Source organism: Loxodonta africana, chromosome 5, assembly GCF_030014295.1.
Source record: "Loxodonta africana isolate mLoxAfr1 chromosome 5, mLoxAfr1.hap2, whole genome shotgun sequence".
In the NCBI taxonomy this organism is placed as follows: Eukaryota; Metazoa; Chordata; class Mammalia; order Proboscidea; family Elephantidae; genus Loxodonta; species Loxodonta africana.
Genome location: NC_087346.1, coordinates 162,785,761 through 162,929,939, shown reverse-complemented (window position 1 = coordinate 162,929,939; position 144,179 = coordinate 162,785,761). Strand labels below are relative to the sequence as shown.

The 144,179-nt window shown below is 49.1% G+C and overlaps 2 protein-coding genes across 9 annotated transcripts; one reads left to right on the top strand and one right to left on the bottom strand.

Annotated features, from left to right (window-relative positions):
• Positions 1-27,298: 27,298 nt before the first annotated feature.
• On the top strand, positions 27,299-120,304 carry PIGG (phosphatidylinositol glycan anchor biosynthesis class G (EMM blood group)). 8 transcript variants are annotated; one of them, XR_010322185.1, is made up of 15 exons: positions 27,299-27,560; positions 29,756-29,961; positions 42,719-42,928; positions 44,009-44,197; positions 45,061-45,202; positions 76,556-76,768; positions 79,690-79,955; positions 80,211-80,492; positions 81,139-81,596; positions 88,357-88,548; positions 97,459-97,768; positions 100,706-100,869; positions 112,654-112,837; positions 119,690-119,973; positions 120,289-120,304. XR_010322185.1 is itself a non-coding variant. In XM_064286254.1 (13 exons), the coding sequence occupies exons 1-13, from the start codon at positions 27,407-27,409 to the stop codon at positions 112,832-112,834; spliced, it is 2,967 nt and encodes a 988-aa protein (XP_064142324.1). In that variant the 5' UTR covers positions 27,299-27,406; the 3' UTR covers positions 112,835-113,064. The 8 variants fall into 8 exon arrangements, 7 of the variants coding, with proteins under 7 accessions (XP_064142324.1, XP_064142323.1, XP_010600437.2 ...); XM_064286254.1 differs by lacking the exons at positions 119,690-119,973; positions 120,289-120,304 and having other exon boundaries at positions 112,654-113,064; XM_064286253.1 differs by lacking the exons at positions 112,654-112,837; positions 119,690-119,973; positions 120,289-120,304 and adding an exon at positions 109,461-111,816.
• A 17,057-nt stretch (positions 120,305-137,361) lies between these two features.
• TMEM271 (transmembrane protein 271) lies at positions 137,362-138,486 on the bottom strand. The gene has a single exon (XM_064286297.1). The coding sequence runs from the start codon at positions 138,484-138,486 to the stop codon at positions 137,362-137,364; it is 1,125 nt and encodes a 374-aa protein (XP_064142367.1).
• Between the last annotated feature and the right edge of the window lie 5,693 nt (positions 138,487-144,179).

Sequence of the window (144,179 nt, the reverse complement as noted above, 5' to 3'; positions counted from 1 at the left end):
ATCTAAACTGAGGAAGCACAGAGCCTTTTCCATTAAATCCTGAGGTAACGGTCTTGTGATTGAATGCTTTCCTTGAGCAGGGAAGTGGAGGGAAGTTTAACGATGCCGCAAAGTCAATTAGCAACTTTGAGTGAAAAAAACTAGGCCAGTGAAGCGGCAGGAAAGAGCAACTTTGAGTCAGGTATTTTTACAGTTAATTTTTGGTTTTGTGGGTAAGAAAAACCCCTTAAAATCAAAGTAAGATGTCTGTTATTAATTTTTTTCTCTCACAATCCCCTCTTCATCATGATTCCATTAGAATCTTTGATCAAGTAAGTGTTGTCTGGGCACCATCTAAGTTATTCTGGTCTCAGTAATCATAGAGGTATCACTTTATGAGATACTCTAGTGTAACATATGTCATTTCTCTTGGTTCCTTAACTTCTTTTCTTCACTGTCCCTCCACTCAGAAGGAGACTATTTCCTTCATCTTAGATGGCCACTCACAAGGTTTTAAGATCCCAGACACCAAACAGCTTCCAAAAAAAAAAAGCCAAACACATTGCAGTCAAGTTGATTCCAACGCGTAGTGACCGTATAGGGCCGAGTAGAACTGCTCCGTAGGGTTTCCAAGGCTGTAATCTCACAGAAGCAGATTGCTACATCTTTCTCCTGAGGAGCTTGAACCGCTGACATTTTGGTTAACAGCCAATTGCTTAGCCACTGTGCCGTCAAGGCTCCTTCCCTAACGGCTTAGTAGCTAATGATAATATAAAGGATGGAAATGAAAAGAATGCGTAAAGCAGTGGTCTGAAAGACTTGTCTGGCCCACAAACCCGAGTTACCTCACCATGAAAATAAATCCCAGGAACGTGCAGGAGAAGCACCTGCAGCATGAATTGCATCTATAGCACCAGCTTCTGCTAAAACCACACCTTGATACACATCTGCTTAGGTGTCGTTAATACATACACAACGATACGCTTTTACCAAAACACAAACTCCTCCCAGTGGCACAGTGGTTAAAGCCATCAACTGCTAACTGAAATGTCGGTGGTTCAAAATTACCAGCAGCTCCGTGGGAGACACATGTGGAGGTCTGCTTTTGTAGAGATTTACAGCCTCAGAAACCCTATGGGGTCGCTATGAGTGGGAATCAGCTCGATGGCAGCAGGTTGTTTTTTTTTTTTTAAATACTATTTTATAATGTAATTATCTTTATTTGTGCTATTTCAGAAGGAGGGAGAGGGAATACAGCATCACCTAGGCTATTAACAGAGCTATCTAATTATAGAGCCACCTTGTCAAACATCCTTTGTAACCTGATTTTTTTTTTCTCCCTACAGGTTAAATCAGTTCTATTAACTAAGGATCCTATGTAACAGCCTGTAAATGCTCCCTTTGTCAATTGACTCTGATTCGATAGCAGTTTAGTCAGTTGTTTGACGACCTTGAGTCTTAGTCTCCTATTTCTAGTTTTCCTTTTGGGTAATTTCTTATGTATAGATACATAGAGAACAGCATAAACTATGTAACAAGGACCAGTTCAATCTGCAAGTAGAAAATAAACCCATTAGTTAACAGTGGTTTACAAAAAAATTCATAAAATACCTTAAGACAATGAACGAAACCAGAATTTGATAGCCCACTAGGGCTTGACACAATTGCTTATGTTTACATAAGGTGATTACTGTCCTCTCAATCAAGACAATCTCAAAGCAAAGGTTTTTTTGCCCTAAAATATGACTTTTCATTATTATTTACTTAGGTGCAGCAAGAATGGTAATTATCAGAAACAAACAACCAAACAAAAAACCTAAACAAAACCCATTGCTGTCGATTCCAACTCATAATGACCCTATAGGAACTGCCCCATAGGTTTTCCAATGAGCAGCTGGTGGATTCGAACTGCTGACATTTTGGTTAGCAGCTGAGCTCTTAACCACTGCACCAATAATTTCTCATATAGCCTTTTCAATCTGCTTTTCTGGAAGTTTTTATAAGAAACTTCAGATTATACTTGTAAAAGCTTCTGGAGGCAAGGAAGCCAAGCTGAGAATTTGCCAACAGATCATACCTATAACACAGGTTTGGGTTTCTCTTTTCTTGAGGCCCCAGAATATTGTAGGCTTTCTGAGCCTGCTAGGAAGTGTCCTTCCTTATTCACCCACAAGGCTGAGAACCTCTTAAGTCAGGTACCAGCTTAGATTTCCTGGGAGGACTTTGTAAGCATTGGCTCCATCAAGTCGACCTTAGTTTCTTAAAAGTGTCTGGTCATACCTGATTCTCTGAGCACCATTCTCAAATACGACATTCCAGTCAGAACTTTGGGTACATAACCAAGATTTTCAATTACGTCCTGTTAACAAGGGGGACAGATTCTTATTGAACTTAAGCAAATAATTATATTGCTGTAGAAGTAAGAACACTCATTAATGTTTTCCAATTCTGGAGAGATCTCACAGGGAGAAAAGATAAATGTTCCATTTTTCTTTGTATAAGTTCAGTATGTTAAATTATTCTAACTTATAATTTTAGAGAAAAGAGATTCCTATGGAGCATCACAACATCAGCAATATTCCATACACAACCCATAATAATCTTTCAGTCCACTCCGTCCTGTGTAATTAATGTCCATTCCGCTTGTCTTGGACCGTTCGGACAGTCTGATCCCGTCAGCTCCTCCACAAGAGTTCTGGAAATCTTGATTCAGTCCAGTGGTATACACTTCCATTTAGAAGTCCATGCCCAAATATCTGGCGTAGTCCTCTCCGTGGGTCTCTGACACAGTCCGTTTTGTTGAAGGATTCTGGTATGTGGTTTATTGCAAGCACCTTCAGGACATCATCAAAGTAAGAACAATATAGAGCTGATAAGACTTCAAAATAGCCATGGTTAGTATTAATAATAATTTTTAAAAGTTGCCAGTGTAGTGAATTACTTTAATACGGCCCTTCTACCCATGGTCCTTGTGACTCCCACAAAATAATTGGGTGGGACTATGAAAATAAGGTGCTTGTGGCCCACCAAGGGGATTGGGCAGCCTGCTAATAAGGCAGATAAAGTGCATGGAACCCTTGTGGGTGGGGCCATTGAAATAAGGTGTATCCTAACAAGGAGATTGGTCAGTTTTGCCAGCCCACTAAGCTTAAAGGGAGCCAATTCCAGAAGAGAGAGGGGGGCCTCACTACCAAGAAGAAGAAGAGCCAGGAGTAATGCATGTCTTTTGGACCCAGGGTCTCTATGCTGAGAACCTCATAGACACAGAAGACAGAGAGAGTGTGGTAATACCAGAGATGGCACCAGATGGTGAGAAGCAGTGGCAAGCAGGGCAGAGAAACAGCAGCAACAGAACGAGGAGACCAGTGTGAGATGGCACAGTGGGTTTCCCAGCCCACGGAGCAAGGTGGCTACAGTGAACGTGCTGACACATGGAGTGAGAGAGCTGAGTGCCTTCGGCCAAGGCTTGCTGGTGGAGCGAGGTGCCTCAGGACACTTACTGGCAGAACTAAAGAGCTTTGTAACACTTATCTCAGCAGAGAGTGCCAGGCCACAGGGCTGAGGGGCCAGGAGGCCAAGAGGCCAAGGGAGATGCCTGTCTTGGGGGCACAGCTGAAAAGAAGCTATCCTGATAGAAAAACTGTCTCCTGAGCTTTTTTTTTTTTAATTTTTATTGTACTTTAAGTGAAAGTTTACAAATCAAGTCAGTCTCTCACACAAAAACTTATATACACCTTGCTACATACTCCCAATTGCTCTCCGCCTAATAAGACAGCCCGGTCTCTCCCTCCACTCTCTCTTTTCATGTCCATTTCGTCAGCTTCTAACCCCCTCTACCCTCTCATCCCTCCTCCAGACAGGAGATGCCAACATAGTCTCAAGTGTCTACCTCATCCAAGAAGCTCACTCCTCACCAGCATCCCTCTCCATCTCATTGTCCAGTACAATCCCTGTCTGAAGAGTTGGCTTTGGGAATGGTTCCTGTCCTGGGCCAACAGAAGGTCTGGGGGCCATGACCACCGGGGTACTTCTAGTCTCAGACCATTAAGTCTGGTCTTTTTGTGAGAATTTGGGGTCTGCATCCCACTGCTCTCCTGCTGCCTCAGGGGTTCCCTGTTATGTTCCCTGTCAGGGCAGTCATTGGTTGTAGCTAGGCACCACCTAGTTCTTCTGGTCTCCTGAGTTGTTCTTGATCCTGAATTGTAAACCTGTTACTTAATGAGCAACAAAAGAATCCATCAGGCACCAGAAGAAAACAAATAATAAAAATTAGAGCTGAACTAAATGAATTAGAGAACAGAAAAGCAATTGAAAGAATTAACAAAGCCAAAAGCTGGTTCTTTGAAAAAATTAACAAAATTGATAAACCATTGGCTAGACTGACTAAAGAAATACAGGAAAGGAAACAAATAACCCTAATAAGAAACAAGAAGGACCACATCACAACAGAACCAAATGAAATTAAAAGAATCATTTCAGATTATTATGAAAAATTGTACTCTAACAAATTTGAAAACTTAGAAGAAATGGATGAATTCCTGGAAAAACACTACCTACCTAAACTAACACATTCAGAAGTAGAACAACTAAATAGACCCATAACAAAAAAAGAGATTGAAACGGTAATCAAAAAACTCCCAACAAAAAAAAGCCCTGGCCCGGACGGCTTCACTGCAGAGTTCTACCAAACTTTCAGAGAAGAGTTAACACCACTACTTCTGAAGGTATTCCAAAGCATAGAAATTGACGGAATACTACCCAAATCATTCTATGAAGCCACCATCTCCCTGATACCAAAACCAGGTAAAGACATTACAAAAAAAGAAAATTATAGACCTATATCCCTCAGGAACATTGATGCAAAAATCCTCAATGAAATTCTAGCCAATAGAATCCAACAACACATCAAAAAAATAATTCACCATGATCAAGTAGGATTTATACCAGGTATGCAAGGCTGGTTTAATATCAGAAAAACCATTAATGTAATCCATCACATAAATAAAACAAAAGACAAAAACCACATGATCTTATCAATTGATGCAGAAAAGGCATTTGACAAAGTCCAATACCCATTTATGATAAAAACTCTTACCAAAATAGGAATTGAAGGAAAATTCCTCTACATAATAAAGGGCATCTATGTAAAGCCAACAGCCAATATCACTCTAAATGGAGAGAGCCTGAAAGCATTTCCCTTGAGAACGGGAACCAGACAAGGATGCCCTTTATCACCGCTCTTATTCAACATCGTACTTGAAGTCCTAGCCAGGGCAATTAGGCTAGACAAAGAAATAAAAGGTATCCGGATTGGCAAGGAGGAAGTAAAGTTATCACTATTTGCAGATGACATGATTAGATACACAGAAAACCCTAAGGAATCCTCCAGAAAACTACTGAAACTAATAGAAGAGTTTGGCAGAGTCTCAGGTTATAAAATAAACATACAAAAATCACTTGGATTCCTCTACATCAACAAAAAGAACACTGAAGAGGAAATAACCAAATCAATACCATTCACAGTAGCCCCCAAGAAGATAAGATACTTCGAAATAAATCTTACCAAGGATGTAAAAGACCTATACAAAGAAAACTACAAAGCTCTACTATAAGAAATTCAAAAGGATATATTTAAGTGGAAAAACATACCTTGCTCATGGATAGGAAGACTTAACATAGTAAAAATGTCTATTCTACCAAAAGCCATCTATACATTTAATGCACTTCCTATCCAAATTCCAATGTCATATTTTAAGGGGATAGAAAAACAAATCACCAATTTCATATGGAAGGGAAAGAAGCCCCGGAGAAGCAAAACACTACTGAAAAAGAAGAAGAAAGTGGGAGGCCTCACTCTACCTGATTTCAGAACCTATTATACAGCCACAGTAGTCAAAACAGCCTGGTACTGGTACAACAACAGGCACATAGACCAATGGAACAGAATTGAGAACCCAGACATAGATCCATCCACGTATGAGCAGCTGATATTTGACAAAGGACCAGTGTCAATTAATTGGGGAAAAGAAAGCCTTTTTAACAAATGGTGCTGGCATAACTGGATATTCATTTGCAAAAAAATGAAACAGGACCCATACCTTACACCATGCACAAAAACTAACTCCAAGTGGATCAAAGACCAAAACATAAAGACTGAAACGATAAAGATCATGGAAGAAAAAATTGGGACAACCCTAGGAGCCCTAATACAAGGCATAAACAGAATACAAAACATTACCAAAAATGATGAAGAGAAACCCGATAATTGGGAGCTCCTAAAAATCAAACACCTATGCTCATCTAAAGACTTCACCAAAAGAGTAAAAAGACCACCTACAGACTGGGAAAGAATTTTCAGCTATGACCTCTCTGACCAGCACCTGATCTCTAAAATCTACATGATTCTGTCAAAACTCAACCACAAAAAGACAAACAACCCAATCAAAAAGTGGGCAAAGGATATGAACACACGTTTCACTAAAGAAGATATTCAGGCAGCTAACAGATACATGAGAAAATGCTCACGATCATTAGCCATTAGAGAAATGCAAATTAAAACTACGATGAGATTCCATCTCACACCAGCAAGGCTGGCATTAATCCAAAAAACACAAAATAATAAATGTTGGAGAGGCTGTGGAGAGATTGGAACTCTTATACACTGCTGGTGGGAATGTAAAATGGTACAACCACTTTGGAAATCTATCTGGCGTTATCTTAAACAGTTAGAAATAGAACTAACATACAACCCAGAAATCCTACTCTTGGGAATATACCCTAGAGATACAAGAGCCTTCATACAAACAGATATATGCACACCCATGTTTATTGCAGCTCTGTTTACAATAGCAAAAAGCTGGAAGCAACCAAGGTGTCCATCAACGGATGAATGGGTAAATAAATTGTGGTATATTCACACAATGGAATACTACACATCGATAAAGAACAGTGACGAATCTGTGAAACATTTCATAACATGGAGGAACCTGGAAGGCATTATGCTGAGCGAAATTAGTCAGAGGCAAAAGGACAAATATTGTATAAGACCACTATTATAAGATCTTGAGTAATAGTAAACCTGAGAAGAACACATACTTTTGTGGTTACGAGGGGGGGAGGGAGGGAGGGTGGGAGAGGGTTTTTTTATTGATTAATCAGTAGATAAGAACTACTTTAGGTGAAGGGAAAGACAACACTCAATACATGGAAGGTCAGCTCAATTGGACTGGACCAAAAGCAAAGAAGTTTCCGGGATAAAATGAAGGCTTCAAAGGTCAGCGGAGCAAGGGCGGGGGTCTGGGGAACATGGTTTGTGGGGACTTCTAAGTCAATTGGCAAAATAATTCTATTATGAAATCATTCTGCATCCCACTTAGAAATGTGGCGTCTGGGGTCTTAAATGCTAACAAGCGGCCATCTAAGATGCATCAATTGGTCTCATCCCACCTGGAGCAAAGGAAAATGAAGAACACCAAGGCCACACGACAACTAAGAGCCCAAGAGACAGAAAGGGCCACATGAACCAGAGACCTACATCATCCTGAGACCAGAAGAACTAGTTGGTGCCCGGCCACAATCGATGACTGCCCTGACAGGGAGCACAACAGAGGACCCCTGAGGGAGCAGGAGATCAGTGGGATACAGACCCCAAATTCTCATAAAAAGACCAAACTTAATGGTCTGACTGAGACTAGAGGAATCCCGGCGGCCATGGTCCCCAGACCTTCTGTTGGCACAGGACAGGAACCATCCCCGAAGACAACTCATCAGGCATGAAAGGGACTGGTCAGCAGGTGGGAGAGAGACGCTGATGAAGAGTGAACTAATTATATCAGGTGGACACTGGAGATTGTGTTGGCAACTCTTGTCTGGAGGGGGGACGGGAGGATAGAGAGAGAGAGAAGCCGGCAAAATTGTCACGAAAGGAGAGACTGAAAGGGCTGACTCAAGAGGGGGAGAGCAAGTGGGAGTAGGGAGTGAGATGTATGTAAACTTATATGTGACAGACTGATTGGATTTGTAAATGTTCACTTGAAGCTTAATAAAGGTTAGTAAAAAAAATGTAGATTCTGATTCAGTATATCTGAGGTGGAAATACAAATTCTCAGCAGGGAACTTGTTAGAAATGCAAATTCTCAGCAGAGGTTTGAACCAGAACGAACTGGTTTGAAGCCCTGTTCCTTTTTCTCTCAGAATTGCTCTGATTTGAGCAATGAGTTATATGGTCACTGTAGCAATATCAGCTATGCGGAGAGGGGAGGAACCAGCAGTGTTAACTGGGTGCTGACTCTTGAGTGGAGGTGTGTCAAAAAAAAAAAAAAAAAACCTGTTACTTACGTAATAAACCCCATAACTGTGAGTGTGGTCTAGTGAGTTCTGTGTGACCATTGCAATGAATTACCAAACCCAACAGAGAAGTAGAGAGTGCCATGGGAGGGACAGCTGGTGACAGAGTTGGCGAAAAGGTTGCAGAAAAGAAGTGTGTTTCACCTCCAAACAGCATTTGGGATGATGCTGTTGATGGCGATTCCCACTCTCCCCCTGAAGTTAGAGCACCTCTGACGCAGTGCCATTTTGGCAGATGTGGAAGTCCTGATGACAATTCATTACGAAAGTAATGCAAGGCAAAATAGTCAATAAAAAGTTCAAACAAAATATCTCTAAACATAATGATTAATCCTATTTTCAAAGAAGAGTGGATATTACATGTGATTTATGAAAGTGGAGGACCATAATCCTTAGCAAGAAAAGGACTTTAGATAGAACACACAATGATCCTGAGAAAACATAATATGAATATAGTGTATGTAGTTAGGAGACACCAAGAGTACACCAAGATTATCAAGTTTCTAAACATCTGAATATTAACAAAACTGTATAAGTAAGTGGAGGAAATCCTCAGTTGAAACCCCTGATGCTAGATTTAAAGAAATAAAATTGCTTTTTTATCTAATGTCAGGCAAAGCAACACAGATACACCATGAACAGCAAGAGCACTGAAATTCATGTAAATTTTAACCTGAAGAAAATTAAGCATGGACCCTGATTTGGCAACACTTTTCATGTGACTCATAACATTTTTAATAAACCTTATCGTTGCTAGCATTTTTCTCCTTACAAGGTGGGAACAATTCTTTTGTGACATTTCATGAAGTTTCAGAGTTGTCAAGAGTTTAAGTCACCAAGAAATACCTGGATATCTATCTAGCCAAAGAGACAATAAAAGATTTTAAAAGCAAAAACCTTAGCTTTTTCGAAAGCTATGAGGCTTGTTTTCTTTGTTGCTGTTGTTAGGTGCCATCGAGTCAGTTCTGACTCATAGCGACCCTATGCAGAACAGAACGAAACACTGCCCGGTCCTGCGTCATACTTACAATCATTGTTATGCTGGAGCTTATTGTTGCAGCCACTGTGTCAATCCACCTCGTTGAGGGTCTTCCTCTTTTCTGCTGACCCTGTACTCTGCCAAGCATGATGTCCTTCTCCAGGGACTGATCCCTCCTGACAACATGTCCAAAGTATGTAACACGCAGTCTCACCATTCTTGCTTCTAAGGAGCATTCTGTTTGTACTTCTTCCAAGACAGATTTGTTTGTTCTTTTGGCAGTCCATGTTATATTCAATATTCTTCATCAACACCACAATTCAAAGGCATCAGCTCTTCTTTGGTCTTCCTTATTCACTGTCCAGCTTTCACATGTATATGATGCGACTGAAAATACCATGGCTTGGGTCAGGTGCACCTTAGTTTTCAGGGTGACATCTTCACTCTTCAACACTTTGAAGAGGTCCTTCGCAGCAGATTTACCCAATGCAACGCGTCTTTTGATTTCTAGACTGCTGCTTGCATGGCTGTTGATTGTGGATCCAAGTAAAATGAAATCCTTGACAACTTCCATCTTTTCTCCATTTTTCATGATGTTGCTCATTGGTCCGGTTGTGAGGATTTTTGTTTTCTTTATGTTGAGGTGTAATCCATACTGAAGGCTGTGGTCTTTGATCTTCATTAGTAAGTGCTTCAAGTCCTCTTCACTTTCAGCAAGCAAGGTTGTGTCACCTGCATAACACAGGTTGTTAATGAGTCTTCCTCCAATCCTGATGCCCCGTTCTTCTTCATATTGTCCAGCTTCTCAGATTATTTGTTCAGCATACAGATTAAATAGGTATGGTGAAAGAATACAACCCTGACGCACACCTTTCCTGACTTTAAACCAATCAGTATCCCCTTGTTCTGTCCGAACAGCTACCTCTTGATCTATGTAAAGGTTCCTCATGAGCACAATTAAGTATTCTGGAATTCCCATTCTTCTTTGCAATGTTATCCATAGTTTGTTATGACCCACACAGTCAAATGCCTTTGCATAATCAATGAAACACAGGTAAACATCCTTCTGGTATTCTCTGCTTTCAGCCAAGATCCATCTGACATCACCAATGATATCCCTGGTTCCACGTCCTCTTTGGAAACCAGCCTGAATTTCTGGCAGTTCCCTGTCGATATACTGCTGCAGCTGTTCTTGAATGATCTTCAGCAGAATTTTGCTTGTGTGTGATATTAATGATATTGTTCTATAATTTCCACATTCTGTTGGATCACCTTTCTTGGGAATAGGCATAAATATGGATCTCTTCCAGTCAGTTGGCCAGGAAGCTCTCTTCTGTATTTCTTGGCATAGATGAGAGAACACCTCCAGCACTGCATCCGTTTGTTGAAACACCTCAATTGATATTCCATCAATTCCTGGAGCCTCGTTTTTCGCCAATGCCTTCAGAGCAGCTTGGACTTCTTCCTTCAGTACCATCAGTTCCTGATTACATGCCACCCCTTTTGAAATGGTTGAATATTGACTAATTCTTTTTGGTATAACGACTCTGTGTATTCCTTCCATCTTCTTTTGATGATTCCTGCATCATTTAATATTTTCCTCATGGAATCCTTCACTATTGCAACTCGAGGCTCGAATTTTTTCTTCAGTTCTTTCAGCTCAAGGAACGCCAAGTGTGTTCTTCCCTTTTGGTTTTCCATCTCCAGCTCTTTGCACATGTCATTATAACACTTTATTTTGTCTTCTCGAGAGGCCCTTTGAAATCTTCTGTTCAGTTCTTTTACTTCATCAATTCTTCCTTTTGCTTTAGCTGCTCGATGCTCAAGAGCAAGTTTCAGAGTCTCCTCTGACATCCATCTTGGTCTTTTCTTTCTTTCCTGTCTTTTCAGTGACCTGTTGCTTTCTTCATAGATGATGTCCTTGATGTCATTCCACAACTCGTCTGGTCTTCTGTCACTAGTGTTCAATGCGTCAAATCTACTCTTGAGATGGTCTCTAAATTCAGGTGGGATATACTCAAGGTCATATTTTGGATCTCGTGGACTTGCTCTGATTTTCTTCAGTTTCAGCTTGAACTTGCTTATGAGCCTGTTCCACAGTTGGCCCCTGGCCTTGTTCTGACTGATGATATTGAGCTTTTCCATCGTCTCCTTCCACAGATGCAGTCAATTTGATTTCTGTGTGTTCCATCTGGTGAGGTCCATGTGTATAGTCGCCATTTGTTGGTGAAAGAAGGTATTTGCAATGAAGAAGTCTTTGGTCTTGCAAAATTCTATCATTCGATCTCCAGCATTATTTCTATCACCAAAGCCATTTTTTCTAACTACTGATCCTTCTTCTTTGTTTCCAACTTTCACATTCCAATCACCATTGTCTTGTTTTCTTAGTCAAGGATGTAAAAGAAATGCATAAACTCAGATTATTCTAATGAGACACAGAGCATATTGCTATCTAGGCAGATTACACAGAAAAAAAAGAGTAACCTTTTATATTATAGGTAAAGGAAATAAACAGTAAACTAAGGAAACAAGACCATCAAAATTGAGTAAATTTTGCTAAGATTTTAACAGATTTCATAGCTTTTCAGACTTAAGTATTATAAACAAAAGCAAATAAAATTTATTTCCAAGTTTTGTCCTTTACTATGCTCTTTTATATTCTGGACCAAACTGACACTTCATTTTAAGGTCTTATCTCAGGGGGTACAAAACGGTAGGATTAGTAATGGCGTCAGCACCTGTCTAACTTTAAGTGGGATAATGACCAGGATCAGCCAAAGCTGATTCCCGGGAAGTGGAGGTCAGATATACCACCACACTCCAATCTTTTTATCAATTCTGACAGCAGCCATCCTCCCACAGCATGCTCTACTTTTCTTCTGGGCGTGATATTCTATTGCAGTGGCCTCACAAAACTCACAGACTGTACTTACAGTTAAGTGGCTTATTAAGGAAGTGACAGGGTATAGCTAAGAATCGAGACCAACAGGCTACAACTCAGGATCAGGGTCATGAAGCATGTAGGCAAAGCCTGGAAGGCTCCCCCAAAGTGGAGAGCACATCCCACCGTTCTTCAGTGCAGGACGACTGTCTTAGCTCATCTCTGCTGTGCAGGCAAGCAGGCCTTCTCTCTGCTGTTCACACGCCCCCTCAGCTGTGCAAGCTGCCTCTCAGGCCCCTGAGGACAGGCCTCTTCTCAGCCCCCTGAGGACGGGCTTCTTTTCGGCCCTCTCAGGACAAGCTGCTTCTTGGCCCCCTGAGGACAGGCCTCCTTTCAGCCCCTTCAGGACGGACTCCTCTTCGCCCTGCCATCTGTCACCACCAACTCTGCTGCAGGGCCCCTTCTGGGCCTCTTGCAGTCTTCAGTGTTACAGCCCTTGACCCATATTACAGCTCTTTTAGGAGGTTCCTTGCCTTCTTTCTCTCTACTTCTCTCTTGCCTTTCCTCCTTTCTTCTTCTTCCTGCGTCTTGTTGGAAAAACCTGTCTGGGGTTGGCTGCATATGTACACAAATTCCTCATCGGTTTCAAGGCATGGCCCATCCACCAAGGCCACAAACTGACCAATCCCCTCTCGGTAAGCTACAGACACTTCATTTCCATAATAAAAAATAGTAATAATAATAAATAATTAAAAAAAATAGGCTATGGTAACTTCATTTGAATGGAATATTGACCAATCCCTGCAAGGTGCATACCAATAACAGGGCAGGCTGTAGCCCAGGACCAGACACAAAGTATCAAGCCAGAAGTTGTTTGATCAACCTGGACAAAAGTAACAGACCCTCTGGGGTAGAAAATGAGGGCAAAAGTAACCCCTCAGAGCTTAGGGGAAAAGTCTCTCAAGCTGTTTTTCCAAAGAGCCATGCCAAAAACCACATAAAGAACTCATTCCACCACAGGGGTCTGCAAGTTCAGAACTAATATCGTTAAGACGTTTCCTCAGCTTTTTCAGTTTGAAGAAAATTAGAACAAGTCCACAAAAACCAAAGTACGACCTTGAGTATAACCCACCTGAATTTAGAGACCTTCTCAAGAAAAGATTTGACATATTAAACACTAATGACCAAAGACCAGACAAGTTGTGGAATGACATCAAGGATATCATGCATGAAGAAAGCAAGACGTCCTTAAAAAGACAGGAAATAAACAAAAGACCACAATGGGTGTCAGAAGAGACTCTGGAACTTGCTCTTGAATGTTGAGTAGCTAAAGTAAATGGAAGAAACGATGAAGTAAAAGAGCTGAAGAGAAGATTTCAAAAGTCCACTCGAGAAGACAAAGTGAAGTCTCATAATGACATGTGCAAAGACCTGGAGTTAGAAAACCAAAAGGAAGAACACAATCAGCATTTCTCACAATGAAAGAACTGAAGAAAAAATTTAAGCCTCCAGTTGCAATATTGAAGGATTCTATGGGGAAAATATTAAATGACAGAGGAAGCATGAAAAGAAGGTGGAATACACAGAGTTACTATACCAAAAAGAATTGGTCGACGTTTAGCCATTTCAGGAGGTAGCAGATCAGGAACCCGTGATACTATAGGATGAAGTCCAAGCTGTCCTGAAGGCATTGGTAAAAAACAGGGATCCAGGAACTGACGGAATACCAACTGAGATGTTTCAACAAATGGATGCAGTGTTGGAAGTGCTCACTCGTCTATGCCAGGAAATTGAGAAGACAGCTACCCAGCCAACCGGCCAGAAGACAACCATATTTATGCCTCTTACCAAGAAAAGTGATTCAACCAAATGTGGAAATTATCAAACAGTATCATTAATATCTCACACAAGTAAAATTTTGCTGAAGATCATTCAAAGGTGGTTGCAGCAGTATATTGACAGGGAACTTCCAGAAATTCAAGCCCTATTCAGATGAGGATGTGTGTAATGGATTAAATTCTGTCCCACAAAATATGTGTCTACTTGGTTAGGCCATGTATGGTTGTCCTCCATTTTGTGATTTTCTTATGTTTTATAAATCATAATCTCTGCCTGTGGTAAAAGCAGATTAGGGTGGGATGTAACACCCTTACTCAGGCCACATCTCTCATCCAATGTAAAGGGAGTTTTCCTGGGGTGTGACCTGCACCACTTTTAAAAAAAATTTTTATTGTGCTTTCAGTGAAAGTTTACAAATCAAGTCAGACTCTCATACAAAAATTTATAAACACCTTGCTATATAATCCTAATTGCCCTCCCCCTAATGAGACAGCACACTCCTTCCCTCCACTCTCTTTTTTCGTGTCCATTCAGCCAGCTTCTGACCCTCTCTACCCTCTCATCTCCCCTTCAGACAGGAGATCCTGCACCACCTTTTATCTCTCAAGAGATGAAAGGGAAGCAAGTAGAGAGTTGGGGACCTCATACCACCAAGAAATCAGTGCAGGGAGCAGAGCACGTCCTTTAGACCAGAGGTCCCTGCACCTAAGCATGTTGACCATGGGAAGATTGAGGACAAGGAACTTCCTCCAGAGCTGACAGAGAAAGAAAGCCTTCCCCTGGAGCCGACACCCTGAATTTGGGCTTGTAACCTACTAGACTGTGAGAAAATAAATTTCTCTTTGTTAAAGCCATCCACTTGGGTATTTCTGTTATGACAGCACTAGAAGACTAAGACAACGTGGAACAAGGGATATCATTGCTGATGTCAGATGGATCCTGGCTGAAAGCAGAAAATACCAGAAAGATGTTTCCTTGTGTTTTACTGACTATGCAAAGGCATTTGACTGTGTGGATCATAACAAATTATGGATAACATTGCAAAGAATGGGAATTCCAGAACAGTTAATTGTGCTCATGAGGAACCTTTACATAGATCAAGAGGCGGTTGTTTGAACAGAACAAGGGGATACTGCATGGCTTAAAGTCAGGAAAGGTGTGTGTAAGGGTCGTATCCTTTCACCATACTTAGTCAATCTCTATGCTGAGCAAATTATCTGAGAAGCTGGACTATATGAAGAAGAATGGGACATCAGGATTGGAGGAAGACTCATTAACAACCTGCGTTATGCAGACGACACAACGTTGCTTGCTGAAAATGAAGAGGACTTGAAGCACTTACTGATGCAGATCAAAGACCACAGCCTTCAGTATGGATTACAGAAGTCAAGAAATCAGAAGACGCATTGTATTGGGCAAATCTGCTGCAAAAGACATCTTTAAAGTGATGAAAGCAAAGATGTCACCTTGAATACTAAGGTGCACCTGACCCAAGCCGTGGTGTTTTCTACCATCTCATATGCATGGGAGAGCTGGACGATGAATAGGGAAGAGGGAAGAAGAATTGATACTTTTGTGGTGTTAGTGAAGAATAGTGAATATACTATGGACTGCCAAAAGAATGAACAAATCTGCCTTGGAAGAGGCACAACCAGAATGCTCCTAAGAAACAAGGATGGCAAGACTAAGTCTCACATACTTTGGACATGTTGTCGGGTGGGATCAGTCCCTTGAGAAGGACATCATGCTTGGTAAAGTAGAGGGTCAGTGAAAAAGAGGAAGACACTCAGTAAGATGGATTAACACAGTGGCTGCAACAATGGGCTCAAGCATGACAACAATTGTGAGGATGGTGCAGGACCGGGCAGTGTTTCATTCTGTTGTACATAGGGTCACTATGTGTCGGAACCAACTCGAGGACACATAACAACAGCAACAACAACAATTAAGATGTTATTATCTTGCAATGCATTCACTGTTGCTACCTTCAAATAATTTAATAAATGAACATTTTAAGTAAACGTTTCTCAATTTTAACTTATGGTGAATGTCAATAGTTACCCTTTTTTTATGCATTGAATTGTGTCCCCCCAAAAATGTGTATCAATTTGGCCAGGCCATGATTCCCAGCATTGCGTGACTGTCCACCATTTTGTCATCTGATACGATTTTCCTACGTGCTGCAAATCCTACCTCTATGATGTTAATGAGAAAGGATTGTAGCTTTTGTTGTTCGGTGTCGCCGTGTCAGTTCCGACTCACAGTGACACTATGCACAACAGAAGGAAACACAGTCCGGTCCTGCCACTATCTTCACAACTGCTGCTGTGCTTGAGCGCATTGTTCCAACCACTGTGTCAATCCATCTCGTTGAAAGTCTTCCTCTTTTTTGCCGACCCTTCACTTTACCAAGCGTGATGTCCTTCTCCAGAGACTGATCCCTCCTGATAACATGTCCAAAGGCTATAAAACATAGTCTCACCATTCTTGCTTCTAAGAAGCATTCTGGTTGTACTTTCTCCCAGACAGATTTGTTCGTTCTTTTGGCAGACCATGGTATATTCAGTATTCTTCACCAACACCACAATTCAAAAGGCATCAATTCTTGTTTGGTTTTCCTTATTCATTGTCCAGCATTTGCATGCATACAAGGCGGTTGAAAACACCTTGGATTGGGTCATAAGCATCTTAGTTCTCAAGGTGACTTCGTTGCTTTTTAACACTTTAAAGAGATCTTTTGCAGCAGATTTGCCCAATGCAATGCATCTTTTGATTTCTTGTCTGTTGCTTCCATGGGTGTTGACTGTGGATCCAAGTAAAATGAAATCCTTGACAACCTCAATCTTTTCTCAGTTTATCATGATGTTTCCAATTGGTCCAGTTGTAAGGATTTTTGTTTTCTTCATGTTGAAGTATAATCCATACTGAAGGTTGTGGTCTTTGATCTTCATCAGTAAGTGCTTCAAGTCCTCTTCACTTTTAGCAAGCAAGGTTGTGTCAGAGGCAGTTATGTTAATGAAGCAGGGCTCAATCTACAAGAGTAGGTGTCTAAAGTCAATATCTTGAGATATAAAAGACAGAAGCAAGCAAAGGGACAGGTGGACCTCATCACTAGCAAGCAAAAAGAGCCAAGAGTGCGCGTCCTTTGGACCTGTGGTCCCTGTGCTGAAAAGCTCCTAGACCAAGGGAATACTGATGACAAGGACCCTCCCCCAGAGCCAACAGAGAAAGAAAGCCTTCCCCTGGAGCTGGCACCCTGAATTCGGACTTCTAGCCTCCTAGACTGTGAGAGAATAAATTTCTCTTTGTTAAAGCCATCCACTTGTGGTATTACTGTTATAGCAGCACTGGATGACTAAGATATCCCTTTTGTCCCAATGCACACACAAACTCCTTAAGGTCCTCAGTAAATTTGAAGAGTGCAAAGGCATTTGGAGACAAAACAAAACAAATATTGCTTAAGGAAAAACGAATCATTTTCCTTGAAAAACAGAAGCATGTACACAGTTGTATTTCTCTGAAACTATTTCTTCTCCATATAGTCTCAGCCACTAATAAATATTACAACTTTTAAGAAAAGTAATTTAGTTATATCTCATAGAGAACATACATAGAGTATAGAATAGAATACAGTAGACACAGCGTTTCCAAAGAGTGGGTTTCGTGGATTCAAACTGTCAACCTTTTGGTTAGTAGCTGAGCACTTAAATACTGCACTGCCCAGGGCCCGTGCATACCCTGCTTACTGGTTAATTCTCCCCTGATTGCAGTCCAAGAAGGCACAGCAGAGCTGGAGGCGGGACAGGAACAGGCAGTGTGACCTTGGGACCCCATGCAGCAGGAGCCCAGGAGAAGAAGGAGAGGGGCTGCTGTGCCCAAGCCAAGGTTCTTGCCTCTGACTTTCAGAGGGAGAGACAGAGACAGAGAGGTTTTCAGGGTTTTCCCATGGGCCTTACACAGTGGGCAGCAGAAGAGAGAGAGACCTGTGCTGGTGTCCGACAGATCCAGAGACCGATTTGTCGGAGGAGCGTTTCCACAGTTATGCAGTGTCCTTACCATTTCCTGCGGAATTTACCTGCTTTTTTTTATATCCTACCTTCCCACTTTTTTTATCCCCAAACCCTCCCCTCAGGCATGGGCAGACAGGTAGGGTAGAGGAAAAGGTACAGGACAACAGCAGAAGTTCCAGGACACGGGACTTTCACTGCCAAATGTGGACCATGCAGGCAAGGCCCAACACAAGCATTGTTTTAAAGCCTGCTCCTGGGCTGAGATGATCCCGGAAGTCACTAGCAGTCCCCTGTGACGTTGAGTAATCTTCTTACAGCCACACCCAGTGGCCAAAGCGCCTGGAGCATGACAGGATCTTCAGAGGCCATGCTGTAACTGACCTTGGGGTCTCGTCCTGTTGTGTTACCCGATGGAAATAAGATGGATGCCACACCACCATTTGCAAGTGAAGCTGCAGCTGAGGTTCCCCCTGTTCCTGGCAGCCTGCCAAGCTGATTTCTAAGTGCAACTTGGCTACCACGCTCCCAGCCCTAACTGCAATTTGAGTTTGGCACCAAAATCGCGCACATGTGCAGGACCTGAAGAACTGTGGCCTGGAACTTGACCTTCACCTGAACTTTGCTGGAGAGGGAGGTGTTCTCTGGCACACAGCTGGACCCGATCTCATTTGCAAAGTGAAAGTTCCCTTTGTTTGCAAATGACTCAGCACCTGGATTTTGAAATACGGACATGGGAGAGATTGAGGTGTGCGATTTGGGGCGTCAATCCTGCCTCTTAGGGACTGGAGGGCTTGAAAGCTCCAAGTTCCCCTGGGGCTGGGAGAGCTCAGTCTTTTGTCTGCTAGGCCTCACATTATTCCTTGTTTGCACAAACAATAGATCTCCACTTTCTGTTTCCCTTGCAGCTGATGGCATAGCATCTGTCTTATTTTCATTGGCTAATAAGACAGGACATCTGTATGTGAAAAAATAGTCCAAGAAGCTGGACTATATGAAGAAGAATGGGGCGTCAGGATTGGAGGAAGACTCATGAACAACCTGCGTTATGCAGATGACACAACCTTGCTTGCTGGAAGTGAAGAGGACTTGAAGCACTTACTGATGAAGATCAAGGACCACAGCCTTCAGTACAGATTGCACCTCAACGTAAAGAAAACAAAAATCCTCACAACTGGACCAGTGAGCAACATCATGATAAACGGAGAAAAGATTGAAATTGTCAAGGATTTCATTTTACTTGGATCCACAATCAACAGCCACGGAAGCAGCAGTCTAGAAATCAAAAGACGCAATGCATTGGGCAAATCTGCTGCAAAGGACCTCTTTAATGTGTTCAAAAGCAAAGATGTCACCTTGAAGACTAAGGTGTGCCTAACCCAAGCCATGGTATTTTCAACGGCATCATATGCCTGTGAAAGCTAAACAATGAATAAGGAAGACTGAAGAAGAATTGACGCCTTTGAATTGCGGTGTTGGCGAAGAATATTGAATATACTGTGGACTGCCAAAAGGACGAACAAATCTGTCTTAGAGGAAGTACAACCAGAGTGCTCCTTAGAAGCAAGGATGGCGAGACTGCGTCTTACATACTTTGGACATGCTGTCAGAAGGGATCAGTCCCTGGAGAAGGACATATCATGCTTGGCAGAGTACAGGATCAACGGAAAAGAGGAAGACCCTCAATGAGGTGGATTGATGCAGTGGCTGCAACAATGAGCTCGAGCATAACAATGATTCTAAGGATGGCACAGGACCGGGCAGTGTTTCATTCTGTTGTGCATAGAGTCGCTATGAGTCGGAACCAACTCGACGGGACCTAAAAACAACAAATAGGATAAGAACCCTCGTTTGGTTACAGATTTTGGCGACTCCACCCAGACCTGTGGACTCTGCAACTTGGGTGGTGAGTATATGGACCCCTGAAACCCCTTAAGGCGTGCCCTGACCCCATTTGGTCCGTAAGGAGTTTTGGGTGGCCACCGTGATCCCTGCTCCGGGATGAGGTCCACCAGGTCTCCACCACAGCTGGGAACAGAAACTGGACAGATAATCCTCAAATTGAGGTAAATTGGTAATTGGAAATTTGAAAACCGGTTCAGATAAGGAAATTTGGAAATTGGTTAAGTGCGGTGCACTGGACCAGGTTGTTCCACTGGTCATCCGGGGGAGCAGTGCAGTCCCCCCTCCACCACAGGCTAGGCAACAAAGAGGGTGGCAACAGCGCAGTCATAAGACCCAACTCCAAGGGTTGTAAAATGAGGGTAGTGGGTGTCGTGACCCCCGGTACCCATCCTCAGCCTAGCTGGGGTCACTTGCCCCATCCAAAACCATGGGTATCAGGTTGCTCTGCTATCAGTGACGGCCGGGGAGATTGAGGCAGGACTAAGACATCTCCAGGCCTGAGCCATAAGGAGGGATTGAAGCACTGCTAAGATTGTCCTCATCACTCCAGAAGTCTCCCCACCATAGGCCAATTCACCCAAGGTTAATTGGTAGTTGATAAAAGGTAGTTGATAGAGGGTATTTAAGTCCCTCAGAGGTTGCCCTGCCATTGCAACAGTCTTTCTTTTGGAACACTGTTTTTCTCTTTCCCTTTCTCACTATATCTGCTCTCTGACAGCAGAAAATGGGTAACTTACTTTATGGTCATTAAGTTTGGTTAGGTCCTGATTTGGGTTTTGGTTCAAGTTTTTGGTTTTGGTTAGGGTCCTGGTTTTAGTTTAGGAGACGTCCTTTTTGGACTGGTGCTCTTTGTCTGTCTGGTGGGCACTTCTCTAGGTTGGGAGGGTGCCCTTCTGGAGAATGCATTAGGAACTGGTGTTCTCCGTCTGTCTGTCTGTCTGTGTGTCTTCACGTGAATGTGTAGGTTTAAGAACAGATATAATACTAAAAGCATTCAAAAGTGTTCAACCTTAAGGTGTACTTTAAAGGACTGGGATAAATAGTTGTGATCATGCGAGAAAGAGAAAGTCTACCGCGCTGCTGCCCAGGCTAGTGATGAACGGCCCTTACAATTCCAGCAGCATGTGGCTCTCTTCCCAAACCAGTGCCGGGGAGAAGAGGTGGAGAATGAACCAGGAAAGGCAGTTCAAATGTCCTGGGAATTTTGCTTTGCCATTGCCCCATACGAGGGAGGGGGACACACTATCAAGGGACAAATGTGGCCCTGGGTGCCAAAAAGCCAGAACAGAGTCAGCAGGGGGTCTAGTCCCCAGCCAGTATCCCCTCCATCAAACAACTCCAGCGGCGAATAGGGGCCAGGTTCCTTTTAGTACAGCAGACCTAATTAACTGGAAGAATAACACCCACGATGTTGAGAGAACACAAGGAAATCGTATGAACTGTTTACTGCCATCTTTAACTCTTTTGACCCCACTTGGGCAAACTGTCAATATCTCTTAAGCACCTTCCTCCCCCTGGAAGAGAGGTGGATGGTCCTAGACAAGGCTTGAGCGAAAGCCCAGAGGCGACCTGATGTTCAACCAACCGGAGATGCAGTCAATGACATTTTCCCCCTTCAGACCCCCGCTGGGACCACAATCGCACAGCAGGGTACAGATATCAGGACTGTCTTTTGGTGGGCCTTAGATGTGGAATGCCTAAGCTCTTAGATTGGAACAAGGTACATGAAATTAACCATTGTAAAGATGAGGATCCCATAGCCTTCCTTGAAAGAGTTTATAGAGCCGTTAGACAATATTTTTTTTAGGTTTTAGACAATATACCGATCAGGATCCAGAGGACCCATCAAATACTCACATGATCAGTAGTATTTTTATAAGACAGTGTGCCCTGGATATTGGGAACGAGCTTTGCAAAATAGAGGGAGAAGTAACTATGAATACTGAACTCCTGGTCGAGTTGGCATTCAAGGTCTATAACAACAGGGAAGACAAAAGCGGGAAGCGCCCGGTTGCCCCACCTGCGGAGACGACATGCAGACCCCAGTGAGGCCTGGGCCCAACCCCCACTGGGAGAGATCCACTGTGTATATTGTAAGCAGGAGGGCCACTGGAAGAGAGAGTGTCCTAAGAAAGAGCAAGCACTGAGTAACTCAATACCAAGCCTCTCTTGTCGATGATCCCAGCACACCAGCCCAATCTGTGGCCACTCCAGATCTGGCCACTTCTCTTCCCACTCTGTCCTGGGAGACTCTGTCCACGGTGACTGTATCTGGATGGTGGGCCTGGTCCATGCCAGCTGCCCAGACCCACATGATCAACCTTTAGCAGAGGCCAGCTTAGAGATCTTCATAGGCAGGAGTAGTTTTGTCGAGGGTGGCCAACAGAGAGTGAACTGTGCAGTTGTCAGCCACACTGAGGTCCTTGAGGCAAATGCTCTCCCAAATGGAACCTCGGCCCAAAAAGCCAAGCTGGTTGCAGTGATCCAGGCCTTGCGGCTGGCCAAGTCCAAGCGAGTGACCATTTATATAGATTCAGAGTATGTGTTGTCAATTTTACGTGTATACGGGACTCTGTGGACACAAAGGGAGTTTTTTTTTTTTAAATAATTTTTATTGTGCTTCAAGTGAAAGTTTACAAATCAAGTCAGTCTCTCACACAAAAACCCACACGCACCTTGCTACACACTCCCAATTACTCTCCCCCTAATGAGACAGTCTGCTCTCTCCCTCCACTCTCTCTTTTCGTATTCAAAGGGAGTTTTTTAATTAGGCCAGTAAAGAAATCAAACACAGCCAACAGATTTTACAACTCCTTGAGGCGGTGTCACTCCCTGTCACTCTGGCAGTGGTACACTGCAAAGGACGTTGAGAGGAAGCTACGGTGATGCCCCAAGGCCACCAAAGGGCCGATTTACAGGCCAAGTGAGCGGCGAGAACTGTGACTCAGTAGTAATGACTGTACTAGCTAGCCACAAGCTACGGAAGACCTTTATGTGGACCATTCATGATAGTTGCAGAAATAGGGGCCGGGTAGGAAAGAAATGACTGATCTAGGCTTGGAGTAGTATAAGGGTAGAAAGGAAGAAGAATGAAGAGAAAATGGAAAGGGAAAAAAGGAAAAGAAAGAAGAAGAAAAGAAGTAGAATAGCGAGAAGGAAAAGCAGGAAAAAGGAAGAAAGACTAAGGAAGGGAAAGAAAGGTGAACAGGAAGTAGGAAGGTAGGAAGAAAGGGAGGGATGGCTCCAGACTGGACTGTCATGGGTTTCCAGGAAAAACCTGAATGTAAATATATGGATTTATTCTGCTACTGTATCAGGTTTTAGAGTCCTGTGAGCAGCTGGCTCTGCACAACCTGTCACTCTGTATGGTCTCTCTCAGCATTAAAGACTACTAGTTGCAAAAAAAAAAAAAAAGGCAGCAAAAAGATCTTCTTGGCAGAATAAGAGGGGACTAATTAAGCACCAGAAATACATTCTGGAAGAAGATTGCAGGAAAAAGGTATACTGGACTATTGAAGTCCACCAGGTTAAACCTTGCGAGAAAGCCTAATTAACATGGGCTGGGTTACGGCCCTTCCCTTGGCTCTGTTCAGGACTGGGGTTGCACCTCAAACCAAGCTTAAGGTAAGCATTTTTAAGCTTATGTATGGGCGTAACTTGTGGGGGGGCTTAACTACTCTGGGTCCTGAGAACACCTTGGAGGTTAGAGGCATGCACAAAGCTAGCTCGCTATTAAACAATATTTGTATTCTGCAGCAGGGGTGCTTGACTCTCTTTACAGGTATACAACGTGATGGACTCTTCCACAACCTGAACTCTCTCTCCATGTCAAGACCTGGAGCACGACAGACCTGGCAGGAGAACAAACCCCTGTCATTGAAATTGAGATTGCCAAAAAGGAAGCGTGGATCCACCACTCTCGCATCTAGCTGGCTCCTACTCACAATATCAACCAACACACCCTGCAAAACAGTAAGAATTGGCAGGACAGTGACAATTGAGAAACTCAGGCTTGAGAGGATTTAAACTGATAGACAATTGTGCCAGTTGATTTTCATCCCCTGGTAATTGTGCAGGTTATTTTAGTCTTATTGATAATAGTTTTGTGGCTCTGTAAGAGCTGGCGCTTGTTTCCTGCTGAGCTTAATGACTAACCATCCACTACCTCTATTCATGGCTCTGTTTATGTTTACCACCTATATGCGACCTTATATCCTGCTTGTTTATTTCCTATGTCTCTGTGGGGGAGAGGCAGGGCCCCCAGAATGGCAAGATAATTATCTCATAAGCACCTGAAACGCTCTCCACTTAAAAGATCAGGGGGTCTGCTTCATTCCCCCTCCAGAACTGAAAACAATGTAGAAGCAATCCCAGTGATGTATTTTGTGTGATGAGAACTGAGGCACTGGAGAGGTTATTACTTATCCAAGATCACACAGCTGGCTAATGTACAGTGGAGGGAGGATTTGAACCCAAGTAAGTCTAGCTTCTGATTTGGTGCTCTTAATTACGGTGCCAAACAGTGACAGTGGCTTTTGAAAAAGATAGGTGCCAGAGGCTTTTCGGAGACAGAAATTGTCAGGCTTTGGTGACTGATTGGACCAATAGATGACAGAGAAGCAGAAAAAGTGGAACTTGGATATTTGTCACTGAGATAGGGTGTTAGATGGAGACGCAAAAGGGTTATGTGGCTAGGGGGTGAGAATATGATTAGTTCAAGATTAGACATTTTAATATTGACTAGCCCTTAAAAAAATATATAAAACCCAGTGCCATCGAGTCGATCCCGACTCATAGCGACCCTATAGGACAGAGTAGAACTGCCCCATAGAGTTTCCAAGGAGCGCCTGGCAGATCCGAACTGCTGACCCTTTGGTTAGCAGCCGTAGCACTTAACCACTATGCCACCAGGGTTTCCTTAGGATATATAAGAGGAGGTAAATAGCAGACAGTAAGATTTTTATGTCTGAAATTCAGGAGAGAGATATGTTCTAGAAATGTGGATTTGAAAATAATAAGCAAAATTGGTAATTATAGTCAAGGTAGTAGAGCTTATCCAGGGGAGGTATAGTAAGAGAGCTAAGAAAGGAACCTGCACACACCAGTATATTTACAGGATAACAGAGTTTGAAAGAGTTCCATCTATTTCACCTTTAAGGAAGTCAGGAAGCCCAGGAGTATGGGGCTCTTAGAGAAACCATGAGATGAGTCTGAGATGACCATCACATCTTGCAAAAAGACTTACCAGGACGCTAAGTGGCTACACAAGTTCAACCGAGGCCCATCTTCACAAGATGCCTTGCATATAGTAAAGGCAGCAATCCCAAGCGAAACATGGTTTCTTTCCCTGCTAAGACCCTTGGTCATGGTCAGTTTGCTACTTATATTCGGATCTTGTTTGTTTAATCTTTTAGTAAAGTTTGTATCTTCCAGGCTTCAGAAGTTCCACCTGCAGGTAATGCTATGATGGAGATATCACCCCGTCTCCCCGGAGCAGTTTCCAGCTGGAGTCCAGTTCCATGCCAACACCCCTAGCCAGCGGGAAGAAGCTACAGAAGATGAGACCTTTGGCCCTAAACCCCTTTTAAGATTAAAACGAGGGATTGAAGCCGCAGGCAAGGCTTCCCCTGTTGTGCCACAGTTTCCCCCCTCCCTTGCAGCCCGCCAAGCAGAGGTTTCTAACTAAGGCGCCCAACCGTGCTTCAGGCCCTAACCGCGGTTTGAATTTGGTGCCCAAATCCTGCACATGTGCAAACCAAGATCTCAGCGCATGGGCAGGACCTGAAGAGTCATGGCCCTGAACTTGACCCCAGACCTGAACTTCGCCAGAGAGAAAGATGTTCTCCAGCACACAGCTGCACCTGAGGTCATTTGCAAAGCGAAAGTTCCCTTCCTTTGTAAATGAGTCAGCACCTGGATCTCCAAATACGGAAATGGGGTGGGTGTTGGATTTTGGGCATGAATCCCACCCCCCAGGAACTGGAGGGCACAAAAATCTCCAAGCCCCTCTAGGGCTGGGAGCATGTGGTCTTTGGGCTGCTAGGCCCCACTTTGGTCCTTGTTTGTGCAAAAAATAAACTTCCACTTTCTGTTTCCGTTGCAACTGGTGGTGTGGCGTTTCGTCTTATTTCGATCGGCTAATAAGACATAAAAAAAAAAAAAAAAAATTTTTTTTTTTTTTTTTTTAATAAGACAGGACAAGAGCCCTTGTTCGGTTACACAAGGGAAACGTAAAGTGGAAATTTATTGTTTGCACAAACAAGGAGCAATGTGGGGCCTAGCAGCTGAAAGGCCACAGGCTCCCCACCCCAAGGGAGCAGGGAGCTGTTATGTCTTCAAGTCTCCAGGGGGCAGGGATCCGCGCCTCAAATTTGAAACCTCCATCCCTCCCATGCCCATATTTGGAGATCTGGGTGCTGAGTCACGTTGCTGAGGAAGGGACCTTTCCCTTTGCAAATGGGCTCGGACACCCGTGGGTGTGCTGCAAAACATCTTCCTCTGCTGTATGCTCAGGTCCAGGGTCAGGTTGAGGACTCGCTCTTCAGGTCCCGCCCCTAAGCGAAGATTCCGATTCGCGCATGCGCAGGGTTCTGGCTCCAAATTCAAAGGGCAGTTGGTGCCTGCAGCCTGCTAGGGAGGCTGGCGAGACAGAGCGCAGGTCAGAAGCAGCAGCCTGTGAGGCTCGGAGCAAACCACGGTTTGGGACCTCGGCGGGCTCTGGCCAAATCTTGGTTAGGGCATGTGGCTTGGCGAGCTGCGAACATAAAGGGGGCTGCCGCGGGGGAGTGAGGGGAGCCTCGGTGGAGGCTTCAGTGCCTGCCTTCTGTGCTGGTTCCTCTGCGTCTGTCCGCCAAAAGCTCTTTAGGGGCTCCACCCGGCCCCCATCCGCCAGTTCGCCCGACCAGTCTCAGCCTCCTTTCTCCTGGCCTCACCTCTGAGCGCTGTGCTAGCTTGGGCTCTGGCCTTGCGCCTGCCCACCCCTCCCATCAGGGCCACTCCCCATCCTCTGATCCTTCACCCGGGCCACGGCCTCCCGGAGTGTCCCTGGTCCGCCTGCATGGCAGGAAGTCATCTAAGGACTCTGGGATTTTGTTTGTCCACCTGAACAGTGGGTCGGTAACACTTGAGTCACCAGGCTAACGGAGGAATAAGTGCGGTCATCTGTGTGAAAGCGCCTAGCTCGGGGCAGAGAATTCACGAAGTGTCCCAACAAGCTGTCACACAGACAACAGCCAAAAACCACGCGGTGGGCGGAGCTGGGGACGAGACGCGCCAGGAACGCGGCCCCGACCTCCCGGCAGCCTCACGGCCAGCAGAGCCCGCCCACTTCGTTCGTATTTCCGGCGCGCCGCCGGACGTGACGACACGCTGGGAGCCGGCGGCTTCTGCTCTGAGGGGTCTCTGCGGCACCGGGAGCTGCTCCGGTTCGTCGATACCGAGCCAGCGACCCGGGCCCGGCGGGTCAGCACGATGCGGCTGGGCGCGGGGACCTTCGCCGCCTGCTGCGTAGCGATCGAGGTGCTCGGGGTCGCCATCTTCCTTCGGGGATTCTTCCCCGCTCCAGTTCGCTCCTCGTCCACGACGGAGCATCGAGCAGAAAGCCCAGCGCCGGAACCCTCGGCGGGTACGGCCTCACCTCCCTGGAGAGCGTTTCCTCCAGGGGCTCCCAGTCACTCCCTCGGGGTGGGGTGGCGTTGCTCCTTGCAGGGGTCCTTCTGCTTGGCCTGCTGTTCCCTTGTGGTCCGCACGCCCAGGAACCCTCCTCTTACCGCTCCACGCTCTTTGGATATAGATATTCTTCCAAATTTCCCCCACTACAGAAACCATCACTACTGCTCCCACCTTATCCTCTCCCGGACCACCACAACGCCCCCACCTTAGCCTTTCCCGGACCACCACAGGGTCCCCCACCTTACCCTCTCCCGGACCACCACAGGGCCCCCCGCCTTACCCTCCTCGCCGACCATCACAGGGCCCTAACCTTACCCTCCTCGCCGACCACCACAGGGCCACCACCTTACCCTCCTCCCCGACCACCACAACGCCCCCACCTTACCCTCCTCCCCGATCACCACCGGGCTCCCACCTTATCCTCCTCCCCGATCACCACAGGGCTCCCACCATACCCTCCTCCCTGACCACCATGATGCCCCCACCTTACCCTCTCCCTGACCACCACAGGGCTCCCACCTTACCCTGCTCCCCTACCACCACAGGGCCCCTACCTTTCCTTACCGTCCTGCCTGACCACCACAACGCCCCCACCTTACCTCCCCGATCACCACAGGGCTCCGACCTTATCCTCCTCCCCGATCACCACAGGGCTCCCACCTTACCCTCCTCCCCAACCACCACAACACCCCCACCTTACCCTCTCCCTGACCACCACAGGGCCCCCACCTTTCCTTATCCTCCTCCCCTACCACCACAGGGCCCCCACCTTACCCTCCTCCCTGACCACCACGGGAGTCCCACCTTTCCTTACCCTCCTCCCCACCCCCCGACCACCACAGGACCCCCACCTTACCCTCCTCCTCGATCACCACAGGGCCCCCACCTTACCCTTCTCCCCGATCACCACTGGGCTCCCACCTTACCCCCTCCCCGATCACCACAGGGCCCCCACCTTTCCTTACTCTTTTCCCCGATCACCACAGGGCTCCCACTTTTCCTTACCCTCCTCCCTGTTTACTGCAGGGCCCCTACCTTTCCTTACCCTCCTCCCTGATCTCAATAGGGCCACCACCTTTCCCCAGCATTACTTATCTAATGGAAACCATGGTGGCATAGTGTTTGAGTGCTGCGGCTACTAACCAAAGGGCCAGCGTTTTGAATCCGCCAAGCGCTCCTTGGAAACTCTATGGGGGCAGTTCTGCTCTGTCCTAAAGGGTCGCTATGAGTCAGAATCCACTTGACGGCAGTGCAGTGGGTTTCATTTTTTTTGGTTTTTACTCATCTAATAACCACCTACTCACACCCCCCACCCCCCACCCCACCCCCCCCACCCCCCCCCCCCCCGCTTCTCCTGAGTAACTTTTGAGTCACTCCTGTTTTTTGGAGTCCTTTCGGCCCAATAGGATACAACAGGTAAGCTTCCTGCTGACCTCCTTGGAGTTTCTTCTGTGACATTTCTACCAGGACCCTTTTCTTTCCAGTGTTAAGGCCCCCCCTCTTTAGGCCCCTTGGTAGCCTTTACCTGCCTAGCAATACACACTTGGTAGAGGCTCTCCCTTTCCAGGCCAGGTTTGTACAGTACCATCCACTGACTGTGTGAACAGTCTGTGAACACTTGCCCATTGTCTGCCTGCAGTGCTGTGTTTTAGGTCTAGCCCACTAAATGCCACATTCCAAGACCTTAATGTCGGAATGCCATGTCCCAGTATTTCACATCATGTGAAAGCTTCTGATTTCATCTCATCCCCACACCTATTCCTTGATTGATTCCTTTTTGTCCCTGGAACCTCAAGGTGGGACTACTATTCTTTAGTTCTCCTCTAGCTAGACATTTCACTACTGCTGGGGCTTGGGTGGAAATCCTGGTGGCGTAGTGGTTAAGAGCTATGGCTGCTATCCAGAACATCAGCAGTTTGAATCCACTGAGTGCTCCTTGGAAACCCCATGGGGCAGTTTCACTCTGTCTTACAGAGTTGCTGTGAGTCGGAATTGACTCCACGGCAATGGATTGGGGCTTGGGTGAGGACATGGAGAATGACAGGTGTGTGCTGGAGAAGTAGCAGGAGCTGGATTCTGAAGGTCCTTGAATGTTAAATAGAGTCTAAAATTCAACTTTTGTTTTTTCTTCTTTCAAACTCGTTTTAGGAGCCAGTTCCAACTGGACTAAGCTCCCACCACCTCTCTTCGGTAAAGTTGTCATTATGCTGATAGACGCCTTGAGGGACGATTTTGTGTTTGGGTCAAAGGGTGTGAAATTCATGCCCTACGTGACTTATCTTGTGGAAAGAGGAGCATCTCACAGTTTTGTGGCTGAAGCAAAACCACCTACAGTTACTATGCCTCGAATCAAGGTAAACCGTTTGGCTTCATCGTTCTGTAAATTTTGGCATTTTTGGAGGTTTAGAGGAGCTGTCTGTAAACTTTCATTCAAAATTCAGGTTTGACTAAATGAACTTTACTTTGGTGCTGTCAGCTTTGCTGAGGCAACAGAATGCTGACAAAGCCTCAGAAACAGGATAGGGGTGAGACCTGTGAATTACACCCCTTATCAGGTTGCCAGAAACCCTCATGGTATAGTGCTTAAGTGCTCTGGCTGCTAACCAAAAGGCTGGCAGTTCAGATCCACCAGGCGCTCCTTGGAAACTCTGTGGCAGCTCTGCTCTGCCCTGTAGGGTCGTTATGAGTTGGAATCGACTCCACGGCAATGGGTTTGGTTTTTATCACGTCACCAGAGCATGTGCTTTAGGAGAGGCATGAAGGTTGTGAGATAATATTTAGAGCCAGGTTTCCAGGCCAACCCAAGAGGTACCATCCTCCTTGGTGACCTGCTGACCTCCATGGGTCAGTTAGAACCCTAGGTTTACATGCAGAAGGACCCTTTAAGGTTATCAAGTCTAATCCCTTGATTTTACAGATGAGGAAACAAACTCAGAGAAGTTAAATGGCATGTCCCAAACTGTGTATGATGAGCAAACTGGTACTCTCTGGCCTTGGCAATTGTTGCTGCTGCTTCTATATAAGGTTTCAGGTGTTCAGCTTAGTGATAGTGGATAGTGTATCACCCAAGAGATTCACTGGTAAAGAAGTAAAGCTTTATTGACGATTTTAAGAACTGTTTACTGAGCAGCTGCTGTGTGCTTATATTTTAGTGGATGTACAGTTGGGAACCCCCATGTGTCTGTCAGTTTGTCGTACTGTGGGGGGTGTGTGATGCTGGAAGCTGTGCCACCAGTATTCAGATACCAGCAGGGTCACCCCTGGAGGACAGGTTTCAGCTGAGCTTCCAGACTAAGACAGACTAGGAAGAAGGACCCGGCAGTCTACTTCTGAAAAGCATTAGCCAGTGAAAACCTTATGAATAGCAGCAGAACATCATCTGATATAGTGCTGGAGGATGAGCCCCCCAGGGTGGAAGGCACTCAAAAGATGACTGGGGAAGAGCTGCCTCCTCAAAGTAAAGTCGACCTTAATGACATGGATGGAGTAAAGCTTTCGGGACCTTCATTTGCTGATGTGGCACGACTCAAAATGAGAAGAAACAGCTGCAAACATCCATTAGTAACAGGAACCTGGAATGTATGAAGTATGAATCTAGGAGAATTGGAAATCGTCAGAAATGAAATGGAACACATAAATGTCGATATCCTAGGCATTAGTGAGCTGAAATGGACTGGTGTTGGCCATTTTGAATCGGACAATCATATAGTCTACTATGCTGGGAATGACAACTCGAAGAGGAGGAATGGTGTTGCATTCATCGTGAAAAAGAACGTTTCAAGGTCTATCCTTAAGTACAACGCTGTCAGTGATAGGATAATATCCATACTCCTACAAGGAAGACCAGTTAATACGACTGTTATCCAGATTTACACACCAACCACTAAGGCCAAAGATGAAGAAATTGAAGATTTTTCCCAGCTTCTGCAGTCTGAAATTGATTGAACGTGCAATCAGGATGCATTGATAATTACTGGTGATTGGAATGTGAAAGTTGGAAACAAAGAAGGGCAGGTAGTTGGAAAATATGGCCTTGGTGATAGAAACAATGCAGGAGATCGAATGATAGAATTTTGCAAGATCAACGACTTCTTCATTGCAAATACCTTCTTTCACCAACATGATCGGTGACTGTACACATGGACCTTGCCAGATGGAACACACAGAAAGGAAATTGACTACATCTGTGGAAAGAGACGGTGGAAAAGCTCAATATCATCAGTCAGAACAAGGCCAGGGGCCGACTGTGGAACAGACCATCAATTGCTCATATGCAAGTTCAAGCTGAAACTGAAGAACATCAGAGAAAGTCCACGAGAGCCAAAATATGACCTTAAGTATGTCCCACCTGAATTTAGAGCCCGTCTGAAGAACAGATTTGATGCATTGAACGCTAGTGACCAAAGACCAGACGAGTTGTGGAATGACATCAAGGACATCATCCATGAAGAAAGCAAGAGGTCCCTGAAAAGACAGGAAAGAAAGAAAGGACCAAGACGGATGTCAGAGAAGACTCTGAAACTTGGTCTTGAGCATCGAGCAGCTAAAGCAAAAGGAAGAATTGATGAAGTAAAAGAACTGAACAGAAGGGCCTCTCAAGAAGACAAAGTAAAGTATTATAATGACATGTGCAAAGAGCTGGAGATGGAAAACCAAAAGGGAAGAACACGCTCGGCATTTCTCAAGCTGAAATAACTGAAGAAAAAATTCGAGCCTCGAGTTGCAATAGTGAAGGATTCCATGAGGAAAATATTAAATGACCCAGGAAGCATCAAAAGAAGATGGAAGGAATATACAGTCATTATACCAAAAAGAATTAGTCGATATTCAACCATTTCAAGAGGTGGCATATGATCAGGAGCCGATGGTACTGAAGGAAGAAGTCCAAGCTACTCTGAAGGCATTGGTGAAAAATGAGGCTCCAGGGATTGACGGAATATCAATTGAGATGTTTCAACAAACAGATGCAGCGCTGGAGGTGCTCACTCGTCTATGCCAAGAAATATGGAAGACAGCTTCCTGGCCAACTGACTGGAAGAGATCCATATTTATGCCTGTTGCCAAGAAAGGTGATCCAACCAAATGTGGAAATTATTGAACAACATCATTAATATCACATACAAGCAAAATTTTGCTGAAGATCATTCAAAAACGGCTGCAGCAGTATATCGACAGGGAACTGCCAGAAATTCAGGCTGGTTTCCAAAGAGGACGTGGAACCAGGGATATCATTGGTGATGTCAGATGGATCCTGGCTGAAAGCAGAGAATACCTGAAGGATGTTTACCTGTGTTTCATTGACTATGCAAAGGCATTCAACTGTAGATCATAACAAACCATGGGTAACACTGCAAGGAATGGGAATTCCAGAACACTTAATTGTGCTCGTGAGGAACCTTTACATAGATCAAGAGACAGTTGTTCAGACAGAACAAGGGGACACTGATTGGTTTAAAGTAAGGAAAGGTGTGCGTCAGGGTTGTATTCTTTCAGCACACCTATTTAATCTGTATGCTGAACAAATAATACGAGAAGCTGGACTATATGAAGAAGAATGGGGCATCAGGATTGGAGGAAGACTCATTAACAACCTGCATTATGCACATGACACAACCTTTCTTGCTGAAAGTGAAGAGGATTTGAAGCACTTACTAATGAAGATGAAAGACCGCAGCCTTCAGTATGGACTACACTTCAACATAAAGAAAACAAAAGTCCTTACAACTGGACCAATGAGCAACATTCATGAAAAATGGAGAAAAGATGGAAGTTGTCAAGGATTTCATTTTACTTGGTTCCACAATCAACAGCCATGGAAGGAGCAGTCAAGAAATCAAAAGACGCATTTTATTGGGCAAACCTGCTGCAAAGGGCCTCTTCAAAGTGTTGAAGACCAAAGATGTCACCCTGAAGACTAAGGCGCACCTGACCCAAGCCATGGTATTTTCACTTACATTATATGCATGTGAAAGCTGGACAATGAATAAGGAAGACCGAAGAAGAGTTGATGCCTTTGAATTGTAGTGTTGGCGAAGAATATTGAATATCCCATGGGCTGCCAAAAGAACGAACAAATCTGTCTTGGAAGAAGTGCAGCCAGAATGCTCCTTAGAGGCAAGGATGGCGAGACTGTGTCTTACATACTTTGGACATGTTGTCAGGAGGGATCAGTCCCTGGAGAAGGACATCATGCTTGGCAGAGTACAGGGTCAGCAGAAAAGAGGAAGACCCTCAACGAGGTGGATTGACACAGTGGCTGCAACAATGGGCTCAAGCATAACAACGATTGTGAGGATGGCGCAGGACCAGGCAGTGTTTCATTCTGTTGTGTGTAGGGTCACTATGAGTCGGAACTGACTCGACGGCACCTAACAACAACAACAACACAGTTCGGGAAGGATATCTCTGCCTTCATGGAGCCGTTAAACAAATGAACATGTGCCTGAATGTACAGTTGTAAAGCGTAGTTAACACAGTGATGGAAGGAAACACAATGGGTGAGCAGTGATGGGTGGGAGCTCAGTTTAGAAGAGGAGCTCAGAGAAGCCTGCTGAGGAGGTGACATTAAGTTGAGATTGGAAGGAAGAGTAGAGGGGTGGGGATGGAGAGGGTGGGCAGAGGAGCTGGACTTTTGTTGCATGTTAGTGAGGTGTGAGAGTCTTTGGCTGAGCCTTACATCCAAGGCCAATCATGTGACATCTTACTATTTGCTGAGAAGGAGCTGCTGCTTTCCTTAAGGATTGAAGGCTTAAGGCTGGCATTTGGTAGGTGCTCAGTGAATGTTTGTTGAATAAATAAAACAGTCTGGGATTGCAGGGATCAGTGCCACATCTTTCACTGACTTTTTTCTGGTTTTCCCACTCTCCACTTTTGAATGTGGCGTGTCTTTCATACAGGAATATTTTTTGAGCATCTACTAGGTACTGCACACTGTTCTAGACCAGAAGGACAGAGTGAAGAGCAAGACAGCAACAATTCTGCTCTCACGAAGCTTACTTTCTAACGTGAGGGTAGGGGACAGAAAATGCGTGAGTATACATGTAAATCGCCAAGATGGTTCCAGAGGGTGATGAAAGTGTGAGTGAAGTCGAGGAGGAGTGTGATGGGGGGGTGGAACTTTGGTCAGGATGACCGGTGACACTTCTCTGAGCAGCAGTCACTTCTGCTGAGATCTGTTCTGTGAAAGCTGGGAGAATGCATCCGGGCTCCTGCTCATTCTGTTAAGGAATCTAGGTGAAGTTGTAAAAAAGTGTCTGAACGTGTGTACAGGGTTCCAGTTTTTTATTTACGTTCATGTGTTAACTGGTGCTATTCTTGGAGCATCTGGCCTCCAGCCCGTTTGTTTCCTTCAGCTCTGTCTGAGGAGCCTCACCCCAGAGCTGTTTTGTTTTGTTTCATTTTGTTCTCAACCATTTGCAGGTCCTCGCTTCTCATTCCCCATCAGGGAGGAACTGGGCTACACAACTCTGGATTTGGTTGGAGGGGCATTGTCGGCAAGGAGTGTGTCCCCCCTGCCTTGCCTCCCAGTTGGGGAAAGAACTTACTTAATCTTACAGTGCCCACATCCTCGACAAAACACCAGCTTAAATGCCGCAGCACTGCAGCCCCCAGCAGCGCTTTCAGGTGTCAAGATACAGCAGCTTTTTTTTAATTCTGTAACTAAATTTTTAATGCCTTCTTTTTCTTGAGGGACTTTATAGTCATAACCAAGAGTTATTACTGTTCACTGATTCTGTGCCTGGCACTGCATTCAGCACAAAGCACAGAACTTTACTCCTGTGCTGTTACAACAGCCCTGTGAACCAGGTCCCGTGACTGGGCACTTCTGTCTTCTCCATTTCTCAGGTGAGAGAAAAAAAAAGACTTGAAGGGGTAAAACCACACAGCTGGCATCAGAGACTGAGTGTGAACCTGTTTGTTTGACCCTACAGCCTCTGTTGGCTGTACTGTGGTATACAATTTAAATGCAGAATAGAATGACCAGGTCAAATTCCTCTTTAAATGCAGCCTGAAAAGCCCTCCTTGGTTCTCAGATGGCCACAGCAGGCCCAGGCAAACCTCCAAGGAGGTGTCAGGCCTGAGCTGCCCGTTAGATTTGTCAGGACTCCTGCCTTCAGCCTGAGCCCTGCCCACATGCTTCCTGGGGTGAGCAGACACCAAAAAATGCCTACCCTTCTTAGAAATATCAGGGTAACCCAGACTGCTGTGAAAAGAAAGGAGTGCCTTATAAAAGCCATACAGGAAAGGGTGGACAGATGTGACTTGAAAACAGCAAACTTCCATGTGGTGGAAGACATCGTACTCAAAATCCACAGACAGGCAGTAACTTGGAAAAAAAAGTATGCACTGGACACAAGACATGAAATCCATAGCATGTAAGGAGGATCAAATCAAGGACAGACAGTCCAGTGGAAACCCAAAAGGAGATAAGAAATACACAAAGGAAGGAGTTGAAATGTCCAGTAAACACAAGAGTCTCAGCTTCACTAATTGTAAAAGTGGTGGCAACTAGAAGCAGTCTGTAAGGCCAGTTTTTGTCTGTCACGTTGTAAAAATGTAAAGTTTAATTATATCTACTCTGTACCAGAAATGGGGTGGACTGGTACTTCTCATAGCGACCCCATGTGACAGAGTAGAACCACCCCCATAGGGTTTCCAAGGCTGTAATCTTTACAGGAGTAGACTGCTGCATCTTTCTCCCATGAAACAGCTGGTGGGTTCAAACCACTGACCTTTCGGTTAGCAGCCAAGCACTTAATCAATGTGCCACCAGGGCTCCTACTTAGTGTCCTTAATTTGCTGATCTCTGAACGTTTTTGGCTCCCATCCTTGCGGTCTTTTTGTAGTGTCTGCACTGCTGATCTCCCCTCTTCCAAGCACTCTTGGGTCTTGTCTTCTGTGACACCAAACTTCACTAGCTTTCCTCTTACCACTGTTTGTCCCCTCTCAGCCTCCTTTGCCAATCAGTCCTCCCCTCTGTGGACTTTAAGGAGTTTGATACTCTCTAGGCAAGTTTATCAACATAAAGACTCCCAGTTTCCACCTCTGGTTAGTCTTTTGGTTCAGGGTCTGTATATTCACCGACTGCTGGATACTCCCCCGGAGCACCTCGGCAGCTCCCAGTCCTACATGTGCACCTGCTCTGGTGCTGTGCCCACCAGCCCCAGACACTGGGGCTCTTGAGAGGTGCCCCTCAGTTAAGGACGGTCTGGGAGTTTCTCAAGGGGTGCCCCTCAGCTAAGGACGGCCTGGGAGTTTCTCAAGGGGTGCCCCTCAGCTAAGGACGGCCTGGGAGTTTCTCAAGGGGTGCCCCTCAGCTAAGGATGGCCTGGGAGTTTCTCAAGGGGTGCCTCTTAGCTAAGGATGGCTTGGGAGGTTCTCAAGGAGTGCCCCTCAGCTAAGGACAGTCTGGGAGGTTCTCAAGGGGTGCCCCTCAGCTAAGGACGGTCTGGGAGGTTCTCAAGGGGTGCCCCTCAGCTAAGGACGGCCTGGGAGTTTCTCAAGGGGTGCCTCTTAGCTAAGGATGGCTTGGGAGGTTCTCAAGGACTGCCCCTCAGCTAAGGACAGTCTGGGAGGTTCTCAAGGGGTGCCCCTCAGCTAAGGACGGTCTGGGAGTTTCTCAAGGGGTGCCCATCAGTTAAGGACGGCCTGGGAGTTTCTCAAGGGGTGCCCCTCAGCTAAGGATGGCTTGGGAGGTTCTCAAGGAGTGCCCCTCAGCTAAGGACAGTCTGGGAGGTTCTCAAGGGGTGCCCCTCAGCTAAGGACGGCCTGGGAGTTTCTCAAGGGGTGCCCCTCAGCTAAGGATGGCTTGGGAGTTTCTCAAGGAGTGCCCCTCAGCTAAGGACAGTCTGGGAGGTTCTCAAGGGGTGCCCCTCAGCTAAGGACAGTCTGGGAGGTTCTCAAGGGGTGCCCCTCAGCTCAGGACGGCCTGGGAGTTTCTCTAGGGATGCCCCTCAGCTAAGGGTGGCCTGGAAGTCCCCTCGACATTTCTTCCTCATTCCCCAGACACCAGGTCTCAAGGGGTGCCCCTCAGCTAAGGACTACTGGAGAGTGCCCTCGACGTTTCTTCCTCATTCCCCAGTGTCCATTCCAGCTAGTCCTTTAGTCCAGGTGGTTTTGCCTCCCTAATGCCTCTCAGATCTGTCCCCACCCCTACCCTCACCCCCGCTGCTGCAGCCAACCTGCTGTCCCCTGAGGTCTGTCCTCACCCCTTCCCTCATCCCCACTGCCCGTCTCAGGACAGCCTGCTGTACCTTCCCGCCTGGATTGTAAGGTCTGCCAGCCCCTTTTGTGTGCGGCCCAGTCCAAGCCCAGGTCGGTTTTGCTACTCCACCTGCTAAAACACAGTGGCCTGTTCTCTGCTTAGGTTTACACTCACATCCTCAACACCCCCCAAGGCTCTGTGTTCTGCCTGTTTGCCTCCGTCCTCATCTGACTGACTTTTGCCCACGTCACATGCACTCAGTGCCTCAAGCGCCTGCCCTTCCCTGCTGGGGCCTTTGCAGGCTGCCGTCTTCCCCTGGGAGCCAACCCCACCCCGCCCCGCCCCGCCCCACCCAGACAGCAGGTTTTCCTCAGCTCTCAGCTCAGGCGGCACTTCCACATGAAGCTCTTAGAATAAATGTCCATTAGGATGCACTTGGTTAAATGCACACTTTGCAGCTGTTAAAAACAAGCAGTAGCTTTTGTGTGTTCAGGGGAAGGAGGTTCATCGTATTAATCGAAAAACAAAAGTAAGTTGTGGAATCATATGTGTAGTTTGTATAGTGTGTATTTGTAATTATGTACATGTAGAAAAAAGTCTGCAAGGATACTTGGCAAGAGTGACTGGTTTATCTTTAGGGGGCCGGATTTTGAGTATAAAAGAGATTCACATTAAAAAACAACTTTCTTGTGGTGATTTTCATACAATACAGTGTACACTTTGTATATTTCCACATATTGAATGATTTATTTTTTGTGTGGTAAAACTGTACACAATGAAATATTAGTTCAACAATTTCTACATATACAATTCGGCAGCATTGATTCTGTCTTTCATGTTGTGCAGACTTTATTGCTATCCTTTTCCTAATTATTCTACCACCATTAACATAAGCTCCGTGTCCCCTAAGCAAAACTTCTCTTTTCCCCGTCTCTCCCAACCCTGTTGTTGTTAGGGGCCTTTGGATCTGTTCCGACTCATAGCAGTTCTGGGTACAGCAGAACGAAACACTGCCCAGTCCTGTGCCATCTTCACAATTGTTGTTATACATGAGCCCGTTGTTGCAGCCGCTATGTCAGTCCATCTCATTGAGGGTCTTCTCTTTTTCACTGACCCTCTACTATACCACGCATGATGTCCTTCTCCAGGGGCTGGTCCCTCCTGACAACATGTACAAAGTATGTGAGACGCAGTCTCACCATCCTTGCTTCTAAGGAGCATTCTGGTTGTACTGCTTCTAGGACAGATTTGTTTGTTCTTTTGTCAATCCATAGTACGTTTGATATTCTTTGCCTACCCCACAATTCAAAGGCATCAATTATTATTTGGTCCTCCTTATTCATTGTCCAGCTTTTGCATGCGTATGAGGCTGTTGAAAACCCTGTGACTGGGGTCAGGTGCACTTTAGTCTTCACGGTGACATCTTTGCTTTTTAACACTTTAAAAAGGTCTTTTGCAGCAGATTTGCTCAATGCAGTATGTCTTTTGATTTCTTGACTGCTGCTTCCATGGCTGTTGATTGTGGATCCAAGTAAAGTGAAATCCTTGACAACTTCAGTCTTGTCTTCATTTATCATGATGTTCCTTATTGGTCCAGTTGTGAGAATTTTTGTTTTCTTTATGTTGAGATGCAGTCCATACTGAAGGCTGTGGTCTTTGATCTTCATTAGTAAGTGCTTCAAGTCCTCTACCCTTTCAGCAAGCAAGGTTGTGTCATCTGCATAACGCAGGTTGTTAATGAGTCTTCCTTCAGTCCTAATGCCCCATTCTTCATATAGTCCAGCTTCTCGTATTGTTTGCTCAGCGTACAGATTGAATAGGTATGGTAAAAGGGTACAGCCCTGAAACATACCTTTCCTGACTTTAAACCAATCAGTATCCCCTTGTTCTGTTGGAATGATTGCCTCTTGATCTATGTAAAGGTGCCTCATGAGCACAATTAAGTGTTCTGGAATTCCCGTTCTTCACAGTGTCATCCATAGTTAAGATCCACACAGTCGAATGCCTTTGCATAGTCAATGAAACACAGGTAAACATCCTTCAGGTATTCTCTGCTTTCAGCCAGGATCCATCTGACATCACCAATGATATCCCTGGTTCCACATCCTCTTCTGAAACCAGCCTGAATTTCTGGCAGTTCCCTGTTGATATACTGCTGTGGCCGTTTTTGAATGATCTTCAGCAAAATTTTGTTTGTGTGTGATATTAAATGCTTATTGTTCTATAATTTCCGCATTAGGTTGAATCACCCTTATTGCGAATAGGCATAAATATGGATCTCTTCCAGTCAGTTGGCCAGGAAGCTGTCTTCCATATTTCTTGGCATAGACGAGTGAGCACCTCCAGCACTGCATCTTTTTGTTGAAACATCTCAATTGATATACCATCAATTCCAGGAGCCTCGTTTTTCGCCAATGCCTTCAGAGTAGCTTGGACTTCTTCCTTCAGTACCATCAGTTCCTGATCATATGCCACCTCTTGAAATGGTTGAACATCGACTAATTTTTATTTCTTTTATAATTTTTATTGTGCTTTAAGTGAAAGTTTACAAATCAAGTCAGCCTCTCACACAGAAACCCATATACACTTTGCTACACACTCGCAATTACTCTCCCCCTAATGAGACAGCCCGCTCTCTCCCTTCACTCTCTCTTTTCGTGTCCATTTCACCAGCTTCTAACCTCCTCCACCCTCTCATCTCCCCTCCAGGCAGGAGATGCCAACATAGTCTCAAGTGTCCCCCTGATCCAAGAAGCTCACTCCTCACCAGCATCCCTTTCCAACCCATTGTCCAGTCCAATCCCTGTCTGAAGAGTTGGCTTGGGGAATGGTTCCTGTCCTGGGCCAACAGAAGGTCTGGTGGCTATGACCACTGGGGTTCTTCTGTTGACTAATTCTTTTTGGTATAATGACTCTGTGTATTCTTTCCATCTTCTTTCGATGCTTCCTGCATCATTTAATATTTTCCCCCATGGAATCCTTCACTATTGCAACTCGAAGCTTAAATTTTTTCTTCATTTCTTTCAGCTTGAGAAGCACTGAGCGTGTTCTTCCCTTTTGTTTTTCCATCTCCAGCTCTTTGCACATGTCATTACAATACTTTACTTTTTGTGTTCTCGAGAGGCCCTTCTGTTCAGTTCTTTTACTTCGTCAATTCTTCCTTTTGCTTTAGCTGCTTGATGTTTGCGAGCAAGTTTCAGAGTCTCCTCTGGCATCCATCTTGGTGTGAGGTATTGACGTCTAACTACTGACTTGTTTATTTTTCCCTTCAGTTTTGTCAGTTTTTGCTTCATGTGTTTTGGGGCTCTGTTGTTAGGAACATATATGTTTGAAATTGTTATATTTTATTGTTTTATGTTGCTTTTCAGAGAGAAGATTTGCTGAACTCCTTAAGCACTCTGGATGTTTAGATAATTCATATTTGCTGTTAAAGAAGTTTGGCAAAATTATTACACCTATTTTTTTTTTTTTTTTTAGCATTATCCAGATTCCTGTTTATTTTCATCGCATGGAACCCTGGATCCCAGTGTTGTAGGTTGTTGTGTAAATTCAGGTCACAGAGATCTGTCACCTGTTCAATATGACCTTTTACATTCGATGCTTAAATTAAGGCCCTGCCTGATGAGAGCTGAGAATGGTTAACATGAGATTATTGACTTAATTTTCTATCAGGGTGGTATGAGGACATGTCATGTGAGGAATCAAAGGTCACTGTCGGATTGAATAATGTCCCTCCAAAAATGTGTGTATATATTCCTAGTGTTGTATGAGTTTCCTGTATGTTGTAAATCCTGCCTCTGTGATGTTAGATGGGAAGAGAGTGATCTTTTCTGGAGAGAAAATATGGGTTAAATTATTCCCGAAGTATTTTGTGGAACATGATGGAGCCACCTCGTTTTTTGTGTTGGATTACACAGACAGTTGTGTTAGTGAGGCAGGACTCAGCCTACAAGATTGGATTGTGTCTTGACACAATGTCTTGAGAGATAAAAGATAGAAGCAAGCAGAGAGACGGGGACCTCATACCACCAAGAAAGCAGTGCCGGGAGCAGAGCACGTCCTTTGGACTCAGGGTCCCTCTCCAGGGAAGCTTCTAGTCTGGGGGAAGATTGATGAGAAGGCCGATATAGGGAGAGAAAACCTTCCCCTGGAGCTGACGCTTTGAATTTGGACTTCTGGCTTATTTTACTGTGAGAAAATAAACTTCTCTTTGTTAAAGCCATCCACGTGTGGTATCTCTGTTATAGCTATACTAGATGACTCACACAGTTACCCTCTCCTCTCAGAGTGGGGTGTACCATTGAAGGGAGGAGGGGGGAAAGTATCTAGCTGGTGTCCCTGGGCCAGTCTACTTTGAAACCTCTGAGAGTTTGTGCCCAGAGACCACATCCCTCCTTGGGTGTGTGAGTCCGTTTTCTCGTTCAGAGGTGGAACATTGGAGTTGCTGGATCATAGGGTCAGCATGTGGAGTTTGCTCGTCATAAGGAGCAGATTTGAAGTTAAGTGGGAACCGAAATATACCAGTTCATGTTTTCAGCCCAGGGCACACTTTGTGCCATTGGCTTCAAGTCTGTTATTGATCTGTACTTCTCTCTGTTGTTGGCCCACACTTTCTCTCTGGCCGTGCTGTCACCTAGCCATCCTCGCAACAGCCTCCTCTATTCCCTTGTCAGCTGGAAGGATCGTTCACAGTCAAGTCTTCATTGTTGAGTCTGCTCTTCTTTGTAGACTCTATGTGTAGCTTTTCCGCCTTTGCCCAATTGTGGTCCTCAAGATGACCAGCCCCCAGAATTGGGGTGCCCCAGTCTCGTGCACACCAATCTCATCTATAAGATGGCTTTGGGTGCCCCTTCTCAGCCTGCACGTTTGGATTCTCTAGTCTGATTCTCAACTGTTTCTTCCTGCAGGCGTTGATGACAGGGAGCATCCCTGGCTTTGTTGATGTCATCAGGAACCTCAATTCTCCGGTGCTGCTGGAAGACAATGTGCTAAGACAGGCAAAAGCCGCTGGGAAAAGAGTGATCTTTTATGGAGATGAAACATGGGTCAAATTATTCCCAAAGCACTTTGTGGAATATGATGGAACCACCTCGTTTTTTGTGTCAGATTACACAGAGGTTAGTTTTTAAAACAGGAGAAATATGTTACACTAGGTGGAACTCGCATGCCTGCTGCCGGATGGGAAGCAGTGCCCTTGTATATGTGGCTTTGCTAGTACATTGGGGGTGAGTGTGGAGAGATTTTAAGAATTACTGATTCGTGTCACCAGTGGGGATGTGAGCCCACGTTCTGTGGAGCCCAAAGCATAGAGCAACGAACCACCTTATCGAGGGGCGCAAAGGGTCAGGAAGGGCCTCACAGCGGAGGATGGTATTTGAACCAGGTGTTGACGGGTGAGCAGGACCTTCCCAAGGGGACACAGTGGGGTGGCATTATCTGGACATAACTGGTCCATAGGACTCCTGGGCCTGCCTGGGACTCTCGGAGCTGTTTGGTTCTCCTGGGAGTGGGGGCAGGGAGGATGGGTGGGTGGTATAGGAGTGGACACCCACATCTCTCAGGTGCAGCACGTAGTGCTCCATGATGGACACAGTTACTTTTCAGTAGTGGCTGAGTTTCCCTGAGGCAGAGCAAGGTAGCACTCACACGCTTTGTCACGTAGTTTCCTTGTGGGAGGGAGTGGCTAGCTGAGGGCCAGACTGCTGATCTTGTGATGTGTTTATTTCAGAAGTAGATGTGGCCGCTGGGTGCTGAGTCTCTCCCTCCAAGTCAGCCTTCTCGTGGGCAACCACATGCCTGCAGCTCTCCAGTCTGCCCCATCCTGCTCGTCACCTTAATCCGAGGCCTGTCATGGCTCATTAATGGCTCTCTGCCAGTAGTTACTTAGTGACAACTCGGGGCCCGTTTAGCCCCAGTAGTGGTCCCACAGAAATGCTATCTCATTTGTCCAGAACAACCCTTGCTCGTTTAACTTATCATCTGTGTAATACGTTCTGTCTGCAACCTAGAGACATAAAAAGCATATTAGAAAAAGCCATATTTAATGTGCATGTTTGCTTTTTTGTTTTGTGTCTTTTCAACTTCCATGAGTCCTGCTACTGGAATGAACTCCTAGATTTTAAAATGACCTTGTCAGTTTTTCCTTGGGGAGTGAAGATCAGGGGAACATTAGGTGAGCATTTGTGTATACTTTAAAGGTTGATAACAATGTCACGAGGCATTTGGAGAAAGTACTGAAAAGAGAAGACTGGGACTTGTTGATCCTGCACTACTTGGGGCTGGACCACATCGGGCACCTCTCGGGGCCAAACAGCCCCCTGATTGGGCAGAAGCTCAGTGAGATGGATGGTGTCCTCATGAAGATCCACATGGCACTGTTGTCAAAGGTGAGGCATCGTTTGTGGTGTGCAGGGACAGTGTCTCTAGGAAAAAGGAAGCTACTAAAATGTGCTCAGTCACCCCGAGAGGGAAGCTGCTCTCACACCCGTTTACTGATGTAGGCCACATGCCAGGCAGCTCCAGCGCACCTTCTAGCTGGGAGAGACGGACAATAACAAGAAGCGTAACGTGTAATTAGATAACAGTAAGTTTGCTAGCAAGTGGTTGGTGCCATGGAGAACAGCAGAAGGGAGGCTTCCTTGAGGAGGCGTGGGGTGTAAGCAGTGACTTGAAGGAAGGGAGGAGGTAGATGCTCTTAGTCTTCAAAGGAGGTTCTAGGCAGACAAACACCAGGTGGGTAAGTCCAAGGAGGGTTGTGTCCAAAGAAGGGGCCATGTCCAAGAAGTGGCAAAGGCCAGTGTGGCTGGAACCCACAGCACGGTGAGCAGAGCGGAGTCGCTAGGGTTAAGGACAGTCTGAGCTCTTTCCATGTGGTTTTTGTTTTAATCCTCACAACAACCTGGCGAGATGGATCCTATCAGCCTATCCATTTGATAGATGAGGAAACTGAGGTACAAGGGAGTGTAGTGCCCAAGGTCCGTAGCTCAGAAGGGCAGAAAGAGAAGTCAAACCCAAGTCCTGCGTTCAGGGCTTGGCTGACATCAGCGCAAACACGTCATTCCGTTTGTTCCATTTGTGATGTTATTTGATCTTAATCCTTCGATCCGGTTGTGAGCTCACAGGAGAAAAAAATGTGATTCATTTGGAAAGGGCTACTTACAAAGTAAACTGGAATCTGAGATGTTTTCTCAACAAGAGTGTGTGTTCCCATCAGACTGAAGGCACTTAAGTAGCTTCCTCTGACTTACAGGAGAAGGAGGCTCTTCTACCCAGTTTGCTTGTTCTCTGTGGGGATCACGGCATGTCGGAGACAGGCAGTCACGGAGCCTCTTCCACAGAGGAAGTGAACACTGCTCTGGTGCTGATCAGCTCTGCATTCGAGAGGAAGCCTGGTGAGCACTTAGAAAGGTTGAGCATTTGAACCTGTGTTTTATTTTTCTGTTTCATATAGTCTGAATTTAATTTTTAAAAACCATCTTTTAGAAGCTACGTAAGCTTGAAATATCCTGAGCAAAGTGAGAATGACAATAATGGGCAAAGGCCTGTCAAGATGTGGAATTTACATTCCTTCCCTGATTCTCAGTTGTAATAGTTTGTTTCCTGCAGTTCTGTCAGCTTTTGCCTCAGGAATCTTGACTCTCCCCTGTTAGGCACATACACGTTGAGGATTGTTACATCTTCGTGGAGAATTGGCCCCTTCATCTTTATGTAAAGCTGCTCTGTCCCTGATCATTTCCCAGAGCCCCTCTGTGCTGATCATTTCCCTTGCTCTGAAGTCCACTTTGTCTGAAATCAATACAGCTACTCCAGCTTTCTTAGCATGGCATGTCTTACTCCATCTCTACTTTATATTTATCTGTGTCTTTACACTGAAGGTGGGTTTCTTGTAGACAGCGTATAGTTGGGTCTTATCTTTTTATCTACTTTGACAGTCTATCTTTTACCTGGTGTGTGTAGACTGTTGAAGTGTAAAGTGATTACGGATATAGTCAAATTCACATCTGCCACATTTTTATCCACTCTGACAGTCTCTGTCTTTTACTTGGTGTGTAGACCATTCACGTGTAAAGTGATTCTTGATACAGTTGGATTCGTATCTGCCGTATCTGTAACTGTTTCCTGTGTATTGCCTTTGTTCTTTTTTTTTTTTTTGTCTTCCACTCTTTTGTCTTCTCTGGTTTAATTGGGCATTTTGTATGATTCCATTTTTCTTCTCTCTTAGCCTATCCAGTATACTTCTTTAAAAAAAATTTTTTTTAGAGGTTGCCCTGGAGCTTCCCACATACAGTTATGACAAACCTAAGGCCGCTCCGAAATAACTGTATACGGCTTCACAGGTAGTGCAGGTGCCTCGTAACAGTGTTTTCAGTTCTTCTCCCGTCACGTGTAACGTTGTAGTCATACATTTCACTTATCTATAGACTATAGTCATCCAAAATAGAGTTGCTGTTATTTTAAACAAACTGTTACCCATTAAGAATAAGAAAATTAAAAGATTTTATTTTATCCTCATTTATTTCTTCTTCAACATTTTTCTTTGTATAGATTTGATTTTCTGACTCGTATAGTTTTCTTTTTCTCTGAAGAACTTTTAACATTTCCTTGATTCTTAAAAATATTCTTTGAAGGAATTTTATGGTATGGCTGCTATTGCTTGGATATCTAGAACTGTTAATGAATATTAATGAACAGTCGCTTAGAGACATCTGTGCCACATATATGAACTGAACCAAAAAACCAAACCAAACCCAGTGCTGTCGAGTCTATTCCGACTAATAGCCACCCGATAAGACAGAGTAGCACTGCCCCATAGAGTTTCCAAGGAGTGCCTGGTGGATTCAAACTGCTGACCCTTTGGTTAGCAGCCACAGGACTTAACCACTATGCATAAATACTCTTTTGAAAGTGTCCATCGTTTAAACTCATATTTTGACTAGTAGTGTCAACCAGAGTCGCAGTCCAGTCACCGGAGCAGGATTTACTTCCAAGGGGCTTTTGACACACTCAGAACCTCCCACCCCAGACCTTACACGTCCGTCTCTGTGACCCACGGCTCATCTGCACTGGGCTGCACCCCCCTACCCCCCGTTTTACATTCCTGCTTTCGACCTTTGACCCCATTTCACTAAGCTGCTTCCAGTTGACAGGAGACCCCCCATCCCAGACCTCAGCATGTTCCCCTCTGTGACCCACACCCCACAGCCTGTCGGCTTCGGGCTGTGCCACCCCCACCCCTTACACCACTGTGGTTAGCTTCTGCGCACTCAAACAGATCTGCTTCCAGTTGACAGGAGACCCCCCATCCCAGACCTCAGCATGTTCCTCTCTGTGACCCACACCCCACAGCCTGTCGGCTTCGGGCTGTGTCACCCCCACCCCTTACACCACTGTGGTTAGCTTCTGCGCACTCAAACAGATCTGCTTCCAGTTGACAGGAGACCCCCCATCCCAGACCTCAGCATGTTCCTCTCTGTGACCCACACCCCACAGCCTGTCGGCTTCGGGCTGTGTCACCCCCACCCCTTACACCACTGTGGTTAGCTTCTGCGCACTCAAACAGGTCTGCTTCCAGTTGACAGGAGACCCCCCATCCCAGACCTCAGCATGTTCCTCTCTGTGACCCACACCCCACAGCCTGTCGGCTTCGGGCTGTGTCACCCCCACCCCTTACACCACTGTGGTTGGCTTCTGCGCACTCAAACAGATCTGCCTCCAGTTGACAGGAGACCCCCCATCCCAGACCTCAGCATGTTCCCCTCTGTGACCCACACCCCACAGCCTGTCGGCTTCGGGCTGTGTCACCCCCACCCCTTACACCACTGTGGTTGGCTTCTGCGCACTCAAACAGATCTGCTTCCAGTTGACAGGAGACCCCCCATCCCAGACCTCAGCATGTTCCCCTCTGTGACCCACACCCCACAGCCTGTCGGCTCCGGGCTGTGTCACCCCCACCCCTTACACCACTGTGGTTAGCTTCTGCGCACTCAAACAGATCTGCTTCCAGTTGACAGGAGACCCCCCATCCCAGACCTCAGCATGTTCCTCTCTGTGACCCACACCCCACAGCCTGTCGGCTTCGGGCTGTGTCACCCCCACCCCTTACACCACTGTGGTTAGCTTCTGCGCACTCAAACAGATCTGCCTCCAGTTGACAGGAGACCCCCCATCCCAGACCTCAGCATGTTCCCCTCTGTGACCCACACCCCACAGCCTGTCGGCTTCGGGCTGTGCCACCCCCACCCCTTACACCACTGTGGTTAGCTTCTGCGCACTCAAACAGGTCTGCTTCCAGTTGACAGGAGACCCCCCATCCCAGACCTCAGCATGTTCCCCTCTGTGACCCACACCCCACAGCCTGTCGGCTTCGGGCTGTGTCACCCCCACCCCTTACACCACTGTGGTTGGCTTCTGCGCACTCAAACAGATCTGCTTCCAGTTGACAGGAGACCCCCCATCCCAGACCTCAGCATGTTCCCCTCTGTGACCCACACCCCACAGCCTGTCGGCTCCGGGCTGTGTCACCCCCACCCCTTACACCACTGCGGTTGGCTTCTGCGCACTCAAACAGATCTGCCTCCAGTTGACAGGAGACCCCCCATCCCAGACCTCAGCATGTTCCCCTCTGTGACCCACACCCCACAGCCTGTCAGCTCCGGGCTGTGTCACCCCGACCCCTTACACCACTGTGGTTAGCTTCTGCGCACTCAAACAGGTCTGCTTCCAGTTGACAGGAGACCCCCCATCCCAGACCTCAGCATGTTCCCCTCTGTGACCCACACCCCACAGCCTGTCGGCTTCGGGCTGTGTCACCCCCACCCCTTACACCACTGTGGTTAGCTTCTGCGCACTCAAACAGATCTGCTTCCACTTGACAGGAGACCCCCCATCCCAGACCTCAGCATGTTCCTCTCTGTGACCCACACCCCACAGCCTGTCGGCTTCGGGCTGTGTCACCCCCACCCCTTACACCACTGTGGTTGGCTTCTGCGCACTCAAACAGATCTGCTTCCAGTTGACAGGAGACCCCCCATCCCAGACCTCAGCATGTTCCTCTCTGTGACCCACACCCCACAGCCTGTCGGCTCCGGGCTGTGTCACCCCCACCCCTTACACCACTGTGGTTGGCTTCTGCGCACTCAAACAGATCTGCCTCCAGTTGACAGGAGACCCCCCATCCCAGACCTCAGCATGTTCCCCTCTGTTACCCACACCCCACAGCCTGTCGGCTCCGGGCTGTGTCACCCCGACCCCTTACACCACTGTGGTTAGCTTCTGCGCACTCAAACAGATCTGCCTCCAGTTGACAGGAGACCCCCCGTCCCAGACCTCAGCATGTTCCCCTCTGTGACCCACACCCCACAGCCTGTCGGCTTCGGGCTTTGTCACCCCCACCCCTTACACCACTGTGGTTGGCTTCTGCGCACTCAAACAGATCTGCCTCCAGTTGACAGGAGACCCCCCATCCCAGACCTCAGCATGTTCCCCTCTGTGACCCACACCCCACAGCCTGTCGGCTTCGGGCTGTGTCACCCCCACCCCTTACACCACTGTGGTTAGCTTCTGCGCACTCAAACAGGTCTGCTTCCAGTTGACAGGAGACCCCCCATCCCAGACCTCAGCATGTTCCCCTCTGTGACCCACACCCCACAGCCTGTCGGCTTCGGGCTGTGTCACCCCCACCCCTTACACCACTGTGGTTAGCTTCTGCGCACTCAAACAGATCTGCCTCCAGTTGACAGGAGACCCCCAATCCCAGACCTCAGCATGTTCCCCTCTGTGACCCACACCCCACAGCCTGTCGGCTCCGGGCTGTGTCACCCCGACCCCTTACACCACTGTGGTTAGCTTCTGCGCACTCAAACAGATCTGCCTCCAGTTGACAGGAGACCCCCCGTCCCAGACCTCATCATGTTCCTCTCTGTGACCCACACCCCACAGCCTGTCGGCTTCGGGCTGTGTCACCCCGACCCCTTACACCACTGTGGTTGGCTTCTGCGCACTCAAACAGATCTGCCTCCAGTTGACAGGAGACCCCCCATCCCAGACCTCAGCATGTTCCCCTCTGTGACCCACACCCCACAGCCTGTCGGCTTCGGGCTGTGTCACCCCCACCCCTTACACCACTGTGGTTGGCTTCTGCGCACTCAAACAGATCTGCCTCCAGTTGACAGGAGACCCCCCATCCCAGACCTCAGCATGTTCCCCTCTGTGACCCACACCCCACAGCCTGTCGGCTTCGGGCTGTGTCACCCCCACCCCTTACACCACTGTGGTTAGCTTCTGCGCACTCAAACAGATCTGCTTCCAGTTGACAGGAGACCCCCCATCCCAGACCTCAGCATGTTCCCCTCTGTGACCCACACCCCACAGCCTGTCGGCTTCGGGCTGTGTCACCCCCACCCCTTACACCACTGTGGTTGGCTTCTGCGCACTCAAACAGATCTGCCTGCAGTTGACAGGAGACCCCCCATCCCAGACCTCAGCATGTTCCCCTCTGTGACCCACACCCCACAGCCTGTCGGCTCCGGGCTGTGTCACCCCGACCCCTCACACCACTGTGGTTGGCTTCTGCGCACTCAAACAGATCTGCTTCCAGTTGACAGGAGACCCCCCATCCCAGACCTCAGCATGTTCCCCTCTGTGACCCACACCCCACAGCCTGTCGGCTTCGGGCTGTGTCACCCCCACCCCTTACACCACTGTGGTTAGCTTCTGCGCACTCAAACAGATCTGATTCCAGTTGACAGGAGACCCCCCATCCCAGACCTCAGCATGTTCCTCTCTGTCACCCACACCCCACAGCCTGTCGGCTCCGGGCTGTGTCACCGCGACCCCTCACACCACTGTGGTTGGCTTCTGCGCACTCAAACAGATCTGCTTCCAGTTGACAGGAGACCCCCCACCCCAGACCTCAGCATGTTCCCCTCTGTGACCCACACCCCACAGCCTGTCGGCTCCGGGCTGTGTCACCCCCACCCCTCACACCACTGTGGTTGGCTTCTGCGCACTCAAACAGATCTGCTTCCAGTTGACAGGAGACCCCCCATCCCAGACCTCAGCATGTTCCCCTCTGTGACCCACACCCCACAGCCTGTCGGCTCCGGGCTGTGTCACCCCCACCCCTCACACCACTGTGGTTGGCTTCTGCGCACTCAAACAGATCTGCTTCCAGTTGACAGGAGACCCCCCATCCCAGACCTCAGCATGTTCCCCTCTGTTACCCACACCCCACAGCCTGTCGGCTCCGGGCTGTGTCACCCCGACCCCTCACACCACTGTGGTTGGCTTCTGCGCACTCAAACAGATCTGCTTCCAGTTGACAGGAGACCCCCCATCCCAGACCTCAGCATGTTCCTCTCTGTGACCCACACCCGACAGCCTGTCGGCTCCGGGCTGTGTCACCCCCACCCCTCACACCACTGTGGTTGGCTTCTGCGCACTCAAACAGATCTGCTTCCAGTTGACAGGAGACCCCCAATCCCAGACCTCAGCATGTTCCCCTCTGTGACCCACACCCCACAGCCTGTCGGCTCCGGGCTGTGTCACCCCCACCCCTCACACCACTGTGGTTGGCTTCTGCGCACTCAAACAGATCTGCTTCCAGTTGACAGGAGACCCCCCATCCCAGACCTCAGCATGTTCCCCTCTGTGACCCACACCCCACAGCCTGTCGGCTCCGGGCTGTGTCACCCCGACCCCTCACACCACTGTGGTTGGCTTCTGCGCACTCAAACAGATCTGCTTCCAGTTGACAGGAGACCCCCCATCCCAGACCTCAGCATGTTCCTCTCTGTGACCCACACCCCACAGCCTGTCGGCTTCGGGCTGTGTCACCCCGACCCCTCACACCACTGTGGTTGGCTTCTGCGCACTCAAACAGATCTGCCTCCAGTTGACAGGAGACCCCCCATCCCAGACCTCAGCATATTCCTCTCTGTGACCCACACCCCACAGCCTGTCGGCTTCGGGCTGTGCCACCCCGACCCCTCACACCACTGTGGTTGGCTTCTCCGCACTCAAACAGATCTGCCTCCAGTTGACAGGAGACCCCCCATCCCAGACCTCAGCATGTTCCCCTCTGTGACCCACACCCCACAGCCTGTCGGCTCCGGGCTGTGCCACCCCGACCCCTCACACCACTGTGTTGGCTTCTGCGCACTCAAACAGATCTGCTTCCAGTTGACAGGAGATCCCCCATCCCAGACCTCAGCATGTTCCCCTCTGTGACCCACACCCCACAGCCTGTCGGCTCCGGGCTGTGTCACCCCCACCCCTTACACCACTGTGGTTAGCTTCTGCGCACTCAAACAGATCTGCCTCCAGTTGACAGGAGACCCCCCATCCCAGACCTCAGCATGTTCCCCTCTGTGACCCACACCCCACAGCCTGTCGGCTCCGGGCTGTGTCACCCCCACCCCTTACACCACTGTGGTTAGCTTCTGCGCACTCAAACAGATCTGCCTCCAGTTGACAGGAGACCCCCCATCCCAGACCTCAGCATGTTCCTCTCTGTGACCCACACCCCACAGCCTGTCTGCTTCGGGCTGTGTCACCCCGACCCCTTACACCACTGTGGTTAGCTTCTGCGCACTCAAACAGATCTGCCTCCAGTTGACAGGAGACCCCCCATCCCAGACCTCAGCATGTTCCCCTCTGTGACCCACACCCCACAGCCTGTCGGCTCCGGGCTGTGTCACCCCCACCCCTTACACCACTGTGTTGGCTTCTGCGCACTCAAACAGGTCTGCCTCCAGTTGACAGGAGACCCCCCATCCCAGACCTCAGCATGTTCCCCTCTGTGACCCACACCCCACAGCCTGTCGGCTCCGGGCTGTGTCACCCCCACCCCTTACACCACTGTGGTTAGCTTCTGCGCACTCAAACAGATCTGCCTCCCGTTGACAGGAGACCCCCCATCCCAGACCTCAACATGTTCCCCTCTGTGACCCACACCCCACAGCCTGTCGGCTCCGGGCTGTGTCACCCCCACCCCTTACACCACTGTTGTTAGCTTCTGCGCTCTCAAACAGATCTGCTTCCAGTTGACAGGAGACCCCCCATCCCAGACCTCAGCATGTTCCTCTCTGTGACCCACACCCCACAGCCTGTCGGCTTCGGGCTGTGTCACCCCCACCCCTCACACCACTGTGGTTAGCTTCTGCGCACTCAAACAGATCTGCCTCCAGTTGACAGGAGACCCCTCATCCCAGACCTCAGCATGTTCCTCTCTGTGACCCACACCCCACAGCCTGTCGGCTTCGGGCTGTGTCACCCCCACCCCTCACACCACTGTGGTTGGCTTCTGCGCACTCAAACAGATTTGCCTCCAGGTGACAGGAGACCCCCCATCCCAGACCTCAGCATGTTCCTCTCTGTGACCCACACCCCACAGCCTGTCGGCTTCGGGCTGTGTCACCCCCACCCCTCACACCATTCTGGTTAGCTTCTGCGCACTCAAACAGATCTGCCTCCAGTTGACAGGAGACCCCCCATCCCAGACCTCAGCATGTTCCCCTCTGTGACCCACACCCCACAGCCTGTCGGCTCCGGGCTGTGTCACCCCGACCCCTTACACCACTGTGGTTGGCTTCTGCGCACTCAAACAGATCTGCCTCCAGTTGACAGGAGACCCCCCATCCCAGACCTCAGCATGTTCCCCTCTGTGACCCACACCCCACAGCCTGTCGGCTCCGGGCTGTGTCACCCCGACTCCTCACACCACTGTGGTTGGCTTCTGCGCCCCTAAACAGATCTGCCTCCAGTTGACAGGAGACCCCCCGTCCCAGACCTCAGCATGTTCCCCTCTGTGACCCACACCCCACAGCCTGTCGGCTCCGGGCTGTGTCACCCCCACCCCTTACACCACTGTGGTTAGCTTCTGCGCACTCAAACAGATCTGCCTCCAGTTGACAGGAGACCCCCCATCCCAGACCTCAGCATGTTCCCCTCTGTGACCCACACCCCACAGCCTGTCGGCTCCGGGCTGTATCACCCCGACCCCTCACACCACTGTGGTTAGCTTCTGCGCACTCAAACAGATCTGCCTCCAGTTGACAGGAGACCCCCCATCCCAGACCTCAGCATGTTCCCCTCTGTGACCCACACCCCACAGCCTGTCGGCTCCGGGCTGTGCCACCCCGACCCCTCACACCACTGTGGTTAGCTTCTGCGCACTCAAACAGATCTGCCTCCAGTTGACAGGAGACCCCCCATCCCAGACCTCAGCATGTTCCCCTCTGTGACCCACACCCCACAGCCTGTCGGCTCCGGGCTGTGTCACCCCGACCCCTCACACCACTGTGGTTGGCTTCTGCGCACTCAAACAGATCTGCCTCCAGTTGACAGGAGACCCCCCATCCCAGACCTCAGCATGTTCCTCTCTGTGACCCACACCCCACAGCCTGTCGGCTTCGGGCTGTGTCACCCCCACCCCTTACACCACTGTGGTTGGCTTCTGTGCACTCAAACAGATCTGCCTCCAGTTGACAGGAGACCCCCCATCCCAGACCTCAGCATGTTCCCCTCTGTGACCCACACCCCACAGCCTGTCGGCTCCGGGCTGTGTCACCCCGACCCCTCACACCACTGTGGTTAGCTTCTGCGCACTCAAACAGATCTGCCTCCAGTTGACAGGAGACCCCCCATCCCAGACCTCAGCATGTTCCCCTCTGTGACCCACACCCCACAGCCTGTCGGCTCCGGGCTGTGTCACCCCGACCCCTTACACCACTGTGGTTGGCTTCTGCGCACTCAAACAGATCTGCTTCCAGTTGACAGGAGACCCCCCATCCCAGACCTCAGCATGTTCCCCTCTGTGACCCACACCCCTCAGCCTGTCGGCTCCGGGCTGTGTCACCCCGACCCCTTACACCACTGTGTTGGCTTCTGCGTACTCAAACAGATCTGCCTCCAGTTGACAGGAGACCCCCCATCCCAGACCTCAGCATGTTCCCCTCTGTGACCCACACCCCACAGCCTGTCGGCTCCGGGCTGTGTCACCCCGACCCCTTACACCCCTGTGTTGGCTTCTGCGCACTCAAACAGATCTGCTTCCAGTTGACAGGAGACCCCCCATCCCAGACCTCAGCATGTTCCCCTCTGTGACCCACACCCCACAGCCTGTCGGCTCCGGGCTGTGTCACCCCGACCCCTCACTCCACTGTGTTGGCTTCTGCGCACTCAAACAGATCTGCTTCCAGTTGACAGGAGACCCCCCATCCCAGACCTCAGCATGTTCCCCTCTGTGACCCACACCCCACAGCCTGTCGGCTCCGGGCTGTGTCACCCCCACCCCTCACACCACTGTGGTTGGCTTCTGCGCACTCAAACAGATCTGCTTCCAGTTGACAGGAGACCCCCCATCCCAGACCTCAGCATGTTCCCCTCTGTGACCCACACCCCACAGCCTGTCGGCTCCGGGCTGTGTCACCCCCACCCCTCACACCACTGTGTTGGCTTCTGCGCACTCAAACAGATCTGCCTCCAGTTGACAGGAGACCCCCCATCCCAGACCTCAGCATGTTCCCCTCTGTGACCCACACCCCACAGCCTGTCGGCTCCGGGCTGTGTCACCCCCACCCCTCACACCACTGTGGTTGGCTTCTGCGCACTCAAACAGATCTGCTTCCAGTTGACAGGAGACCCCCCATCCCAGACCTCAGCATGTTCCCCTCTGTGACCCACACCCCACAGCCTGTCGGCTCCGGGCTGTGTCACCCCCACCCCTCACACCACTGTGGTTGGCTTCTGCGCACTCAAACAGATCTGCTTCCAGTTGACAGGAGACCCCCCATCCCAGACCTCAGCATGTTCCTCTCTGTGACCCACACCCCACAGCCTGTCGGCTCCGGGCTGTGTCACCCCCACCGTTCACACCACTGTGTTGGCTTCTGCGCACTCAAACAGATCTGCCTCCAGTTGACAGGAGACCCCCCATCCCAGACCTCAGCATGTTCCCCTCTGTGACCCACACCCCACAGCCTGTTGGCTCCGGGCTGTGTCACCCCGACCCCTCACACCACTGTGGTTGGCTTCTGCGCACTCAAACAGATCTGCTTCCAGTTGACAGGAGACCCCCCATCCCAGACCTCAGCATGTTCCCCTCTGTGACCCACACCCCACAGCCTGTCGGCTCCGGGCTGTGTCACCCCGACCCCTCACACCCCTGTGTTGGCTTCTGCGCACTCAAACAGGTCTGCTTCCAGTTGACAGGAGACCCCCCGTCCCAGACCTCAGCATGTTCCCCTCTGTGACCCACACCCCACAGCCTGTCGGCTCCGGGCTGTGTCACCCCCACCCCTCACACCCCTGTGTTGGCTTCTGCGCACTCAAACAGATCTGCTTCCAGTTGACAGGAGACCCCCCATCCCAGACCTCAGCATGTTCCCCTCTGTGACCCACACCCCACAGCCTGTCGGCTTCGGGCTGTGTCACCCCCACCCCTCACACTACTGTGGTTGGCTTCTGCGCACTCAAACAGATCTGCTTCCAGTTGACAGGAGACCCCCAATCCCAGACCTCAGCATGTTCCCCTCTGTGACCCACACCCCACAGCCTGTCGGCTCCGGGCTGTGTCACCCCCACCCCTCACACCCCTGTGTTGGCTTCTGCGCACTCAAACAGATCTGCCTCCAGTTGACAGGAGACCCCCCATCCCAGACCTCAGCATGTTCCCCTTTGTGACCCACACCCCACAGCCTGTCGGCTTCGGGCTGTGTCACCCCCACCCCTCACAGCACTGTGGTTGGCTTCTGCGCACTCAAACAGATCTGCCTCCAGTTGACAGGAGACCCCCCATCCCAGACCTCAGCATGTTCCCCTCTGTGACCCACACCCCACAGCCTGTCGGCTCCGGGCTGTGTCACCCCGACCCCTCACACCCCTGTGTTGGCTTCTCCGCACTCAAACAGATCTGCCTCCAGTTGACAGGAGACCCCCCATCCCAGACCTCAGCATGTTCCGCTCTGTGACCCACACCCCACAGCCTGTCGGCTCCGGGCTGTGTCACCCCGACCCCTCACACCCCTGTGTTGGCTTCTGCGCACTCAAACAGATCTGCCTCCAGTTGACAGGAGACCCCCCATCCCAGACCTCAGCATGTTCCCCTCTGTGACCCACACCCCACAGCCTGTCGGCTCCGGGCTGTGTCACCCCCACCCCTTACACCACTGTGGTTAGCTTCTGCGCACTCAAACAGATCTGCCTCCAGTTGACAGGAGACCCCCCATCCCAGACCTCAGCATGTTCCCCTCTGTGACCCACACCCCACAGCCTGTCGGCTCCGGGCTGTGTCACCCCCACCCCTTACACCACTGTGGTTAGCTTCTGCGCACTCAAACAGATCTGCCTCCAGTTGACAGGAGACCCCCCATCCCAGACCTCAGCATGTTCCTCTCTGTGACCCACACCCCACAGCCTGTCTGCTTCGGGCTGTGTCACCCCGACCCCTTACACCACTGTGGTTAGCTTCTGCGCACTCAAACAGATCTGCCTCCAGTTGACAGGAGACCCCCCATCCCAGACCTCAGCATGTTCCCCTCTGTGACCCACACCCCACAGCCTGTCGGCTCCGGGCTGTGTCACCCCCACCCCTTACACCACTGTGTTGGCTTCTGCGCACTCAAACAGGTCTGCCTCCAGTTGACAGGAGACCCCCCATCCCAGACCTCAGCATGTTCCCCTCTGTGACCCACACCCCACAGCCTGTCGGCTCCGGGCTGTGTCACCCCCACCCCTTACACCACTGTGGTTAGCTTCTGCGCACTCAAACAGATCTGCCTCCCGTTGACAGGAGACCCCCCATCCCAGACCTCAACATGTTCCCCTCTGTGACCCACACCCCACAGCCTGTCGGCTCCGGGCTGTGTCACCCCCACCCCTTACACCACTGTTGTTAGCTTCTGCGCACTCAAACAGATCTGCTTCCAGTTGACAGGAGACCCCCCATCCCAGACCTCAGCATGTTCCTCTCTGTGACCCACACCCCACAGCCTGTCGGCTTCGGGCTGTGTCACCCCCACCCCTCACACCACTGTGGTTAGCTTCTGCGCACTCAAACAGATCTGCCTCCAGTTGACAGGAGACCCCTCATCCCAGACCTCAGCATGTTCCTCTCTGTGACCCACACCCCACAGCCTGTCGGCTTCGGGCTGTGTCACCCCCACCCCTCACACCACTGTGGTTGGCTTCTGCGCACTCAAACAGATTTGCCTCCAGTTGACAGGAGACCCCCCATCCCAGACCTCAGCATGTTCCTCTCTGTGACCCACACCCCACAGCCTGTCGGCTTCGGGCTGTGTCACCCCCACCCCTCACACCATTCTGGTTAGCTTCTGCGCACTCAAACAGATCTGCCTCCAGTTGACAGGAGACCCCCCATCCCAGACCTCAGCATGTTCCCCTCTGTGACCCACACCCCACAGCCTGTCGGCTCCGGGCTGTGTCACCCCGACCCCTTACACCACTGTGGTTGGCTTCTGCGCACTCAAACAGATCTGCCTCCAGTTGACAGGAGACCCCCCATCCCAGACCTCAGCATGTTCCCCTCTGTGACCCACACCCCACAGCCTGTCGGCTCCGGGCTGTGTCACCCCGACCCCTCACACCACTGTGGTTGGCTTCTGCGCCCCTAAACAGATCTGCCTCCAGTTGACAGGAGACCCCCCGTCCCAGACCTCAGCATGTTCCCCTCTGTGACCCACACCCCACAGCCTGTCGGCTCCGGGCTGTGTCACCCCCACCCCTTACACCACTGTGGTTAGCTTCTGCGCACTCAAACAGATCTGCCTCCAGTTGACAGGAGACCCCCCATCCCAGACCTCAGCATGTTCCCCTCTGTGACCCACACCCCACAGCCTGTCGGCTCCGGGCTGTATCACCCCGACCCCTCACACCACTGTGGTTAGCTTCTGCGCACTCAAACAGATCTGCCTCCAGTTGACAGGAGACCCCCCATCCCAGACCTCAGCATGTTCCCCTCTGTGACCCACACCCCACAGCCTGTCGGCTCCGGGCTGTGCCACCCCGACCCCTCACACCACTGTGGTTAGCTTCTGCGCACTCAAACAGATCTGCCTCCAGTTGACAGGAGACCCCCCATCCCAGACCTCAGCATGTTCCCCTCTGTGACCCACACCCCACAGCCTGTCGGCTCCGGGCTGTGTCACCCCGACCCCTCACACCACTGTGGTTGGCTTCTGCGCACTCAAACAGATCTGCCTCCAGTTGACAGGAGACCCCCCATCCCAGACCTCAGCATGTTCCTCTCTGTGACCCACACCCCACAGCCTGTCGGCTTCGGGCTGTGTCACCCCCACCCCTTACACCACTGTGGTTGGCTTCTGTGCACTCAAACAGATCTGCCTCCAGTTGACAGGAGACCCCCCATCCCAGACCTCAGCATGTTCCCCTCTGTGACCCACACCCCACAGCCTGTCGGCTCCGGGCTGTGTCACCCCGACCCCTCACACCACTGTGGTTAGCTTCTGCGCACTCAAACAGATCTGCCTCCAGTTGACAGGAGACCCCCCATCCCAGACCTCAGCATGTTCCCCTCTGTGACCCACACCCCACAGCCTGTCGGCTCCGGGCTGTGTCACCCCGACCCCTTACACCACTGTGGTTGGCTTCTGCGCACTCAAACAGATCTGCTTCCAGTTGACAGGAGACCCCCCATCCCAGACCTCAGCATGTTCCCCTCTGTGACCCACACCCCTCAGCCTGTCGGCTCCGGGCTGTGTCACCCCGACCCCTTACACCACTGTGTTGGCTTCTGCGTACTCAAACAGATCTGCCTCCAGTTGACAGGAGACCCCCCATCCCAGACCTCAGCATGTTCCCCTCTGTGACCCACACCCCACAGCCTGTCGGCTCCGGGCTGTGTCACCCCGACCCCTTACACCCCTGTGTTGGCTTCTGCGCACTCAAACAGATCTGCTTCCAGTTGACAGGAGTCCCCCCATCCCAGACCTCAGCATGTTCCCCTCTGTGACCCACACCCCACAGCCTGTCGGCTCCGGGCTGTGTCACCCCGACCCCTCACTCCACTGTGTTGGCTTCTGCGCACTCAAACAGATCTGCTTCCAGTTGACAGGAGACCCCCCATCCCAGACCTCAGCATGTTCCCCTCTGTGACCCACACCCCACAGCCTGTCGGCTCCGGGCTGTGTCACCCCCACCCCTCACACCACTGTGGTTGGCTTCTGCGCACTCAAACAGATCTGCTTCCAGTTGACAGGAGACCCCCCATCCCAGACCTCAGCATGTTCCCCTCTGTGACCCACACCCCACAGCCTGTCGGCTCCGGGCTGTGTCACCCCCACCCCTCACACCACTGTGTTGGCTTCTGCGCACTCAAACAGATCTGCCTCCAGTTGACAGGAGACCCCCCATCCCAGACCTCAGCATGTTCCCCTCTGTGACCCACACCCCACAGCCTGTCGGCTCCGGGCTGTGTCACCCCCACCCCTCACACCACTGTGGTTGGCTTCTGCGCACTCAAACAGATCTGCTTCCAGTTGACAGGAGACCCCCCATCCCAGACCTCAGCATGTTCCCCTCTGTGACCCACACCCCACAGCCTGTCGGCTCCGGGCTGTGTCACCCCCACCCCTCACACCACTGTGGTTGGCTTCTGCGCACTCAAACAGATCTGCTTCCAGTTGACAGGAGACCCCCCATCCCAGACCTCAGCATGTTCCTCTCTGTGACCCACACCCCACAGCCTGTCGGCTCCGGGCTGTGTCACCCCCACCGTTCACACCACTGTGTTGGCTTCTGCGCACTCAAACAGATCTGCCTCCAGTTCACAGGAGACCCCCCATCCCAGACCTCAGCATGTTCCCCTCTGTGACCCACACCCCACAGCCTGTTGGCTCCGGGCTGTGTCACCCCGACCCCTCACACCACTGTGGTTGGCTTCTGCGCACTCAAACAGATCTGCTTCCAGTTGACAGGAGACCCCCCATCCCAGACCTCAGCATGTTCCCCTCTGTGACCCACACCCCACAGCCTGTCGGCTCCGGGCTGTGTCACCCCGACCCCTCACACCCCTGTGTTGGCTTCTGCGCACTCAAACAGGTCTGCTTCCAGTTGACAGGAGACCCCCCGTCCCAGACCTCAGCATGTTCCCCTCTGTGACCCACACCCCACAGCCTGTCGGCTCCGGGCTGTGTCACCCCCACCCCTCACACCCCTGTGTTGGCTTCTGCGCACTCAAACAGATCTGCTTCCAGTTGACAGGAGACCCCCCATCCCAGACCTCAGCATGTTCCCCTCTGTGACCCACACCCCACAGCCTGTCGGCTTCGGGCTGTGTCACCCCCACCCCTCACACTACTGTGGTTGGCTTCTGCGCACTCAAACAGATCTGCTTCCAGTTGACAGGAGACCCCCCATCCCAGACCTCAGCATGTTCCCCTCTGTGACCCACACCCCACAGCCTGTCGGCTCCGGGCTGTGTCACCCCCACCCCTCACACCCCTGTGTTGGCTTCTGCGCACTCAAACAGATCTGCCTCCAGTTGACAGGAGACCCCCCATCCCAGACCTCAGCATGTTCCCCTTTGTGACCCACACCCCACAGCCTGTCGGCTTCGGGCTGTGTCACCCCCACCCCTCACAGCACTGTGGTTGGCTTCTGCGCACTCAAACAGATCTGCCTCCAGTTGACAGGAGACCCCCCATCCCAGACCTCAGCATGTTCCCCTCTGTGACCCACACCCCACAGCCTGTCGGCTCCGGGCTGTGTCACCCCGACCCCTCACACCCCTGTGTTGGCTTCTCCGTACTCAAACAGATCTGCCTCCAGTTGACAGGAGACCCCCCATCCCAGACCTCAGCATGTTCCGCTCTGTGACCCACACCCCACAGCCTGTCGGCTCCGGGCTGTGTCACCCCGACCCCTCACACCCCTGTGTTGGCTTCTGCGCACTCAAACAGATCTGCCTCCAGTTGACAGGAGACCCCCCATCCCAGACCTCAGCATGTTCCTCTCTGTGACCCACACCCCACAGCCTGTCGGCTCCGGGCTGTGTCACCCCGACCCCTCACACCCCTGTGTTGGCTTCTCCGCACTCAAACAGATCTGCCTCCAGTTGACAGGAGACCCCCCATCCCAGACCTCAGCATGTTCCCCTCTGTGACCCACACCCCACAGCCTGTCGGCTCCGGGCTGTGTCACCCCGACCCCTCACACCACTGTGGTTGGCTTCTGCGCACTCAAACAGATCTGCCTCCAGTTGACAGGAGACCCCCCATCCCAGACCTCAGCATGTTCCCCTCTGTGACCCACACCCCACAGCCTGTCAGCTCCGGGCTGTGTCACCCCGACCCCTCACACCACTGTGGTTAGCTTCTGCGCACTCAAACAGATCTGCCTCCAGTTGACAGGAGACCCCCAGTCCCAGACCTCAGCATGTTCCCCTCTGTGACCCACACCCCACAGCCTGTCGGCTCCGGGCTGTGTCACCCCGACCCCTCACACCCCTGTGTTGGCTTCTGCGCACTCAAACAGATCTGCTTCCAGTTGACAGGAGACCCCCCATCCCAGACCTCAGCATGTTCCCCTCTGTGACCCACACCCCACAGCCTGTCAGCTCCGGGCTGTGTCACCCCGACCCCTCACACCCCTGTGTTGGCTTCTGCGCACTCAAACAGATCTGCCTCCAGTTGACAGGAGACCCCCCGTCCCAGACCTCAGCAGGTTCCCCTCTGTGACCCACACCCCACAGCCTGTCGGCTCCGGGCTGTGTCACCCCGACCCCTCACACCACTGTGGTTAGCTTCTGCGCACTCAAACAGATCTGCTTCCAGTTGACAGGAGACCCCCCGTCCCAGACCTCAGCATGTTCCCCTCTGTGACCCACACCCCACAGCCTGTCGGCTCCGGGCTGTGTCACCCCGACCCCTCACACCAGTGTGGTTAGCTTCTGCGCACTCAAACAGATCTGCTTCCAGTTGACAGGAGACCCCCCATCCCAGACCTCAGCATGTTCCCCTCTGTGACCCACACCCCACAGCCTGTCAGCTCCGGGCTGTGTCACCCCGACCCCTCACACCCCTGTGTTGGCTTCTGCGCACTCAAACAGATCTGCTTCCAGTTGACAGGAGACCCCCCGTCCCAGACCTCAGCATGTTCCCCTCTGTGACCCACACCCCACAGCCTGTCGGCTCCGGGCTGTGTCACCCCGACCCCTCACACCACTGTGGTTAGCTTCTGCGCACTCAAACAGATCTGCCTCCAGTTGACAGGAGACCCCCCGTCCCAGACCTCAGCATGTTCCCCTCTGTGACCCACACCCCACAGCCTGTCGGCTCCGGGCTGTGTCACCCCGACCCCTCACACCACTGTGTTGGCTTCTGCGCACTCAAACAGATCTGCTTCCAGTTGACAGGAGACCCCCCATCCCAGACCTCAGCATGTTCCCCTCTGTGACCCACACCCCACAGCCTGTCAGCTCTGGGCTGTGTCACCCCGACCCCTCACACCCCTGTGTTGGCTTCTGCGCACTCAAACAGATCTGCCTCCAGTTGACAGGAGACCCCCCATCCCAGACCTCAGCATGTTCCCGTCTGTGACCCACACCCCACAGCCTGTCGGCTCCGGGCTGTGTCACCCTGACCCCTCACACCACTGTGTTGGCTTCTGCGCACTCAAACAGATCTGCTTCCAGTTGACAGGAGACCCCCCATCCCAGACCTCAGCATGTTCCCCTCTGTGACCCACACCCCACAGCCTGTCGGCTCCGGGCTGTGTCACCCCGACCCCTCACACCACTGTGGTTAGCTTCTGCGCACTCAAACAGATCTGCTTCCAGTTGACAGGAGACCCCCATCCCAGACCTCAGCATGTTCCCCTCTGTGACCCACACCCCACAGCCTGTCAGCTCCGGGCTGTGTCACCCCGACCCCTCACACCCCTGTGTTGGCTTCTGCGCACTCAAACAGATCTGCTTCCAGTTGACAGGAGACCCCCCGTCCCAGACCTCAGCATGTTCCCCTCTGTGACCCACACCCCACAGCCTGTCGGCTCCGGGCTGTGTCACCCCGACCCCTCACACCCCTGTGTTGGCTTCTGCGCACTCAAACAGATCTGCTTCCAGTTGACAGGAGACCCCCCATCCCAGACCTCAGCATGTTCCCCTCTGTGACCCACACCCCACAGCCTGTCGGCTCCGGGCTGTGTCACCCCGACCCCTCACACCACTGTGGTTGGCTTCTGCGCACTCAAACAGATCTGCTTCCAGTTGACAGGAGACCCCCCATCCCAGACCTCAGCATGTTCCCCTCTGTGACCCACACCCCACAGCCTGTCAGCTCCGGGCTGTGTCACCCCGACCCCTCACACCCCTGTGTTGGCTTCTGCGCACTCAAACAGATGTGCTTCCAGTTGACAGGAGACCCCCCGTCCCAGACCTCAGCATGTTCCCCTTTGTGACCCACACCCCACAGCCTGTCGGCTCCGGGCTGTGTCACCCGGACCCCTCACACCCCTGTGTTGGCTTCTGCGCACTCAAACAGATCTGCTTCCAGTTGACAGGAGACCCCCCATCCCAGACCTCAGCATGTTCCCCTCTGTGACCCACACCCCACAGCCTGTCGGCTCCGGGCTGTGTCACCCCGACCCCTCACACCACTGTGGTTGGCTTCTGCGCACTCAAACAGATCTGCTTCCAGTTGACAGGAGACCCCCCATCCCAGACCTCAGCATGTTCCCCTCTGTGACCCACACCCCACAGCCTGTCGGCTCCGGGCTGTGTCACCCCGACCCCTCACACCCTTGTGTTGGCTTCTGCGCACTCAAACAGATCTGCTTCCAGTTGACAGGAGACCCCCCATCCCAGACCTCAGCATGTTCCCCTCTGTGACCCACACCCCACAGCCTGTCGGCTCCGGGCTGTGTCACCCCGACCCCTCACACCACTGTGGTTGGCTTCTGCGCACTCAAACAGATCTGCTTCCAGTTGATAGGAGACCCCCCATCCCAGACCTCAGCATGTTCCCCTCTGTGACCCACACCCCACAGCCTGTCGGCTCCGGGCTGTGTCACCCCGACCCCTCACACCCTTGTGTTGGCTTCTGCGCACTCAAACAGATCTGCCTCCAGTTGACAGGAGACCCCCCGTCCCAGACCTCAGCATGTTCCCCTCTGTGACCCACACCCCACAGCCTGTCGGCTCCGGGCTGTGTCACCCCGACCCCTCACACCCTTGTGTTGGCTTCTGCGCACTCAAACAGATCTGCTTCCAGTTGACAGGAGACCCCCCATCCCAGACCTCAGCATGTTCCCCTCTGTGACCCACACCCCACAGCCTGTCGGCTCCGGGCTGTGTCACCCCGACCCCTCACACCACTGTGGTTGGCTTCTGCGCACTCAAACAGATCTGCTTCCAGTTGACAGGAGACCCCCCATCCCAGACCTCAGCATGTTCCCCTCTGTGACCCACACCCCACAGCCTGTCGGCTCCGGGCTGTGTCACCCCGACCCCTCACACCCCTGTGTTGGCTTCTCCGCACTCAAGCAGATCTGCCTCCAGTTGACAGGAGACCCCCCATCCCAGACCTCAGCATGTTCCCCTCTGTGACCCACACCCCACAGCCTGTCGGCTCCGGGCTGTGTCACCCCGACCCCTCACACCCTTATGTTGGCTTCTGCGCACTCAAACAGATCTGCCTCCAGTTGACAGGAGACCCCCCGTCCCAGACCTCAGCATGTTCCCCTCTGTGACCCACACCCCACAGCCTGTCGGCTCCGGGCTGTGTCACCCCGACCCCTCACACCACTGTGTTGGCTTCTGCGCACTCAAACAGATCTGCTTCCAGTTGACAGGAGACCCCCCATCCCAGACCTCAGCATGTTCCCCTCTGTGACCCACACCCCACAGCCTGTCGGCTTCGGGCTGTGTCACCCCGACCCCTCACACCACTGTGTTGGCTTCTGCGCACTCAAACAGATCAGCTTCCAGTTGACAGGAGACCCCCCATCCCAGACCTCAGCATGTTCCCCTCTGTGACCCACACCCCACAGCCTGTCGGCTCCGGGCTGTGTCACCCCGACCCCTCACACCACTGTGTTGGCTTCTGCGCACTCAAACAGATCTGCCTCCAGTTGACAGGAGACCCCCCGTCCCAGACCTCAGCATGTTCCCCTCTGTGACCCACACCCCACAGCCTGTCGGCTCCGGGCTGTGTCACCCCGACCCCTCACACCCCTGTGTTGGCTTCTGCGCACTCAAACAGATCTGCCTCCAGTTGACAGGAGACCCCCCGTCCCAGACCTCAGCATGTTCCCCTCTGTGACCCACACCCCACAGCCTGTCGGCTCCGGGCTGTGTCACCCCGACCCCTCACACCCCTGTGTTGGCTTCTCCGCACTCAAACAGATCTGCTTCCAGTTGACAGGAGACCCCCCATCCCAGACCTCAGCATGTTCCCCTCTGTGACCCACACCCCACAGCCTGTCGGCTCCGGGCTGTGTCACCCCGACCCCTCACACCCCTGTGTTGGCTTCTCCGCACTCAAACAGATCTGCTTCCAGTTGACAGGAGACCCCCCGTCCCAGACCTCAGCATGTTCCCCTCTGTGACCCACACCCCACAGCCTGTCGGCTCCGGGCTGTGTCACCCCGACCCCTCACACCCCTGTGTTGGCTTCTCCGCACTCAAACAGATCTGCTTCCAGTTGACAGGAGACCCCCCATCCCAGACCTCAGCATGTTCCCCTCTGTGACCCACACCCCACAGCCTGTCGGCTCCGGGCTGTGTCACCCCGACCCCTCACACCCCTGTGTTGGCTTCTCCGCACTCAAACAGATCTGCTTCCAGTTGACAGGAGACCCCCCGTCCCAGACCTCAGCATGTTCCCCTCTGTGACCCACACCCCACAGCCTGTCAGCTCCGGGCTGTGTCACCCCGACCCCTCACACCCCTGTGTTGGCTTCTCCGCACTCAAACAGATCTGCTTCCAGTTGACAGGAGACCCCCCGTCCCAGACCTCAGCATGTTCCCCTCTGTGACCCACACCCCACAGCCTGTCGGCTCCGGGCTGTGTCACCCCGACCCCTCACACCCCTGTGTTGGCTTCTCCGCACTCAAACAGATCTGCTTCCAGTTGACAGGAGACCCCCCATCCCAGACCTCAGCATGTTCCCCTCTGTGACCCACACCCCACAGCCTGTCGGCTCCGGGCTGTGTCACCCCGACCCCTCACACCCCTGTGTTGGCTTCTCCGCACTCAAACAGATCTGCTTCCAGTTGACAGGAGACCCCCCGTCCCAGACCTCAGCATGTTCCCCTCTGTGACCCACACCCCACAGCCTGTCGGCTCCGGGCTGTGTCACCCCGACCCCTCACACCCCTGTGTTGGCTTCTCCGCACTCAAACAGATCTGCTTCCAGTTGACAGGAGACCCCCCGTCCCAGACCTCAGCATGTTCCCCTCTGTGACCCACACCCCACAGCCTGTCGGCTCCGGGCTGTGTCACCCCGACCCCTCACACCCCTGTGTTGGCTTCTCCGCACTCAAACAGATCTGCCTCCAGTTGACAGGAGACCCCACATCCCAGACCTCAGCATGTTCCCCTCTGTGACCCACACCCCACAGCCTGTCGGCTCCGGGCTGTGTCACCCCGACCCCTCACACCACTGTGTTGGCTTCTGCGCACTCAAACATATGTGCTTCCAGTTGACAGGAGACCCCCCATCCCAGACCTCAGCATGTTCCTCTCTGTGACCCACACCCCACAGCCTGTCGGCTCCGGGCTGTGTCACCCCGACCCCTCACACCCTTGTGTTGGCTTCTCCGCACTCCAACAGATCTGCCTCCAGTTGGGTGGCAGTTATACTTGGCTTGCTGTGAAGCCCAGTAGATGCTTGGCTCTGTTTTGTGGACCCTCACAATCACCCCACGCTGCTGGCCCCTTCACGTCTGGGTGACACAGTTTTCTGATTTCTTCCCACCCCTCACTTCCTCGCCCTCTTTGCTGGCTTAGCGTCTTTTCCTGATCTCTTCCCAGACTGCCTTCTTGCCTGGTTCCATATTCACTCCCACAATGACCTCATCTACTTAGTGCCATCCATAGGCCCGTGCTCAGGGTGTCCTTCCTCTGACCTCAAGACGCTCAACTCAACTGGCCGTCTGACACCTCTACTTGGGTCTCTTGAAGAGAGGGCCAATGCAACAAGTTCACATTCTCACTGTGTCAATTTTTTGAGCCAGGACTGTACTTCTTATTTTTTTAGTAAAAGCTTTGTTATTGTTCATAGATACTGTCAAGTCGGTTCCAACTTCTAACGACCGCATGTACGACAGAACGAAACACTGCCTGATCCTGTGCCATCCTCACGATTGTTATTATGCTTGAGCCCGTTGTTGCAGCCACTGTCATTCCACTCGTTGGGGATCTTCCTTTTTTTCTCTGACCCCCTACTTTACCAAGCATGATGTCCTTCTCCAGGGATTGATCCTTCTTGATAACATGTCCAAAGTATGTGAGACATAGTCTCAACATCCTTGCTTCTAAGAAATATTCTGGTTGTACTTCTCCTAAGACATATTTGTTCATTCTTTTGGCAGTCCATGGTATAACCAGTATTCTCCCCTGCCCTATAATTCAAAGGTGTGCCAATTTTTCTTCCCTCTTCCTTATTCTCTGTCCAGCTTTCACATACACATGAGGCAGTTAAAAAACACCATGGCTTGGGTCAGGTGCACCTTAGTCTTCAGGGTGACATCTTTGCTTTTCAACTCTTTAAAGAGGTCCTTTGCAGCAGATTTGCCCAATGCAGTGCATCTTTTGATTTCTTGACTGCTGTTTCCATGGGTGTTGATTGTGGATCCAAGTAAAATGAAATCCTTGACAACTTCAGTCTTTTCTCTGTTTATGATGATGTTGCTTATTGGTCCAGTTGTGAGGATTTTTGTTTTCTTTATATTGAGGTGTGATCCATACTGAAGGCCGTGGTCTTTGATCTTCATCAGTAAGTGCTTCAAGTCCTCTTCACTTTAGCAAGCAAGGTTGTGTCATCTGCTGTCACAGATTGAATTATGTCCCCCCAAAATGTGTATATTAACTTGGTTAGGCCATGATTCCCAGTATTCTGTGGTTGTCCTTCATTTTGTGATTTTAATTTTATGTTGAGAGGATTAGGGTGGGATCATAACACCACTCTTACTCAGATCAACTGTAAAGGGAGTTTCCCTGGGGTATGCCTTGGATCACCTTTTATCCCTCAAGAGATAAAAGGAAAGAGAAGCAAGCAGAGAGTTGGGGACCTCATACCGTAAAGAAGGCAGCAACAGGAGCAGAGTGTGTCCTTTGGACATGGGGTCCCTGTACCTGAGAAGCTTCTTGACCAGGGGAAAATTGAAGACGAGGACCTTCCTCCAGAACTGATAGAGAAAGAAAGCCTTCCCCTGGAGCCGACACCCTGAATTTGGACTTATAACCTACTAAACTGTGAGAAAATAAATTTCTCTTTGTTAAAGCCACCCACTTGTGTTATTTCTGTTATGGCAGCACTAGGTGACGAAGACACCATCCACATGTGGTATTTCTGTTACAGCAGCACTAGGTGACGAAGACACCATCCACATGTGGTATTTCTGTTACAGCAGCACTAGGTGACTGAGACACCATCCACTGTGGTATTTCTGTTATAGCAGCACTAGGTGACTGAGACACCATCCACTGGTATTTCTGTTATAGCAGCACTAGGTGACTGAGACACCATCCACTGTGGTATTTCTGCTATAGCAGCACTAGGTGACCAAGACACCATCCACTGTGGTATATCTGTTATAGCAGCACTAGGTGACTAAGACACCATCCACTGGTGTTTCTGTTATAGCAGCACTAGGTGACTGAGACACCATCCACTGTGGTATTTCTGCTATAGCAGCACTAGGTGACCAAGACACCATCCACTGTGGTATATCTGTTATAGCAGCACTAGGTGACTAAGACACCATCCACTGGTGTTTCTGTTATAGCAGCACTAGGTGACTGAGACACCATCCACTGTGGTATTTCTGTTATAGCAGCAGTAGGTGACTAAGACACCATCCACTGGTATTTCTGTTATAGCAGCACTAGGTGACTAAGACACCATCCACTTGTGGTATTTCTGCTACAGCAGCACTGGGTGACTGAGACACCATCCACTGTGGTATTTCTGTTATAGCAGCACTAGATGACTGAGACACCATCCACTGTGGTATTTCTGTTATAGCAGCACTAGATGACTGAGACACCATCCACTGTGGTATTTCTGTTACAGCAGCACTAGGTGACTGAGACACCATCCACTGTGGTATTTCTGTTATAGCAGCACTAGATGACTGAGACACCATCCACTGTGGTATTTCTGTTATAGCAGCACTAGGTGACTGAGACACCATCCACTGTGGTATATCTGTTATAGCAGCACTAGGTGACTGAGACACCATCCACTTGTGGTATTTCTGTTACAGCAGCACTAGGTGACTGAGACACCATCCACTGTGGTATTTCTGTTATAGCAGCAGTAGGTGACTGAGGCACCATCCACTGTGGTATTTCTGTTATAGCAGCACTAGGTGACTGAGACACCCTCCACTGTGGTATTTCTGTTACAGCAGCACTAGGTGACTAAGACACCATCCACTGTGGTATTTCTGTTACAGCAGGACTAGGTGACTGAGACACCATCCACTGTGGTATTTCTGTTATAGCAGCACTAGGTGACTGAGACACCATCCACTGTGGTATTTCTGTTATAGCAGCACTAGGTGACTGAGACACCATCCACTGTGGTATTTCTGTTATAGCAGCACTAGGTGACTGAGACACCATCCACTGTGGTATTTCTGTTACAGCAGCACTAGGTGACTGAGACACCCTCCACTGTGGTATTTCTGTTACAGCAGCACTAGGTGACTGAGACACCATCCACTGTGGTATTTCTGTTACAGCAGGACTAGGTGACTGAGACACCCTCCACTGTGGTATTTCTGTTACAGCAGCACTAGGTGACTGAGACACCATCCACTGTGGTATTTCTGTTACAGCAGGACTAGGTGACTGAGACACCATCCACTGTGGTATTTCTGTTACAGCAGCACTAAGTGACTGAGACACCATCCACTGTGGTATTTCTGTTACAGCAGCACTAGGTGACTGAGACACCCTCCACTGTGGTATTTCTGTTCTAGCAGCACTAGGTGACTAAGGCACCATCCACTGTGGTATTTCTGTTATAGCAGCACTAGGTGACTAAGACACCATCCACTTGTGGTATTTCTGTTCTAGCAGCACTAGGTGACTAAGACACCATCCACTTGTGGTATTTCTGTTCTAGCAGCACTAGGTGACTAAGACACCATCCACTGTGGTATTTCTGTTATAGCAGCACTAGGTGACTAAGGCACCATCCACTGTGGTATATCTGTTATAGCAGCACTAGGTGACTAAGGCACTGTCCACTTGTGGTATTTTTGTTATAGCAGCACTAGGTGACTTAAGACACCATCTACTGTGGTATTTCTGTTACAGCATCACTAGGTGACTAAGACACCATCCACTTGGGTATTTCTGTTATAGCAGCACTGGGTGACTAAGATACCATCCACTGTGTCATTTCTGTTATAGCAGCACTAGGTGACTAAGACACCATCCACTGTGGTATTTCTGTTATAGCAGCACTAGGTGACTAAGACACCATCCACTTGTGGTATTTCTGTTACAGCAGCCTAGGTGACTAAGACACCATCCACTTGTGGTATTTCTGTTATAGCAGCACTAGGTGACTAAGACATCATCCACTGTGTCATTTCTGTTATAGCAGCACTGAGACATCTGCACAACACAGGTTGTTAATGAGCATCAGCCAATTCTGTTTGATACAGTGACTCCATATACTCCTTCCATCTTCTTTTGAAGCTTCCTGCATCATATAATATTTCCCCATGGAATCCTTTAATATTACAACTCGAGACTTGAATTTTTTCTTCAATTCTTTCAGCTTAAGAAATGCCGAGTGTGTTTTTCTATCTCCAGCTCTTTGCACATGTCATTATAATACTTTATTGTGTCTTCTACAGCCAACCTTTGAAATCTCCTGTTTAGCTCTTTTACTTCATCAATTCTTCCTTTTACTTTAGTTTCTCAACATTTGAGAACAAGTTTCAGAGTTTCTTCTGACACCATTTTGGTCTTTTTTTTTTTCCTGTGTTTCTAATGATCTCCTTCTTCATGAATGATGTCCTTGATGTCATCGATCCCATAATTCATCTGGTCTTCTGTCATTAGCGTTCAACACATCAAATCTGTTCTTGCAATGGTCTCTAAATTCAGGTGGGATGTACTCAAGGTTGTACTTTGGTTCTCGTGAGCTTGTTCTAATTTTCTTCAGCTTCACCTTGAACTTGGTTATGAGCAATTGATAATCTATTCTGCAGTCGGCCCCTGGCCTTGTTCTGACTGACGATATTGAGCTTTTCCGTTCTTTTTCCACAGATGTAGTCAATTTGTTTCCTGTGTATTCCATCTGGCAAGGTCCAAGTATATAGTCTCTGTTAATATTGGTGCAAATAGGTATTTGCAATGAAGAAGTTGTTGGTCTTACAAAATTCTATCATTTGATCTCAGGCATTGTTTCTATCACCAAGGCCATATTTTCCAACTACTGATCCTTCTTTGTTTCCAACTTTGGCGTTTCAATCACCAGCAATTATCCGTGCATCCTGATTGCTTGTTCAGTCAATTTCAGACTGCAGAAATTGGTAAAAATCTTCAGTTCCTCCATCTATGGCCATAGTGGTTGGTGAGTAAGTACAAATAACAGTCGTATTAACTGGTCTTCCTTGTAGGCATCTGGATATTATCCTATCACTGACAGCGTTGTACTTCAGGATAGATCTTGAAATGTTCTTTTGATGATGCAACACCATTTCTCTTCAAGTTGTCATTCCTGGCATAGTAGATGATATGATTATCCCATTCATAATGGGCAATACTAGTCCATTTCAGCTCACTAATGCCTAGGATATCGATGTTTACGCATTCCATTTCATTTTTGATGATTCCAATATTTCTAGATTTGTACTTTGTAAATTCCACATTCCGATTATTCATGGTTTTTGTAGCTGTTTCTTCCCATTTTGAGTTGTGCCACATCAGCAAATGAAGGTCCCGAAAGCTTTACTCCATCCACGTCATTAAGGGCCACTCTACTTTGAGGAGGCAGCTCTTCCCCAGTTATCTTTTAAGTGCCTTCCAACCTGAGGGCTTATCTTCTAGCACTGTATCAGACAGTGTTCCGCTGCTATTCATAAGGTTTTCACTGGCTAATTCTTTTCAGAAGTAGACCACCGACTTCTTCCTAGTTTTATTTTGGAAGCTCAGCTGAAACCTGTCCTCCATGGGTGACCCTGCTGGTATCTGAATACCCGTGGTGTAGCTTCCAGCATCATAGCAGCACGCAAGCCCCCACAGTAGGACAAACTGACAGACACGTGGGGGAGTAAAGCTTTACTGAGATAAAATTCACATGCCATACAATTTACCCATTGCCACTGTACTAGTCAGTGTTTCTTAGTATGTTCACAGAGTTGTGCAACCATTGTCACAATCAATTTTAGAACCTTTCATCACCCTGTTTGTTGATTGAATGTTAAAAAGATGTCCTGGCTGTATAGAGAATGGATTGTAGCTGGGCCTGAATGGAAGTACAGGTGAGGGGAGATGGTGGCAGTGGAAGTGGAGACCAGTGGGTGGAGGACTTGTTGCTGGAAAGCATGATCTTCTGAAATGCTTAAAGTCCTGCAGTGGCTTCCCATTGCCTACAGAATAAAGTGTAAACCTGATAGTGTGGTCTACTGTGTGCTGTGCTACAAGGTTCCAGCTATTAGAGTAGTTTGTGCTGCGAGAACTAGTCAGACAAATCAACAGAACAAGATCAAGGGGCCAGAAATGTAGCTCAGTGTACTGTATGATAGAGGTGGCATTTCAGGTGAAGGGCAGGACAGTCTGTGTAGTAAGTGACCTGTACTCGTCGTTTACATCAGTGTACATTCCAGATGGTCAGAAAGTTGGTCTTTTAGATGAGTCTTCATTATGGAAAATTTCAGACATATAAAAGTAGTCACAACAGTGTGATAGGTCCCCAAGCTGTCATCTAGCTTCGACAGTTACTGGCCAGTTACAGCCAGTGCTTTGTTTTCTTGTTTCCTCTGTGCCCTTACTCGTTTTCCTTCTCTTTGTTGTTTGGAAGCAGATCTTTAAAGATAGGTGCTCTTTTTTATTATTAAACAACGTTGACACCATTATCATTTAAAAAAAATAGCAGTAATTCCTTAGTATCATCAAGCAGTCAGAATTTCCCATTGTCTGTCTCTAGTTGTTTTGTTTGTTTCATTTAGGATGAGGCTCATGTATTGTGATATGTTGGTACGTCTCTAAGTCTCCTTAATCTGTAGGCTCCACCTCGTCCTTTGCTCACTGCAGCTTATTTTTTGAAGTACCTGGTCTGCCTGTGGAGTCTCCCACAGTCTCTGCTGAGGCATCCTTTGTCCCGAGGCTTGAGTAGGTTCAGATTCTGTGGAGTTTTGTTGTTGTTGTTGTTCTTGTCTTTTGCTTTAGCAAGGCTCCTTCTGTCAGGGAACACGTGACATTTGGCTGTCTGCTTCACTCATGCTAATAGCTGGTGGTGATCAGCATGGCCTGTTAATGCACCAGAGGGCACAAGTCGTGGCAGGAAGTTGTACAGTTCTTTTCTCATTAATTAGCCGGAATACTGCTACAAAGAGAACATCCCCTTGTGTACTTTTTGGGTGTAAAAGAGACAGGAAGAATGATGGTTTGGTCTCCCCACACTTACCAGTCTCAGTGGGTTAGTTCACTAGCGTCCTTCAGATGGGACCACTTAGGCTGATTGCCTTTTTAAGTATCATTATGAACTGATGCATTTAAATGTATTCGGTGTGTTTCAGTTCACTGTACGTATAACTCTTTTTGACATTCAAGTTGCCCCGTCTTTGCCAGTGGGGACCTCTTCAGAGTTGCTCCTGAGTCCTCTGGACAAGATCTGGACAGCCTCTGATAGACAGTCATATGCACACTCCCCTCGGCCCAGAAGCAGCCCCATCGCCAAAATGTCATTCCTTTCAGTGGGAAGTGGAATTTCAGGATGACAGTGTTGGAGCTGGAGCGCCCGCTGGTCCTGGGCGGAGCGCCCGCTGGTCTTGGGCGGAGCACCTGCTGGTCCTGGGCGGAGCGCCCGCTGGTCCTGGGCTAGCCATTGTTTCTGGAGAAAGCAAGGAGTTACACTTCCACTTGATACTCACTAGTACAAAATTAATTTCGTGGAGCTCGCATTGTACTTCCTTTTTCCCAAGCTTAGAACCCTGGTTGTTAGCACCCTCAGAAATGACAGAACTAGAGGATCGTATAGTTGCTCAATTGCTCTGTCCCACAGTAGACCATATGACTACCAAGAGTAGTTTAAGGTGGGTTTTTTGTTTTTGTTTTCTGTGATCAAAAAGCTTAGTGTAAGAAAATACAGTTTTAGAAGTATGAGAAAAAAACACAAACAGCAATGTTGGGGTGAAAAAGGCTGTTTAAGCATAACAGAGGGCCGAGAGCCACCGCTGGAGGGCTGACTAGGAAAGGTTAATAAATTCCACCAAATAAAAAAAGGGAACTTCTATACAACCAAAAGCTACCACAAAGTAAAACTGCAGAAGCTCCTGTTCAAGTGCTGGAGGGTGGGCCAGCCAGCCTGCCCTGCGAAGATGGTTGTAGCTGCCCATACCCCCGTGTCATACCTGTGTCGTACCTGAGTTGTACCTGTATCATACTTGAGTCATAGTCATACCTGTGTCATGCCTGAGTCGTACCTGTGTCATCCCTGTGTCATGCCTGTGTTGTACCTGAGTTGTAGTTGTAATACCTGAGTCATATCTGTGTTATTCCTGTATTGTGCCTGAGTCATACCTGAGTTGTACCTGTGTCATACCTTTGTTGTACCTGAGTCGTACCTGTTATACCTGTGTTGTACCTGAGTCGTACCTGTATCATAACTGTCGTACCTGTGTTATACCTGAGTCATATCTATGTCGTCCCTGAATCATACCTGAGTTGTACCTGTGTCATACCTGAGTCGTACCTGTGTCATACCTATGTTGTGCTTGAGTTGTACCTGTCATACCTGAGTCATGCTTATATTGTACCTCAGTCGGAATTGTGTATTACCTGAGTCGTACCTGTGCCAGAGCCCTTGGCCTGGGCTGATTGTTGTCTGCACTGAGGAGAAAACCCCTATGCTGAGTTTTTTGTTGAGGCCACATACCCAGCCTCGTCCTGTTCTGTCCAGGAGCCCCTGAGAGTGGAGCGCATTTGGCTGTTTGTGTGTGTGGAAAGAGCAGCACCTGGAGTGCATTGTGTCTAGAAGGGGCCACGCTCCCTCCCTGCCTCCACTGGAATGACCCTCCCTTGCACTTGCTGGCCCCACTGAGTATCTTGCTTTAGTCTCTCTTTCAGTGCATAGAAACAAGCTCCTTCATGGACGGCGCTGTGCTTGATGTAGAATGGGTGTTCTGTACATGAATTGAGATAAAAACATTGTGACTCCTCTTTTCTGGATGAATCTACACTGAATGGTTTGGAGATAACGCGCTATTTGACTCACATCTGTTATAGAAGCTCAAAGTCAAGAATGACCAGTCATACACTCTCTAGAAGCCGTCACCTGCAACACTGTATTCTTTTTTGTAGGTGATAGGAGACATCCAAAGCGTGTCCAACAGACTGATCTGGCTGCAACACTGGCAATAGGCCTGGGCTTGCCAATTCCAAGAAACAACGTGGGGCGTCTTTTATTCCCAGTTGTGGAAGGAAAACCAGTGCGAGAACAATTAAGATTTTTACATTTAAATACAGTGCAGCTTAGCAAATTGTTGCAAGGGAATGTGCCACTGTATGAAAAAGGTAAGTCGATGAGCAGCCTCTGGCTCTTGTAAGAGCTTTGTATTTCCACTGAACAGTGTGGAGTTCCCATGATGAGAGTTTAGTAACAGGAGTGCCTTGTGCTCACGCAGGTCCTGCTCCTGTCTTCTGAGAACCTTGTCAGCGGTTAGCAACAGCCATGCAGTTATCTGATTAGAGTCCTTGCATACGTTTCTCCTTCCCCTCTCCTCCCTTCTTCTTCTACCCTGCTTCCTTCCTCCCTACTCCTCACCTCTTCTTCCCTCCCATCCTCTTCCTGCCATTTTCATCCTCTTCCTTCCCCTTTCTTTCCCCTCCCCTTTGAGGGAGGATCTGGGGGGAATTACTTTTCTCTTCTTCATTCAGGGAGTTTCCCTTCATTTAGCAGAGGAGCAGAAAGGACTTCTTTTCCTCACACAGAGTCTTTCTTAATTGCGTGGGTTGTAGAAGAACCACTTCTTCCCCTGGGGCTCTTTACCTTCTTTGAAGTCTGTCTTGAGACCCCTCCTCACCTGCCATAGCCAGCTGCATCTCACACCAGTGTTAAGTGACCAAGATGTGGCCTCCTGGGGGTCTTGGCTGGAAAGCACTCATTCTCTTAGTCTGGGTTAGGTCACCATATCCAGGTCTAGCCTAGGGTCTGCGTGTTTTCAAGTGAGTGAGCCGTGTCCAGAGATTTCGTTCATTAGTTTTGTGAACCTCGTTCAGATATCCAGCTGTGAGCTCCACCTGCTGGACCAGGAAGGAGGTGTGAGGTGGTCAGGCATGTGTGTACTCAGGCACGTCCTAGGGTAAAATCATCCCAAAGGTACACTAAAGTGGTACAAAAGATTTTATTTGGCATCTGTTCCAAGAGACAAAAGAGGAAAACAGACAAGCACGCTGCCGGAGCTACGTCTGTCCAAGTCCGAGGAATGTTAGGGAGTCATCAGTGTATAGGCCGTTGTTGTTAGGTGCAGCCAGTCGGTTAGGACTCCTAGCGACCCTGTTTACAGCAGAACGGAACAGTGCTCAGTCCTGTGCCATCTTCACAGTCGTTGCTGTGTTTGAACCCGTTGTTGCACCCGCTGTGTCAGTCCCTCTCGTTGAGGGTTTTCTTCCTTTTCACTGACCCCCTACTTAACCAAGCATGATGTCCTACTCCAGGGACTGGTCCTTCCTGATAACACGTCCAGTGTACATGAGATGAAGTCTTACCATCTTTGCTTCTAAGGAGCATTCTGGCTGTACTTCTTCCGAGACAGATTTGTTCGTTCTTCTTGCAGTCCATGCTATATTCAGTATTCTTTGTCAACACCATAATTCAAAGGCATCAGTTCTTCTTTGGTCTTCCTTCTTCGTTGTCCAGCGTTCGCATGCATATGAGGTGATTGGAAATATGCCTTGAGTCAGGCACACCTTACTCCTGAAAGTAAAATCTTTGCTTTTCAACACTTTACAGAGGTCTTTTGCAGCTAATTTGCCTAATGCAATATGTCATTTGATTTCTTGACTGCTGCTTCCATGGGCACTGATTGATCGTGGATCCAGGTAAAACGAAATCCTTGGCAACTTCAGTCTTCTCTCTGTTTATCATGATGTTGCTTGTTGGTCAGGTTGTGAGGATTTTTGTTTTCTTTTTGTTGAGGTGTAATCCATACTAAAGGCTGTAGTCACTGACCTTCATCAGTAAATGCTTCAAGTCCTCTTCACTTTCAGCAAGCAGGGTTGTGTCATCTGCATATCCCGGATTGTTAGAGTCTTCCACCAGTGCTGATCCCACGTTCTTCTCCATATAGTCCAGTTTCTCAGATTATTTGCTCCGCATACAGATTGAATAGGTATGGTGGAAGGATGCAACCCTGATGCACACCTTTCCTGCTTTAAACCAGTCAATATCCCCTTGTTCTTTCCAAACAACTGCTTCTTGATCTATCTGTGTACAGGTTCCTCATGAGCACAATTCAGTGTTCTGAAATTCCCGTTCTCCACAATGTTATCCATAATTTGATCCACACAGTCAGATGCCTTTGCATAGTCAATAAAACACAGGTAAACATCCTTCAGGTATTCTCTACTTTCAGCCGAAATCCATCTGACATCAGCAGTGATATCCCTGGTTCCACATCTTTGACGTTGTTTTTATAGCTCAGGGCCCGGTTTGATGCGTTCTTCTTGCTCTAGCTGGGTCACGTTCCGTACTTGCATAGGCAGAAGATGTCAGTTTTTATTTCCTGAGTCAGGCAACATAGTGAACTTGGGGAGAGGTAAAGTTATTCTGAGTTTTTGTTGCTGTTACTGTGTTTAAACAGAAAAATTTTACAAATACCTAAGAAAAATTAGAAATGAAACTCTCGGGTCTTTGCTCAGATGCTACTTCAGAAAAGCCCAGCACTTGGGGCCCCTCCCTGCTTTGTTGTTCTCCACAGCACATGTTCCAGATTTTGCTTATTTATTTTGCTTGTTGCCCTCTCCTTCATGAGGTTGTAAGCTCCACAAGGGCAGACGTTTCTGTTCATCTGTATAATATGATGCCAGGCATTGGGCAGTGCTGTCAGTTGGGCAAGGAGGGCATGAGCGGGCTGATGAGCACTCTCAGCTTTTATGTCTTGCCGGCGAAGCTGCTCATCTCCTCACTAAGGAGTAGCTCATCTTCATCAGCTGTCAAACCAAAAAAAAAAACCCAGTGCTGTCGAGTCAATTCTGACTCATAGCGACCCTATAGGACAGAGTAGAACTGCTCTGTAGAGTTTCCAAGGAGTGCCTGGCGGATTCGAACTGCCGACCCTTTGGCTAGCAGCCGTAGCACTTAACTGCTACGCCACCAGGGTTTCCACCCATCAGCTGTCAGTTCTTAAAAATAAAGGCCTTACCGTATGCCACAAATACCTGAATATTTTGAAATGATATATATATGTATAAAGCTTTTTTTCTCTTCTTGTTAGATCCTGGATTTGAACAGTTTAAAATGTCAGAAAGGTTACACGGGAATTGGATCAAACGCTACTTGGAGGAGAATAGCTCAGAAGTCCTTTTGAACCTTGGCTCTAAGGTCCTCAGGCAGTACCTGGACGCCCTGCAGACCCTGAGCCTGTCTCTGAGCAGACAGGTGGTGCAGTATGACATGTACTCTATGGCGGTTGGGGCCACACTGGTCCTGGAGGTGCGGCTCATGGGGGTTGGAAATGGAACCAAACCACTGCTATTTAAAGTATGTGCAATGTTGGCCTTACTAAACACGGGGAAGTGGAATTTCTCACTTGCTGAGCTTTGTTTCACAGAGACATCAGGTGGGCTTACTTGGGTTATGCCATGCCTTCTTGGCAGCTAGTTGGAAGTCAGGCTTCAGGAACCTTATTGGGCTTTACTGTTGGGACAGCTGACCTAAGATCAGGCACCTGGCTTGGTCTGCAGTAGATGTCTCCCGGACCCAGTCCATGGATGCTCATGTGGTCTCCCTGTCCAGGTCCTTGCCCTGCTCCTGCTCAGCATCCCGAAGGCGCTGAGCCCGGCAGCCGAGCTGGATGTGCCGCTGTCGTCACCACTGTTCTCCCTGCTCTTCTACCTGACGATCCTGGTCCTCTCGGCCATCCATGTGGTAGTGTGCACCTCGACTGAGAGCACCTGCTACTTCTGCAGCATGCCCTGGCTGGCAGCAGGTGGTGCGATGCTGCTGATGTCCGCGCTGCTCTGTGCAATCGTGTCTGCGCTTACAAAGACGGTGGTCAGCGCAAAGCGTGTGGGCAAGGTAAGGGCTCCTAAAGAGGCAGCGCTGCGGCTCTGTGCAGACTGTGTCATTGTCCTGTCACTGCTCCCTCACGGGCAGACCCCGGTGCACAGGCAAACCCCAGCATACCAGACACCGGAGCACATGCATCAGGGGGACCAGGAGTTCTCCAAACGCAGCAACCACATGTGCGAACCCCCTGGGCATCCTGATTTCAGAATCCAGGTCATGTCGTCAGATTATGTGCGTGAGTTTTTAGAGGGAAAAGCAGGTTCCTGTGGGTCTAGGGCCGTGGGTCACAGAGGAACAGGCACCTCTGTGTGGGGAGGTGGGGGCACCAGGTACCTATAGGGCCGTAGATCATGGAGGAGCATGCTCTCTAAGAACTTGGGGGTGGTCTCTCTGAGGACCCAGGGTGATCTCTCTGATCACTCGGGGTGGTCTCCCTCACCACTGTCAGTTGCTTTGCCACTCTGCCCATGACTTGCGTTTCTGGTTGAGAGTTCCCAGGACTGTGTCCAGATAAGAGACGTTCCCCCAGAGCAGGATTGGGAGGCGCTGGGCGTGGGAAGGACAGGGTCTCTGATGAGTAGAGTTTGGTGAGCACCAGCAGCACAGTGTGTGCCACATCCAGACATCACTTACAGAGCGCATTTTCTCTTCACAGAACCCTGCTCCTCCCAGCGTGCGGTGGTCAGAGCTGGACCTCCTCATCCTGCTGGGGACCATGGGCCACATCCTGAGCCTGGGCGCGAGCAGCTTCATTGAGGAGGAGCACCAGACCTGGTACTTCCTCGTCAGCACCCTGTGCCTGGCATTGTGCCAAGAGGTCTGCAGAAACCACTTCCTGGGCAGTGATGGGGACCCTCAGTGTGGCCTGCGCGAGGAGCCAGGGCCCGAAGGGGCCATGCTGACTATGCAGGATGGAGCGGAGGGCTGTGCCGCGCTGGAGGAGGACAGGACACGTGCGGCAGCCTCTGCCTTCGAGCGGCTGGGCAGCATGGAGCAGCGGATGGTGCTAGCCAGCCCCTGGGCTGTGCTGTGCTGCTGCCGGCTGCTTCGGGCCCTGAACCAGACAGGCGTGCAGGGGGCCCACCGTCCTGACCTTGGGCACTGGCTCACCAGGTGAGGGCTGTCCCAGGTGCATCCAGGGCAGGCTTTCTTTGTCTTATGTTTCGGCCTTTTTTAGACTAAGGTAGGATTGTATTTGAACTCATGACTAGAGAAACACACCATGGCCTGTGACTTGATGTTGCTAGTGGGTTCATCCTAAGCCTGACAGGGGCGTGGTGCAGAGTTGCCAGGCCTAGGGCGGCCTGGGCCCTGTGCGTGTGTGGCACTCTATGTCACTCTGTCACTGTTCTGTGTCACCATGTTACTCTGTCACTGTGTCCCCATGTGTCACCATGTCAGTGTTTGCTGTGTTACTGTGTGCCTGTGTCACCATGTCAGTTTTTGTCACCATGTCACACTGTCACTGTTCTGTCACCGTGTCACTGTCACTGCATCACTGTGTTCTATGTGTCACTATGTCAATGTGTCACCATGTCACTGTTGTCACCATGTTACTCTCACTGTCACTGTGTACCTGTGTCACCATGTCACTGTCACTATACTCTGTGTAAACATCTGTGTGTGTCACCAGGTGTGTCACCGTCAGTCACTGTCACTGTTGTCTGTCACCATGTCTCTGCATGTGTTACCAGGTGTATCACTGTGCCACTGTCACTCTGTCACTGTTGTCTGTCACCATGTCTCTGCATGTGTGTCAGCAGGTGTATCACTGTGCCACTGTCAGTCACTGTTGTCTGTCACCATGTCTCTGTGCATGTGTGTCACCAGGTGTGTCACTGTGCCACTGTCACTCTGTCACTGTTGTCTGTTACCATGTCTCTGTGCATGTGTGTCACCAGGTGTGTCACTGTGCCACTGTCACTGTTGTCTGTCACCATGTCTCTGTGCATGTGTGTCACCAGGTGTGTCACTGTGCCACTGTCACTCTGTCACTGTTGTCTGTCACCATGTCTCTGTGCATGTGTGTCACCAGGTGTATCACTGTGCCACTGTCAGTCACTGTTGTCTGTCACCATGTCTCTGTGCATGTGTGTCACCAGGTGTATCACTGTGCCACTGTCACTCTGTCACTGTTGTCTGTCACCATGTCTCTGTGCATGTGTGTCACCAGGTGTGTCACTGTGCCACTGTCAGTCACTGTTGTCTGTCACCATGTCTCTGTGCATGTGTGTCACCAGGTGTGTCACTGTGCCACTGTCACTCTGTCACTGTTGTCACCATGTCTCTGTGCATGTGTGTCACCAGGTGTGTCACTGTGCCACTGTCAGTCACTGTTGTCTGTCACCATGTCTCTGCGCATGTGTGTTACCAGGTGTATCACTGTGCCACTGTCACTGTCACCATGTCTCTGCCTGTGTGTCACCAGGTGTGTCACTCTCCCTGTTGTCTGTCACCATGTCTCTGTGCATGTGTGTCACCAGGTGTATCACTGTGCCACTGTCAGTCACTGTTGTCTGTCACCATGTCTCTGTGCATGTGTGTTACCAGGTGTATCACTGTGCCACTGTCACTGTCACCATGTCTCTGCCTGTGTGTCACCAGGTGTGTCACTCTCCCTGTTGTCTGTCACCATGTCTCTGTGCATGTGTGTCACCAGGTGTATCACTGTGCCACTGTCACTCTGTCACTGTTGTCTGTCACCATGTCTCTGTGCATGTGTGTCACCAGGTGTGTCACTGTGCCACTGTCAGTCACTGTTGTCTGTCACCATGTCTCTGTGCATGTGTGTCAGCAGGTGTATCACTGTGCCACTGTCACTCTGTCACTGTTGTCTGTCACCATGTCTCTGTGCATGTGTGTCACCAGGTGTGTCACTGTGCCACTGTCAGTCACTGTTGTCTGTCACCATGTCTCTGTGCATGTGTGTCACCAGGTGTGTCACTGTGCCACTGTCAGTCACTGTTGTCTGTCACCATGTCTCTGCATGTGTGTCAGCAGGTGTATCACTGTGCCACTGTCACTCTGTCACTGTTGTCTGTCACCATGTCTCTGTGCATGTGTGTTACCAGGTGTATCACTGTGCCACTGTCACTCTGTCACTGTTGTCACCATGTCTCTGTGCATGTGTGTCACCAGGTGTGTCACTGCGCCACTGTCAGTCACTGTTGTCTGTCACCATGTCTCTGTGCATGTGTGTCACCAGGTGTATCACTGTGCCACTGTCACTGTCACCATGTCTCTGCCTGTGTGTCACCAGGTGTGTCACTCTCCCTGTTGTCTGTCACCATGTCTCTGTGCATGTGTGTCACCAGGTGTATCACTGTGCCACTGTCACTCTGTCACTGTTGTCTGTCACCATGTCTCTGTGCATGTGTGTCACCAGGTGTGTCACTGTGCCACTGTCAGTCACTGTTGTCTGTCACCATGTCTCTGTGCATGTGTGTCACCAGGTGTATCACTGTGCCACTGTCACTCTGTCACTGTTGTCTGTCACCATGTCTCTGTGCATGTGTGTCACCAGGTGTGTCACTGTGCCACTGTCAGTCACTGTTGTCTGTCACCATGTCTCTGTGCATGTGTGTCAGCAGGTGTATCACTGTGCCACTGTCACTGTCACTGTTGTCTGTCACCATGTCTCTGTGCATGTGTGTCACCAGGTGTGTCACTGTGCCACTGTCAGTCACTGTTGTCTGTCACCATGTCTCTGTGCATGTGTGTCAGCAGGTGTATCACTGTGCCACTGTCACTCTGTCACTGTTGTCTGTCACCATGTCTCTGTGCATGTGTGTCACCAGGTGTGTCACTGTGCCACTGTCAGTCACTGTTGTCTGTCACCATGTCTCTGTGCATGTGTGTCACCAGGTGTATCACTGTGCCACTGTCACTCTGTCACTGTTGTCTGTCACCATGTCTCTGTGCATGTGTGTCACCAGGTGTGTCACTGTGCCACTGTCAGTCACTGTTGTCTGTCACCATGTCTCTGTGCATGTGTGTCACCAGGTGTATCACTGTGCCACTGTCACTCTGTCACTGTTGTCTGTCACCATTTCTCTGTGCATGTGTGTCACCAGGTGTGTCACTGTGCCACTGTCAGTCACTGTTGTCACCATGTCTCTGCATGTGTGTCACCAGGTGTATCACTGTGCCACTGTCACTGTCACCATGTCTCTGCCTGTGTGTCACCAGGTGTGTCACTCTCCCTGTTGTCTGTCACCATGTCTCTGTGCATGTGTGTCAGCAGGTGTATCACTGTGCCACTGTCACTCTGTCACTGTTGTCTGTCACCATGTCTCTGTGCATGTGTGTCAGCAGGTGTATCACTGTGCCACTGTCACTCTGTCACTGTTGTCTGTCACCATGTCTCTGTGCATGTGTGTCACCAGGTGTGTCACTGTGCCACTGTCAGTCACTGTTGTCTGTCACCATGTCTCTGTGCATGTGTGTTACCAGGTGTATCACTGTGCCACTGTCACTGTCACCATGTCTCTGCCTGTGTGTCACCAGGTGTGTCACTCTCCCTGTTGTCTGTCACCATGTCTCTGTGCATGTGTGTCACCAGGTGTATCACTGTGCCACTGTCAGTCACTGTTGTCTGTCACCATGTCTCTGTGCATGTGTGTCACCAGGTGTATCACTGTGCCACTGTCACTCTGTCACTGTTGTCACCATGTCTCTGTGCATGTGTGTCACCAGGTGTATCACTGTGCCACTGTCACTCTGTCACTGTTGTCTGTCACCATGTCTCTGTGCATGTGTGTCACCAGGTGTATCACTGTGCCACTGTCACTCTGTCACTGTTGTCTGTCACCATGTCTGTGCATGTGTCACCAGGTGTATCACTGTGCCACTGTCACTCTGTCACTGTTGTCTGTCACCATGTCTCTGTGCATGTGTGTCACCAGGTGTATCACTGTGCCACTGTCACTCTGTCACTGTTGTCTGTCACCATGTCTCTGTGCATGTGTGTCACCAGGTGTGTCACTGTGCCACTGTCACTCTGTCACTGTTGTCTGTCACCATGTCTCTGTGCATGTGTGTCAGCAGGTGTATCACTGTGCCACTGTCACTCTGTCACTGTTGTCTGTCACCATGTCTCTGCATGTGTGTCAGCAGGTGTATCACTGTGCCACTGTCACTCTGTCACTGTTGTCTGTCACCATGTCTCTGTGCATGTGTGTCACCAGGTGTGTCACTGTGCCACTGTCAGTCACTGTTGTCTGTCACCATGTCTCTGTGCATGTGTGTTACCAGGTGTATCACTGTGCCACTGTCACTGTCACCATGTCTCTGCCTGTGTGTCACCAGGTGTGTCACTCTCCCTGTTGTCTGTCACCATGTCTCTGTGCATGTGTGTCAGCAGGTGTATCACTGTGCCACTGTCACTCTGTCACTGTTGTCTGTCACCATGTCTCTGTGCATATGTCACCAGGTGTGTCACTGTGCCACTGTCACTCTGTCACTGTTGTCTGTCACCATGTCTGTGCATGTGTTACCAGGTGTATCACTGTGCCACTGTCACTCTGTCACTGTTGTCTGTCACCATGTCTCTGTGCATGTGTCACCAGGTGTGTCACTGTGCCACTGTCACTCTGTGTCACTGCAGCACTGTAGTGCCTCCAGCTGCGTGCACAGGACATGGCTGTTGGCACTTTTGGGGAGACTGGCAGAAGTGCCCTGTTCCTTCATGATGTCGGGTTGCTTTACCTCAGAGAGTGAGAATAGTAGAGAATTGGTGGGGCCCCAGCTGCCACCTAGGAAGTGTCATGGGTCCCACGGGGACAGGCCTGGAGCAGAAAGACTGGTAGATAGATCAGTAGGAGTGAGTTTTGGAATAGCGTGGCAGTGGGCAGCCCCTTTGAATAACATTCTCCCTCCATTTTCCCGTCCCCACCTGGGAGGGACAGCATGGGGTTGGGTGGGCAGACCCCTCGGATGATGTGCTCCCCCCATTCTCCTGTCTCCCCCCTTGGGAGGGACAGCACAGTGGTCAGAGCCTGTGCAGTGACAGGCTGAGTCTCTACCTCCTGAGCTCTATTCACGGACCAGGAAACCTGGGGGAGAGTGAGTCTGTTAGGAAGGGCGATAGTGTCTGAGAACTGACATAAATCGTGAGAAAGTGGAGCGGAAGCCCTCAGAGCGGGCTGTGTTATAAATTTTAGTCGTCTGGTAGTGAAGCTCTGGAGACTAGAGTGAGAGGAGACAGCACAGCAGGTCGCTCTGAGTGCAGGCGGAGACAGCGGGGTGCAGCATCGGAAGAGTAGGGGGCTCACGCTCACTGGTCATCAGGGAACCGGGCTAATAAAGTCATGAAGCAAGGGAAGAAAACAGAGTAGATGATAGAGCTCAGCGCTGGAGTGCGTGTGGGTGTCTGAGCTGCACTTCTCCTTCCTCCAGCTGTGTTCTTCTTATAGGCATTGATCCTTAGGAAACGATTCAATAAGGAAAGGAGCTTGGCATCCGGCCTTGCCTCTCACAGTGTTGCTGTATTAACCACGGCCCCAACACAGGACATGTGTTAGGCACACAGTGCACCCGGCTGCATCCACCCCTCATTCTCACAGCATTCCTAAACATGGGACACAGACTGGCTTCCTGTAGCGGCACAGAGGCAGAGAGGGGTCAGGTGTCTGTCTAGTGTGCACTGGACAGGCGCCCGGTGCTGGGTCACCATGGTGAGCTTTGGCCCAAGGTGGGGAGCAGCTGGTGTGGGTGGGCACACAGCACTGGATCACTGCACTAAGCCTCTGACCGAGGTGGGAGAGGTTCACACCAGTCGCAGTGACCAGGGCTGTGAGCCTCAGGCCTGCACAGCAGCCACTCTCCCTGTGTTTTGAGAATCGAAGCATGAGAAGAGAGTTGGCCGCTTCCCCCTCCACCACCTAGAGGCTGAGTAAGCATGCGTGTGTTCATGGCTCTGACCCACCCAGTGTAGACCCCTCTTGCTCGCCCCATGCTCTCTTGGAGGACATGCCCCCACCCATGCCATTTGTGCCCTTCCACTGGGCAGTGTCCATCAGTGCAGGAGGGGTGGCAGTGTTGTACCCCTAAAATGGCCCTGGGGTCCAGTCCGCCACCCAGACTGTATACTCCTCCTTCAGAGGCAGCATTCTTGAGGCTGACACATCTTCCCGCTGACACGCGTGGTCTGGGCACAGCACTCACTGGCTGTGGAGGCCACGTAAGTTGAGTGCAGCAGATGACACAGGAGAGAAATCCTAAAGAGTGTAGGGGGGGACTGCATGGGGTGTGGGGAGGAGGTCCTCGCTCTGCCTGTGGGTCGGTAGGGAGTAGGACCACCAGGGGTATGGGGAGAGGTCCTAGCTTTGTTTTGGTGAGAGTGTACGGGGGCAGGACCACGAGGAGTGTGGGGAGGGGTCCTGGGTCTGCCTGTGGGGGCTGTTGGCTCTTTGCAGTGCCCTCCACATCTAGGAGGAGCCGTGAGCTCATTGGCATTGAAGGAGTGCACAGAAGGTGCTGGGCGATGGGCATGTGGTACAAGTGTGTGCTCTTGAGGGTGTAGGAAAGACAGATGTGAGTTGATGAAATACCTGGCACAGCCGACTTGTGACTCTGCCCGGAACCTACTCCCTGTGGCTTAGGGAGCACGGGTTGTCCTGGGAGTGGCTCCTGCACAGAGCAGTGTCCTCTCAGGGCTTCGATGGTGGGCCACCCATTTGTGAACGAGAAGAGACTCAGATAAACAGTCTTATTTTCTTGAGTTTAAATAACCAGCAGGTTTTTTTTTTGTTTGTTTTTTTTGGTTTGTCAAGAAAGCTATTTCTAATCTGTCCTTGAAAGCCCTGGTGTGGGTCCCAGCGGTCACAGTGTGCTGGTGTGTCATGTGCTCAACGGGTCTTTCCACCCCTTTCAGCTCCGACCACAAGGCTGCGCTCTCAGTCCTAGCTGCCCTCTCACTGCTTGCTGTCTTCCTGCTGGTCCAGAGGAGGTGCTCACCCATGTCCAAGGTGGCCCTGGCACTCGGGCTGCTGGGTGTCTACTGCTACCGGGCAGCCATCGGGAATGTGATGTCACCATGGCAACGAGGCAACAGTGACATCTCAAAGTGAGTGTCACTGACTGACCCACAGCAGATCTGCTCAGTGTTCGTGAGTTGTGGTTTCCTGGGCAGTTACGCAGCCTAACCAATAATGTTGCAGTTAACCTACTTTGTTAGCACCTTTTTTAAGAAAGACAAATAACTTGTAAGCGAGATCACAGAGATTGATGTTAAAAATTAAAAACAAATCAAACCTCCATAGGACCACGGACGGTGTGGGCTGGTGTTGAAGCTCCCTGTAGAATTTATCTGCTAGGATTCAGTTTTACATAGTAATGAGAATATTGAGTGGACACTTGATTGTGGCTGGGAAATGAAGGATGCTAGAAAGTTAAATTTTCCAAATAACTGTGGTTAACTTCTTTAAGGGCCAGAGCAGTTGTTGATTGTGAGGGGTCAGAACAGTTGTGAAGGGCAAACTTTAGAACTCAGTCTGAGAAGCAGGTGGGAGACCGACCAGGAGGCTGTTGTAATAATCCAACAAAACAAAAACAGCAGCAAACTATGTTTTTGTCAATTGCAATGACGAAGTTGTGGTGAAGTGGGCACCCTTCCTCGTCTGAGTGGTGAGGCTAAGAAGGGGACAGGGCTTCTGGAGAGCAGAGTAAAGTGTACCAAGAACCTCGATGATATCAGCCCTCTGACTTGGTCATCCCCTGCGGAAACTATCTCAAGACCTGGTGTGGTGAAACGAGTTCCTTTATGTGACCTTTTTCCTTGATTCTTCAGAAAAACAGTTCGAGAGATTTCCCCCTAAGACTGAGGAGTTACTCGCCCCACTTTTCACTGCAGGGGGTTTGTTACTTTTGTCCAGGATGAGTGACATTTTCTGGATAAGCTGTAAACAACAGCATGTAGTCCAGCTTCTCGGATTATTTGCTCAGCATACAGATTGAATAATTATGGTGAAAGGATGCAACCCTGACACACACATTTCCTGATTTTAAACCATGCAGTATCCTCTTAATCTCTTTGAAAACTGTGTTTTGTTCTGTGTACAAGTTCCTCATGAGCACAATTAAGTGTTCTGGAATACTCATTCTTCACAATGTTATCCATAGTTTGTTATGATCCACACAGTTGAATGCCTTTGCATAGTCAATAAAACACAAGTAAACATCTTCCTGGCATTCTCTGCTTTTAGCCAGGATCCATCTGACGTCAGCAATGATATCCCTGGTTCCACGTCCTCTTCTGAAGCCAGCCTGAATTTCTGGCAGTTGCCTGTTGATATATGGCTACAGCCAATTTTGAATGATCTTCAGCAAAATTTTACTTGCATGTGATATTAATGATGTTGTTCAGTAATTTCCACGTTCATTTGGATCACCTTTCTTGGGCATAGGCATAAATACAGATCTCTTCCAGTTGGTTGGCCAGGTAGCTGTCTTCAAATTTGTTGACATAGATGAGTGAACACTTCCAATGCTGCATCCCTTTATTGAAACATCTCAACTGGTAGTCTGTCAATTCCTGGAGACTTTTTTGCAGCTTGGACTTCTTCCTTCAGTACCATCAGTTCCTGATCATATGCTACCTCCTGAAATGGTTGAATGTCGACTAATTCTTTTTGATACAGTGACCCTGTGTATTCTGTTCATCTTCTTTTGATGCTTCCTGTGTCATATAATATTTTCCCTGTAGAATCCTTCAGTATTGCAACTCGAGGCTTGAATTTTTTCTTCAGTTCTTTCAGCGTGAGAAATGCTGAGCATGTTCTTCCCTTTTGGTCTTCTACTTCCAGGTCTTTGCACATGTCATTGTAATACTTTGTCTTCTTGAGTGGCCCCTTGAAATCTGTTCAGCTCTTTTACTTCATCATCTCTTCCTTTTGCTTTAACTATTGTATGTTCAAGAATAAGTTTCAGAGTCTCTTCTGACATCCATTTTGGTCTTTTGTTTCTTGTCTGTCTTTTTAATGATCGCTTGCTTTTTTCACGTGATGTCCTTGATGTCATTCCACAACTCGTCTGGTCTTCGGTCATTAGTGTTCAACGCATCAGATCTATTCTTGAGATGATCTCTAAATTCAGGCATAATGTGTGCAAGGTCATAGTTCGGCTCTGATGTACTTGTTCTAATTTTCTTCAGTTTCTGCTTGAACTTGCATGTGAGCGTTTGATGGTCTGTACCACAGTCAGCCCCTGGCATTGCTCTGACTGATGACATTGAACTTTTCCATTGTCTCTTTCCACAGATGTAGTCAATTTGATTCCTGTGTATTCCATCTGGCGAGGCCCACGTATATAGTCACCGTTTATGTTGGTGAAAAAAGGAATCTGCAATGAAGAAATCACTGGTCTTGCAGAATTCTATTGTGTAGTCTCCAGCTGGGTGGGTTTGTAGGTGTATGGATATTATCCTATCACTGACAGCATTGTAATTCAGGATAGATCTTGAAATGTTCTTTTTGATGATGAATGCAACGCCATTCCTCTTCAGTTTGTCATTCCCGGCATAGTAGACCATATGATTGTCAAATCCAGAATGGCCAATACCAGTCCATTTTAGCTCACGAATGCCTAGGATATCGACGTTTATGCATTCCATTTCATTTTTGACAATTTCCAGTTTTCTTAGATTCATACTTTGTACATTCCACATTGTGATTATTAATGGATGTTTGCAGCTGTTTTTTTCTCTTTGTGAGTTGTGCTACATCAGCAGATAAAGGTGCCAAAAGCTTGATTTCATCTACATCATTAAGGTCGACTCTACTTTGAGGAGGCAGCTCTTCCCTGGTCATATTTTGAGAGCCTTCCAACCTCAGGGGTTCATCTTCTGGCACTGTATCAGACAGTGTTCTGCTGCTATTCATAAGGTTATCACTGGCTAATTCTTTTCAGAAATAGACTGCTGGGCCCTTTGTCCTAGTCTGTCTTAGTCTGGAAGCTCAGCTGAAACCTGTCCACCCTGGGTTCCCTGCTGGTGTTTGAATACTGGTGGCATAGCGTCTAGCATCACAGCAACACACCAGCTCCCAGAGAACCACAAACTGACAGACGTGTGGGGGGTGCGGCAGGGAGTCATGGTGACACAGCGGCCTAGTTGAGGTGATGGCAGCATGGCCAGGCCTTCACCTAAGGCTGGGAGGCATGGCAGGGAGAGGATGGTGAGGTATAGGTGCTGGGATGTTCTTGTTGTCCTGGAGGTGCCTCAAACTCTGTTGACTTTGGAATCTGGGACTTGGGGCCATCATCCAAGCTGTTGGTCATCAACATATGGTATGCATTATTCTTCATTTCCTTTCAGATCTTAATTTCAGCACCATTCATTTCAAGACCTTGGTCATGTTACTTTATCTGCTTACAGGATCGTGTACCGTGATGGTGTTAAAAAAAAAAAGCCAACGTGACGTTTCTTTTAGTTGGCTTGCTTGGTTCACATTCTTCCCTTAAAATGCTTCCATTTTCTAACTGTCATGATTCTAGATCTGTCCTGATTTTGGCTCTATCCCGACTCTAACTCTTTCCTGTTAATAGATCTGTTCTGATGGTAGGTCTACCCTGATTCCAGATCTACCCTGGTTTTAGATCTGTCCTGATGCTAGACCTAGCCTGGTTCTGGATCTGTTCAGATGCTAGATCCATCTCCTGGTTCTAGACTCATGCTGATGCTAGAGCTATCCTGATGCTAGATTACCATAACGGCTGCTTCTGTCCTTTCAGTCCCTCCAGATGCTGGCACCCATTGCTATTCTGAACCCTACCTTCTAACTCCAGACTTTGTTCTCTGCTTGGACACCCCAGCTTGGCTTCAGTGCAGGTTGGAGTTGGGTCAGTGCTAGGTGTACAGTTTGGGCAAAGAGAGGGGTCTGTTGAAACCATCTCATGATGTTCTCTCTGTTGGTAGAGAGCCTAATCTATTTCTTCTTTGACACTTGTCTGGCTTGCTTCAGCCTTTGCTGATTTCTCCCTTCTTTGATCCCTAAGTGGCCCCACCATTAGCTCTCAGTTTAGTACTTATATTTGTCTTGTGATTTCCATGTATCTGACTCCTCAGTCAGGGTGTCAGCCCCGCAAGGCAGGACCTGTGTCCTAATTCCAGTATCTTCATACTCCCAGGCACGTGGTAAGATGGTATGCAAAGAAACTTTTTAAAATTAAACCGATTGGTCATACTAAAACAAAAGAATTTTAAAAAACAATCTTTTCTAAGGAGACCTGATATAGGAAATTTCAGTTTTTCGAAACAGACATTATTTTGGTATTTCATTTAAAATTTATTTACTTAGCATTACTTTAAATGATCAGCTTCTCTAAAGTATACCAGATACTAGATTCACTGAAATTTACTTATAGTATTATGCTTTAGAATATATGTGTTTCTCAAGACGAAATTCTTTGGTGTGTTGTTAGGTGCTGTCAAGTCGGTTCTGACTCATAGTGACCCTGTGTACAACAGAATGAAATACTGCCCGGTCCCGTGCCATCCTCACAGTCGTTATGCTTGAGCCCATCACTGCAGCCACCGTGTCAGTCCATCTCCTTGAGGGTCTTGCTCTTTTTCACTGACCCTCTACTTTACCAAGCATGATGTCCCTCCAGGGACTGATCCCTCTTGATAACATGTCCAAAGTATATGAGGTACAGTCTCGCCATCTTTGCTTCTAAAGAGCATTCTGGCTGTACTGCAAGACCGATCTGTTTATTCTTTTGGCAGTTCATGGTATATTCCGTGTTCTTCGCCAACACCCCAATTCAAAGGTGTCAACTCTTGTTCCGTCTTCCTTATTCACTGTCCAGCTTTCACATGAGGTGATTGAAAACACCACGGCTCAGGTCAGGCACACCTTAGTTTTCAAGGTGACATCTTTGCTTTTTAACACTTGAAAGAGGTGATTTGCAGGAGATTGGCCCAATGCAATGCATCTTTTGATTTCTTGACTGCTGGTTCCATCGGTGTTGACTGTGGATATAAGTAAAATGAAATCCTTGACAACTTCAGTCTTTTCTCCATTTATCATGATGTTGCTTATTGGTCCAGTTGTGAGGAGTTTTATTTTCATTATGTTGAGGTGTAATCCATACTGAAGGCTGTGGTCTTTCATCATCAGTAAGTGCTTCAAGTCCTCTTCACTTTCAGCAAGCAAGGTTGTGTCATCTGCATATTCCAGGTTGTTAACGAGTCTTCCTCCAATACTGATGCCCCATTCTTCTTCATATAGTCCAGCTTCTCGGATTATTTGCTCAGTATGCAGATTGAGTAATTATGGTAAAAGAATACAACCCTGACGCACACCTGTCCTGACTTTAAACCACGCAGTACCCCCTTGTTCTGTCCGAACAACTGCCTTTTGATCGGTGTACAGGTTCCTCATGAGCACAGTTAAGTGTTCTGGAATTCCCATTCTTTGCAGTGTTATCCATAGTTTGTTGTGACTCACACATGGACCGTAATATTTGCATTCTTTGGTATAGTATCGTAAATTGTATCTTTAACAGGTGACTGACTGGTGGTGAAGTGCTAAAATATTTAATTCCTAGTTTTTGTTGAGCATTATTGTGTGCCCAGCACTTCATGTGCACTCTCTCATTTAAGTCCTAGGTTACCTGTGAGGTGTAGGTACCATTTTCTCTGGATCCTACCAATAAGGCAGTTGGGTGTCACAGGTCTTAACTTGCCCCAGACAGCGGAGCTGGTGGGTGGCAGCGCTCACACTCAGCTCAGCTCTGTCTTCTCCAGACCCCACAGTTTTGGGCCACTGTGCCTGTTGTGAATTGGATTTTGTTCCCCAAAGATATGTACCAACTTGGCTAGGACGTGATTTCCAGTACTGTGAGGTGGTTCCCCATTTTGTGATCTGATGTGATTATTCTGTGTTGTGAATCCCAATCTGTGTGATGTTAATAACGAGGAAGCCCAAGCTGCTCTGAAGGTATGGGCGAAAAAAAAGGCTCCAGGAACTGGCAGAATGTCAGTTGAGATGTTTCAACAAACGGATGCAGCGCTGAAAGTGCTCACTCATCTGTGCCAAGAAATTTGGAAGACAGCTTCCTGGCCAACTGACTGGAAGAGATCCATATTTATACCTTTTCCCAAAAAGGTGATCCAGCTGAATGCGGAAATTATCAAACAATATCATTAATACCACGCATAAGCAAAATTTTGCTAAAGATCTTTCAAAAGTGGCTGCAGCAGTATAACAGCAGGGATCTGCCAGAAATTCAGGCCGGTTTCAGAAGAGGACGTGGAACAAGGGGTATCATTGTTGATGTCAGATGGATCCTGGGTAAAAGAGAGAATGCCAGAAGGATGTTTACCTGTGTTTTTTTGTCTTTGCAAAGGCATTCGACTTTGTGGCTTGTAACAAATTATTGATAACGCTGCAAATAATGGGAATTCTAGAACACTTAATTGTGCTCGTGAGGAACCTGTACACAGATCAAGAGGCAGTTGTTTGGACAGAACAAGGGGATACTGATTGGTTTAAAGTCAGGAAAGGTGTGCGTCAGGGTTGTATTCCTTCACCATACCTATTGAATCTGTGTGCTGAGCAAATAATCCGAGAAGCTGGACTATATGAAGAAGAACGGGGCATCAGGATTGGAGGGAGACTCATTAACAACCTGTGTTATGCAGATGATGCAATCTCATGCTGAAAGTGAAAAGGATTTGAAGCACTTACTGATGAAGATCAAAGACCACAGCCTTCAGTATGGATTGCACCTCAACATAAGGAAAACAAAGATCCTCACAACTGGACCAATAAACAACATCATGATAAATGAGGAAAAGATTGAAGTTGTTAAGGATTTCATTTTACTTCAGTCAACACCCACGGAAGCAGCAGTCACAAAATCAAATGATGTGTTGCATTGGGCAAATCTGCTGCAAAATGACCTGTTTAACACAAGATAATAACGAGCGCAAGAGACAGAAAGGGCTACATGAACCAGAGACTACATCATCCTGAGACCAGAAGAACTAGATAGTGCCCAGCCATAAGCGATGACTGTCCTGACAGGGAGCACAACAGAGAACACCTGAGGGAGCAACAGAACAGTGGGATACAGAATCCAAATTTTCATAAAAAGACCAGACTTAATGGTCTGACTGAGACTGGAAGGACGCTGGTGATCATGGCCCCCAGACCTTCTGTTGGCCCAGGACAGGAACAGTTCCCGAAGCCAACTCTTCAGGCATGGATTGGACCGGACAGTGGGTTGGAGAGGGATGCCGGTGAGGCGTGAGCTACTTGGTTTGGGTGGACACTTCAGACAATGTTGGCATCTCCTGCCTGGAGGGGAGACGGGAGGGTAGAGGGGCTTAGAAGCTGGCAAAATGGTCACGAAAAGAGGGAGTGGAAGGAGGGAGCGGGCTCTCTAATGGAGGGGAATGTAATTGGGAATATGTAGCAAGTTGTGTATAAGTTTTTATGTGAGAGACTGACTTGATTTGTAAATTTTCGGTTAAAGCGCAATAAAAATTATTAAAAAAAAAAAAAAAGACCTCTTTAAAGTGTTCAAAAGTGAAGATGTCACATTGAAGACTAAGGCGTGCCTGACCCAAGCCATCGTGTTTTCACTTGCCTCATATGGATGTGATAGCTGGACAATGAATGAGGAAGACTGAAGAAGAGTTGACGCCTTTGAATTGTGGTATTGGGGAAGAATATGGAATATACCATGGACTGCCAAAAGAATAAACAAATCTATCTCGGAAGAAGTACAACCAGAATGCTCCTTAGAGGCAAGGATGGCGAGACTGTGTCTTACATACTTTGGACACGTTGTCAGGAGGGATCAGCCCCTGGAGAAGGACATAATGCTTGGTAAAGTACAGGGTCAGTGGAAAAGAGGAAGACCCTCAACGAGGCAGATTAACACAGTGGCTGCAACAGTGAGCTCAAGCATAACAACAATGGTAAAGATGGCATAGGACCGAGCAGTGTATCGTTCTGTGGTACAATATGGTCGCTATGAGTTGGAACTGACTGGATGGCACCTAACAACAACAGTGCAGTTGATGAGGGAGTGTACAGGCGTTTGTGTTAATGAGGCAGGACTCAATCTAAAGGCTTGGGTTGTGACTTGGGTCAGTCTCTTTTGAGATGTAGAGGAGAGAATGGAGCAGAGAGTAGAGGGACTTCCTGCCACCAAGAAACGAGTGCCAAGAGCAATGTGTGTCCTTTGGACCTGGGGTCCCTGTACTGAGAAGCGCCTAGACCCAAGGGAAGATTGATGACAAGGACCTTCCCCCAGAACTGACAGAGAAACCCTTTCCCTAGAGCTGGCACCCAGAATTTGGGCTTCTAGACTCCTAGATTATGAGAGAGTAAGCTTCTGTTTGTTAACGCCATCCACTTGTGTTTCTGTCATAGCAGCACTAGGTGACTAAGACAGTGCTATTTATGCGTGTACATATGAAATATGTATTTAAATCTGCTTTGTCGTGAACACAGTTGTGTGATCAGCTTTTCATGGACTCACGGACAGTTTAAGACAGAGCTCGATCTTACACGAGTGCAGTGGTTTTTCCAGTTACCTGTGCAGAGCAGGTGGACAGTTTCCCTGCTGCTACAGGTTGTATGCATCAGGTGGTTATCAGGCTGAATGGGCAAGATCCTCTGAACCCTGTCCCACTGTCAGAGAATGCACAGAGAGTCGTGTCTGCAGCCTTTAGCAGGCAGCCCAGGGGTCTCACCCAGTGGTATCTGGCCCGGGTGTCTGACCTGATGGCGTTCAACCCTGGGGGTGCGACCTGATAGAGTCTGTCCTAGCAGGCCTGATGTGTGGAGGCAGGCACCCCTCATTTCCACAGTTACTTGGGTAGGCAGGACCTCTGTGGCTGGCTTAGCCAGGTACACTGGCACGTCTGTGTGTATCTTAAGTAGATATGTATTTTTCACAGGAAAATATGTATTTGAATTTTCCCAGGTGGTGCTAATTAAGATAATTTATTTTGCTTTTCCAGGGGCATTGTCGAGGCTCGTTTTGTTTATGTCTTTGTCTTTGGCATCCTCTTCACGGGTACCAAAGACTTGCTCAGGTCTCAAGTTGCTGCCATCGCCATCAAAGCCAGGACTGTGGGCTTGTGGGAGATATACAGTGGGCTAGTCCTGCTGGCAGCATTGCTACTCAGGCCACACAACCTCCCGGTACTGGTGTCCAGCCTCCTGGTCCAGACCCTGATGGCCAAGTTTGTCTGGAAGCCCCTGAACCACGGTGTGGCCGAGGTCACAGTGATGCACTACTGGTTTGGCCAGGCCTTCTTCTACTTCCAGGTGCGTGCCATCCTCCATCAGACTTTCTCCGGGAAAATCTGCTCAGTGAAGGGTAGCTGGTCAGCACATGTGACTTGTAGTACACGCCCTGGTGTGCAGCTCAGGAAGGAAGGAGAGGCGGTGTCAGGCTGACGTGCTGCGCAGTGCACGGACTCAAGTTCATTTACTGAGACCAGTTACGGAAACGTGGTTCTAGTGCATTCATTTATGGGAGCAGTTACGGATACGTGGTTCTAGTGCGTTCATTTACTGGGAGCAGTTACGGAAACGTGGTTCTAGTGCATTCATTTACTGGGAGCAGTTACAGAAACGTGGTTCTAGTGCGTTCATTTACTGGGAGCAGTTACGGAAACGTGGTTCTAGTGCATTTATTTATGGGAGCAGTTACGGAAATGTGGTTCTAGTGCATTAATTTACTGGGAGCAGTTACGGATACGTGGTTCTAGTGCGTTCATTTACTGGGAGCAGTTATGGAAACGTGGTTCTAGTGTGTTCCTTTACTGGGAGCAGTTACGGAAACGTGGTTCTAGTGCGTTCATTTATGGGAGCAGTTATGGAAACGTGGTTCTAGTGCATTCCTTTACTGGGAGCAGTTACGGAAACGTGGTTCTAGTGCGTTCATTTATGGGAGCAGTTACGGATACGTGGTTCTAGTGCGTTCATTTATGGGAGCAGTTATGGAAACGTGGTTCTAGTGCATTCATTTACTGGGAGCAGTTACGGAAACGTATTTCTAGTGCGTTCATTTATGGGAGCAATTACGGATACGTGGTTCTAGTGCGTTCATTTATGGGAGCAGTTATGGAAACGTGGTTCTAGTGCGTTCATTTATGGGAGCAGTTATGGAAACGTGGTTCTAGTGCGTTCATTTATGGGAGCAGTTATGGAAACGTGGTTCTAGTGCGTTCATTTACTGGGAGCAGTTATGGAAACGTGGTTCTAGTGCGTTCATTTATGGGAGCAGTTATGGAAACGTGGTTCTAGTGCGTTCATTTATGGGAGCAGTTATGGAAACGTGGTTCTAGTGCGTTCATTTATGGGAGCAGTTATGGAAACGTGGTTCTAGTGTATTCATTTATGGGAGCAGTTATGGAAACGTGGTTCTAGTGCGTTCATTTATGGGAGCAGTTATGGAAACGTGGTTCTAGTGCATTCCCTTACTGGGAGCAGTTACGGAAACGTATTTCTAGTGCGTTCATTTATGGGAGCAATTACGGATACGTGGTTCTAGTGCGTTCATTTATGGGAGCAGTTATGGAAACGTGGTTCTAGTGCGTTCATTTATGGGAGCAGTTATGGAAACGTGGTTCTAGTGCGTTCATTTACTGGGAGCAGTTACGGAAACGTGGTTCTAGTGCGTTCATTTATGGGAGCAGTTATGGAAACGTGTTTCTATTGCATTCCTTTACTGGGAGCAGTTACGGAAACGTGGTTCTAGTGCATTTATTTATGGGAGCAGTTATGGAAACGTGGTTCTAGTGCGTTCATTTATGGGAGCAGTTATGGAAACGTGGTTCTAGTGCGTTCATTTACTGGGAGCAGTTATGGAAACGTGGTTCTAGTGCGTTCATTTATGGGAGCAGTTATGGAAACGTGGTTCTAGTGCGTTCATTTATGGGAGCAGTTATGGAAACGTGGTTCTAGTGCGTTCATTTATGGGAGCAGTTATGGAAACGTGGTTCTAGTGTATTCATTTATGGGAGCAGTTATGGAAACGTGGTTCTAGTGCGTTCCTTTACTGGGAGCAGTTATGGAAACAGGTTATGGTTCTCAGTTGCTGTATTTGGTTGATATCATAATTGCGCTCAGTTTTGCCCTGGGCGTTCAGACAGGCAGCTCTGGATGCCTGTGGGTGTCCCACCTATCTGTCCGTCCTAGGGGGTTGGCAGTTGTCATACATCCTCTCCAGGACTAGAAGGTCCCTCAGAGATAAGAAAGCCACCCCTGGGATGCCCACATAGATGGGGCAGCCCATCCACCTGGAGGCCCTGTCCACCTGGACAGGTAGACAGAAGGCTCAGCTCCACATCTGTCCTGTTGGATCAGATGGTCCCTCCCAGCTTGGCCACTGCTGGCTCTTCTCCTGGGTGCAGTGTGAAGGCCCCTCATGGGGATGGACACTGCATGCCTCAGCTCTCTGCAGCCCTGCTCTCACTGGATGAGCCGCTCAGAGTCTCACTCCCAGTATGGAGGTGTGCACACTGCTCCTGCATGGTGGCTCCTCTTCTTCCTCACACCTGGCCTGGAGGGCAAGTCGGTTTTGGGGTCCTGGCAGTCAGCCCCTCCTGCCCCTGCTCCCATGTTTACATCTTACTCTCTGTGCCCTTCGGGCCTGGCTGCAGTACAGTCCATGGTGCACAGCTTTCCTCTGTCCTATCCTCTGACCCTCCTAGACGGCACCTACCAGGTTACTTGCTAGGTGAAGCTAACCAAAAGTGTCAGTGAAGCAACAGGAGTCTGTGTGGCCCAGGTGGTGTGGGTAAGCTGAGCTGGCCTCTCAGTCCTAGCTCCTGTCTGGCTCCTGCCCAGTTCCTGTGTGGCCTTCCTGCCCCCTCTAGTGCCAGGACACAGCCCAGTGGGATGTCCACGTCACTCCCCTCTTTGGGCATGGGATGCATGGTTCCAAATCGGGCATTGTGGCAGAGCTGGGGGGCTACCGGCCTGGCACTGCCTCCGGACACCTGGCTGTCCTGTCCAGGGCTAGCTGGTGATCAGTGAGGGGTGGGGAGCAGTGAGGGATGGGTAAACATGGCATAGAGAGGCCACAGCTGGCACTTGCAGTCCTCAGAGCAGACTTCCGACCCTAGCCAGAGGAGGAGGCATCTCGTTCCCCTTACCTCAGCTGTGCCATCACGGGACATTCAGCGGGCAACCAGTCCTGACTTGCCTGCCGCCCTGGGTACAGGTCTCATGACAGCCGAGCTTCCTTCTCCTCAGGGGAACTCCAACAACATCGCTACCGTGGATGTCTCGGCGGGCTTCGTGGGCCTGGAGCGCTATGTGGAGGTCCCCGCCGTGTTCCTGACTGCATTTGCCACCTACGTGGGCCCCGTCTTGTGGGCCAGCCACCTGGTGAACTACCTGAGCTCAGAGTCAAGCAGGTAAACCTCTTTGTCTGGTCTGCCATCCGTGATGCTCTGCTCCAGCACACATGGTCTAGGGCCAAGGGCCCAGAAGGGTGTTTTTAAGGAGGAAGGGGCTGCCCGCAAGCTGGTGCTGGATCTCTGTATGCTGTCAGGCAGCACAGCCTCTAAGTCTGGTTCTGAGGGGCAGTTGGCTTGCTCCCTCGCTGACCCAAGAGCGCCTGCTTGCTGTTCTGGACTAGGGGAGATTGATCCCTCACTTCCAGGGGCATAAAGACAAAAGACTCGGTGCTTGGCCCCCAGAATTCTGGGAAGTTGGTCCCCGGGGAGTCCACGTCCCCCAGGAAGCTGGAGACCTGGCCCTCCTCTCCCTCTGGGATGGCACTGTCCCTATGCCACTTTCCGCCATGGTGTCTGCTCTTACTCTTTGTGTGTCCCTTGGAGAGGATGTGGTCTGTCTGTCTTGGCACCCTCACACGTGGGCAAGGTGTGGACAGATGGCAGATGTGGGTGCTGTGTTCCAAGCTCTGAGCTCCTGGGGTTCTCTGAGGATCGCGTCCTCAGCTGAGCCCAGGCACTGGCCTCCCTGGCCTGCAGGCAGCACCGTCAGTAGCAGTTACCTGACTTGTCTGCAGCTCAGTTTCCTCCCATGAGTTGGGGACCATGGGCACTTGGGGCTGCTGTGGGGGAAGGGAGGACGCATGTGTGAGGCCCACAGCATCCGGTACAAGCTCTGTTGGTGCTCTGGTTCTCCTTGTGCCTCTGCCCCTGCTGTTGGCCGTGAGCCTCGTGAGCCTCTGTGGCTCACTGCAGCGATGCCTCAGTGCCCCTTCAACAGTTAGTGCCTGGACGCCTGACAGATGTGCTGCCCCTCCAGAAGGCAGGTGACCTCACACAGCTCTGGGCAGGCATGGGTGACCATTTGAAAACTCAGGCACAGAGACCAGGAGTGCAGGGTAGGGGCAGGGAGGTCCAGAGAGCTTTGGTAGAGAGTCGGGGGGCCACAGCAGGGAGTTGGGGTCTGTGACAGGAAAGAAGGGGCCTGGGGGCAATGACCCCAGGGATCGCACTTCCCCTCCCCATTCTGTCAGAGCTGCAGTGAGTGCGTCATCCTTACCACCCACTGGGACCCTCGCCACCACCCCAACCTCCCCGCTCCAAACTGCCCCTCACTCTTTCATGTCTTGTTGACCTCGGGTCAGAGGTGGAGTTGGAGTCACCTTTTCCCCATTCCCATTCATCCTGATGTCTCCTGTTTATAAAAAAGGAAAGGTCTCGCTATGGTGGCTGCTGACTCCATGTCCGGAACCTCTCGCCATCTGGCCTGGTTCTGCCAATTCAGCAGGACTGGACACTCGCTCCTCCACTCTGTCGGGGTCTGTGACATCATTGGGGACTGTTTGACACCAGCATCTCATGCTGATGGCCCGATGAGGCGCTGGCCACCAGACGGCCCCATATCAGGCCATGAGCCCTTTGGCACCTCCCTCAGACATGGCCTGTAATCTGGGCTGGGGCTGGGGTAGTTGGAGGTCTGTGCACACCCAGCAACCCCAGGTATTCAGGTCTGGACCAGCCACCTGGGCCCAGCGCCTCTGTGGGAGGCAGCTCCTGGTGCTTGGCGTCCCAATTCCATCACCTGACACACAGCCAGGCCCCACTGTGTTTGGGGAAAACAGCAGGTGCGATCACTTTAAAAAGTGAGCTGAAAGCATTTTTATCAGTTGGGAACATTAATGAAAGATTCCCTAATTAAGGAATATTTCTTCTCCGATAAATTTTTTTTTTCTCATTCATTTTTGAAAGCTTAAAGCACCAAGTTTTATTTACTCTTTTTTGTGTAAGTAAAAACCTATGACAGATAAGAATGGTAAAGGCAGAGTGTATTTCTCGTGGCTCAGATGTTAGGCCCTTTGCTTAGCGAGCCCCTGCTGAGTTTGGGGCCTGACACCCCCACAGACACTGAAGCAGGTGGTGTAAGTTGCTGACCCCCTCGGTCCACCACCTCCAAAGCCCATCCCGCCCTCACAGAGGCTGTAGGAGCAGGACTCACTGAATGTTCTCACAGAAAAGATGCAGCCTCTGGCCACTAAGCAGTGACTTTAAAAATTGTGAATTAAATTGAACCACAGGCCAGAGTGGTGGCAGATTGGAGCTCCACCTCCTGTGTCCCTGTGTGGCTGAAGGGAAGCGCACTTGAAGGCTTGTTGGCTGACCCACAGATGCCCGCAGGTGCCCCCGGGTGTGTGACCCTTTTCTGTGGAGCGTCCTGTGGAACGTGTGCCTCTACCAGGTGTTCGCGCAGTGGCAGGCTGCCTGTTCCAGGCCACATGTCCCCTGGGCAGATAGCTCGTCACCGCCTGTGAGTCCACCTCCCCATGTGCTCTCCTGCTTGTGAGGCTGTGCACCTAGGAGCCCACAGTGCAGGTGCGAGGACCCCCCCTCCAGAAGCCCACGGCTTGTGGGAGGTGGTAAAACCATCAGTTACCTGTGACTGTCCACATGCATGCGTGCCTACGCTTGTGAAGAGCACACACGTGTACACGTACATGCACATGATACACATATGCACCTGTGCGCACATGTACGTATGCAATGTATGCATATATACTCGCATGTGTGTACACATGTCAACGCACACGTGTCCACATGTCCACACATGTATAGTGCATGCAGCACTCACATGTACACATATTCACAGACGAGATGCACGTGCACACACATGGGTGCTGCAGTATAATGGATTGATTTTGAACGGTCTTTCCATGGTCTCGTAACACCCAGGTGATTGGGTGGGACTGTGCAGATCCAGTAATTGTAGCACACCAAGGGTATTGGTCAGTTTTGCCATCCCACTGGGCTTGAACACCACCATACGGGCAGGGAAGAGAGATGATCCCACCAGCACCAAGAAAGCAGCCAGAAGCCAGCGCGTCCTTTGGACCCAGGATCCCTGCACTGAGAAGGGAGACAGAGGAGATAGAGAACTGTAGCACTGAAGATGGCTAGAAGCAGCAGCAGAGACCGGGCAGCAGGAGATGGCACAGTGGGCTTCCCAGCCCACAGAGAGAGAAAGCTGAATGCTTTAGGCAGAGGCCTAGGGCCAGAGAGAGGTGTGCCTGTGAGCATGGCTGGGAAGAGGCTTTCTTGATGGAAGAACTGTATCCTGAGTGTTCCTGAGCCTGAATTGTAACCTGTTACTTCCTTAATAAACCCCATAATCATGAGTATTGTCTGTGAGCTCTGTGTGGCCATTGCAGTGAGCTCTCAAACCCATCAGAGAAGTAGAGAGTGTCGTGGGAGGGACAGTTGGTGTCAGAATTGGTAAAGATGGTGGAGAGAGGAGTCGTGTCTGACCTCCGCCTCATAGGAGCCAGCCTCGGGCTCTCCATCTTGGTTCTCCTTCCCCCTTGTGACAGTAGAGGAGGTCAGACGCTGCCCCTAACCCATTTTTACATGTACACACTCACATGCACACACGTGTACTCACATGCACACACATACTCGCTGTTCTGCCTCTGTGCCTCTGCGGCCACTCCAAGGAACACCTTTACTGCTGTTCCCTTGCATGCAAACCCTTTTCAGCCCAAGTGTGGTACCATGAAGCCTCTCCTGTGCTGTGCACACCACGCCTGCGGGTGCTTCCCTCTCCCAGCAGCCCAAGGTCTGTGAGCCTTTGATGACACCACTTCAGAGCAGTGGTCCCGGTTGTCAGTGGCCCAGGCCCTGGCCTGATGCTACATTCCACGGTACTGCTGTGAGGCTAACAAATGGCAGAAGCTGCGCTTTGAGGAGCCCAGACAGCGGTGATGGTGGTGTGGTTTGAGTGAAGGGAGAAGACCCAGACAGACCAGCAGGTGCTCATGGCAGTGCCCAAGGGAGGCGTGAAGAGCCTGGGCTGACCTCTGCAGGATTTGAGATGCTGCCATAGATCCTTCCAGACCAGGCAGGAGCCGGCTGGAGGTTGTGGATGTGAGTGAAGGTGCCAGACAACTTAACCATTAATTTTGAAATAGTCACAGATGACCCTGGAAGTTCAGCAGTGGTACAGTGCAGCCCCCGTATCCTTTACCCTGCTTCCCCCAACAGCTGGGCCATCATCAAAATCCTAGAAGACTGTGACCCAGACTGCAGGTGTTACCCACCAACTTTCACCTGCGCTTGTGAGGGTGGGGGTGGGGGTGGGGGAGTGTATGTGTGTGGGAAGTAGGTGGTGGTGTGTAGTCTGTGGGGATGTGTATGGGTGGGATGTATGGGTATGCGTGGTGTGCGTACGTATGTGTGCATGTGTGGGGGGGTATGCGTGAGGGGATGGGGGAGTATGTGTGTGGTGTATGCTTTGTGTGTAGGGTACATATGTGTGTAGGTTGTGCGGTGGGTATGCGGTGTGGGGGTGTGTTGGGGTGTATGGTTGTGTCTGGTATGTCTACATATGTGTGGGGTGTGTGCAGTGTATACATGTGTTTGGGGGTTTATATGTGGAGGATGTGTGTGGTGTATGTGTGTATGGCGTATATTGGTCTGTGGTATCTGTATGTGGGGGTATGTGTGGCATGTGGACGTGTGTGCGGTATGTGGGTATGTGTGGCATGTGGACGTGTGTGCCAAATGTGGGTGTGTATGTGTGGCATGTGGATGTGTGTGTGCGGTATGTGGGTGTGTACGTGTGGCATGTGGACGTGTGTGTGGTGTGTGGGTGTGTACGTGTGGCATGTGGACGTGTGTGCGGTATGTGGGTGTGGACATGTGGCATGTGGACGTGTGTGCGGTATGTGGGCATGTATGTATGGCATGTGGGGGTATTGTGGTATGTGGGCATGTGTGTGCCATGTGGGTATGGTTCCACATGTAACCTTGTGTGTAGATTCCTGTTACCACCACAGCCAGATCCAGACCTGCTTCACCTCAGAAGTCCCTTGCGCTGCCCTTCACGCTGAGTGTGCCCCTCACATTGCTGCTCCTGGCCACCACTGACCTGCTTTCTGTCTCTCTCATTCTGTCCTTTTGAAATGTATTTTTTCAAATTAAATCATACAGTAGGTGACCTTTCAGGGCTGGCTATCGCCACTCAGCGTAAAGCTCCCAAGACCCATCCCAGGACTGCGTGTGTCAGTTGTGCATCCTGGAATTGCTGGATAAATTGTAGTATGGGTGGATCTCGGGGTGTTGGCCATTCACCCGTGAAAACCTTTAGAGACTTTTAACACTGGGATTTTTTTTTTTAATTGTGCTTTGAGTGAAAGTTTACAATTCAAGTCAGTTTCTCATACGAAAACTTACATACACATTATTATGTGACCCTAGTTGCCCTCCCTGCAATGTGACAGCATACTCCTTCTCTCCACCCTATATTTCCCATGTCCATTCAACCAGCTCCAGTCCACCTCTGACTTTTCATCTTGCCTCCAGACAGGAGCTGTCCACATAATCTCATGTGTCTACTTGAGCTAAGAAGCACAGTTCTCACCAGTATCATTTTATGTCTTATACTCCAGTCTAATATTTGTCCGAAGAGTTGGCTTCAGGAATGGCTTTAGTTTTGGGCTAACAGAGTCCCCGGGCCATGACCTCTGGGTCCCTCCAGTCTCAGACCATTGTCTGGTCCTTTTACTAGAATTTGAGGTCTAGCATCCCACTTTTCTCCTGCGTTGTCAAGGACTCCATTGTGTTCCCTGTCAGGGCAGTCATTGATGGTAGCTGGGCACCATCTAGTTCTGCTGGTCTCAGGCTGATGGAGTCTCTCGTTTATGTGGCCCTGTCTCTCTCGGGCTCATATTTTCCTTATGTCTTTGGTGTTCTTCATTCTCCTCTGCTCCAGGTGGGTTGAGACCAATTAATGCATCTTAGATGGCTGCTTGCTAGCTTTTAAGACCCCAGACACACCAAAGTGGGATGCAGAGTGTTTTCTTAATGCACTTTGTTATGCCAGTTGATGTAGATGTCCCCTGAAACCACGGTCCTCAGACCCCCACCCCTGCTACTGTGTCCTTCAGAGTGTTTGGTGGTATTCAAGAAACTTACTAGTTTTTGGATTAGTTCAGTTATGCTGACTTCCCCTGTATTGTGTGTTGTCCTTCCCTTCAACTAAAATAATTCTTGTCTACTATCTAATTAGTGAATACCCCTCTCCTTCCCTCCCTGCCTCATAACCATCAAAGAATGTTTTCTTCTGTGTTTAGACTGTTTCTTGAGTTCTTATAATAGTGGTCTCATACAATGTTTGTCCTTTTGCAGCTGACCGATTTCACTCAGCATAATGCCTTCCAGATTCTTCCATGTTATGAAATGTTTCTTAGATTCCTCACTGTTCTTTATCAATGCGTAATAATCCATTGTGTGAATATACCAAAATTTATCCATTCATCCGTTGATGGGCACCTGGGTTGCTTCCATCTTTTTGCTGTTGTAAACAGTGCTGCGGTGAACATGGGTGTGCATACATCTGTTCATGTAAAGGCTTTTAATTCTCTAGGAAATATTCCAAGGAGTGGGATTCCTGGATCATATGGTAGTTCTATTTCCAGCTTTTTAAGGGAGCGCCAAATCGATTTCCAAAGTGGTTGTACCATTTTACATTCCCACCAGCAGTGTATAAGTGTTCCAGTCTCTCTACGACCTCTCCAACGTTTATTATTTTGTGTTTTTTGGATTAATGCCAGCCTTGTTGGAGTGAGATGGAATCTCATGGTAGTGTTGATTGTATTTCTCTAATGGCCAATGATCGTGAGCATTTCCTCATGTATCTGTTAGCTACCTGAATGTCTTTAGTGAAGGGTCTGTTCATATCCTTTGCCCATTTTTTAATTGGGTCATTTGTCTTCTCATTGTTGAGGTTTTGCAGTATCTTGTATATTTTGGAGATTAGGCACTGATCGTATTTGTCATAGCCAAAATTTTTTTTCCCAATTTGTAGGTTGCCTTTTTACTCTTTTGGTGAAGTCTTTGGGTGAGCATAGTGTTTGATTTTTGGGAGCTCCCAGTTATCTAGTTTCTCTTCTGGTGTTTGTGCCTTGTTAGTAATGTTTTGTATACTGTTTATAGCATGTAGTAGGGCTCCTAGCATTGTCCCTATTTTTGCTTCCATGATCTTTATCATTTTAGTTTTTATATTTAGGTCTTTGATCCATTTTGAGTTAGTTTTTGTGCATGAAGTGAGGTATGGGTATTATTTCATTTCTTTGCAGATGGATAGCCAGTTCTGCCAGCACCGTTTGTTAAAGACACTGTAAGACACTGTTTTTTAACGTTCAGTCTTACAGTAAGTCAGGCTCAAGTGCCGGGTTCTGCCCCTTAGAGTCCCACGTGGTTACCTTGGTGCTGCCTCTGGCTGTGTACAAGCAGAGCGACCATAGTCCGTCTAGGAATGGACACCAACCCACCTCCTCCTCTGCTCTGGGGACAGATGACCCCCAGCCTCCTCGGCCCCTTCAGGGCTTAGATTCTTAGAGCTTCAAAGTGAAGGCAGTGCTGGAGCAAAATCCCTTATCCACTGGGCCACCTCAGCCTTGTTGCGGAAACACTGCAGAATTCTTTGATGCCTGCTTGGTACTAGTTGTTTTTGAGCCCGTTCTGACTCATGGTGGCCCCGCGTGTGCCGAGTAGAGCTATGCTCCATAGGTTCTCAAGGCTGTGACCTCTCAGAAGCAGATCACCAGTCCTGTCTTCCAGGGCCCCTCGGTGGGTTCCAACTGCCAACCTAATTCAGATTAAATGTTTGTGGGTTAAAATACAAACAGTGGAGTATTGCAGATTGATAAAGAACTAACAAGCACTCTGCTTAAAAACAGAGTTGTTTGAAAAGAACCAGGGCATTAAGTGCCGTAAGGGGTTGTGGTCATTTTCAGAAATTGCCTTCACCGATACCTTGCTGACCAACCTGCTAGGAGCCGGTCTCCCGAGTAGAACAGAAAAAAAGTCCTGTTTATGTTTTACCTCTTCTTTGTGATTCCTGTTTGTTGCTTATATTTTGTATGTGCTAATAGTAGTACATGCATGTAATTTATAAATTACTGGGCAAATCTGGGGGTGTTTTCAAAATCATTTGACAGATTGCAGTGGCAATGAGAAAGTTTGGAGACAGCCAGTCTCCAGCCGTGTCTCAGGTGTGATCTCATAGAAATGCAGATTCCTGCCTAGCCCTGCTTTACTGAATCCAGACTCCTGTGGGGCAGGGAAGGCCCAGAAAGGGCATTTTTGGCAAACACCGAAGTAGTTTTTATGTGTAGTACAGAGTTAGAAGCATTCCTAGAGAGCTCGGGGTGTGTGCTATAGGAAATAACAGCCCTCACAGCATTGCTCTTTGTTTGCTGTGTTGTTGTTCTTGGTGACACTGGTTACTTCTGACATGGTATGCTCTGTCCCCGTCACTACAACACAGGCTTATTGGGAGCAGGGACTGGGCTTCCCTCCTTCACTGGAGCATCGAGAGGAAAGCTGGCGCCAAGCCGCCTGCCTGGGCCTGAGTACGTGTTTGAGTGAGAGCCACACCAGGAGCAGGAGCCGGGGGGCCACAGTTGCTTCCAAAATCAGGACATGGGTTGCGTATGTGTTCTTGCCTCACATGACACAAAGTGGCGCATACTAAGTCGTGTTTTCTTTTTCATCCGCAGCCATTCAGCACTGCGTCATGCTTGCTTCTGCTACGCACTGATTTGCTCCATTCCAGTGTCCGCGTATATCATTCTGGTGACGTCCCTGCGTTACCATTTATTTATATGGAGCGTGTTTTCTCCAAAGCTTCTCTATGAGGGAATGCGTCTATTCGTTACAGCTGCTATTTGTGTGTTCTTCACAGCCATGGATCAAACCAGACTCACAAAACCTTAGACAAAGCTCTATGGAGACTGGGAAAATACTGTTTTAAAAGTCTGTGTTAACTTCACAGATTTGAGTGATGAAAAACCTGCTTAAATGCAGGAGCATTCTGAAAAAGAGCAAATTCAACAAAGGTGATGAATAGCTTTAATTTCTTTGACTACTGTACTTGAATTTAGACTAAATAACAACGGGTTTAATATGTTTCCTCCTGAAAAAGATCACTTTAAAATAATTGAATCTATATGGTTAGTGTTGTTATTTCCCTTTGTGGCAGACACTTTAGAAACTTCTGAAATTTCAACTTTCTCTGGATAAGCTTGGTATGACCCAAATATGTGCACTTATATCAACAAATCAAGACACTCTTGTGCTGCCTCACGTGTTAGGGTTTCAGAGAGCCAGGGTCCCGTGAGGGTTGGCGTCACAGCACCCCTTGATGATCTGAAAATCATTGCAGCCCCAAAGAGTTTTTGTGTATGTAGGTTATATCAATCAATGTTTGTGGTATTTGAAATTAAAACTAAGAAATTTCAAAAATACTTATTTGTTAAAAATAATAAGCCCATGGCATATTAATATATTTTTTAAGAAAAATAACTATATTTTCCAAAACAAAGATATTTTGTGAGAAGAGTGGCGTTGTTTACCTCTTTCCAAATCTCTTCAATGTCTGGCTTAGTTGAAGACAGTGGAGCCTGCGTTCCATCTGTTGTGATGTGTTTTTGGTTGAAGTATGAGAACACTCAGCCTCACACAGATAAGTGGTTGGAAAAGGGAAGAGTTGTTTAATATTCTTTTTCTGATCATTGTGGTTGTTCTTTTTTTGATACTACAGAAAAACTTAACAAGTGTTAGTTTCTTGAAGGTTGTTGTTTCTGTTAGGTGCCATCGAGTCAGTTCAAACTTATAGTGACCCTGTACGTACAAAAGAAGAAAATACTACCCAGTAGTGCGCCATCCTCAGTCATTATCCTTGAGCCCATTGTTAAAGCCACTGTACCAGTCCATCTCATTGAGAGTCTTCTCTTTCGCTGACCCTCTACTTTACTTGAAGGTTAGTTGGGGGAAAAAAATGTACAGGTTAAAAGGGACACCCAAGAAGATTTGTACCTGAGTCAAAACTGTACTAACGTCGATTTCCTGGTTGTGACAATGTATCTGGTTATGTCAGAGGTCATCATGGGGAAGGTGGGTGAAGGGTAAATGAAACTTGTTATGGATTGAATTATGTCCCCAAAAAATATCTGTCAACTTGGCTGGGTCATGACTCCCAGTATTGTGTGATTGTCCACCATTTTGTCATCTGATGTGATTTTCCTATGTGTTGTAAATCCTATCTCTATGATGTTAATGAGGTAAGATTAGTGGCAGTTATGTTAATGAGGCAGGACTCTACAAGATTAGGTTTTGTTTTAAGCCAATCTCTTTGAGATATAAAAGAGAAGTGAGCAGAGACATGGGGACCTCATACCACCAAGAAACAAGAACCAGAATAGAGAGCACTTTGGACCCGGGGTCTCTGCACTGAGAAGCTCCTTGACCAGGGAAGATTGATGACAAGGACCTTCCCCGAGAGCCAACGGAGAGAGAAAGCTTTCCCCTGGAGCTGACACCCTGAATTCAGATTTCTAGCCTCCTAGACTGTGAGAGTAAATTTCTCTTTGTTAAAGCCATCCACTTGTGGTATTTCTGTTATAGCAGCACTGGACAACTAAGACAGAACTCTAGTACTATTTTTGTAATTTCTTGTAAGCCTTAAAATATTTAAAAATAAAAAGTTATTTAAATAGAGAAAAGGTGAATTAGAGCGTGGAATCTGTTACATTAAAATCCCCTGCTTTGTCTCGCACCAAGGAGTGGTGAGTTATGTCTGCATTATCACTAGGAAGTAACGGCTAACTGAGTTATGTACGTCTTCCAAATGTTGACATTCATTATTCAACACCTAAATGTCACTTTTGTTAATATCACCACCAATCTCCTCAAAGACGTTTTCCGGAACTCTTCATTTATGCCAAATACCCAAATCTGAGTAATCAGTTGGTCAGTCAGCCTTTCAAGTAAAAGTACCACTTGTGACAAAGACTTTATGACAAAGGTCTGTGACATAGACCCCAATGAGAGACGCTCCATGCCAGAGGCTCCATGACAGGGGTCCCGTGACAGAGGTTCTGTGACTGAGACCCTGTGACGTGGGCTTTGTGACAGGCCCCATGACAGAAGCTCAGTGACTGAGGCCCTGTGACACGGGCTTTGTGGTAGAAGCCCTGTGACAGAGCTTTCGTGACAGGGACCCCATATTATTATCAGAACTAATTTATAGACAGATGAGAAACTGAGGCACTGAGCAGCTGAACAACGTGCTAAAGGCCACAGGGTCCATGAGTGGCTGCTGAGAGTCAGTGGAGCAAGCAGGTTAGACGGTGCCCATATTACAAACCACAGGATGAGGGATGAAGAGCTCGCAGTGCAGGAGGTCCGTGATGTGGGGGCTGGCCCAGGGGCAGGGCATCCAGGCATCGGAGCACAGAGGAATGCCGCCCTCCACTTTAGCAGCCTTCAGAGTGGACTTGGGGTGCACAGGGCCCAGGGGAAAGGTGCAGGAGCCTTCCAGATGGACTTGGGGTGCACAGGGCCCAGGGGAAAGGTGCAGGAGCCTTCCAGATGGACTTGGGGTGTACAGGGCCCAGGGGAAAGGTACAGGAACCTTCCAGGTAGACGTGGGGTACACAGGGCCCAGGGGGAAGGTGCAGGAACCTTCTGGGTAGTCTTGGGGTGCACAGGGCCCAGGGGGAAGGTCCAGAAGCCCCTGGATTTCATGTGAGAAAAGGAGACTCCATCCACATTCCTGAGCCACACGCACCTGTCCTGCACCAGTCAGTGGCTTCCGGCTGACAAAAGCCTGGAGAGCTCCACACCCCTCTGTCACCCCCGTATGCTGTCCATCTATATGCCATCACCTGAGTCAACCCATCTCTTGCTCAGGTTACAGGCTGCTTCCGTCCAGGCCCTGGAGCTGCCACAGTGCCACCCCCTGGTCAAAACCCTCCTAAGGCTTACCTCCTTCACCAAGAACAAAATCCAGACTCCTCTTGGCCTGCGGGTTCAGGCATCCCTCCTCCCTGACGTCACCTCAGCAGCTCACACCAGTCCCTCTCTGTCTTAGGCAGTAAGTACCCATCAGTTTAACTATGATCACTGCTCTTGCTACCCCGTGTATAATGCTGTTTTGGGTAATGCCTTCCTACTGACTGTTTCCTTCTCCTAGAATGTTCTCTGTTTCACCTCTTTACCCTCCCCTCTTCCCTCTCCCACTTATCCCTTCATGACCTACCCTCCTCCTTGATAAGGAATAATAATTTGGTGCATTTTGTAATTTAAAAAATTTTAAATATGTCAAACAATAAAAAAAGCCAAATTTAAAAAGAGAATTTTTTTTTTTTTTAATCTCATCACCCAGAAGCAACAATCATTAACCTTTGGTGAACACAATTTGTAACATCTGTCTGGATGGAAGAAAGGATAGATGGATAAAAGAGTGGAAGGAAGAATAAATAGATGGAAGGATGGAAAGGAAGGACAGTTGGGTCGATGGATGGGTGGGTGGGTGGATGGACTGGTGGATGGATGGACAGATGGATGGATGAATGCATGGACCATACCATATTGCTACATTTAATCAAAAGTATTTCTACTAAATTTAACAGGAGAAAAAAAAGTGAAACCAAAGAAAATGCTAAACTTTGGATAAATGTTTTTTACTACGAGAAATGTTATTAGGTGCCAGTGAGTTAGTTCCAACTCAGAGCGACCTTATGCACCACAAAATGAAACACTGCCCGGTCCTGCACCATCCTTACAATCGTTGTTATGCTTGAGCCCATTGTTGCAGCCAGTGTGCCAAGCCATCTTGTTGAGGGTCTCCCTCTTTTCCACTGACCCCGTACTTTACCAAGCATGATATCCATTTCCAGGGACTGATCTCCCCTGACAACATGTCCAAAGTTTGTAAGATGTAGTCTCGCCATCCTTACTTCTAAGGAGCATTCTGGCTGTACTTCTTCTAAGACAGGTTTGTTCGTTCTTCTGGCAGTCCATGGTATATTCAATATTCTTTGCCAACACTACAATTCAAAGGCGTCCATTCTTATGTCTTCCTTATTCATTGTCCAGCTTTCACATGCAGATGATGCTACTGAAAATACCATGGTTTGGGTCAGGTGCACCTTAGTCTTTGAGGTGACATTTTTGCTTTTCAACCCGTTAAAGAGGCCCTTTGCAGCAGATTTACCCAATGCAATGCACTCTTTTGATTTCTTGACTGCTGCGTCTGTGGCTGTTGATTGTGGTTTCAAGTAAAAGGAAATCCTTGACAACTTCAATCTTTTCTCCATTTATCATGATGTTCCTTATTGGTCCAGTTGTGAGAATTTTTGTTTTCTTTATGTTGAGGTGCAATCCATACTGAAGGCTGTGGTTTTGATCTTCATTAGTAAGTGCTTCAAGTCCTCTTCACTTTCAGCAAGCAGGGTTGTGTCACTGCATAACGCAGGTTGTTAATGAGTCTTCCTGCAATCCCGATGCCCCATTCTTTGTAGAGTACTGCTTCTCAGATTATTTGCTCAGCATACAGATTGAATAGGTATGGTGAAAGGATACAACCCTGACGCACACCTTTCCTGACCTTAAACCACTCAGTATCCCCTTGTTCTGTCTGAACAACTGCCTCTTGGTCTATGTACAGGTTCCTCATGAGCATAACTAAGTGTTCTGGAATTCCCATTCTTCACAGTGTTATCCATAATTTGTTACGATCTGCACAGTCGAATGCCTTTGCATAGTCAATGAAACACAGATAAACACCCTTCTGGTATTCTCTGCTTTCAGCCAGGACCTATCTGACATCAGCAATGATATATCCCTGGTTCCACGTCCTCTTCTGAATCGGCCTGAATTTCTGGCAGTTCCCTGTGTATATACTGCTGCCGCTGCTTTTGCCATGATCTTCAGCAAAATTTTGCTTGCATGTGATATTAATGAGAAATATTAGTTGACAAAATATTCCTATAAAATTAAGAAAAAATATAATTAAAAATGTTAAGAGACTGGAGTCTTTTTTTTTTTTTTTAACTCTTCTCCTATTTTAGTCTGTATCTATTGACTCCATGCTATAAAGGTTTTTTACTGATGTTGTTTTTGTTAGGTGCCTTCAAGTCAGTTCTGACTCATAGCGACCCTGTGTACAATGGAACAAAACACTGCTCAGTCATGTGCCGTCCTCATAATCGCTAAGCTTGAGCATATTGTTGCAGCCACTGTGTCAGTCCATCTCACTGATGGTCTTCTTTTTTGCTGACCCTCTGTTTTACCAAGTGTCTTAGTTATCTAGTGCTGCTCTAACATGGTAAGTGGATGGCTTTAACAAACAGAAGTTTATTCTCTCACAGTCTAGGAGGCTAGAAGTCTGAATCCAAGGCCCCAGTTCCAGGGGAAGGCTTTCTCTCTCTGTCAGCTCTGGAGGAAGGCCCTTGTCATCAATCTTCCCCTAGTCTAGGAACTTTTCATTGCAGGGACCCTGGTTCCAAAGAACACACTCTCCTCCTGTCACTACTTTCTTGGTGGAATGAGGCCTCCCATCTCTCTGTTTGCTTCTCTCTGTTATAGCTCAGAAAAGATTGGCTCAAGATACAAACTAATCTTGTAGATTGATTGAGTCCTGCTTCATTAACATATGGAAACCCTAGTGGCACGTGGTGGTTAAATGCTACGGCTGCTAACCAAAAGGTCAGCAGTTCAAATCCACCAGGTGCTCCTTGGAAACTCTATGGGGCAGTTCTACTCTGTCCTATAGGGTCGCTATGAGTCAGTATCGACTCAACGGTAATGGGTTTGGTCTTTTTTTTTTTCGGTCATTAACATAACTGCCTGTCATACTGCCTCATTAACCTCACAGAGGTAGGATTTACAACACATAGGAAAATCACATCATATGATAAAATGGTGGACAATTGCACAATACTGGGATTCACGGCCTAGCCAAGTTGACACACATTTTTGGCAGACACAGTTCAACCCATTACACTAAGTATGATGTCCTTCAGGGACTTGTCCCTCTTGATAACGTGTCCAAAGTATGTGAGATGAACTCTCACCATCCTTGCTTCAAAGGAGCATTCTGGCTGTACTTCCAAGACAGATTTGTTTGTTCTTCTGGCAGTCCATGGTATATTCAATATTCTTTGCCAACACCATAATTCAAGGGCATCACTTATTTTTCAGTCTTCTTTATTCATAGTCCAGCTTTCACATGTATTTGAGGTGATTGAAAACATCATGGCTTGGGTCAGGCGCACCTTAGCCCTCAAAGTGACATCTTTGCTTTTTAACATTTTAAAGAGGCTTACTGCAGCACATTTGCCCAATGCAATGCATCCTTTGATTTCTTGAGTGTTGCTTCCATGGTTGTTGACATATATACACAGAGAGAGACCACATGTTTATCAGCTGGTCGTATTATGGGAGCTTGTGTGTTGTTATGATGCTGGAAGATTTGCCACCAGTACTTCAAATACCAACAGAGTCACCCATGGCGGACAGGTATCAGCTGAGCTTCCAGACTAAGACAAATGAGGAAGAAGGAGCTGGCAATCTATTTCTGAAAACAGTGACCAGTGAAAACCTTATGAATAGCAAGGGAACATTGATATAGTCCAGAAGATGAGCCCCTCAGATTGGAAGGCACTCAAAAGGTTATTGGAGAAGAGCTGCCTCCTCCAAGTAGAGTCGACCTTAATGATGTGGTTGCAGTCAAGCTTTTGGGACCTTCATTTGCTGATGTGACACCACTCAAAAAGAAAAGAAAGAGCTGCAAGTGTCCCTTAATAATCAAAATGTGGAACATACAAAGTATGAATCTAGGAAAATTAAAAGTTGTCGAAAATGAATTGGAATGCATAAAGATCAATGTCCTAGGCATTCGTGAGCTGAAATGGACTGGTATTGGCCGTTTTGAATCAGACAGCCATGTGATCTACTATGCCAGGAATGACAGCTTGCAGAGAAATGGCATTGCGTTCATCGTCAAAAAGAACATTTCATGATCTATCCTGAAGTATAACACTGTCAGTGGTAGGATAATATCCATAGCCCTAAAAGGAAGACCAGTTAACACAACAAATTATTCAAGTTTATGCACCAATCACTAAGGCCAAAGCTGAAGAAACTGAAGATTTTACCAGCTTCTGCAGTCCAAAACTGATCAAACATGCAATCAAGATGCATTGATAATTACTGGTGGTTGGAATGCAAAAGCTGGAAACAAAGAAGAAAGATTGGTAGTTGAAAAATATGGCCTTGGTGATTAGAAATTATGCTGGAGAACATATGATAGAATTTTGCAAGACCAACAACTTCATTGCAGATACCTTTTTTCAACAACATAAATGGCAACTATACACATGGACCTCACCAAATGGAATACACAAGAATCAAATCAACTATATCTGTGGAAAGAGATGATGGAAAAGCTCAATATCATCAGTCAGAACAAGGCTGGGGTCCACTGAGGAACAGACCATCAATTGCTCATATGCACGTTCAAGTTGAAGAAAATTAGAACAAGTCCACGGGAGCCAAAGTACAACCTTAGTATATCCCACCTGAGTTTAGAGACCATTTCAAGAATAGATTTGACATATTGAACACTAGTGACCAAAGACCAGCTGAGTTGTGGCATGACATCAAAGACATCATACGTGAAGAAAGCAAGAAGTCATTAAAAAGACAGGAAAGAAAGAAAAGACCAAAATGGAGATCAGAGGAGACTCTTAACGTTGCTCTTGAACATTGAGCAGCTAAAGTGAAAGGAAGAAATGATGAAGTAAAAGAGCTGAACAGAAGATTTCAAAGGATGACTTGAGAAGACAAAGTATTATAATAACATGTGCAAAGACCTAGAGATAGAAAACCAAAAGGGAAGACCATGCTCGGTATTTCTCAAGCTGAAAGAACTGAATAAAAAAATCAAGCCTCAGGTTGCAATATTGAAGGATTCTGTGTGCAAAATACTGAACGATGCAGGAAGCATCAAAATAAGATGGAAGGAATACACAGAGTGACTCTACCAAAAAGAATTTGCTGACATTCAACCATTTCAGAAGGTAGCATAGATTAAGAACTGATGGTACTGAAGGAAGAGGTCCAAGCTGCACTCAAGGCATTGGCAAAAAACAAGGCTGCAGGAATTGGTGGAATACCAATTGAGATGTTTCAACACGGGGATGCAGCATTGGAGGTGCTCACTCATCTATGCCAAGAAATTTGAAAGACAGCTACCTGGCCAACTGACTGGTAGAGATCCATATTTGTACCCATTCCAAAGAATAGTGATCCAACAGAATACAGAAATTATTGAACAATATCATTAATATCACACACAAGTAAAATTTTGCTGAAGATCATTCAAAGGTGGTTCCAACAGTACATTGACAGGGAACTGCCAGAAATTCAAGCTGGATTCAGAAGAGGACATAGAACAAGGGATATCAATCCTGATGTCTGATGGATCTTGGTTGAAAGCAGAGTATACCAGAAGTATGTTTGCCTGTGTTTTATTGACTATGCTAAGGCATTCAACTGTATGATTCATAACAAATTATGGATAATATTGCAGAGAACAGGAATTCCAGAACACTTAATTGTGCTCGTGAGGAATCTGCACGTGAATCAAGAGGCAATAATTTGAACAGAACAAGGGGATACTCAGTGGTTTAAAGTCAAGAAAGGTGTGAGTCAAGGTTGTATCCTTTCACCACATTTACTCAATCTGTATGCTGAGAAAAAATAATCTGAGAAGCTGGACCATATGAAGAAGAATGGGGTATCAGGATTGGAGGAAGACTCATTAGAAACCTGCATTATGCAGATAACACAACTTTGCTTGCTGAAAGTGGAAAGGACTTGAAGCACTTACTGATGAAGATTAAAGACTATAGCCTTCAGTATGGATTACACCTCAACATAAAGAAAACAAGTATCTTCACAAATGGGCCAATAAGCAACATCATGACAAATGGAGAAAAGATTGAAGTTGTCAAGGATTTCATTTTAGTTGGATCCACAATCAACACCCATGGAAGAAGCAGTCAAGAAATCGAACAGCACATTGCGTTGGGCAAATCTGCTGCAAAAGATCTCTTTAAAATTTTAAAAAGCAAAGATGTCACTTTGAGGGCTAAGGTGCATCTGACCCAAGCCGTGGTGTTTTCAATCACCTCATATGCATACTAAAGCTGGACAATGAATAAGGAAGATCGAGGAGAATTAATGCCTTTTAATTATGGTGTTGGTGAAGAATATTGAATATACCATGAACTACCAGAAGAACAAACAAATCTGTCTTGGATGAAGTACAGCCAGAATGCTCCTTAGAATCAAGGATGGTGAGACTTCATCTCACATATTTTGGGCACGTGATCAGGAGGCACCAGTCCCTGGAGATGGACATTGTGCTTGGTAAATTAGAGGGTCAGTGAAAAAGAGGAAGACCCACAACAAGATGGATTGACACAGTGGCTGCAATAATGGATGGCACCTAACAACATATATATGTATGTATGTATGTATGTGTGTGTGTATATATATATATACGTGTGTGTGTGCGTATACAAGCTTCACTGGTTTTGCTTCTCTAGAGAGCCCAGTCGAAGACAAGTGCCAAGTTAACAAGGGGTGGACTGTGATGGTCAATTTTATATGTGAACTTAACCAGGCTGGGATGCCCAGCTATTTGGTAAAGCACAAGTCTAGATTCTCTTATGAAGTAGTTGTTGTTAGTTGCTGTTGAGATGGCTCTGACTCATGGTGACCTAATGTATATCAGAACAAAATGTTGCCCAGTCCTGTGCCACCTTCATGACCACTGGTATGTTTGAGTCCATTTTTGTGGCTGGTTCAGAGAGATAGTGTTGAAACTCCTGACCAACACCCCTCTCCCTCTTTTTTTTGTCTTGCTAATCACAAGCTTGTTTTGAGCAACACTTTTCAGGAAGCTGCAGCAGGTATCAGCTCTGTCCACTAAATCAGCCCAAACTAGACCTTGGACCATGCACAGATTGAAGAGATCGCATACTTCACCCAACCCCAGACCCGATTATCACCAGAAAGGAAGATATTTCCCAGACCCCGGTTTCACTCGAGCCCTTTTGAGAAGCAAGAGGTCCCACCACACGGACACCCTACGGAGGATGATTCAGTGTCCAGACCTCCAAATGTGGACATGGGAAGGCTAAGGGTGGAGAGTTCCAGGTACCAAACCCAACCCCCAGATGTGATTGCAAATAAAAGCTCCCCATCTCCCTCAGACAGACAGCACATGGTCTTCTGGTTGTTAGACCCCACATTGCTCTTTGTCTCTGCAGACAATAAACTTGCCACTTCCTGTTTCCCTTGCAGTTAGTGCCCATCTTATTTTGATCAGCTAATAGGACAGGTAAAGAACCCGAGTGGCATTCAGTTACAAATTCTGGTTACTCCACTGGGACCCACAAACTCCAAAACCTGGACAGTGAGTATCCAGACCCCCGCTACCCCTTAAGGCACGCCCCGGTCTCGTTTGATCAGAAAGGAGTCTCATGTGGCCATGACGATCCCCACTCAGGATGAGGTCCATCGGGTCCCCACCTCAGCTCGGGAACAGAAACTGGACAGGAGAGGTCTCTAACTTCAGGTAAGTGCACTCGATCTGGTTGTTCCAGTGGCCTCGGGGAATTAGGCAGGAAGAGGGTGGCACAGTCCTAAGACCAGTCCCCATAACAACAAAGGAAATAGGGGCCGTGGCCCTCTGGGACCCACTCTCACCTACTTAAACGGCCCTTGCCGTGTTGGTGACCTGATGGTTCAAGTCCCTCCACATTCTCTCAGAACACTCTTTCCTCCTTTCTCATTCTGGTATCCATTCTGCTCTCGATCTTTTATTTCCTTTTTCTTTCCTCGCCATATGGAAAAGGGTGGCTTTTCACCCCTGGGTAGATTGTAATCCCAAGAATTACCAAACCTGGCTGTGGGCTATAGACACAGGTCTCATTTTGGGGGAAACCCAAAAAGACAAACTTGAGAGTCCCTCCCAAGCCCTGAAGTTTTTTAAGAGGGAAAACGTGTCCCATCCTTAGCCTCCCAGAACACCAGAGAGTCTACCAACACCTAAGAGAACCCTTATTTCAGGGGCTGTGGTATCTGACCCCTAATTGAACATCACAGACAAAAACCTAGTAGTGGGTAAATACCTAAGGAAAATTGGGAATGAAAGTTCAATACCTTGTGACGACCCCCTAGGATGTGTCTTAAAGCACTGGAATTTTTTCAAACCTGAGGGAATGAAGAAAAATAAATTAATTTTCTTTTGTGGTGTAACCTGGCCCCAGGACCAACTTGGGAACCAATGAAAGTGGCTAAATGACAGATCTATAACTTACAACACCATTTTACAGCTAGATTTGTTTTGCAAAAGAGAACAAAAGTGGGACGAGATCCCCTATGTACAGACCTTTATGGCTCTCTATAGTAACAAGGGTCTACAAAAGCAGTGTAAAATAACGGTTTGGAAGGGGGAAAGGCAGAAACCTAAGAAAAGGAAGGGACCCCTCATCTTAACACAACCAGAGGAAGATCTCATTCTTGGACCCTTGGCCTCTCCCCCATATCAACCCATCTATCCCCAGATGCCCCAAATGGCCCTCGCTGATCCAGGACCAGGGGCTAGAATGTTGGGGAGTGGGGCTCAGGCCACAGGAGGAAGTAGGCCACAGGGAACAAGCCCAGTGGTAGGGATGGCCTCCTCCTCCTACACCCGTAGTGGGCTGTCTTTTGGCCAGGAACCACCTGTATCCTCAACCAGTGGAGGCCAATTCCCATTAAGGCAGGCTCCAGTCAGGAGCACCAGGGGTGGTCAACTGCGGGAATACACTCTCATCCGTGTACCTTTAACCACCTCAGACCAGTTTAATTGGAAAAACAATTTATCCACCTATAGGGAAGACCCCCAAAAGATGCATAATACGTTCTTCTCCACTTTCAACACACACCAGCCCACCTGAGCAGATTACCAAGCTATAATGGAGGTCCTCCTTATGGCAGAAGAAAGGAAGATGGTGTTAGAGAAAGCTAGGCAACAGGCAGAGCGAGAACATACTGAGAACCTACATGACCCAGTTAAATGAGAGGCACCTTTAGCCACAATGTTATCCATAATTTATGATCCACACAGTCAAATGCCTTTGCATAGTCAGTAAAACACAGGTATTCTCTGCTTTCAGCCAGGATCCATCTGACATCAGCAACGATATCCCTGGTTCCATGTCCTCTTCTAAATCGGCCTGAATTTCTGGCAGTTCCCTGCCAGTGTACTGCTGCAGCCATTTTTGAATGATCTTCAGCAAAATTTTATGGATAACATTTCGAAGAATGGGAATTCCAGAACACTTAATTGTGTTCATGAGGAACCTTTACATAGATCAAGAGGAAGTTGTTCAGACAGAGCAAGGGGATACTGATTGGTTTAAAGTCAGGAAAGGTGTGCATCAGGGTTGTATTCTTTCACCATACCTATCCAATCTGTATGCTGAGGAAATAATATGAGAAGCTGGACTATACGAAGAAGAACAGGGCATCAGGATTGGAGGAAGACTCATTAACAACCTGTGTTATGCAGATGACACAACCTTGCTTGCTGAAAGTGAAAAGGACTTGAAGAACTAACGAAGATCAAAGACCACGGCCTTCAGTATGGATAACACCTTAACATAAAGAAAACAAAAATTCTTACAACTGGACCAATAAGCAACATCATGATAAATGGAGAAAAGGTCGAAGTTGTCAAGGATTTCATTTTACTTGGATCCACAATCAACAGCCATGGAAGCAGCAGTCAAGAAATCAAAAGACTCATTGCATTGGGTAAATCTGCTGCAAAGGACCTCTTTAAAGTGTTGAAGAGCAAAGATGTCACCTTGAAGACTAAGGTGTGCCTGACCCAAGCCATGGTATTTTCAGTGGCGTCATATGGATGTGAAAGCTGGACAATGAATAAGGAAGACCGAAGAAGAATTGACGCCTTTGAATTGTGGTGTTGGTGAAGAATATTGAATATACCATGGACTGCCAAAAGAACGAACAAATCTGTCCTAGAAGAAGTACAACCAGAATGCTCCTTAGAAGCAAGGATGGCGAGACTGTGTCTTACATACTTTGGACATGTTTTCAGAAGGGATAAGTCCCTGCAGAAGGACATCATGCCTGGCAAAGCACAGGGTCAGTGGAAAAGAGGAAGACTCTCAACGAGGTGGATTGACACAGTGGCTCCAACAGTGAGTTCAAACATAACAACTATTGTAAGGATGGCGCACGACCGGGCAGTGTTTCGTTCTATTGTGCATAGGGTCACTATGAGTCAGAACCGACTCAATGGCACCTAACAACAACAACAACACCTTTAGCCATACAAGGGCAGGACCCCAACTGGGACCCCAATCAGGAATTAGGACAGAACAGACTGAGGCACTACTGACACTTTCTACTAACAGATCTGAAAGAGGGGGCTCCAAAACAGAAAAATCTCTCTAAAATATATGAAGTAATACAAAAATCTAAGGAAAATCCTTCTGAGTTTCTGGAAAGAGTCTTTCAGACCTTTTGACAACACATGGACTTGAACCCAGAGGTACAAGAGAATCAGCGGACAATGTGATCTTCATTGGGCAGAGTATTCCAGACATCAAGAAAAAGCTCCAAAAGGTACAAGGGCAGCTGGGTATGCCAATATGCCAGTTGGTAGAAATTGCATTTTGAGTTTTTAACAACAGAGATCAGGACACTGAACAAAAAGATAATCAGAAGATGAAATGACAAGCCACCTTCCTGGTGGCAGCCTTGACCCAAACGGTGCCTACAGGCCAGATGCAAGTTTTGTGACACTGGGAGAAAGAGCCAAGAGCCCAGCCAGAGAAGCCCAGAGCACCGAGAGGCCGTCCCCCTTTGGGCCCAAACCAGTGTGCATACTGCAAGTAGAAGGGCCACTGGTAACAAGAATATCCCTGGAGAAGAAGGCATGAGGGGAATGTGAAGGGGGGAATCCCAGATGATGAGTCAAGACCCAAGTTCACAGTGATGGGGCCTGGGGAGTAAAACTGATCCCCATAAGGGGTCAGTCAAAATCTCCCTGAAAGAATCCCAGGTAACCCTGCAAGTTGGGGAAGAAAAAGCTGAGTTCTTACTGGACACCAGTGCCACCCACTCGTCTTAAACCAGGTCCCCGACCCTCTATCTCAAAAAACAACTCAAGTTGTAGGGGTCACAGGGCAATCAGAAAGAAAACTTTTTGAAGCCCCTCACCTGCAAAGCAGGAGCCCACCAATTGGTGCATAGCTTCCTCTATATCTCAGAATGCACTATCCTCCTGCTCGGGTGAGATATCCTAACCAATTTACAGGCCCAGGTCATGTTCACCTCACATGCAGTTGAGGTAAGCATACCCCCAGAACAAGCATGGGCCTTACAGGCATTCCTCACTGATACCTGAAGGCTGCAGGGTGAGAACCCTTCCCTAGAAGAAGACTGGGAAGGGTTGGTGGACCCCTGTGTGTGGGATGACAGACTTCCCATCTCTGCCTAATCTGTTAGATTTTGGCTCAAAGAAGGAGCTCCTCTCCCCTGCCTGTGACAGTATCCCGTCAGGCAAGAAGCAAAAGACGGGCTCTGAGAGGTGGTAAGCAAGTTTCTGAGGCATGGATCAATCCAGCCATGTCAATCTCCCTACAACACCCTGATCCTCCTGGTGAAAAAACCAACCAGAGAATATCAGTTTGTGCAAGACCTGAGAGCCATCAACCAAATCGTAAGTGATATATACCCTGTGGTCTTCAACCCATACACCCTGTTGTCTGCGCTTCTGGAAGACAGCAAATGGTTCACTGTTTTAGACTTAAAAGATGCCTCCTACTGCATCCCCCTTGAAAGAGATTCTCAGGAAATCTTTGCTTTTGAGTGAGAGAACAAAAGTGGGCAAAGATCCCAGTACTGTTGAACAGTACAGCCCCAAGTGTTTAAGAATAGTCCCACTATTTGGGGGGAAATCCTATGGAGGGACCTCCAACAGTTACAATTAGAGGAGGGGGTCCTGCTCCAATATGTTGATGACCTGCTAATTCCAGCACTAGTAAAGAGGCCTCAGACAAAAACATGATTAAAATCCTGTATCACCTGGCAGCCTTGGGGTATAAAGTCTCAAAGGAAAAGGCCCAGATCACACACCGAGAGGTCCAGTACCTAGGCTTTTCCCTTACGGAGGGACAAAGAACTCTCCTCCCAACCTGTAAAGAGGTCATTTGTCAAACTCAGGTCCCTTCAACAAAGCGGCAACTCTGAGGGTTTTGGGGAATGGCAGGGTCCTGCCAAATTTGGATCCCTAATTTTGAACTCATCGTGAAGCCCCTATATGAGGCCACAAAGGGAGCAGATAGTAATCCCTTTATATGGACACCCCAGTGCCAACAGGCATTTCAAGAACTAAAAGCCCACCTCATAAGGGCCTCCCAGATCTAACCAAGCCTTTCGAGCTCTATGTGCGTGAGAGAGAAGGAGTGGCTCTCAGGGTCCTCATACAAATGCTGGGGCCCCTGAAGAGACTGGTAGGGTATTTTTCAAAACAGACACTGTAGCCCAGGGCTGGCCCACCTGCCTTAGGGCAGTGGCAGCCACTTGAGATCCAATCCTAGAAGCAGAAAAATTAGCTATGCAATAGTTGATGATAGTATACACCGCTCATGCAGTTTGGACCCTGCCGAACAAAAGGGCACACTCTGGTTAACTACTGGTCATATGGAAGGTACCAGGCTATCTTACTAGACAACCCCTTGATCACCCTGAAAGTATCTACCACCTCGAACCCTGCCACCCTCCTCCCCACACCATCACTGGATGAGACAGTAGGTCTTCTTGTGCCATTCCTACATGCGAAACCAGCCCCTAGAGGCTCCAGAACTAGAGCTGTTCACTGATGGCAGCAGCTTTGTAAAAGAGGGTATGTGGCATGCTGGGTATGCAATTATCACCGTCAAACCTACTCCAGAGGTGATCAAACCCTAACCCTTACCCATCGGGACATTGGCACAGAAGGCAGAAATAATAGCCTTAACCAGGGCCCTCCACCTGGCCACAGGTAAGAGGATCACAATTTGGACGGACTCGTGTTATGCCTTCTCTGTGGTACAAGCCCACAGGGCCGTCTGGCAAGAGGCAGGAATGTTAACAGCTAACAATAAAGATATCAAACATGGACAGCAAATACAAGAACTCTTGGAGGCCGTACTCCTGCCCACTGAGGTAGCAGTTGTGTATTGCCCTGGACATCAGAAGGGGACATCTCCAGAGGCCCCGGGTAAAAACTTTGCTCACCAAGCTGCCAAACAAGCAGCACAACAGGTAAGCTCGCCCTCAACCAACCCTGCCCAGGTATGTCCCCTTATTTCCACAGACCCCCTAAGGACCTTCAACCTGTTTATACCCTCAAAGACAAAAAAAGGAGGGAAGACTGGGGGCTCGCTGAAAAGGAAGGATACTGGAATAAAAACCTTGAGGGCAAGGTATATGTACCTGAGGGACAATTGTGGATGATCCTCAAAATTCTCCACGAAGGTGCCCACTGGGGAATAGAGGCTACTCGAAACTGAGCTAGACCCGTAATGGCAGGACCGCGGATGAGCCGTGTCATCTGTGAAATAGTTCAAAGATGTGAAATTTGTGTGCAGAACAACCCACGACATACACGGCTACCCCCATTTGAGGAACACAGTATGGAAGACAATACCCAGGAGAAGATAGGCAGGTAGACTTTACCTGCCCCTGGAGGCCTGAGATACCTACTAGTTTGGGAGATACCTTAAAAATTGGATTGAAGCTTGACCTTGCAAGATAGAGAAAGCTGGAGAAGTGGCAAAAGCCTTGTTAGAACAAATCATGTGGTTTGGGTTCCCGGCCTCCGTCCAATCAGACAGTGGGCTGGCCTTCATGGTCAAGATAACACACTCCATCTCCTCTTCGTTGGGAGTTAAGTGGAAATTACACGTAGCGTGGAGGCCCCAATCCTCAGGAAAAGTAGAAAAGATGAACCACACCTTAAAGACTATTGCCAAACTGTGTCAAGAAACCCACCTACCTTGGGTAAAGTCTCTGCCACTGGCTCTGTTGAGGATAAGCGTTGCTCCTAGAAGTAGGCTTAAATTAAGCCCTTTTAAAATGTTATATGGGAGGCCCTTCCTCAGGTAGGTGGGTTGGGACCTTCACTTAGAACAAAAGGCCTTGATCTGTGCTTACCTACAATCCCTGCAGGCAGCTCAGTCGTCAATAACCCAACACTCTGAAGAAGCTCTGTCCTTTCCTTCTGATACCCCTCTCCCTTCTTTCCAACTGGGTGATTGTGTTCTTCTTAAACACTGGAAGACAGATCATAGCCTACAGGGAAGGTGGGGGGACCCTATCTTATTTTATTAACCACCCACTCTTCTGTAAAACTAGAAGGAGTGAGGCCTTGGGTCTTTTACACCTGAATAAAGAAGACTCTACCTGTCGCGGAGGCCGGAACTTCTAGGAACAGAGAAACAGTCCACTGTGACCCTCCCTGGAAATCGGAACAGACAGGAGACCTCAGGTGGCTGCTCAAGAAAAATAACCCTTAAGAGATAAGTGAAAGTTTTTTTTTTTTTTTTTGCTTGAGTTGCTCTGTTTCAGATACCCCTATCAACCTTCCATATAACCTGTTTAATAGTTATTTTTAATCACCTCTGCTACTCCTAAGGGTATGATGCTCAACCTAACCCTCACCTTTGTCTTGGCCTGGAGTGGGAGACATGTCGCTGCCTCCCCTAATACCTGAATCAAAACCCTAGTTTCCCCACAGGGTAGAAATGCTGTTGTTTAAATTTCTCAAGCTGCTGCCACTGGGGATGATCTCAAAAATTATTGGGTTTGTCATCAGGCCTACCTATAGCTGTCCCTGTAACCAATCTGTCAGATGTACCCCAAGTAATCCAAGGAGAGACAACCTCAACATATATACCTTTACCCCAATTTTCATCACGACCCTCCTTAACATACCACAGCAATACCCTTGTTTTAATGTGACTGACTTTTTTAACTACACCCAAGGGAACCCGGGGACACTAAAAACCTAATTTGGAACGGGCGTCAAATTGGAACTCTATATCATGTTCCCCAAATACAACCCATGCTTTCCTTAATGACAGTAGAAATGTTTGTAAAAATGACTCTGATCCAGTGTCTTGTAAATACTTAATATGAGGGCTGTGTCCTTGGGCCTTAGTACCTCAATGCCCCAGAAACTGGGCCTAGCTGTCTCAGGCTTGTGCTAATAAAACCTTCTAGAAACTCTGGAGGCCTTGATATGACAGGCTCTGCCAGGCTCCATCTCCCAGCACCTGTAGCCCTGGGCTTGGAGGCCTCTGTTTCCCTGCCTATAAAGTAATGATTTGGGGAGTTTGGGGAGACAGTGGGCCTCAAATGCTTGGCACACGAGGTCATGACAAGTCCTCAGTATAAATCAGCTGATGAAGATAAAGGAGTGTGTTTGTTTGGGGAGATGGGGCAGCCCTGGGGCTAGGATGCAGTAGGTACTCGTGAATACTTGTTGAACACAGCATTATCACCTGCACCAGGTGCTAAGCCCCAAGCAGGAAGTACAAATTGCCGGGGCAGGTGAGAGGAGTGGCCACTTGTGGAGACTAAGAACAACAACAGAGCCCTCTTTTTCCAGCACAGCCTTGAAGAACAACTGGGGAGGGCGAAGGGAGATGGGAGCTCCCCCAGTGGAAGGCATTGTGGAGCCTTGAGGAGGAGGAGCCATGAACAGAGGCCTTGGAAAGCCTCCGCCTGCATCTGCGGGGGCTGCAGGCAGGGTTCACACATGCGTGACTGGGATCCACAACGCAGAGGAGCTGCCACGTGGGAGATGTGAAGTCACGCACTTAAAGAAAAAATAACCTGAGCTACGCTTAAAAAGGCAATGGGTTCTGGGCCGTGGCCGAGGAGGGCTCTCTCCCAGGCAGCTGTCAGCTGTTCTCACACAGCCCCCACAGACCTCCTTGGCCAGGGGGAGAGAAGAGGCTCTCCTGTTCCAGAGGAGAGAAGAGGTTCTCCTGTTCCAACAGGGAGTGAAGGGACAGAAGTGAGGGGCACTGTGGGGGGAGGAGCAGAGGGGACACTGTCCTCCAGCCAGCCTCCAGTTCCCAGAGCCAGCGCCCTACCTGGACCCCAGGACCGTGGCCCACCAGGAGGTGAGAGAGCAGGAGGGAAGACCCCCAGGAATCTGACCAGGGCAAGGCCAACTCTGGGACAGAGGGAAGGCTGCCCAGAGGGACCCACAGGTCAGACAGAGAAGGCTCCTTTCCAAAGGGCCCAAAGGTGCACTGGGGGCCCTCGGCCTTTGCCCAAGTGTGTCCAAGTGCGTCTCAGTCTACCAGCTGAACCAGCTGGCCAGGAGGAAGGGTGGCCCCTCTGGAGAGGAGGAGGGTGACTCTGCCAGCCTGGGCCAATTCGCAAGCTAAATTCAGTTATTAGGGCTATTATCTAAATATCTGCAAATAAGTGAATGTAACTTATTTTCAGAAGGCTTTCCTCTTGGGCAACTGATGTTGCTACTTGCGCTTCTTTTAGAATATTGAACCGATGGATCTATTCAGGTCGCCCATCGCCATGGGTCCCCTACCCCGGCTGTCCCAGGGGAGCACCCCAGTGCCAGGGGCCTCAGTGCCCACCCTTTGCAGACACTGCAGGAGGAGTGGTGCTTCTAGAGGAAGAATACATGAGTTGCTTCCCATCCCATGAACCTGGCTGGAGCTCCTGAAATGTACAGGTCCATGAAACTCTACACATCTTCCACACCCCTCCATCACCTCCTCCCCACTTCTGTGTCAGCCAGCCCCCATGACTCTCCTCCTCACAGCTGCAGTGACCTGTAAGACCCCAAGGTTCCTCGGCGGCCCCCTCCACCAACACAGGTGGCCCTCTTCCCCTTTACGACCTCCATCTCCCTCCCACCCTGGATTGTACGCACATGCTCCTTCTACCTGGAGCTCCCCCTTTGCCCCCACCTACTCACTTCCTATCAGATGTGAGAGTATTTAGTGGACTGTACTGTCCTTGTGGTCGGGAGCCAGCCCTAGTTATCCACACAGCCCAGCACCCAGCACAGTGTCTGTGCAAAGCACACGTCTCATGAGTGTCCTGAAGAATGGTAGGGACAGGTGCTATCAACACTGCAAGTCTCCAAGCCTGTTAAGAGCCCTCGGGAAGCCCTCACCCATCAGCATTGATCCCGCCCCACTCTTTCCTTCAGCAAACATTTATTGCACGCCTACTCTGTATGTGCTGTCGTGTGCATCCTGCAAGCATATCCTTTGTGTCCTACATGTCACCCTATATGTGTATCATGTGTCTTTTATGTGCATCCTACATGCATCGTACCTGCACATCCTATGTGTGTTGTATGTGAGCATCCTACATGTGTGTCCTACATGCATCCTTCATGGGCATCCTGTTATTCTACATGCATTCTAAGTGAGCATCCTACATCTGTCCTAGGCATGCATCCTCTGTATACATACTATGTGTGAGTTGTATGTGAGCATCCTACATGTATATCCTATATGTATCATGCAGTGTATCCTACATGTGTCATACGTGCATCCTACATGAGCGTTCTACATGTACATCATACATGACATCCTACATGTGTATCCTACACGTTATACATGTGCACCCTATGTGTTCATCCTGCATGTTTCCTGTGTGTGCATATGTGTCATCCTACATGTGTCCTATGTATGTGTACCACATCTGCATCCTTCTATGTGTGTCCTATGTGTGCATTCTACATGTGTGTCTAAGCATCCTGCTGTGTGCATCCTACATCCTACGTGTGCATCCAACATGTGTGCCATGTGTGAGTGCCCTATGTGTGCATACTACATATGTGTCATGTGAGTGTCCTACAAGTGCGTCCTCTGTGTAAATGGTGATTCCATTGGTGCTGCTAAGTGAGGTCCAGCTGAGTGAGGGTCTGATGGCCGACAGGCAGGTAGCTCTGTCAGTACTCACTGCTCAGGTGAATGGAGGACACTGGGTACGAAGGCTCCATGGGCACTTATCTTGGGCTTAATTTTGAGTTGTGTTCCCTAGATTGGCGTTCCCTAGATGAACGTGGGAAGGCTGCTTTGGCCTGAAGGGGCAGCCTGGGTAGGGGGCACAGGGATTGGTCGCAGTGTGACACAGTCAAGCATTAGAAGCTGGAGCAGAGAAGTGGGGGTGAGGCCAGGTCAGGGAAGGCCTGGGAGGGCACCCCCCCACACACACTCTGCCTGGCCAGTGCCCTGCACTGTGCTTGGTGTGCAGCAGGCCATCTGGGAATCCTGGAGGACAGTCGGATTGGCCCTTTCTCTTGGGGTAGGGCCAGGGCAGGTAGACAGAAGTGGAACCCAGGGACCAGAGGATGGGAAGTTTGGGTGTTGGGGAAGGAAGGAAGGCAGGGGTAAGACTCGCCCCTCCAGGCACTAAGCGGGAGAGAGGTGAGGGCAGATGTAGGCCCCCAGCTGGCTCCATAGTTTCTGCCAAGTGCTTGGGAAGTGTCAGGCCCACAGCTCGGCTGTTCCTACCTTCAGCGCATCTGGGTGGGTCTGGCCATTTCTACTGCAAAGCATACCCTAAGGCAGGATGGTAACTCTCAGAGTGATCAGCGTCAAGTATACTGTGCTTCAGAGCAAATTTGCTGATCCAAAAAGGACATTGCTGAGCAAGTACTCAGAGAAGCTGGACTATATGAAGAACAGGGCATCAGAATTAGAGGAAGACTCATTGAAAACCTACGCTATGCAAATGACAAAACCTTGCTTGCTGAGACGGAAGAGGACTTGGAGCACTTACTGAAGAAGATAAAAGACCACAGCCTTCAGTATGGATTACACATCAACGTAATACAAAAATCCTCACAACTGGACCAATAGGCAACATCATGATAAACAGAAAAAAGACTGAGGTTGTCAAGGATTTCATTTTACTTGGGTCCGCAATTAACACCCCTGGAAACAGCAGTCAAGAAATCAAAAGATGTATTGCAGTAGGCAAATCTGCTGCAAAAGACCTCTTTAAAGTGGTGAAAAGCAAAGATGTCACCTTGAGGACTAAGATGTGCCTGACCCAAGCCATGGTGTTTTCAATCACATCATACGCATGTGAAAGCTGGACAATGAATAAGGAAGACCAAAGAATTGATGTCTTTGAATTGTGGTGTTGGCAAAGAATATTGAATATACCAGGGACTGCTAAAAGAATGAACAAATCTGTCTTAGAAGAAGTACAACCAGAATGCTCTTTAAAAGCAAAGATGGCAAGACTGCGTCTTACATACTTTGGACATGTTGTCAGGAGGGATGAATCCCTGGAGAAGGACATCATGCCTGGTAAAATAGGGGTCATCAAAAAAGAGGAAGACCCTCAAGGAGATGGATTGACACAGTGTCTGCAACAATAGGCTCAAGCATGGCAACAATTGTGAAGATGATGCAGGACTGGGCAATGTTTTGTTCTGTTGTGCATAGGGTCGCTAAGAGTTGGAACTGACTCAACAGCTCTTAACAACAACAACAACAAAGGGACATCATTACAGACATTCTGCTGAGAATCCATGGCAAATTGAAAGGCTTCTTAGATGAAATTCACATGCATACAAAGATTTCCCTCTGAGCACAGAGACTGTAAGAAGTCTGTTATATGCGCAGCCCTGTGACACCCCAGAAAGAACTCAGGAGAATTTAAGTTTGGGAAGATCATGGTATTGCATATGATTTTCCTAAATTTAATTGTCCCCCCCCCTTTTTTTTTCTTTCATGTCAATTACAGAACTAAAAGAGAGCAAGTGAAGCAAAAAGATTGGATCATTTAGAAGTTAAGCCAGTTGGCACTAAGCCACTGCCTCTGTCTCATATAAAAACATAGGTGCCTGGAAATGTAAACAAATTACCCAGAAACCCAGTGCCGTTGAGTCGATTCCGACTCATAGCGACCCTATAGGACAGAGTAGAACTGCCCCATAGAGCTTCCAAGGAGCGCCTGTGGATTTGAACTGCCAACCCTTTGGTTAGCAGCTGTAGCACTTAACCACTACGCCACCAGGGTTTCCGTAAACAAATTATACTTACTTATATGTCAGAATTCACTGTTCATAAGGTCTCCATTTATTAGTTTTTTTATATCTTAGTGAGAAAAAAAGTGCTTTTGAGTAATAAAGACTGAACAGCTCTGAGGGACAAGGGAGCATGTGAGCAGCTGTTGCTCATCGGAGGAGCCTCACTTCGGCATGGAACCCACAGACGGGACCCCCAGCCCATCCTTCACCACAGACGGGGCCCCCAGCCCATCCTTCATCACAGTTGGGGTCCCTAACCCATCCTTCACCACGGTGTGGGACCCACAAACTTGGCCCCCAGCCCATCCTTCACCACAGAGGCAATCCCCAACCCATCCTTCACCACTGTGTGGGTGTGGGACCCACAGACGGGGTCCCTGGCCCATCCTTCACCAAAGTTTGAGAACCACAAACAGGGCCCCCAACCCATTCCTCGCCACAGACGAGGTCCCCAGTTCACCTCTCAGCAGAATGCACCACAAATGAGTGCCCTCAGCCCACTGCCTCACCACAGATGGGGGCCCCCAGCCCACCTCTCCCTGGTAGATGTGCCTCAGCCTGCTTCTCAGCAGTGACAAGGGGCCCTCCCAGCAATGGAGGATGACACCACAAGGGCAAGTAGTCAGCCAGGACAACATGGCTTCAATCCATGGCCAGGCCACTCCATCCAGTACAGGTTTCCCCTTGGAGTCCCATACAGGACATGAAGGCCGTGTGTGTGTGCATGTGTGGGCACATGTGCACATGTATTGTGAGTATATGTATGCATGCACATGTATGTGCGAGCATGTGCATGCGTGTTCGTGTGTATTTGTGCGTGTGTGTGGGCAGGTATGTGCATGCATGTGCATGGGTGCTGAGGTTCCTGTCTGCACCATGTCAGGGCACCAAAAAAACGAACTTGTGAGTCGATTCCGAATCACAGTGATCCTGTAGGACAGAGTAGAGCTGCTCCGTGGTGCTTCTAAGGAGCACCTGGTGGATTCCAACTGCTGACATTTTGGTTAGCAGCCAAACTCTTAACCTCTCCGTGACCAGCCAGGAGTAGAATATCAAACACCAACAGTGTGATCATACAAATCAACTCTGTTTTTTTTTTAATAGTAAATGACTATTTAAGTTGAATTTTCAGCCCAAAATTTAGTTGTGTGGCTCAGATCCACGCCTCCAAAGGCAGAGCACCCACTGCCTTAGGAGAGCCGTGAGAACCAGGTATTCGATACCGTGGGGGTTCTCGCCTGTCAGCTCTGAGGAAACGTGGCTTGTTCGGAGAATACACTGGCCAATCCTGCACGCAATATCATGTGCTATCTTTATTAAATTGTTCCCTCAAATGCAAGCAATGAACCATATGAACAGTGGGCTCCTACTGTTGGACTAATCACACCTTCAGAGTTAAGATAATAACCTTGAAACTAAGTGTTAAGCCATGTACAATGATAAATTTGTTTCGTTTTAACTTTGTTGTCGTCATAATAAACCCTTGGTATTTGAGAAGCAGAATCAGGCTCATTCTAGAAGGGCACAGGGACTGGCATTACTTTTCAAGTGTCATAAAAAACCAATTCTGAACAACAAACCAAAAGTTTCAAAAAAGTAGACTGGACATGAATAAAAAGTACTGCCATGAGCTTAATAATCTTCAATAAATTTAGAGTTGAAATAGTAACGGAAGGAAGGAAGGTCATTTTATAATTCTCACTCATTTCCCTGAGTATTCATCTTTGGAACAAGTTTAGGGATTCGATTTCCTCTAGTAAACTTTAAGAAAATAAACTTAAAACTGCACATTATTATAGCAACCTCTATAAAAGTGGAGCTAACAATACTTGTGGGGTTAAAAACACTCACTTCTTGAAAAACAAAATGACCTCGTCTCTTGGTGGTGTAGAAGAGGCAACTTGACCTGCTGGGGCCCCTGGATTTCCAGCTGCCCTTGGGTGCAGAGCTGTCCCTAGCTGAGGCCAGGCCCAGTGCCCAAGTGGATACAACACCATAGCTCAATCCAGGAATGCTGGCCCTGCCTGCCCCACCCCATTCTTCCCCCTGTTCTATCCCAAGAAATGACTGAAGGTCACTAATTCTGACTGCAAATTTGAAAGACCTGTAAGGCATCTAACATCATAAGCTGTAAAAATTGTACAAGACTGAACACTTCAGAAAGCAGAGGGCAGCAGAGGGTTTGACTTTGTCCCTGCCCCGCAGCCCTCCTCAGGGAGCTGCCATCTGCCCACCTTTCTGGGCACAGCCTGGTGCTCTCCACTGTGTAGCTCTGCGATGGCAGGCCTCAAAGCTGCATGTGGGGTCTCTGTCCCAGGAGGTCAGATCAGCCTGCTCCATGAGCAGAAAGCACTCAGCAACACCAGAGTGCCTAGATGCAGGTAGACAGGAAAATTATTTAAAAAGCCCCTGTGCTGCCATGTATCACATTGACCGCTGAGGCTGTTCTGGAAGGGTTTGCTTGTCCTGGGGGCAGGGGGTGGGGCCAGCTGCAGGACTGGCAGTTGGACCTGGTTGGGCTGTACCCTTGGACCTGTTGATCCTCTTTCCCTGCCACATCATGGAGGAGCAAAGGTCGGTTTGAACCAGTGTCTAAAGAAGCCTGCTGCCGAGTAACCTAGTAAATCAGCCCTGGGTGACTCTTGTCAGGCTGCATGAACACAGCAAGGAGGTGGGCACTGGTCCACTGCCTTTTTGATCAGATTTCTTAGTAATCGCCCACGCATCAGCACAGGTGTGTTTGTCGATCAAACTCACCAAATGGCGCAGGTCTCCACTTCTCTGCATGGAAACAGGATTGGAGCCTCCTCCCTCTAACAACTCGAAACGCTCTGCAGCCCCTGATGCAGCCCACCTGCTGGGATAGGGGCCCCTTGTCACCATGGGCACAAGAGAGCTCTGGCAGCATCTAGGACAGGGCACCTGGGGCTGAGGAGAAGGTCTCACCCCAGAGCCTGCCCCTGCCCCTTGCCCGCCCTTACATTTGGTTAAATGTTCAAAATTAGAAGTAGACTCTTAAACACTGTAAAGCCATTACACACTGTGCTTTCAGCTTTTCCCACCTACAGTGGCTTTTCTGGCGCTCACCCCAGCAGGGCCATGGGTGGGTCCTCACCTCCTCTACAGGTGCACCCCTTCGGCCAGGCAGGGCTCTGCTCTGGGCACCACAGCTGCCCCACGCATGCCACAATTCCAGGCACATGGAGGTCAGAGTAAATTTCCCCCAAAGCCCTGTACCTGCCCAGGACCTGGCCAGCCCAACAGACCAAATGGAAACAAATCACCCTTACTGTCACCTTCACCATCATTTGGAATAGTTTTTCTAACATGTTGTAAACACACACACACACACACACACCTCCTGTTCATTTAAAATACGACCTTCACATCAGTTAAGGCAATTTAAAAGGTATATTTTTAGTGAAATGTTATAATATTCTAAATCACCAGATTAATGAATTAACCAGAAGGAAAATGACCCTTGCCAGAAAAACTATGATTGCAATTTTCCAAAATAGAATCGGATCGTTCGTATATCTTAACCAAAATTAAGCTCTGTTTTGCAGTTAAAACCCATAGCCAGTTTTCAAAAAAAAGAAATATAGGGGGCCTGGTACCACTGTCTACACACACAGAGAAAAGTTAGCTTAAGAAAGAGGATAGTTTAGTCAACTAGCTAGTGGAATACAACTCTTCTCTCACCAAATTTAACCATTTCCCCCAAATGATTGTGTGTGGACAAGCTCAAACTGCAACCTGATGAATCTTTTCCAGTAATATATCAACTAATTTAATAAAGGAACTCACCATTTTAAATTGCAGTAAATTTACCAAACATTGTCACCGTTTATGGAAAGCTTCACAGTAAGGAAGTACCAACAACAGCAGGCACGTCAGTGTACAAAGTGTGGCTGTGGGTGCTTTTCTTTCCTCCCTAAAAGTATCGGCTGATTTGTCTTTCTGTCCTCTCAGCCGGAAGGTTCTGGGCTGGGAGTGTACCAGGGTCTCCTCCGCACCGAAATTACCCTCAATCCGTGCTCTTGTGCTCTTCCCCCTCACCTTCGGCTTGCCAGCACGGAAGATGGGACCTCCGGGAGGGCGGGCACAGCCGGCGTCTAACCCCAGGGAACGGATTTGCCAAAGAGCGGTGTGGTTGGGTCGAGCCAATCCCAAAACATTTATTGTAAACTTTAAAATGGAATCCGGATATGAACAGACACAGAAGAAATGAGAAACTTCCCAGACACGTAAAACATAATACCAGAGGCCCCGGTCCTGTGGCCAGGAGCCCGGACACCATGGGCGGTCGGTCAGAGGCTCCAGGCCCTGAAGACACAATGCTATGGCCCGGCCTCATTCGGACCCATCTCAGCCCCCTGTCCGCTCCCGGGCGGCTATGGGTCCGGGGAGGAGGCGCGTGTGGGGGTCCGTCCGGGTCCACATGGGTCTCAGCAGGCCCCACTTGGCTCCCAGGGGCGCGCCGCCTCACAGGGCGGCCGGCAGCAGTAGGGGTAGGAGGCATTGAGGTCGGGGTCGGAGGGCGCGTACCCCGGTAGCTCCACCGACGGATGTCCTCCGCAACACACCTCCACGCCCGCCTCGTCGCACGCGTGGAAGCCGCCCACATTAATGTAAGAGACCGCGTGGTGCGCAGCAAAGCCTGCGCAGTCCCCGGGGGACGCGAAGTCGGACTCTTCCGGGGAGAGGATGGAGGCCTCGCTAGGTCGTGGCTGCAGCCTTCGGCCCCGCGGTCCTCGCCGGCCCCGCCACGTCCGGGAGGCTGGCGACTGCACGCGGAGTCCCGGGCCGCCTCGGGGCCGCGTCAGGGCCCGGCCTCCCCTCCGCCGGCCACGCCGACCGCGCCGGGCCTGCGACGACTTGTAGTTCTTGACCAGCAGAAGGCTCAGTAGGCCCAGGAGGCACTCGAGCGAGTTGAAGACGGTGGAGAGGACCAGGCCGCGCTGGTAGTCCTTTAGCTGCCGGCACTTGGCGGACGTGGCGCTGTCCAGGGTGCTGCGCGCACGCGGCACGCCGGCGACCAGCCCGGGGGCGGCGGCTGCTGGGCCGGGGGCAGAGCCCGGGGCCGGCGCCCGCGGAGGCAGGCAGTAGTGAGAGTACTTGCGTTCCACTAGGGACACGGTGTCGCCGTCGATCACGGCTCCCGCGAAGGCGCTGAGGACACCGAGCATGAAGACAAGGACGCCGAACAGGAGAAGGTTCTGGCTGTTCACCGGCCCCGAGGGCCCGGCCCCGACCCCTGGCTCTCCTGGTGCGGCCTCAGGAGCTCCGGTCGGGGCCGCGGGGACCCCGAGCCCTGCGCCGGGTCCTGGCCCCCCGAGGGGCGCGTCCCGGGGCCCGCAGCAGAGCAGGGCGGCGCCGAGCAGCGAGAGGCCCGCAGCCAGCAGCAGCCCCGAGTAGAAGGCGCCGGCGGCCGCCCCGAGCCGGAACGGCTCCCCGCGCAGCTCCGAGCCCAGCGAGAAGCACTTGAGGCCGACGGCGGCAGCGCTGAGCGCACAGGCGAGCAGGAGACAGGAAGAGAGCGCGGCGCAGGCTCCTCGGACGCTCCACTTCATCCTCCGCGCCCGAGCCGGCCCGCACCCCGCGCGCCCGCCGCCTCCCGCCGCCGCCCCCGCCGCCTGCGCCTCCTCCCGGCGCCGCGCGGCCGGACCTCCGGCCTCCTCCTCATCCTCCCGCGTCCTCCCGGGCCCACGCCGCCGCCGCCGCCGCGGCCGGAGCCCGCATCCTCCGCCTCCTGCCGCCGCCGCCGCGGCCCCGCGCCGGGAACCGATGCGGCGGCGAGGACCGCAGGGCGCGCGCCCCCTCCCCAGCCGGCGGCGCCCCTCCCAGGACGCTCCCCTCCCGCCTGCGGGCCGCGCGCCTCGCCCTGGCACCGCCCTCCTCCGCCCCCCAGTCCCAGCCGCCCCCAGGTCGCCCCTACGCCACCTCGCCAGGGAGAGGTACCACTCGCTGCGTCCCTCCGCCTATGGGCGTCCCCACCCGCTGCCGACCGCTATGGGAACGCGCCCTGAGCCCCGGACTCTCTCTCCCAGAGCCCCTGGGCCCCACCCCCAGCACCTCCCACCTCTTGGTGCCCCAAGGTCTGCGCTTGCCGGGCCACAGGGCCCCAGAGGGCAGTACTCCACTCCCACCCCGGCCTGCGGGCTGCAAGGGAGCCTGAAGAAGTTAGACTGGGCGCGGGGGGCGGGGGGAGCTAGCCCAGGTGCGTTGGGGGTGAGAGGTGGAGAGAACTCGGCTGCTGGGTGGGAGGGGGGAGCGCCCTGATGCTGGGGAAGGCGATGGTGGGGAGCCCGAGTGCAGGGCAAGGAGTAGGGGAGCCTGGGTGTGGTGGAGGAGGAGGAGGGAGGGAGCCCGGTGTTGGGTGGGTGGGAGGTTCGGGGGAGGGGTTAGGAAAGCCTGGGTGCTGGGAGAGGTGGAGGGAGGCCCGGTGCTGGGACTCTCCAACCCAGGCTAGGAAGTGCACGCTCGTGTGTGTGTGCGCGCGCGCGCGTGTGATGGGGGAAGGGGTGTTAGAAGGTTCTGTCCTCAGGAAAAAGTATTGGAATTAAACTAGAGGGGGAAGGCTTAGGCAGCTCTCCTGAGTCTCGTTTGGGTTTTAGTCTAAAAGGCCCTTCCGAGGGATCAGGTAGGAATTTCCCCAGACGTAGGTGCCTGTGAATTAACTCATCAGAAGGCGGTCCACGGCCTGAGGGCGAAGGTGGGGGCGGAAGAAAATCGCCTCGTTCTGACCATGAACACTTAGGGTGGGTGAGAGGAAAGCTGGGGGGCCATGCCTGAGCCCTCCTTCCTCTCTGAAAGGAGCCCCTCCCGCTCAGGGACTAGCAGTTGGTGTGTGGGGGGGCACCTGGGAAGGCCCTTGAGGTCCCTCAGGCCGAAGTGGGCCTATTCTCCGAAGTCCTTTCCACTCCGTTTTTGTGCTGCAGTCGCGAGGCCCGGGGCTGGATGAGTCACCCTGCTGGCTAATTGCAGCGTTAAATAACTTTGAGCTCCATCCAGGAGGCGAGGCGGCGGCGGCTGCAGATAGAAAGCGCTGGAGAGGGGGGAGGGGGGGGAGAGGTGCAAAGGTCCTCCAAGAATGCACCTTCATTCCTCGCACCCACCTAGCAAGGTTCCTGACGACTCACCCTAGAGCTACACTCTCCATGCCCCTAAAGGTTTCAGAGTGTTCAACGGGAGCCGGCAGGCAGGGGCAGACGCCTCAGAGGCCCTGCGCTCCTTGGAGAAGCCGCACGCAGAGCTCCTCAGCCACATTTCACGGACACCACCTGTCCAGTGTGGGTACCTGTGAGGGTCCCTCACTCGGCCTCTGGACGTCTGCGTGGGATTGACTTCCCTGGCGGTAGCTATGAGGCAAGCCGGCAGGTTTGGCGGTATTTTTAGCAGGGAGCGCAGATTCCAGCGCCAGCCGAATCTGCTCAGGCGTGATGACTTGCCAGAAAAGTCGAAATAGTGCGACTTCTTTCACATTTGTGGTGGATGAATTTTAAAAGGACAGCGTGTATATCAGCTGTGTAATAAGCGTGGCGCCCACGCGGTGTGAGCGCGGTTGCCATGAACTGACTTCCAATGATTATTTCGGTTTCCAGGGAAACGAGATTTGCTGCAACCTCCGGTGGAAAGGAGGATGGAGAAGCCTCTCCCTCCTCAGTGCGGTGACGTTGCTGCCAGATTGATCAGCTTTGGGGGAGGAAATGAACTGCCCTGGGGGTGCTGGCCTGCTAGTTGGGGGCAGGCCTGGCGGGCTGGGGAAAGGCTTCCCTGGGAGGGCTGTGTGGAAGCACCTGCAGGTTAAATGTCTCTTTCCAGGCAGAAGGTCAGTGGTATGGGATTTCTCAGAGACCTGGCTCCTCCCCTCCTCCAGCTGCCCCTGATGCTCTACCAGGCCCTCACTAGAAGGCTTCCACCCCCGGCCACCTCCCTGTTCCTTAACCTGCCACAGGGCCTTTGCATTTGTGTGGTTTCTTCTTCCTGGAATATATTCCCCTCTCCATGCCCTCACAGCGCATCTGCCTTCCTGTAGCTCAGATCTCATCAGTGACTAACTTTAGTGGCTACCTGCTGCCTTCCAGGTACTTTGCCCGGGTTTTCTAATTCAGTCCTTGCTGCAGACCCTGCGGTGCCTGGTCCTAGTACCCTCACAAAGGCGTTCAGGAATCCGGGAGCCAGGATTCAAACCCCGGCTCTGTGCATGGCCCCAGCAGACACTCTCCCGTGACCATCAGGATTTCCCCCAGTCTAAATGTTTGTCTTCCCTGCCAGACTGGAGCTCAGTGCAGACGGGTCTGTGTCCAACCTGTGCACCTCCCCTGTCTCCATGTGGATACTCAGTGCCCTACCATGGCCATGTGCAGTGACTGAGGGTGCCTGTCCTATTACAGAACACAACACCAGCCTGTTTGCTCCCAAGGAGCATGAGTAATGCTGTGGGCCAGGCAGTGTGTAGGAAAGCAGCCATCTCCATGTTGGGGAGGGAAGGCTCTCTAGGAGAAGCAGCATCCAAAGTGGACGTGGGAAGAAGAGCTAGCTTGGTGGAGCCCTGGAGGTTAGAGGTGCAGGACCTTGAGGACACACTGAGGTCTCCTCCACAGGGGTGAGGAAGGCTGGGCTTTGTCCTGAGAGCCCAGAAGGTAGAAGGATGCCAGGCCTGCTCTGTCTGGGAGGACAGGGCTGGGGGCTTGGGCCAGAGGAGGCAGCCCTTCTGTGCCCCATGCTTCTTCCAGAGACAGCAGTCACCAGATTGTCATCTACCGCTACCCCCAACCTAGCTGGTGCATTCGGTAGGTGCTAAATCTTCCCTGAGTGAAGGGACAACTCTCCTGTCCCTCTTTCCTTTAAGCAGGAGGAAGGAGAGCACCAGACAGAAGTCTGCAGAGCTTCACTTCTAGGACATCTGTCAAGCTCACAGGGACCCCTTAACTACTTTGTCTCTCATGGTGACGATCTCTGCACCTGAGTTGGTTTCTGAAGCCTAAAACCAAGAAGAGTAAGTTGATACAAACCGATGCACATTTTGAAAGCCGATTAGATTGCTTTCTGGTGGAACCCTTTCCCCCATCTACCTGTGAGGCTCACCCGTAAAGCCTCCTTCCTTCCATCCAGCTCCACCCCCCGCCCCGCCCCGGCAGCAGCGTATGTCCCCTGCCCTTCCTCAGCACTGTCACAGGAAACCCCAGGTGCGGCTGCGGTCCAGTCTGGAAATTTGGGGGTCCCAGGGGGATAGGGAGGGAAGGTCATTCTGGAAAGAAGCACCTCCCATCTCTACCCAGTGAGAGGAATGACTTCGCAGTAGATGTTGGAGAAAGGGGAGTGATTTTAGAAATCACAGAACCCCCCACACACCCAGCACCCTCACGGTGAGTATTTGCTGTAATCATTATGGCTGTCTCCACGCTTGGTGGACATCACTACCCCATTCTGTTATTGTCAGCTGCCTTGCAGTCAGCTTCTACTCATGGCAACCTCACGCACAACAGAACAAAACGCTACCTGCTCCTGCACCATCCCTGTGATCCATTGTGGAGCCGTAGGATTTTCACTGGCAGATTTTCAGAAGTAGGTCGCCAGGCCTTTCTTCCTAGTCTTAGTCTGGAAGCTCTGCTGCAACCTGTTCAGCATCAGCAACTCGCAAGCCTCCACTGACGGACGAGTGGTGGCTCTGCAAGAGGTGCGTTGCCTGGGAGTTGAACCCTGGTCTCCTGCATAAGCCCAGTTGCCGTAGAATTGGTTCTGATTCATGGCAACTCCATGAGTTACACAGTAGAACTGTGCCCGTGGTGCGTTCTTGGCTGTAATCTTATGGAAACAGACCCTCAGGCCTTTCTCCTGCTGTGTCAATGAGTGGGATTAAACCGCCAACCTTTCTGTCAGTGATGGAGCAAAAACCCGTAGCACCATGAAAATTCTACCACCTGACCACTGCCTTACCCCACTGTAAAGATAAGGAAACCAAAGCCCAGAGGAGACGTTTTTAAAAGTTCATGTTTTTTTTTTTCTGATTACAACAGTAATCATGTGTCAATTAAGAATACTTTCCCCAACAGCGTTAAATATTATTTTAGTATTCGCATGTTCATTAGCATTTAAAATTCAGTCTTTTGGAGTATTGACTTCAGTTAATTAATTTGGCCTATTTTAATTATTTTTCTAATTAATTTGTCAGTTAATTTTTCAGTGTTTTTGTCCTTTATCTTTTTGACTGACTGAAAACTCAGATTTTCTGTTATTATTAATCCCCACCCGTTTTGTCTAGGAACAAACAATGATCTCTTAGTTACTGTCTGCACATCTCTGGGCTGACTCCTCCTAGTGATTAAAGAACTTACTCTCCCGGAACCACAGCCTGTGGGTTCTGAGACACAATAATGCACCTTAATTACTCTTTTAAAAGCTTTTTATTGTGAAATGTGATAAATATACAGGAAAGTTTTATAAAAAATACATGCAGCAGCTTAATGAATTGTAAAATGAGCCTCTGTGTGCTTGCCACCGAAGTCAAGACAGGCAGCATCTCCCCCAAACACAATGTTGCCTCCTACCCCCCCCACAACCACACCTTCCCTCTCTCTCCCCCAGCCACAACCCTCCCTCTTGTCCCCTCACCAACCACAACCTCTCTCCTGCTCCCCACCTAGCCACAGCCCTCCCTCCCACCAAGGGTAACCATTTGGGTGATGTTTTTTGCACATTACTTCTTCGAATTTGGAGTCCCAGGGCGGCACAAAAGGTTGACATGCTCAGCTCCTAAGAAAAGGTTGGAAAGAGGCTCCTTGGAAGAAAGGCCTGGTCATCTCCTCATGAAAAACCACCTATTGAAAACCCTATGAAGTGCAGTTCTACTCCGAGACTCATGGGGTCGCCATTTGTAGGAATGGACTGAACGGCGACTGGTGGTACTTTCATCACATAGCATACATCCCTAAACACTATTGTTTGGTTTTGCCTGTTTTTGAACTTTATATAAGTGGAATCATAAAGCATGATTCTTATATTCTAGCTTCTCTCGTTCAACTTTGTTTGTGCCATTCATCTGTGTTGTTTATGTATCTGTTTTTCATACACTTTCATTGCCGAACAGTATGAATCCATTGTGTGAGTATGCCACAATGTGTTTGTCCATTTTACTCATGGTGGACATTGGACTGTTTCCAGTTTGGGGCTGTTATGAACCTCCTTAGGTGTGTGCCTGGAGCACTTGGTGTGCCTTTCGTTGGAATTGCTGGACCATAAGCAATACAATATGTATCCTCAA

Coding starts and splice junctions, on each gene's coding strand:
- PIGG (XM_064286253.1), top strand. CDS start 27,407: ATGCGGCTGGGCGCGGGGACCTTCGCCGCCTGCTGCGTAGCGATCGAG. Junction 27,561..29,755: donor AGCGCCGGAACCCTCGGCGG/GTACGGCCTCAC, acceptor AACTCGTTTTAG/GAGCCAGTTCCAACTGGACT. Junction 100,870..109,460: donor CTGAGCTCAGAGTCAAGCAG/GTAAACCTCTTT, acceptor TTTCATCCGCAG/CCATTCAGCACTGCGTCATG.
- TMEM271 (XM_064286297.1), bottom strand. CDS start 138,486: ATGAAGTGGAGCGTCCGAGGAGCCTGCGCCGCGCTCTCTTCCTGTCTC.